The sequence below is a fragment of the Papaver somniferum genome, chromosome 5 (assembly GCF_003573695.1).
Source record: "Papaver somniferum cultivar HN1 chromosome 5, ASM357369v1, whole genome shotgun sequence".
Classification (NCBI taxonomy): domain Eukaryota; kingdom Viridiplantae; phylum Streptophyta; class Magnoliopsida; order Ranunculales; family Papaveraceae; genus Papaver; species Papaver somniferum.
The window spans coordinates 173,631,433-173,775,611 of record NC_039362.1 but is presented as its reverse complement, the minus strand read 5'-3'; the positions used below and the strand labels follow the sequence as shown (position 1 = coordinate 173,775,611).

General features: G+C 37.7%; 5 protein-coding genes, 5 long non-coding RNA genes and 2 pseudogenes across 12 annotated transcripts; 9 read left to right on the top strand and 3 right to left on the bottom strand.

Moving 5' to 3' along the window:
* Nucleotides 1–589: 589 nt before the first annotated feature.
* LOC113283706 lies at nt 590–2,213 on the top strand. Its single transcript, XM_026533032.1, has 3 exons — nt 590–751; nt 1,224–1,415; nt 1,837–2,213. Exons 1-3 carry the CDS (start codon nt 673–675, stop codon nt 2,007–2,009), a joined length of 444 nt encoding a protein of 147 aa, XP_026388817.1. The 5' UTR covers nt 590–672; the 3' UTR covers nt 2,010–2,213.
* Nucleotides 2,214–2,343: 130 nt separating this feature from the next.
* Nucleotides 2,344–6,583, bottom strand: LOC113283707 (annotated as a pseudogene).
* A 1,337-nt stretch (nt 6,584–7,920) lies between these two features.
* On the top strand, nt 7,921–8,502 carry LOC113278175. The gene is made up of 2 exons (XR_003325345.1): nt 7,921–8,049; nt 8,142–8,502. It is a non-coding gene; the product is annotated as an uncharacterized LOC113278175 (long non-coding RNA).
* Nucleotides 8,503–22,344: 13,842 nt separating this feature from the next.
* On the top strand, nt 22,345–22,921 carry LOC113278174. Its single transcript, XR_003325344.1, has 2 exons — nt 22,345–22,493; nt 22,591–22,921. It is a non-coding gene; the product is annotated as an uncharacterized LOC113278174 (long non-coding RNA).
* Nucleotides 22,922–35,887: 12,966 nt separating this feature from the next.
* Nucleotides 35,888–38,344, top strand: LOC113278173. Of its 2 annotated transcripts, XR_003325343.1 has the most exons (4): nt 35,888–36,034; nt 36,143–36,331; nt 36,519–36,553; nt 38,069–38,344. It is a non-coding gene; the product is annotated as an uncharacterized LOC113278173 (long non-coding RNA). The 2 variants fall into 2 exon arrangements; XR_003325342.1 differs by lacking the exons at nt 36,519–36,553; nt 38,069–38,344 and having other exon boundaries at nt 36,143–36,482.
* Nucleotides 38,345–47,229: 8,885 nt separating this feature from the next.
* On the bottom strand, nt 47,230–47,700 carry LOC113283704 (annotated as a pseudogene).
* A 2,663-nt stretch (nt 47,701–50,363) lies between these two features.
* On the top strand, nt 50,364–50,998 carry LOC113283705. Its single transcript, XR_003327584.1, has 2 exons — nt 50,364–50,590; nt 50,701–50,998. It is a non-coding gene; the product is annotated as an uncharacterized LOC113283705 (long non-coding RNA).
* A 9,416-nt stretch (nt 50,999–60,414) lies between these two features.
* On the bottom strand, nt 60,415–61,024 carry LOC113278172 (non-specific lipid-transfer protein 1-like). Its single transcript, XM_026527078.1, has 2 exons — nt 60,620–61,024; nt 60,415–60,523 (listed from the first exon to the last, which is right to left on the bottom strand). Exons 1-2 carry the CDS (start codon nt 60,976–60,978, stop codon nt 60,514–60,516), a joined length of 369 nt encoding a protein of 122 aa, XP_026382863.1. The 5' UTR covers nt 60,979–61,024; the 3' UTR covers nt 60,415–60,513.
* An 11,962-nt stretch (nt 61,025–72,986) lies between these two features.
* LOC113283703 (non-specific lipid-transfer protein-like) lies at nt 72,987–73,906 on the top strand. The gene is made up of 2 exons (XM_026533030.1): nt 72,987–73,421; nt 73,556–73,906. The coding sequence occupies exons 1-2, from the start codon at nt 73,081–73,083 to the stop codon at nt 73,563–73,565; spliced, it is 351 nt and encodes a 116-aa protein (XP_026388815.1). The 5' UTR covers nt 72,987–73,080; the 3' UTR covers nt 73,566–73,906.
* Nucleotides 73,907–81,180: 7,274 nt separating this feature from the next.
* On the top strand, nt 81,181–82,151 carry LOC113283701 (non-specific lipid-transfer protein-like). The gene is made up of 2 exons (XM_026533029.1): nt 81,181–81,634; nt 81,810–82,151. Exons 1-2 carry the CDS (start codon nt 81,294–81,296, stop codon nt 81,817–81,819), a joined length of 351 nt encoding a protein of 116 aa, XP_026388814.1. The 5' UTR covers nt 81,181–81,293; the 3' UTR covers nt 81,820–82,151.
* An 11,035-nt stretch (nt 82,152–93,186) lies between these two features.
* Nucleotides 93,187–94,121, top strand: LOC113283700 (non-specific lipid-transfer protein-like). Its single transcript, XM_026533028.1, has 2 exons — nt 93,187–93,641; nt 93,812–94,121. The coding sequence occupies exons 1-2, from the start codon at nt 93,301–93,303 to the stop codon at nt 93,819–93,821; spliced, it is 351 nt and encodes a 116-aa protein (XP_026388813.1). The 5' UTR covers nt 93,187–93,300; the 3' UTR covers nt 93,822–94,121.
* A 22,447-nt stretch (nt 94,122–116,568) lies between these two features.
* Nucleotides 116,569–119,172, top strand: LOC113283699. Of its 2 annotated transcripts, XR_003327583.1 has the most exons (3): nt 116,569–118,080; nt 118,236–118,637; nt 118,821–119,172. It is a non-coding gene; the product is annotated as an uncharacterized LOC113283699 (long non-coding RNA). The 2 variants fall into 2 exon arrangements; XR_003327582.1 differs by having other exon boundaries at nt 116,569–118,637.
* The last annotated feature ends 25,007 nt before the right edge of the window (nt 119,173–144,179 follow it).

Here is a 144,179-nt window from a genome sequence, read left to right as displayed (position 1 = left end):
CTAACCTATTAATTTATCAGAATCATTTTCCATGCTTGGAAAATAAAAAATCTGGGATGAAGATGGCCGGCTGAAGCATATCTATTATTTTTAGAGAAATTTTGTTGGCAATCAAGTAAAATAAGGATCTTCTACTCCCTCCGTTCCACTTTAGATGATGTTCTAGGAGTTTTCACGCAGATTAAGAAATGGAGAGAAATATAAAAGTTTTCCAACTATACCCATAAAAAAAGTCTTCAAACATTAATTGCTATTAATGCATTTTAAAATAAACTTATAGTTGCAAGACAAAGTGTTGAGGGTATTATTGATACTTTTGTGGGAAAATATGAAAACTTTCAAGTATTGTGGAACAAGAAAATAATCCTAAAATATCACAGAGGGAATATTATTATATTTTATTTTCTTAATAAGGTTTATTATTTTGATAATGATATAAATATATCTTCGTAGCTGTAAGCCATAGTCGCCGATAGATATAGTTGCGTAAGAGTAAGGCAAGTCGTGATGTATAAAATATATAACATCTTAGCTAATTTGGAGTTGGAAAATAAATAATAATTCAAAATTCGGATAGCTAGTGCAAAATCATGGACCACAAATAGATGATATATCTGATCATCAAAATTAAAAATCATTTGCAAAGAAAAGGAGAAATATCGCTGAATCATCATGGCTGCTAGGATTAGCATTCTCCTAATCGACTCCTTCCTATTGTTTGCCGTGATTTTCATCATGTCATCTTCTGTTGGTAAGCATATATATTGCACTCCATATCTTCATTTTTCTTCGTTCTTTTTTTGTTATTGTTGGCAAGTAAAATCCCTGGTCGCTCAATATAGATATATATAGATTAACTCAGGGACGGACCCAAGAAATTTTAATTTTTTTTCAGCCTGGACTAATAGCCTTGGTCCAGTATAGCATTTCAATTTTTAGGTTGTTGGGCTGTGACGACTATCTGGGCTAAAGTCCGGGTTAGCCCAGCTGTAGGTCCGTCAGTGGATTAACTAATTCAGATTCTGTTGATTACTATCTAATCATCTGCTAATTTTTATTTTTTTTTGAAACATATCTGCTAACAATTGGAAATTGTATGCATATATTAGTATTTGCATTTCGTGTATATATACAAATTTATCTGTTCGTACATATCTGTATATATCGTAATCGTTAACTAATTGAATGTACAATGCTTTGGGCATATATCGGGCATATATCAGAGATGGTATCTGCGCAAGTAGAGGAATGCGAGTCTGGTGTGAGTAAATATCGCCACTTTGCTGATAGTAAATCATGCGCCCAGGATTGTCCCTCATATTGTAATCCAGATTCTGATAAGAAACTCGATGGGAACTACGTTTGCGAAAATGACGGCATAGATGGACACACCTGCCTGTGTTGCGAGTTACCAGGTAATAAGATCAAAACCCCCTAATGACCCTTGGTGCTCCATCAATGATTCAACCCATGATTTTGAAATTTTTACGCATAGAAAGGTATAAATTTTTTCCATCTATATCCAAAATACTACTAGTTTTCAAACATTAATTGATACTATTATCATATTTGAAATAAAACTTTATAATTCCAAGACAAAATATAAAAATATTGTTGGGTAGTTTTTTTCAGAAAGATACGGGATCCTTCAATTTTGCGGAACTAGAAAAAATTATTTATAGTTAATTTAGTCCTGAGTTAATTTAGTCCTGAGTTATGTTAGTCATCCCTCTTTATATATGGCGAGTTTAATCGCATTGTTATTCTCTTAGTACATATCGTTTTTGGTATCATCAACTGATTGAATCTACTATGCATTGACTATATATAAATCAGTGGTGGTATCTAAGAGCTGCAAAGAAGTTCGTGACTTCCAAATTTCTGATAATTGCTTCGTCGACTGTCCCCCGTTTTGTGAAGTAGAGCGTGAAGACACCACGAGATACGCTTGCATTACTAAAGAAATTTGCAACTGTTGTGGTGTTACAAATTTAAAAGCGACCCAATAAAATTTGAATAGCTGCGATATTAAAACCTACAAAGCAAGCCCTCTCTCAGGGGACCTGCATGGAGCTCGATTAATCCACCTACCTTCGTAGTTACTGCATTCTTTTTTTCCCCTCCATTTTAGTGTTCAGAATCGTAGTTACTGCTATATGTATACGTTTCTTACTTATGTATTCTTCCTACACTAGGAAACGTGCCAGTTGCATTGCGTAAATTGTATTCCGTCAACTGTAATATTGTGTGCTATGTTTGGTAGGCTGTTAAGAAGGCCTTCTATGCGGTGACTTTCCTGTTATTTTCTCATATCAAATTATTTTCTTCAAAAGATCCTTCAGATTGAACAAAATTAATTTTCCAAATAAATCAAATTAGTATAATTCAGAGATTCATGCTTTCATGAATTTGGAACCCCTCCGTAAATACCGAGCGTCATCGATCAGTCAGAAAAAACAGACCATGTCATTCACACATGGGCTTTAACCACATTTAAGTGCTCATGGGAAACTTACCAATAAACGGTACAAGATATGGCAGGAAAATAATATAATCTATGTTGCTCTCTTCTGCGGGCCTTATGCAGTTTCTGCAACAAATTGATTTAATATTGCCATTAGAAACTGCACGAAAAAAACTACAGAAAAATCAACCTACACAGAAAAAAGGTAAATATTGGATATCCGTGTGTTCCAACTATTGGGATCAATATAGACATACCTGTATGCATTTCTTAGAATAACTTCTGGGTGATTATCAATATCATAAATTGGACCAACAGTGTGTTTACCGCCATCAACTCCCCCAGCTCCAAGCATCCGTTCATTAGCTGCATTTACCTGTCACAAGAAGAGAGTCTTAAATTAATCACTGGAGAACAACTCCACGTGAGAAATGAAAGCCGATCCATTTATTCTGCATAAAATGTCACAGAAATTTCAGAACAAATTATACTAATCTGACCACCACCTCCACCTCCACCAATTTGTTAAAATTAGCTCCACCGGAAGCACTTTTTAGCCGCCACCACCACCTCCAGGATGAGGTCTACAATTCTGACCACTACCTTCCCAACTAATAATGTACACATTTCGGGTCACCAGTCCCACCACCTCAACCCCCCTGAACCACCATCACCACCTATATAGTTACAGTTCTGACCACTATCACCACCACCAGGCCACTAAACCAACTAGATATAAACCCATGAAATCAGTAAATTTGTGACCAAACCCTAGAAATTACAGAGGCAATTACTTAAAGGAATCAAATTGAATTGATCCAAAAAAATGAGAAATTTAAGAAAACTCACAATCGCATCAGAAGTACCATTGATCGACCACTTTGTGAAAATTGAAGTGGAGGATAAGCTGGAGGGTAGTGCAGCTGAGTTAAGTGTGATCGGAAAGTGACCCGAACATAAAGCACTCGCCTGAAATACCGTTGGTGTTGTTGTTCCTGCATGCAGAGATCATCACCAAGCTTGGGGTAAGTATCGATCAGAAAGTGACTTGAACAAAAGATCCCCAATACAAAGATTAACACAGAACCCATCAAATAAAACACAATAGAAGACCTGATAAATCTAACACTAAAGCCAACAGCCAAAATAAAAATTGATAACCCCTAACAGAAAAATCAGAGGATATCTAGAGCTGCTAATCGCCGATCAAAACAAAAACGCCTGAGTGGAAGCTGAAACTGCATTTTGCTGATTGGCCGGAGATGAACAAAGAGGTAAGCTTTGGTGACTTTTCTTCATCAGATCCACACCCAAAGTTTCCCCAACAACCCACTCCCCAAATAAACAAAACCAAAAGTTGCATAACAGTGAAAACGAAACCATAAAAAACATAAAATAAAAAATAACATGAAGGAAAATTAAAACTAGTAACTAACCATAAGAGAGGCTGATGAACAGGGTGACATGGCTGCTCAAATGTGCTCCAAAGGAGACGATATGAGCAGGAGGCGGCCGGTTAGGTTACGGTTTTCGTTTAGAGCAGAGGAAGGAGAGCCGAAAGAGAGATCAGGTAGGCTGATTTGTTAGCTACCTGATCTCACCTTCTAAGAACACTAATGGTGTTTTTTCTTTCCACAGTTCAAGTCAACTAATCTAATCCATACAAAGGTTAACCACACATTGCATAATATTAGTTCTACAACTCTGCCTACCTTGCTAAACTGTTGGGTGCAGGCAGCAACTAAAGCAATACATTCGCCTTCTCCAACCAAGCATCGTATACGTCATCTTCAAAGAGAACATAATGCACCTACAATCAAACAGAAAGAGTTAGATGAATAATATGCGCAGTTCAAGAATGGTGTGATAGAAAATTGTTAAACTAGATGTTTTCCAACAAAAATCGCAAGGAAATGCTCTTCCAAAATGGAGATCAATGTTCAATTTATATCCCGTGACATTTTAGTATTCTTTTCATATAGCAACAGCTAATTGTGATGCCCTAAAATCCTAAAGATTATGTTTTTACCACAATTCATTGAGCATGTCACTTAAGCAAAGTCAATCTCATGTACAGAAAAATCAGCTGACAAATGATTAAAGAACTTTAATGCACAGAGCAAAATACCATCAAACGTTATCTCTTTGAAGTCACCATCTGATTCCATTACAGTACATATTGCAATTATAGCAGCTTTTTCATATGGATAACTAAATAGAAAATGACGTTTAATTAGGAGAAAATACAAAAAGATTAGAAGGAGAACAAAAATTATCAGATTTGTTGAACTGCTTTGTCCTCGCAACAAAGAGTCTTAGTCTAAGACTTCAAAATTCAAGGATACATAGATACGAGCTTATAGAACAGATCCTGCGCAAGTAAGGTCACACTCAACAAAGAAGGTTGTTGCCCGAGATATAAATGCATATGATTGAGTAGTTTAGTTTAAGTTACTAGGGATTTGTCATTTGTTTTATTGATAATGGTCTTCCATTCAAGTTAACAATGTTAGACTCAAAAACAGTTATGTCGCAAGAACTTTTAGCTCCAAAGAACAGAATATTTTTAAGAAGTTTAGCTCTCAAAAACTATTCCGTCATTGTGTTAATGATAAAACATATTTTGGCTGACCTTAAAGGTGAAGGGCACACCAAAATTCAACATTTTATCCATAAGAATTACCAACTTTCTTCTAGTTTTGCTCACCAAAAGAGATTTCAGATATAGATCGTCATCAACTGTTCGGCCATTAAGTACACCACTGCATATCGGATGTGCTATATGTAATATAAGCAACACAACATTTAAGTCCTTAGGTGAAACGTACCAGTGGGCCATAAACCAGAAGATATTGCAGGAAAAACAACAAAATCTATGTTGCTCTCTTTGCAAGCTTTATGCAGTTTCTGCAACGAATTGAGTTAAAAATTGCCATTAGAAACTGCACGATGATCACAGAGAAATCAACTAATGCATATGAAAATATAAACATTGAATATCCATATATGATCAGTATAAATATACCCCTAGGCATTTCTTAGAGTGACTTCTGGGTTATTGTCAATATCATAAATAAGACCAACAGTGTGAATAACATGCGAAACGAGCAGCTTAAATGGTCTGCACAAATGTTATAAATATTTTAGTCAACACGTACCAAAATCATAAGTTCACATTCAAAATAAAATCTAATTTTAGGTATACCTACGGAGTAATTCTTGCTTCTCCTTTTGGACAACGGATTCCAGGACGAACCTCTGGAACATCATAACAAGCTGCTCGTAGTTCAGGTCCTGCAGCTCTGTGTATCGCTAACCAAAAACATTTCCATCCAGGGTAAGGCAATCTAGCTTAACTAACATTAAGTACCAATTCATGTCCCATAAACATAAACTAGAAAGAATCTAAAACCTTGTGATGGGTTTAGTTTGTGTCTACCTCCATCAACTTCCCCACCTCCAAGCATCACTTGATTAGCTGCATTTACCTGCCATAAATAAATGACTATCAAATAATTATCACTAAACAACCCCAGAAGAAAAACCCAAGCCAATCAATTTATCAGATATAACATGTTACAAGAAATTCACAATGAATTAAACAAATCTGGCCACCACCACCTCCACAAATGAATGAGGTTTATAATCCTCACCACCACCAGACCTCTTGTTGGGATACCAATATAGCTATTTAAGGAATTAGTTTGTGTTTCCTTATTTGCTTAGGATTCAAATTATGTTTACCATATATTCATAGGTTGTTCTAAGGTTTTAATCAATGAATATAACCAATATTATTATGCATCATTTGGGGGCTAATCCCCTATTCAAAAAATTATGGTGGCTGATCCCCAATCAAACGATCAGTCTATCACCACTTGATAATAATCCCATGAAATCAGTAAATTTGTAAGTAAACCCTAGAAATTACAGAAGCAATTAACTCAAATGAATCGTATTGAGCTAATAAAAGAGAGAATTTACTCTCACAATGGCATCAGAAGTACCGTTAATCGATCGCTTTGTGATATCACCTCTTTGAATTCTGAGACTACTTGATGAAGAAATTTTGAGAACTTTGTCACCACTATCGCTCATTAGCCTTGCCGACGCCATCATTTTCAGTGGGGTGTGCCTATCTATACATCACCACTCGGCATAGGCCCGCCCATATAGTATTCCACATATGAGATCGGAAGAGATGGGGGTATATTTTTGTTTCTTTTAATTAACGGGCCCATTCCAGACCAACACGTGAGTTAGCCTAGCACGTCACAAAAAGTTGGGTAAAATTTCAAAGTTGTAATTGAAACCAAAACTGCATATATACTCCAAAATTATACACATACGGTCCAAGCATCCATCAATATTCATTGAGTGGAAGGATCCGTTGACATGGTTATAATGACATAATTTTGACATTTTAGCGCCATTTTTTCTACCAAATCCAACGGACAATGAATTTGAGGCTAATTTTTTGATGACACGTTCTTTTTATAAGTCTCTACACTCCCACCAAAAATGAGAGCATTCCGAGATGTATAAGACCACCATCTACCATTTTGAATATCAATCGTTGAAGATTAACGGTTGAAATTAAAATTTGTGGATGGTGAAGTTTCATATTTCGGAATTCTCTCATTTTTATTATGAGTGTAGAGTTTTATACGAGGAACATGTCGCCAAAATATTAACTTTAAATTCATTGCCGGTTGGGTTTGGTACAAAAAATGACAACCATATCAACGAATTATGTCATTATAACCATGTTAACAGATCCTACCCCATTCATGAATGGTAAACGCCAAAAAATTAAAAAGTTCACTTATTATTAAATCGGGTAGGTAAGTTTTTATATTTCTCATTAAAGTATAATTAATCTTATCGCTCTGGGTCAAGTTTACTTCTAGCATGAAGAACAATGGAATAGAGGGTTTTGGAAAAGTTACTGTAATAAAAAGATTTGATAAGAGATAAGAATTTTCAATATAATTATGTGAGAATCTTATGTTTTTTGTTTACATTTGGTAAAGCAAAAATGGTAGGACGGAGTTTAGTGGCGGTGAATTGAGAGCGGTTGACCAATCAATGGTTTTCTTGATTAATGAGGTTAACTATTCCGAAACCAAAGTTTAAAAATTATTTTCCCAGTTAAACGAACACAGTATGAACAGAGAATAAGGGGAAAGAGCCGACAATTAGGAACACCATCTGAGCCAAGAGTAACACCAAACCTGAGATGGATATATATCTTAGAATTCAAACTTAAAAATAGTACTCGTGCTAAAATTGATAACGTATATTGACATAAAACTGAAGGAAAACACTAAATGAAGAACAAAGACTTTCTTATATTTTCAGTATTCTATTGATTGTTTGCAATTAAACTCAATATTTTTAATTTGTACATTTTCTATAAATAGAGGTTAGTTAACACATTAATTGATCAATTCATCATCATTTTTCAATACCTCCTAAATCATCGACAAAAGAAATCATTCATTAAATCATGGCCAAGATCAGTATGTTCCTTGGCTTCTTCTTGCTTGCTTTGGTTGCCATGCCTGCAGCCTCTTCTGCCAGCAGTAAGACTACTTTCTTATAGTTTAATGTCTATCAAATTATTTACATTTCTATGTAACTATCAGCTGATTTAATATTTGTATGGATCTTTTAGGGATGATACTTCAGGACGATCACGTAAATACGTGCCCGGAAATTGTGTGCCTAGGGGTATTGTGCTCAGACATAGTACCAAATTGGGATCCAAATAGAGTATGCCCAGAAATTAGATGCAGTAATGGTGTTTACACGCCGTGCTGTGAATGCCCCAAATGCTGTCCTCCTGCTTAAATTACCCCACTGGATCCTGGTGGCTGGTCAAATCGCATACCGTGTATTTTATTCTTACATATATGTGCAAGTAATGTATTGTTTGCATGTTGCTGTCTTCTCTCATCTTAGTTTGATGTTGCTTACAGCTTACTTATGTTTGTATAGTGTATTCCATATTTGATGTGATAAAACGTATGCGGTTATATGGTTCTCTTTAATATTTGAAAAGACTGACCGCCACCTCCACCTCCACCTCCACCATCAAATTAATAATCCAACCACCACGTTCGCCCTCAGATTTATACTTCTGATCACCAATCCCGCCCATGCACAATGTGATTTATAACTCTGACCACCACCACAACCGCGGCCCATTAAACATAAGCCCATTGAATGAGGAATTTGTTTTTTTTTCCTCGAATTAAAAAAAAAACAAAATTGGTTTAAAAGACCAAAATCTACAATTTCTGGGTAAAACGGACTTGTATATTTTGATACTGTTTATATGGACATAAATCAAAAAAATACTGTTCAATTATCCATTTTGGTCAATCTGCCAAGAAATATTAGAAAAGTATAATTATAATTGACAGAAACATCCCTAAACAAGTTCGCATACTGACAAAAATATTTTTCATGTACAATATTCGACCAAAAATATGCTTTCTCAGGATGAAATCAAGTTCATCCAGAACAATCCTCCCATTAACACCACTTTTACCATCATCAGTGTCGACGCTTCCTCGAACGATGTCATCTCCACCATTGCCTTCTCCTCCATCACCACCGCTTTCCATGTTGTCACACCTCCACCATCTTCACTTACTGCAACACCATCACTGTCATTAACGATATCGTTGCTGCCTGTAATACTACCATCATTTCTTGCATCGCTGCCACCACTGTCACCAAGGTCGCCGCCGCCTCCATCAACACCTGAAGAAGAGGAAGACTTGTAACTTTTTCGAGTAACTGCCAAGGTAAACTCAACTCCAACAGCTCAAATTCATTGTTCTCAAACTAAAACACAGATTGAAACTTTATTTGAGCTGCTTCCCAGCACATTTCCATACACACATCCTAGCACAACCGCAACAATCAATTCCAGATTCATTAATCACCATATTCTGCAGCTTTCCAACCCTGGCATCACCTATTAGAACAACAATGTTGTGTTATCGAATACAATGTTTTTCTTATGGATCCTTGATATGCCTGAAATTACCTGTATGATATGTTCATCAACATCTGGTCATAAATAGAGCAATATTAATTATCTCATATCCAAGTTATATACCTCATCTATCAGAATGCTTGGCATTCAAGATCCCCTTAGCAAATACACAATAATAACACTATATATGTAAAGATATTAAAATTCAAAATGCCATCAGAAAAACACAAAATATTATGCAAATCCCAGAGCACTTTTTGTGCAACTGTCTTGACAATGTTGTTCATTCATATTCAACTTAGTCTAAAACATGATGAAATCGGTTTCACCCTAGTTGAAACATGGATGAAAACGAGTTCCACTGAATCTAAAACTAGATGAAACCAGTTTCATACTAACTTAAACACGAGTGAAAACAAATTCAACCAAATTAAAATAGGATGAAACCAGTTTCTGGTTTAAACATGGATGAAATAAATTCAGCCAAATCTAAAACAGGATGATACGAGTTTCATACTAGCTTAAACATGGATGAAAACCAATTCAATCAAATTCAAAACATGATGATACCCATTTCAACCATGTTTAAGCAATAAGAAAGAAAGACTAAAATGAATTCATCTCATAATTTTTGGGTCTAAGAAAGGATGATACTGGTTTCATCTTTAACAAGATGATAAAAGTTTCAAACTTATTTAGACATGGATGAAAATCAATTCAACCAAATTCAAAGGGATGATAACAGTTTCATCCATGTTTACACAAGAAAAAAAAGGGTCTAAGACAGGATGATAATGGTTTCATCCATGATTAAGCAAAAAAAAAAATCATTCATCTCATAAAATCATCCATCCATCTCATGGATTTCAGGTAAAATTCATGATGATACTGGTTTCACCCATGTTTATGGAAGGAAAAAAATATACTAAAATTTCATAATTCATACAACATCATTCATATCATATACTCCAGGTTGATCAATGCATGTGTAATTGATGAGTTTAGAAAATAAAATCAAAAAGAGAAATAGGGTTAGGAAACTTATGAGTGCCCATATTATGAAATTGATTGAAGACAAAACCTAGAGTTGTAAAACGTGCCGGCCCGGCACAGCCCGGCACACGAAGTCACGTGCTTCACGTTCCATGTGCCGTGTTGTGTTGTACCAACGATTTAAACGTGTTGTGTCGTGTTGTGCTTTACTAGTCAAAAGCTAGGCACAACACAAGGATAAACGTGTTGTGCCGTGTTGTGCCGTGCTGGCACATGTGCTATAAACAATTTGAAATCACTTAATGGCATACATTAAGTTGGACAATATCACGAGAATCTAAATAGACTGAAAAGGCGAGGGTACCCAAATATACCTCAAGCTAAAACTTTTCCTACCTATAAGTCTTTTCTCCGAAAGTGATTGTCTATGGACTGAGTCGAGACAGTGCAACTAATCGGTTCACACTTCGTGTGATCGTCTATGGATATTAGATCGATACAATACAACAAAGAAGTATGTTTACTTGATACAAAGGTTCAGACTTAACCAAACACAATAGGATTGCTTATCAAGTAAATAGGAATTAACGTTTGTGTGATTTACTTTAATTATAATAAAACAATTATAATGCGGAAAATAAAAGTAAATGACACAACAAGATTTTGTTAACGAGGAAATCGCAAATGCAGAAAACCCTGGGACCTAGTCCAGAATTGAATACTGTCAGGATTAAGCCGCTATACAAAATTACACCTAACTTCGTATAGTTGAGACCAATTAACTAACCCTATAATTCACTTAGTTCCGTCTGTATTCCCACGCCTCCGACTTGTGAATAAGTCACGTACTTGGAACAATTCCTTTGGTTCGTATTCCAAACAGTAAGGAACAACAAATCTGTTTGGTATTAACCAAGTGATATGAGTCAGACAAAGGCTCTTCAGTTTATCTTAACATAAACTCCTTCGTCAGGTCCTTAGATCTATCTTATGTTCAATCACCCTAAGGTAATCATTTAATATTAAGCCAATCAATACCTTTAATCACAAGGAAACGTATTGATGCTGATCTACTCAATTAATCAATCCAATCTACCACAAGGATAAACCGATTATTAATTGGATCCTCTTTTACCGAAACAAGTATTGTACACGCCAAAGATTATAAAACCCAAGTCAGATCTTCAATATCTTCTTTGTCTTCAAATCTTCTTAAATCTTCAATAAAAACCTGCACACAATCACTTGAATCTCTTGTGATCAATCACGCACAGAACGGAGTCTGTTACCAATGGATTATCACAAGATCGTCTTTAGAACTAACAACAGTCTAAAGATCCCCGTCGAAACTCTGAACTAGTTTGAGTGAATCTTATATCAAAAGAGAAGATTCTCAAGAATAAACAAACTAGGTGCAATCAGATTTCAACCACCGTTAGTCAATCAAATCAATCGAAAACAAAGATAAACCGCAAGTATCTAGTTTCCTACCAACGGGTCGCGCTAGAGCTTCTCAATCCCAAAGAATACTTTAAACTGAGAGGCCGTAAGAGATTTCACCTAATTAGATTACTCTCCTCTCTGATATGCGGTTACACCAGTAACAACAACAAAAGAGTAAATCTGTTGTTACGAAGGATTAGTTTGCTAGAAAGGAAAACTTCGTGTATTTATAGACAAGGAAGTTTGGACACCAAGGAATTTCCAAAACCAAAAATACTCTCAAGATATTAATACAGATTCGGTTTTCATAATTCCTGGAAATGCTTTGTCCAAAAATAACGATAGAAATATCTCGGAAAATATAATTAGTAAATGCACATTACTAATTCTGTAATTTCCATACAAAGTGAAATTAATAACCTTAATTAAAAGATTCTTAAATTACTTATGTTTCGATCCTGGGATTCTTTTCCTTTAGACGTTAAGGAATATCTTTGAACAATTATAGAAATAAACATTCACAGCATGTATTCAAAGTTTTTCGACATCTTAACTTTGTAAGTTCTCTTTCACACTTACAACCTTGAAACCGATTTTCCACACTTCCAAACAAGTTTAGAATTGGTTCATCTGACTTTCATGAACTATGTGATTGATCAAACCAACATTCAATCACAGTCATGGGTTTACGGTTCTACCAAAACAAGTTCGGTTCTACCTCCATGTGAGTACTACGCATAGTCACACTAGCTTCCCAAAAGTTCGGTTGACTAGGTACTAGGATCGGTTCCTCACATATATATGGTATCTAACTTATATGTGTTGCACATGTCCATAGGATTGGTTCCCCTCTCTGCTATAAACCTTGCTGCACCCCATACAAGGATCGGTTCCCTTTGATGTATTGCACCCTTTACTAGGATCGGTTCCCTTTCCCTTACTAGGGTCGATTCCCTTTCCCTTACAAGGTCAGACATACAAAATTCGATCATACCACAGGTGATTACTTAAGATTGGTTTTACGAATAAAAGTTATACCAATACATAAGTCAGGAATTTGTGAACAGTTCTACCAAGAACACAACAAGTTGTGAGTGGTTATACTCTATCACACATATTGGTTGTTCATAAGATATGCAATGAATAACAAAACCAATAACACCAGGCAATTTACTTTTCGGTCCACAAACAAGTTTATGAACTTACTTCCTAGGATGAAATCCTCACCTCATACCCATACATAATCACAATAGCATTCAAATGATTATGGTGATGTCTTATCTACAAAGTTTAATGCTTAAGCAATAAACCTCGTATTGTATTCCTTAATACTATGTCTATCTAGAGTTCATATATGCTTCGCAGTTATGTTTTCAGTATGCACGACTTGAAAGATATGTTAGCAAATGAAACAGTTCAAGTCAAATATCACTAACATCAAGTGGAAAGACGATTGTTGTCGTTGTAGCTCCTTGCTTCTTCACATCTTCAAGTCTTCACAATACTTGTAATGTCTCATATCCTAATACTTTCAAGCTAACCTATACGAAGTTTAACTCTAGTACATAATCAAGCGAATCTTAACATGAGTTTTGATTCACTAAAATATGACAACCAAACTTGACATGCCAATGCTTGGTGGGTTCAACCGAGCCATGCTCTAACATAGACAACATATCATTTGAAATTATTTCAAGTAAATTGAACAAGTTTATTCAATAAAAAAAAACCCATTAAATATAAAATTGGATCATATCATGTAAATTAATGTTATAGTCAAATATAGGTAAAGATATTACAACAACGATATTGAAATATATTCTCCAAATATTTAGGCATTATATGTGTTGTTATAAAAAGAAGCTAGCATAAAATGTCAAAAACTAGCTAGAATGATGACTCTTTTGTGAAATATACACAAAATGTGATGTAATTATGCCTTGTTATATAGTGCACTTCTGCATGCTATGACGTGCTTTCTTAACTTACTGTGCTGGGCAGGGCCACGTGCTTATCCATGCCGCGTGTTGTGCTGTGCTACCGTGCCGATTAGGCTAACCCAGCACAACCCACGAAACTAACGTGTTGGGTCGTGCTGGGCTAAATCACATGCTGGGATGGATTAGGCTCATATTTTAGCGTGCTAGGCTTGGCTGTGCCCGTGCTGGCACAACCCAGTTTACACCTCTAACAAAACCCTAGTTTTTATGAAATTGAGAAATCTTAATGAAATTAGGGTATCAGAATGGGTTTAATTGTTGACGGTGATGGAGTCAGTGGTGGGGTTACCGACTGAAATCAGATTGGTGTTGATATTTGTGGTGGAAGTGATATCAATGTCGACGATGCTGTAGGTGTTTGTGGTGGTGGAGGAAGGTGGTGATGTTGGTTGTAGTTGTTGTAGATGATAATGGTGGTGGTTGTAGTTATTGTCGATGGTGGTGGTGGTAGTTGTGGTTACAATTGATGATGATGGTGGTGGTGGAGAAAGAGAAGATCGAGATAGCGGAGGGGCCGATGGGTTTCAAAGATGAAGGAGAAAGTTGAAGATAATGCCGACAATTTTCTTCGTGAAGTGTACAAGAAATAAGAACCAGGGTATAATTGTCAGGTTCAAGTTAAATTATTTCCCGTCCATTTGACCTAAACAAACTCTTACCCGTCCATATTAACCTGGTTTTGAAGGTTTCTGGTCAAATAACCCAATTTCTGATTAAAAAAGGTTTAGAAAAATAAACTAATACATGTGTAGAACACTATACCAATGGTGAAGCATAAGCACTTGACTTACATCAATACCACTGAAGGTTTCCTCGTCAGTGCACCAGTGTACAATGGTTTGTTTTACAAAAATAATGGTTTCAGGCATACTTTCCATTCTAACCAAAAACTCTATTGTTTTTTCTCTCCAAAGATGCCAACAATTGCATAGCAAGTCTTGTTCCAAGTCTATTTACTTTTGCGCTTTAGCAAATTACAGCTCCAGGAAATAGAGACTAAGAGTGTTGCTTGGTACCACCCATGTGATGTGGAAAGCTTTAATAAAGTAAAACAAGTTCTCCATAGCAAATTAAGGGACAGTGTACCAAAAGATGGTCTGCCGATCTTTCTCACATTTTCACACAACAAGTAATTTTCACAATGAATATTAACCCCTGTATGGCTTAACATATCTCTAACAAGAAGAGAGTTATGAAAAGTAGACCAAGGAACATAACTTACCTTAGGAGGAATTGTAGTTTTCGAAAGACATTTGTTGACCGGACAAGAAGAATTGCCGGCTGTCATAATTTCATAACACTTTCGGAACAATTGTATAGGCTCTCGTTAGCCTGGTAGGGTTGTGGAGATAAGTATATATATTGAGATTCTTAGGTTTTGGTTTACAATGGACTCGGACATAGACCCGACAATACATATGGACAATACATATGGACTTCTATTCTACACCCACCTCAAGCTGTACACGGTGGTAGACAACGGAAAAGATTGCCACAAAGAAAATAAAAACGTGTTGTAGACAGTCCCTTAGTAAACAAGTCAACAAGCTGATGTTCAGTTTTAATATAGCAGAGTCGTAGACAACCTGACGAAATTCGTTCTCTGACAAAGTGATAATGTATTTGAATATGCTTCGAACGAGAGTGATGAATAGGATTTATAGCAAGATATGTTGCACTGATATTGTCACAGTATAAGACCGGTGGCTGCGACAAGAAAGAACCAAGATCATGCAGCAAATACGGAATCCATGTGAGCTGAGCAGAGGTGGAAGATAATGCACGATATTCAGCTTCAGTACTACTTGTAGAAACAGTGGGTTGTTTCTTAGATCCCCGTGAAATAAGATTCTAACCTAAAAATATACAATGACCTGAAGTAGAACGAGATGAATCAGGATCACCTCCCCAATCAGCATCAGAGAAGGCCGTAAGTTGCATATGATTATTGCGCCAAAAAGAGATGCCATGACCAAGTGTACCTTTAAGATATCGAAGAATCCTTTTAACAACCATAAAATGAGCTTGAGTTGGCTGATGCATATATTGACTAACCTGATTAACTGCATAAGTAATGTCCGGACGTGTCATATTTAGATATTGTAAGCCACCAACCAAACTACGATACAGTGTAATATCAGAAAATAGCGGAGCATCATCAGAAGAAAGTTTAGATCGTGGAGCAACCGGAGTAGAAACATGTTTGGAGTCGTGATATGAAGTCGTTTCAAAAGATCCAACGCGTATCGATTTTGAGTTAAGACAAGAGCATCGGTGGTTCATGTAGCCTCCAAACCAAGAAAATAACGTAAGTCTCCCAAATCAGTCATGGAAAATTTCGTTTGAAGCTTAGGCAAGAGATATTGAAGTCCTATAACATCACTTCCAGTAAGAATAATATCATCAACGTAGAGTAAAAGAATTAGGATACCATTACTAGATTGTTTGATGAACATCGAGTGATCAGAATGCTAAGACTTGAATCCAATTGTAAAGAGGAATGCAGCAAATCGATGAAACCAAGCACGAGGAGCATGTTTTAATCCGTACAAAGCTTTGTGCAATAAGCAAACATGGTTGGGATAACGAGGATCTACAAAGCCTTGAGGTTGCTCCATATAAACTTCCTGATCAAGAGAGCCATGCAAAAATGCATTTTTAACGTCAAGTTTCTTAATAGGACACGAATGAGATACTGCAAGACAAAGAACTAAACGAACAGTGACTGGCTTCACAACTGGACTGAACGTTTCATCATAATCAATACCATATTGCTGAGAATAACCCTTAGCAACTAAACGTGCTTTGCGCCTGTTGAGAGAACCATCAGATTTCTGTTTCACACGGTAAACCCATTTAGATCCAATAATATTCATACCAGGTCGACGTGGAACAAGGGACCAAGTTCGATTCCGCAGAAGTGCATTAAATTCTCAAGCATAACATCCCACCATTCTTTCAATTTAGATGTAGTAGTAAAACAAGTTGGCTCAGAAGGAAGTGATTTGAACTGAGCTGCAAAACACTTTAAGATAGGATATCAAGTAGATAAGTAACCCTTAAAACTCATGGGTTGAATAGTATGGTCCTTAAGTCTTGTGACCATGTGATGAGTATTAGTAGGCGACTGAGTACGATCCTGTACAGTGGGCAAGTCTGCTGAAGATGTATATGCATAAGAAGGAGAATTAAGAGACGGTGACTCAGGTGACGAGACAGGAGAAGATACATATGATGATAAAGGGGGAAAATTATTATTAGAAAAGGATATACGTCTAGCAGATAATGGCAGGGAAGTAGAATGTTATGGATATGATATAAAAGAGGAGCTTGAAGAGGAATTTCGAGTGGTAGGAGAAAACGACGAAGATGTAGACTGTAAGGGACGGGGAGTGATATGTAGAACATGTGTAGAAGAATCTGGCTGGTTGTGAGAGGATTGTAGATGCGCAGTAGAAATTGGGTTTGGCCAAGCTAATAGAGTGGCAATAGTTGGATTAGAAGAGAGAGGTGAAAGTTTAGCACCGATATCATTTGGGTACGGAAAAATGGATTCATCAAAAATAACATGACGAGATATGTATATCTTATTGCTCTTAACTTCTAGACATTTATATCCCTTATGACGATCACTATAACCAAGGAATACACATGATAAAGTTTTAGGTTGCAATTTATTATTTTGAAAGTGGTTCAAGAGAGGATAACAACGACATCCAAAGACTTTGAGAAAAGCATAGTCAGGGGAACGATTATGGACAGCAAAATAAGAAAAGATCAAGCTGGGTTGGGGTTTTTGAAGAAGAAGGTTTTGAAACTAGAGTTTAGAGAGATAGTGCTGGGTCTGCTATCATGAACAATTGTATAAACTGTCGTTAGCCTTGTAGGGATGTGGAGACAAGTATATATATTGAGCTTATTAGGTTTTGGTTTACAATGGACTCGGACATAGACCGGACAATACATATGGACTTCTATTCTACGCTTTGTTGTACTAAGATCGCCCATAATCTTGAGCTTGTTTCTCCGTCATTATAAGTAAACAGTATAAATTTGCAACTAAAATTGTATAGAGTGTGCTAGTAGTGGATCGGCTTCATGTATCATAAGTTTGTGCTAATGCAATTTCCTTTTCGTATAAAAACAAATTAGCGAAAATGTGGAAAATATAAAGGTCACTTTGGCATAAGATTTTGAGCGGTCTACTACACTTAGCACTTTGGATGGACGTCATGTCAGTAGCTCCACATCAAATAAATTTGTAACCTAAAAAGGGATAAACTTTTTGTTTAGTATCTGGGTGGCATTTTGTGAACAAAATTTGTACAGACCCACCTTGGCCGTCGTTTTCTACAATAGTACTATTTTTCACTGTGTATGTTTCCCTCCGGCCAGAACATATTCCTTGCTAGCTCCACCACCAGGCTACACGCAGAGTGGAACTCCATCTCCAAGGCCCAATCAGTTTGAATATAAGAACGGTTTTTTGGAGACCATGGTTATTTTGGGGATCATGATTTTATTTTGGGTAAAGACATTAGAAGTAAATCTAGGTCACCCCTTATCTAGATATTTATATTAATACCTAAATTACCCTCTTGATTAATTTTTTGGTATTGGTTAGTTAGTGTTAATAATAGTTAGTGTAGTGATTACTAAAATGATTAAGTTAAAGATAATTAATGAGATTAAAAAATCAGATGACTTTTTTTTTAAAAGAAGCAGAATTATTGAGAGAGTAAAGTTGGAGAAGATGAAGAAGGAAAACATGAAAAACAAAGGATTTTACCAACCACAACCGGAGGAAGAGTATTTGGGTACCCAGGTATGTTTCAAACTTAGATAATGTTGGTTGAATTGCTCCAAATTTTCAAAAAACTGTAAATTTTTAGGGTAGATTTGGGCTTGTTCGGTTACCTTATGTGAAGAACAGGTTACCGAACTCATCTGAAAGTGTAGTTTGGTTACCTTTCCCATATACGCAGGTTACCGAACTCGTTCTTTAATGGAGGTTTTTAGTTGTTCGGTTATCTTTTCCATACATACAGGTTACCGAACTTTGTTTATAGGACTTACAGAGTAATGTTCGTTTGGTTTGCAAACTTTAACCCAACAACATATCTAACCGAACTCCACATGTATGCAATTAGTGAAGAGTTCGGTTTGTCAAAAAATTTTGCGAACAAACCGAACATAGTGGAACAAGTTCGGTTAAATTGAAAGTCAACATAGTAGGCAAAATAACACGGTTCGGTTACATTGGAAAAAAAAATTCTTTTTGGAATATGAGTAGAGTTCGGTTACTAGATAGTTTTAGAAATTTTTGCGAACCAACCGAACAAGGTAGGTAAAGTTCGGTTATATCATAACTCAACATAGTGGGAAAAATAACACAGTTCGGTTACATTTTTTTTTTGTATTATGGGTAGAGTTCGGTTACTAACTAGTTTTAGAATTTTTTGCGAACCAACCGAACTCCGAGTTCGGTTATGAAAAATTAAATTCGTGAAACCGAAGTGTTCTTCGTGTTCTTGGTTTCAGAATGTTCGGTTACAAAACTAGTTTTTTTTAAAAAACTATTCCTAACCGAACATGCCACTTTAACACCCATTTAAACCATATTTTGATGATTACTACTCAATTTTCCTATCCAAAAACGAATTAAAAAGATTGATGGGTTTTTCAATCGAACGAGGAACGTCAAGGAAAGAGAGAAGAAGAAGAGAATAAACATTTTTTCAAAACTAAAAATTTCCGATTGCTCTTTTCATTTTGATTTTGGTTATGGTTAATAAATTCATATAGATTAGATGTATATTATTAGATTAATATAATTATTAAGTTAGTTTTAATTAAAATTAAAGTAAAGGTTAAATGGGTATTTACCTAACTTTGAAACACCCCTTATAAGTATAGGGAGGTTAGCCTAATAAGACCATGGTCCCCAAAGAAACCATGATTCCTAAAAACTCGTTCGAATATAAACGCAATTTAACAGCGAATGATCGACGAATTCTTTATAAAACCCAAATTGCAAACATTATGGACTTGGACTAAATATAAAAGTCCCGAGAAAAGCATTCTATTTGATAATCCAAATGAAAAAGTCAAGAGTTTGACAAGTACATATAGCGCCAAAACCAAAGCACGAACAGGGAAAATGAGCAAACTGATTAAACAGAGCCATGAATATTATAATATTAATGTTTGTACCTATTAAAATAGTGTACGTGCGTGCCGCACAAACTATTTAATAGCGTCAACCCGTGGGTTTATTGAGGAAACCCACAGGGCTTATTGAGAAGTCCAGACCGGGCTTATTAAGGAAGTTCGAAGGTTTATTGAGGAAACCAACCCGTGGGTTTATTGAAGAAATTCACAGGGCTTATTGAGGAAGCCCAGACCAGACTTATTGAGGAAGTCCGAAGGTTTATTGAGGAAACCAACCCGTGAGTTTATTGAGTAAACCCACAGGGCTTATTCAGGAAGCCCAGATCGGACTTATTGAGGAAGTCCGGAGGTTTATTGAGGAAACCCACGTGGCTTAATATAGAAGCCCAGTCTAGCTTATTATAGAAGCTTAAAAGACTTATTTTTGGAAGTCATTTTGAGATAGACACAAATCTTGGGAGATAGATAAGAATATTCCAAGATAGATACAAATCTTATGAAGATATACAAGGATCTTTCAAGATAAACTCAAATCATGTGAAGATATACAAGGATCTTTCAAGATAGACATGGATCTTCAAGGATAGACACAAATATTAAAGGATATGTACAAATCCAGGTGGTTATTTTGGATAACTACAAATCTAGGGTTATTATGGAACCATATTAGGGTTTTTTCCTATAAATAGAGGCCAAAATCCAACTCAAAGAACGATAATTCTAGGTTAGCTAACCATACCACAAATACTGTAATCTCATATCAATACAATATTTCTCCTTACGGGGATTCATCCGTGGAGTAGGCATCAATGGCCGAACCACATTAAATTATTGTGTCTCTTTATTTTCTTCGATGCGTTTTTAACCCTAATTTCACCTCATAATCATCAAGTCATCGTGTTTTGTGCCTAGAATTTATTTTGGGTACAAACAATTAATATCACCCAAACGGGCCAAACTGGCCTTCAAAAAAAAAAATGAACAAAGATCATCCAAACTGAGATGTGTTGGAATTCAAATTAGAGAATAATAACTGAACGAACAACACATAATATAATATGTATGCAAGAAATTTCGTATTCTATTTTTGTTATTAAATAGAGCGTCGCGATCTCGATCATCATCAATTCATCAATGAATGAATTCGTCATGGTCATCAGTATTTTCCTCAGCATTTTCTTGTTTGTCTTGTTGAAATTTTAATTTTTTTTTCTTATTAATAGAGAGCAAAGATTGTTATTTTGGATTGCACTCATTTTTCAAATTTGTTACCGTTTAGATTTTATTCAAAAGGATCACGGATATACATGCCCCAAAATAGGTTATTATAAACCAATTATGTATGTGTATGGATCTATCCGGGATGATACTCCAGAAGAATCACAGGGCTAGGTACAGATGCCCACAAACTATGGGCATGGAATTACTTTCTCAAGAGTTTTGGGGTCAGTTGGGTTTTTTCTACAGTATAGCCAATTTATGGAAGTAGTCAAACAAAAGAAGTAAAAAGATGATTAGCAAAACTTTGGGTCTCCTGCCTTTTACTGGTGGCTTTATGCATGCGAGGCCAGAGGAGGAACTTAGATCCTGTTACCATTTCTGTAATTAAGTGGAGATTCCACAGTATGCGCTCTCTTCTATCGGTTTTCTTTGAATACTTTGGTCAGTCATTGGGATATTGTGTTAGGCAACATGTAGCTTTCGTTGTTCCTCCGTGTCTTTGTAAGTTGTCATCGTTTTGGTCACTTCTTATATTTAATGAAGGATACACTTTTTCTTTGTCAAAATTATGTAAATATACAAATTGTGTGACCACAACCTCTACAAGCCGTATCGTGGCTTCCCAACATGCTGTCATGTAATGAAGAGAAATTTTTGAAAGTGGAAAACCATGGATGAACTCACTGTCTGTCAATAGTTCCTCATCTAAATACTGTTTTGTCCTTCAGCCTTAAGCAAGCACTAAGCTACCCCATAGCCAGCTTCGGAGCTACCTCGTATGAGGATCTAAGGAGGATTACGCAATCTATGAGGTGGTGCTGAGCAAACCATTTATCAAAAAACATATTTGATCCTGATCCATAACCCGAAAAGTCAAGGGACCAAGAAAAATTGGCAAGTTGATTAAAGCCATGAATAACACCAAAACTGAGATATCTTTGAATTCAAACTAAAAGAAAAACTAAACGAAGAACACAAATTGTGTAGAATGTACACAAGGACTTTCATACTCTATATTTGTTATTAAAGTTAATATTTTTAGTTCGTACACTACTATAAATAGAGCTTTGTTAGCATTACTAGATCAGAATCAAAACTCAAATCATTCATTGAATCATGGCCAAGATCAGTATGTTCCTTAACTTCTTCTTGTTCTCCTTGATTGACATGCCTGCAACCTCATCCGCGAGCAGTAAGACTACTTCCTTATAACTTTTTTTTCTCTTGTTAATTAATTAAATATGTATATGTATATCAGCGAGTTTAATATTTGCATGGATCTATACCAGGGATGCTACTCCAAAATGATTACAAACATACATGCCCACAAATTGTTTGCATAGGAATAGTGTGCCCACCGCGACCTCCAAGACCGTGCCCGAGAATCGGATGCACAAATGGTTCTTACACGCCGTGTTGTGGTTTCCCCACATGCTGTCCTTCAGCTTGATTAATAAGATCCTAGCCGTACCGCATATCAATGGTAAAATATATTCCATCTTGTGTATAATGAAAATTAGATTTTGTGTCCGTGCTACGTCCGGGAAGCTTCTCAAACTTGGTTCACCAATTCAATCTACAACTACAAATACAATGCATAAATTCCTCTTTCTTTGACCATATTTTGTATTTGGTAAAGATCGGCTTCACCTCGCCCTAGTTCCCATTTGATTTGGTAAAGCTCGGCTTCGCCTCGCCCCAGTCCCGATATGATTTGGTAAAGCTCGGATTCGCCTCGCCCCAGTCCTGATATGATTTGGTAAAGATTTTGTGAATTCAGCCAGCGCCTCCGTATATGCAAGTTAGAGATTTTGTGAACTGACATGCAAATGTATATGCAAGTTTCAGGCTTTTCCCACCGTATAAATCTTAGAATCGAACCTTATTTAAGTTTTCTTTTCAAAATTTCAAAAGAAAACTTACATGTAACAAAAGAAGACTTACCTGGATGGAAGAATCACCGAAGATCGAAGTTAGAATGTCATGAGAGAACGTTTGTGAAGAGTATTAGGATTAGATGTTTTAGACGGTGTAGGATGTAAAACTCGTGCGTTGGGTTTTTATCTAACCAATAAAAAAAAGAGTAAAGAAGATAAAGGTACACAGAGTGTTTGAAAACAAAGCACTATAATCAAATTACACAAAGAAACCGCTGAGTCGCGTACTAGGTCGCTATCTTTAAGGTGTTTCGCGACTCTGCCTCTTGATTGTGCTAGCAGTCAGTTTTTTGTCGAAACCCTATGGGATAAAACAGCTTATCTCTTTCGATTTCTCTGCACTGAGAAATCGAATCAATAATAACTCTTTCAACAACACTTGCTCAGAAAAACTTGACGAAATAAAAATAACGTTCTATATCTTTTTTTCTTTCAGAAACCAGTTTTTTTTTTTTTTTTTATAATCAAAAAGAATCAATGGAATTAATGGAAAATTAATTTTCGATTAAATGCCAATTAAAATTCTTTGTAACAGCAAAAAAAACGGCCGTATTAAAATTTCAACATTAACTGTAATTAATCATGATATAATTATCTTAATACGTTTTGAAAATTTAAGTTAAAAACAGCAAAAAAATTGTTTCTGGATCAGCAGACCTCCCAAGACCCCAAGGCCCCGCTCCCGGACTAATGTAATATAATATATAGTATAAATAGTATATACCCTAGTGAAATTGTGTGGGGTGGGAATTGAACCCATGCCTATAGTGTGGGAGCTCAAAACAATGCCACCATACTATCTCTCTAACTTTGGCATATTATTACAAAACTATGTTTTTAAATATATACCCCAACAATCCCCCACTTATATTTTAAAACATTGAGCAAGTGCTATACAGTTGTGCATAAGCAAAGGTGCCTTTCGACTTGAACCTCTACATAGTGTTGAACTTTCTAAGTATCGGGTAACTAGAGTGACTCTCGTCTTGAACTCTAACTAATAATAGATTATACAACACACACAACTATATCTTAGAGTAAAGTTCTTAATTTTGCACATTAGGGCCATGTGCTTATCCCTTTCTTAACGAACGATCTAGAGAAATGCCCAAGTTCTCATAGAAGGCGGCCACACCTTCACATTCGTATAGGTGAGTCTATCAAGGATACTCCTGTATATCCCACTCTTAACTTAAGAGCTATAGACATCATTAAGAGTTTAAACACTCAACCTGTTTCCCACTTCAGGATATCATGCTATGGGAATGCATGACTCTATCATATTATTTGTAACTTCGTCTAGTCCCTTTGAACCTATTTCTAGGTTGGGTATCCATTAAAATGACTCAATGACTCAACTTCTCACGGGCAAAAGTCCCATACTTTTAGAGATATTCCATACCTTTTCTCTTGCTAATCCTTTCGTCAAAGTATCAGCTATATTTCCTTCAGACCTTACATGATCTACTCTAACAACACCAGTTGTGAGAAATTCTCTAACTGTGTCGTGCTTTCGACGTATCTGTCGATTCTTACTGTTATTATAACAGTTCTCTACTACTCCGATAGCCGCGGTACTATCGCAGTGGATCAAAGTGGCTGGTATCGGTTTTTCCCATACTGGAATGTCTGATAACAGACTCTTCAGCCATCCTGCTTCTTCACTAGTGCTGCTAGTGCCATCAATTCAGCCTCCATCGTAGATTGGGATATAATTGTCTGTTTCTTTGATCTCCAAGATACAGCGCCCCCAGCAATAGTAAAAACATATCCACTGGTGGCCTTGGAATCATCTGAAAGAGTATTCCAATTAGCATCGCTAAATCCTTCAAGGACTGCGGGATGCCTCTTATAGTGTAATCCTAGGTTTGTGGTTCTTTTCAGATACCGCATAACCCTCTTAATAGCATCCCAGTGTTCCAAACTAGGATTACTGGTAAACCTGCACAGAACTCCCTGCATATGCAATGTCTGGTCTTGTACAATCAGTTGCATAACGCAGACTTCCAATTATACTAGCATATTCAGATTGTCTAACACTTTCTCCAGTGTTCTTAAACAATTTCACATTAGGATCAAACGGAGTACAAGCAGGCTTACAATCAAAATATTCATACTTTCTCAGAATTTTTTCAATGTAGTGAGATTGATCCAAACAAATACCACTACTAGTTCTAGTTATTTTGATTCCCAAGATTACACTAGCTTCACCCAAATCTTTCATGTCAAAATTCGAACTAAGCATACCTTTAGTTTCATTGACAACAGATAAATTGGAACCAAATATCAGCAAATCATCCACATACAAGCAAACAATCACACACACATCATTCTCAAATTTATAATAGATGCATTTGTCACCCTCGTTTATTCTGAAGTTATGTGAAATCATTAAATTATCAAATTTCTCATGCCACTGTTTAGGAGCTTGTTTTAAACCATAAAGGGATTTTTCTAGCTTACATACTTTCTGTTCTTGTCCAGGAATTACAAAACCTTCAGGTTGTTCCATATAAATTTCCTCTTCTAGTTCACCATTCAAAAAGGCAGTTTTAACATCCATTTGGTGAATAACAAGATTATGAGCAGCGGCAGCAGCAATCAAAACACGTATAGATGTTAATCTAGTAACAGGAGAATAAGTATCAAAGAAGTCTACGTTCTCTCGTTGCCTAAATCCTTTAGCAACCAGTCTAGCTTTGTGCTTCTCTATTGTTCCATCAGGTTTTAGTTTCCTTTTCAAAACCCATTTACAACCTATAGGCTTACAACCAGGAGGTAAATCTACTATACGCCAAGTTCCATTAGACATATGAGAATCCCATTCATTATCTACAGCTTCTTGCCAGAAACTAGACTCTGCAGAACTGAACGCCTCTTGTAAATTAGAAGGTTCTTCCTCTACGGCATAAAATTCAAAATCAGGATCTCTTGTGTCAGTCCTAGCTCTTTTACTTCTTCTAGGTTCAACTTCAGTGATCCTAGTTTCTGCACTTCTAGGTTCTTCTAATCTATGTTCAGAATCAGCACTAGGTAAAACACTAGATAAAGAACCCCCACTATTACCCCCACTATTTCTAGATTTAAAAGGAAATCTCTTTCAAAGAAATCAACATCAATAGATTCAATAATAACCTTATTATTAATATCAAAGAACCTATAAGCTTTACTGTTTTGAGCATAACCAATAAAAACACATTCATAAGCTCTACTTTCTAACTTATGTCTTTTAGGATCAGGTTTTCTAACAAAAGCTAAGCAACCCCAAACTCTAAAATAAGAGACATTAGGTTTTCTATTTCTCCAAAGTTCATAAGGAGATATCATGGTTTTATTATTAGGAATGCGGTTCAAAACATGGCAAACAGTCAGCAAACATTCACCCCACCAATGAGAAGCAGCACCAGAGCTAAGCAAACAAGCAACAGTCAATTCAGTAAGAGTACGATTCTTTCTTTCAGCTTTCCCATTCATTTGAGGATTATATGGTGCAGTTCTTTCATGTATAATGCCATTAGTTTGATAAATTTCAGTAAAAGGAGAAAATCATATTCAGTGCCTCTATCACTACGAAATCTCTTAATTTTCCTACCAAATTGATTTTCAATTTCAGCAATAAAAATCTTAAACTTTTCAATAGCTTCGTTCTTATGGCTCAACAAATAAACATAAGTATAATTAGAACAATCATCAATGAACGTCATGATATACCTCTTGCCATTTCTAGTTAGGATACCTTCATACACACAAATCAGAATGTATTAAGTCTAGTGGTTTCGATTCTCTTACAACAGATTTATGTGAAGTCTTGGTTATTTTTGCTTGACTACAGTATTCACATTTTTCAAAATCATTTTCAGAAAATTCAGGGAGGACACCTAACTTACTCATGTTATTTACTAACTTTTTACCCACATGACAAAGCCTTCCATGCCAAACATTAAAATTGCAAACCATATAAGCAGAAGAATCAATTTTATTCATAGCATCAACATTAAGCTTAAACATTCCATCAGTAGCATAACCCTTTCCTACAAAATTCTTATTCTTAGTTATAGTGTAAATATCAGACCCAATAGTTTGATACAACCCAGCCTTGTTGAGAAGATAGCCGGAAACAAGGTTCTTTCTCATTTCTGGAGTGTGAAGGACATCTTTCAGCATGAGTGTCTTCCCAGAAGTAAACTTCAACTCTACCGTACCAGAACCTTTCACCATAGTGCTGTGGGAGTCTCCCAATAACACTTTCTTGTCCTTGGTTTCAGCATAAGTCTTAAACATGGACCTATCAAAACAACAATGACGCGAAGCACCACTGTCTATCCACCACCCATCAGATCCACCAACCATGTAGAACTCTGGATCAGAGACCATGGCAATTATAACGTCACCCACAGCATTAGCTTGTGCGTTATTCTTTTCCTTGTTAAATCTGCAATTCCTAGCCATGTGGTTTGGTTTATTACAGATATAACAAAGAAATTCAGAATTGGAATTCTGTCCATTTTTCGATGGGTGTTGGTTCTTGTTTTGATTAGGCCTTCCTCCTTTCTTCTGGTTCGGGTTAGGTTTCATATCCCTTTTCTTAGGTTTTAAATTAGGATGAGTCTTATTGTTAGAAACAATGAGAATCTCTTCCTTCTTATCTTGTTTCCGAGCTTCTTCCTCAACCCTGAGCTTAACAATCAAACTTTCAAGAGAAAATTCTTTAGTCTTGTGACGCAAAGTATTACGAAAATCTTTCCAGCTAGGTGGTAACTTGTCAATCATTACAGAAACTTGAAATTGTTCATCAGTTTTCATACCTTCGGCCACAATTTCGTGGTAAATTTTTTGAAGTTCATGAGCCTGTGCAACAACTGATCTATCATCCACCATTTGGTATCTCACATACCGGCTCACAGCATATTTCTTTGAACCCGCTTCCTCGGTGTCATATTTTTTCTGTAATGCATCCCATACATCTTTAGCAGTTTCAAAAGTTGAATAATACTCATATAAATCGTCAGATAATGCATTAAGAATGTAGTTTTTGCAATCAAAGTCATTATCGATCCATTTGTCGATGGCCTTTTGTTTTTCCTCGGGAGTTTGAGAAACAACTTCTTCAACACCACCGGTAGGAGGTGGATCTGTAGCAGCACCACCGCCAGCAGCAACAGCAGCAGCAACAGCAGCAGTCTTATCAGCAGCAGGTTCCAGGGTTCCAGGATGAACACTCGACACAATCATATGCAGCTTCATCAGTTTGAGATAAAAGAACATCTTCAGCTTCCATCTTCTGAAATGCAACCCTTCAAATTTGAAAGGCTTGTTGGTATCATCAACGCGCTTCTTTTCATTCTCCATAGCAGAAACGTACACCTTAAAATTGTTGAAACAAAGCACTATAATCAAATTACACAAAGAAACCGCTGAGTCGCGTACTAGGTCGCTATCTTTAAGGTGTTTCGCGACTCTGCCTCTTGATTGTGCTAGCAGTCAGTTTTTTGTCGAAACCCTATGGGATAAAACAGCTTATCTCTTTCGATTTCTCTGCACTGAGAAATCGAATCAATAATAACTCTTTCAACAACACTTGCTCAGAAAAACTTGACGAAATAAAAATAACGTTCTATATCTTTTTTTTTCAGAAACCAGTTTTTTTTTTTTTATAATCAAAAAGAATCAATGGAATTAATGGAAAATTAATTTTCGATTAAATGCCAATTAAAATTCTTTGTAACAGCAAAAAAAACGGCCGTATTAAAATTTCAACATTAACTGTAATTAATCATGATATAATTATCTTAATACGTTTTGAAAATTTAAGTTAAAAACAGCAAAAAAATTGTTTCTGGATCAGCAGACCTCCCAAGACCCCCAAGGCCCCGCTCCCGGACTAATGTAACATAATATATAGTATAAATAGTATATACCCTAGTGAAATTGTGTGGGGTGGGAATTGAACCCATGCCTATAGTGTGGGAGCTCAAAACAATGCCACCATACTATCTCTCTAACTTTGGCATATTATTACAAAACTATGTTTTTAAATATATACCCCAACACAGAGAGAGGTAACAAATTTCTTGTATACCTTGACTGACTTAGCAAAGGCCCTCTGTTTGCAAGTTTGCATAATCTGGTCCATGTTTGAGATTTTGTTCACATTAATACCCGGACCAGCAGCAGAATACGACAACCTCTTTGAATCTCTGACTTGGGAAGTAAAATTTCTCAGAAACCTGCACACAATTATGTCTTCTGCTCCTACAAAATCACACCATAGTTAAATGAGAACTTAAGAAACCTTTGCTTCTTCGAGAATGGTATATGGACTCTGAATTTCGTACTTCAAACTTAAGAAACATCTAGACAAACAGACGTTAAGTTTTTGAATTTGTATTTCTGATCCTTTTCGTTCTCTCACTCACTCCACCTCTCTTAAATCTACTATAATTCCTCCTCTAATTTCTTATAGGATAAGAAATTGCATACAAAATCAACATTAAAGATATGAGATTAATGCTAACAAAACCCTATAACTATAGGTATTATGGGTTGACGTCTCATGGATTCATCCATTTTATGAAGGGAACCAAGAAGTTGCAGGCTCTGGTAGTCCTTAGTTGTATCCTGCAGTAATAATAGAAGGGAAAAAAGTATATTCACCAGCATTTTTCTTGTGGTGCAACTTAATCATCCAATCTACCAATTGCGTTCTGCAAGGAACAAAAACAGAAACTTCTATGTGACAAATATATGTGAGCTTCACAAATTTCATTCAGATTTACACATAAATAATAAGGAGCAATTTTTAAGCAGAAATGATAATATAAAAGATAAATAACAATAACTAAGAAAAGAAAAAAGAAACAAACTCATCATGGCCAAAACCAAAACCAAAGAAAGATCAGCAACAAATGTATCTTCGGTTTCACCACTGCACCCCAAATAGGAGAAGTTAGTATAACATCTTATATATGAATATTTTTAAATACATAAAGTTCAGCAAAGAACCATCTGTTGCTAAGAATGTTCTTAAATACATCCTATCCAGCTTCAATGCTCACAGGCACAAAACCAAATTGGTTAACCTTTGCAGAAAAGCAGAGGGCATATTTAGAAATTCTCATGTTAAGAATGTTTTAGAATACTAAAAAATGTTTCATGAAAGGGACTTGTCAAACCTTCAATAGAAATCCTTGGCAGGACTTCACCTTGAATTCCGTCTCGACACACACTGTGAACCAAACAATAAATTGAAGTAGTCACCATTCAAATTTATGTACATATACGTAGGAGAACCATTCCCAAATATGAGACCCATGATTGCAAGGAAATAATTTTTCTAAGATACCTGGGCAAGGAAATCTTCAAGAGCAGGACCAACTATCACTATCAAGGAAACCTATAGTTTTTTCCATATGAAATACATTACAAATATGCATCACCTAAAATCCATGGGAAAAACTACATAAATCAATTTTCATGAAAATTAGAGAAATTTTACAAATGAATTGCCTATAACTTGATATTAATTTTGACAATATTGGGATTCATTCCAAAGTCTTCACCAGTCTCCACTGCAACTTCTTGGCATCCAAAATAAGAGCTTCTTTCATTTTCTCGGATTTAATAAACTGTGCAGTTGAAGTCGGTTGCCATAGAAATTTACCCATTGTGAGCGACTTCAAGGTGATGCCACAACTTCCATCCGTTTCTAGGAAGCCTCAAGAAGAAGAAAACAAAATGACTAATTAATTAGACATGCATATACTGTTATGTCTAACTACTTGAAGTATTCCAAAGAATGCTCCAAAACTAAGGGACTTGTATTCTCGCTCAGCCTCATCACAAAATGATAATACCGTTTTTTACCTCCCTTCCTTGCTGGTCTTGACATTTACCCTAGATGAGTACCTAGTGATGCTCCAATAGTAATTCCAAGCATACACAACTCTGCAGACCTGTAGAGAAAAGGCCGAAGTGCAAATCAAATGTTCAATAAAACTCTAGAATCACAGATGCAAAAAGAACAGTTTCAATAGTACACAAAAATACCAATAAACTAACAAAACCCTAGTAGATGAAATCAAATCAAAACTATAAATCCTAGTAAACAAAACCAAACCCGAAATAGTTTTTTAATAACAAAATGTTTTAATGTAAATAAAGATTAGACACGGCAGATTAAGGATATAGGGATCCAAGAGGGTAATGTTATAAAGGTTAGAAATAATAACTATAACATATATATATATATATATTCACAAATCAGGAATATGTTGATCAGTATGTCATAAGTGGAGAGCTATTACATTGATAATCAAGCAATGTTGAAGGAATAAAACGCCTTCGCTAACAATTTGCCTACTCTAACTTGAGCTTGTGTAGTAAAGTGAACGTAGACTGTTGACAGTGGAACTCCATATGCCTCAACACATCGACCATTCGGTAGGTTTAGTTCTAGCTGAGATTTCCTCACAGCTCCAAGGAAATGTCCTTGACCTAATGCCAGTGCTACCTGGGAGCATAAACATTTATGTCCATAATAAATCTTAAAACAAAAAACTTGAAGACTACGGATCAGAAAAAACTATGTCTGTCTCAGTTTGACACAGAGGGCATCCATTTAATAGTCTTAATTTCAACAAAAGAGGCAGACACCCATTAGGAAACCCCCATCACTACACGCAAGATGATGGCTCCTATAGGCACTCTCTAAACACTGTTATTGCATGCTTTTCCCAACGCAAACCACAGACTACGACAATTATAAGACCCAATGTTTAACTAATCTCAAATTTTCCGACCTTACAAAAATGAAAGCAAAGAGTATAATGAGAGAATGTGCGAACCTAAATGAATGGAAGCAGAGGCAATTGAAGATCAATGCGCAAATTCATGGTAATTTGTTTTTTTTTCTTTTATCTGAATGATTGTGGATATACCTGAATAGAGTAGAATGCAATCACATTTATCACAGAGTAAATCGTCCTCTCTGACAATTCCTCCATCAAGAGTCTCATATTTGCTTTCGATGCCCACCTATATCAGAATAGATGATTTCCTGCCAGCTCTTTTTGTTCACACTGATGCTTTTCCCACCTTTCCAAAAGTATCATATCTGCTTCCAATGAAGAAATAGTCACAACACCCCTTTATTACAAATTTTTACACATAAAATATACAAATTAGAGGCAAAAGTGGTTGCGTGTATTATGCTGAATAATACGAAATTACACCTCCCGAAAATTCTTTGCTATGGTACTAAAAGGGAACGGGTATAAAAATGATTCACCATGCTTCCCAGCCTCTGCTAAAAAACAATCTAAGAATTTCATATCAAATGGCGTCCCAATTGTGGGAACCCTTTTTATCAATCAAAAAAAAAAATCAAATTAAAAAGGCTTTACCAATTTAAATCTAATTCACAAAAATTCAATCAAATTAGGGGAAATCAATAGTAAACCCTAATTAATCATCTTTTGAAAATCGATAGTATTGTTAGTTCATCCGATAAGGAAATCATATGGACCAATTCAATCAAATTTCGATCAATTAGGTAATGAAAATAATAGAATTCAGACGTAATACCTATTTGAGTCAGTAAATTGACAACTTCTCCACCAATAGGTAAGGAAAATAATACGTAATAATTGCTTCCAATTATCTTGGTCTCGATAAGATTTTTTCTTATGTGAATCAACATTAACCTCTGCAACAAAAAAAATTTTTAGTCTATTAGATAAGGGTTCTTAAAGATAAAATGAGTTGGCTAGTAAATCAATACGTATGATGACTGTTTGAGGCGAGATGGGATGAGTGTACATCATGATTATGCTAAAAATCAAACAAACCCATACTTAAGGACTCAAAAAAGAAATAAACCCTAACTTACAAAATAGAAAATAGAGTGTGTTCATTAAAAATAAGAACACGTGATGAAAAATCATACCTGATGTGCCTTACTTCTTCGTTCCTGTTAGAGAAATCAAAAGACGAAGGAGAACATATAGGAAAAGATGCGAGTGATGGAGAGCGGCAGAGAAGAATGGTTTTTAGGGTTGGAGGGGAAATTTTTACTGAGATAATGACGTAAGAACATGATAGTTAGGTTTAGTTTTTGAGGTACAAAGATACAATCGTTTCCCTGAAGATCAAAGATGTGAGATAATAAGAAGGTTTAGGTTAGAATAGTTGAATTGGAGATGTGGAAGATGAAAACCTCTTTCTGCATCTCTACAACACGGCTGAAGAGAGGGAAAAAATGGATAAAGAATATTTTTTAGGGTTTATTCTTTTTTTTTCCTTAATTTTTACGGGATGAGAATATTTTGAGAAAAATCATTTTTTTCTCTCCTTTGAGGAAAAGTGAAACGCTGCAATTCTATGAGTGGGTTAGGATCACCGTTCAACGTGGAGCCTTATGAGCTTAGGATTTTAAAGGAGTTAGATGGTACATGGATGATATTGTGTTGTCTTTCATAATTTGATGTAGCTTGATGCTATACGACTATATCACATTTCATGTACCTACGTTTGTACTTTCTCCTATTTGCTTGATGCTAGCGTGTTGTATGTTTGTACTCAATATTATCATATTTTCGGTGTATGGTATATAATTAATAAAATCTATGAGGTTACATACATGTATCTTACCTTTTTGCAATCTGATATAAAACCTACCCAAATTAATCGTACTGCGTATCTTTTTTTTTGAAGCATGAAATTTATTAAAATAAATTAGTTTACAATTTATCGTGGGTATATGATACCCACTGAGTCAGAAAATAAGATTTGAATAATAAAAGATGGTATTGCCTGGTCCCATATTTTGGTTGAGGAGTTTCCTGCTTGACTTCCATCTGCCGCGTGATTGGCCAATCTGTCGGCTGCCTGGTTTCCTTCTCTGTAGTTGTGCTGGATGGACGCCTGCGGGATCTGTTGGAATCTCATTTTTATTTATTCAATCATTCCTGCGTATCTATTGTATTCTGTAAATTGTATTCTCCTCTTAATATTAGTATATTGCATGCTTCAATACAATATTTACGAGCAAGAGATGTAAAACATGAAGGCGGCACAGCCCAGTCCACGAAGTCACATACTTAGCGTGTTTTGCTGGGCTGTGCCAGAGATTCAAACCGCCGTGATAAATGGCATGTTGTACTGTGTTGTGCCGGAAAAATAATCGTGTTGTGTCGTGATGTGTTGTGCTAGCCCACTTATTTTATGTTTTCCAAAGTAAATATTTTTTCGATATTTTAATTAGTATATGTATTATTATAGAAATTAATCAGCATAACGAAAATAAAATGTCTAAAACTGGTAACATAAAGACTTTTTTTGTAAAATATGTATGAAATGTGATGTATTGTGTTGTATTTTATGCATGATTTGGCGTGCTTTCTGTACGTGCCGTGCTGTGCTATACTGTGCCGCGTACTTACACGTGTCACGTGTTGTACCGTGCTGATGTGTCTATTTTTCTGGCATATCACAACACACTAAGCTAACGTGTCGCACCCCTGCCGTGCCAGGTCACGTGTTGTGCCGTGTTGTGCTCCAATTTTAACGTGTTGTGTTGTGCCATGAATGTGCTGACCCGGCCCAACTTATACCTCTATTTCTGAGTACCCATCCATGTTTGTATTTTCTCCCACTTAATTTTACAAGGCTTGCGGATTGTATGTGTATTTTGATATTTTTAATGTTCGATGCTTGTAAATGTACCTCTGTAATTAAATTTCTCAACAAAATAAATTCCATAAAATGTACGCATATATATATATATTGTTCTTTCACCCTGATCAGAGACATGCTTTGTTTGGATGTTTACCCAAATGCTAGGCTTTCATCTCTTAGAGTGTCTACAATGCACGAGCTAAACTTTAAAATTGGTCCAAATACCAATCGCAGCGGGATGTGCTAAACCAAATATGGTGTATTTTTTTTTAAGGTTTCAGAGTATATTTGGTCGGAAATTCTGACCAAAACTATATATAGTCGAGCGGAGCTTAAAAACATGTCTGTTATCAGGCGCAGGTATAGTAGCCGTTTGGAGTGGGGAGGATGTCATACATCCTTATGATGGTGAGGCGAATATTAATTTTTCATATGATGGTGGGGCGGATGTTATATATCCGTTTCAATCAGGGTCAAGTATAAACTGGGGTGGGGTATAATGTTCGCTTGATGACAAGTAAGATTTAAACTATATTTGAACCAGGCAAATGTATTATGTGAGCTCCACCAAATTTTGCTCTTGCATCGTAGCGTGGCAGCACGAAATAAATTATAGGTTTTTACTTTTTTTTCTTTTCATTTTTTGCTCTTTGATTATATTCGCATCACTGGAGTTGCTCTTAGACCTTGAAAATCGATCAAGTTGAGATGGAGTAGCAAAGCAACATCCATGGGACATCAACAGCCTCCGATTAGGAGGACGATTTTGTAGCTAGCCAACTATAACAACAAAATAGAGATATTTTGGAATTCAGACAAGATAGTAACCCATGGTCAAATTTATTTTATGCAATGTATATGGACCATACAATGGTATACATCGACTTTAATTTCTTATCCTTTGCATTAAAAGAACCAGAATTCCTTATCCTACTTGTTGACTAGATATTTCAAATGGTAGAGTACTATATATTTATAGATGTCCGTAAGCATCACTCGATCATCATCGTCATTGTTCATCAAACAAGAAAAAGAAAAGCATCACCGTATATCATGGCGGCCAAGATGTTCCTTAGCTACTTCCTATTTGTCTTGGTTACCTTGCCAGCCTCTTCATCCAGCAGTAAGACTACTTCCTTACGATTCAATTATTTCTTTAATTATATATCATCACATGTAGACGTACATAATAAACGTACAAAATTGTTATTTGCTTTGAATACATTCATAGGAATAATACTCGAGGGTGATCAGGAAGTAGTAGATACACAAACATGCGGCCCAAAAGTTAGGTGCCTAATTGTCTGCCCAGGACCCCTAAAAGTGTGCCCAAAATGCTGTCCTGAAGCTTAATCGATAGGATATCGGTTCAGTCGTGCCGTTTACCAATTATGTGTGTATGTATATATATTTTCGTAATGTAAGTATTTGCTTGAACGGTATTTTGTTTGCTCCTCTTAATTTGATGCAGCTTGCTGCTATATAATATTTTATATACCCATTGTAATTTCTCTGTCGCTAGGATCTTCCGAATTATATTTGCGCATTCAATATTATCATATATTAGAAAAGTCCATTTGGTTACATGGATACAATTTTTCTGACAGGAATATGCCGATCAAGAAGCATCATCAAGAAAGAGGTATCTTGAATTCAAACTTGAATTAATTAATAAAATTGACGTTATCATAACGTGTTGACCAATTCCAAAATAAACAACTAAAGGAAGAATGGATAGATGAGTTATTTTATTTGATTGAATTATATTTTCATAATTTTTTCAGAACTAAGTATAAAATAGAGAGATTAGTTGGCATCAATTACGCACCATTATCATTCAACAATACCCAAATCATCGACAAGGACCCGAGAACCTAGTATTTGTATCAAACAAGAAAAATCATTCAGTGTATCATGGCCAAATTTATTGTGTTTCTTTGTTTCTTCTTACTTGTCTTGATTGCCATGCCCGCCTGTTCTTCGAGCAGTAAGTCTACTTTCTTATCGTCCACCAAAACCTTTTAATGTTTATTAAGATCTTGTTGTTGATAGGGCTAATATATTAATGAAATGAAGAAAAAAAAATGACCCAAAAAGATTACATCCTTAATTTTAGAATATTATTTTCTAATATTTCAAAAATAAAATTTTGAGCCAATATTTCAATTGTTTTTTTTTTTTGGTTATTTATTTTTTCTTAGGATTTTGTTAGAATCCAATTTATTACACATTTTTACAAATGGGAACTCGATATTTCAATTTCATCAACTGATATAACAAAGAGATTCTAAACACACTCGCGATATTTCAGCTTCATCTTCTGATTTAATTTTAGAAATTACATAGCAAAGAAATTGACCAACCATTAAGTACCAAATCAATCAAATAAAAATGAAAAAAAGGGCATGCATGAAATTAAGTTATTTTATTAGTTTAGTAAAGATGTCTTAAATAGCAGGAGGATCCATGGACACTATCATACATGATTTGCTCTATTTTCTCTGCAAAATCTAAACCACATTGAATTTAAATCTAATATTTAGATGATGCGTTTCTCTTATAAGATTTTACGTTCTTACCAAAAATGAGCACAATTGGAGATACCGAATCTCACCATATACCGATCTTAATTTCAACCATTAACTTTTAACGGCTGATATTCAAAGGGGCAGATAGTGAATTGCTCTTATTTTTTGTAAGAACGTAGAGTCTTATAAGAGAAACGTATCATCTAGATATTAGATTCAAATTTATTGGCGTTTGGGTTTTTCAAAAAAAATATCGCAAATCATGTATGATATTGTCCATCTAAGAGCGTCTATGGATCCACCCTCTATAAATAGATTACAACCTGAAAAATAGTGAGTTTATTGATGCATAACACTTTTTTTAACAAATTAAATATTTATTCTAACAAAACCGTACAATTTTGAGATTGGACTTTGAGTCCCCTTCCCCTATTCGATTGGGTCTGGAAGGTGGGAATCACAAAACAATTTATTTAAATACATAAAAAAGTAGGGATGGATTTACTCAGGAGTAGGCTCAACGGGTTCAGATATGTTTAGGGTTAGTCTGAGCTTATACCATGGATCTAATTGAATGCAATCTTTTGTTACAACTTATAACTTATATTTATACATCCATGGATTATCAGGACTTTTACATGAGGAGGATCAAGAAATTACATGCCCCAAAAAAGTTATCTGTGAAGTTTTTAGTGCGCTCATCCACCGGATGAGTGCCCAGAAATTAAATGTAGTAGTGGTCAATACAAGCCGTGCTGTGGCTGCCCAATATGTTGTCGTGCACCTTAAATTACCTATTGGATTTTGGTAGAACATCATAATATCATATGTTTAATTCTTATGTAATGTGTAATGTAAACTATTTTATTACATGAATAATATTGTGAATTTGTGTCTTATCTTCACTTGTTGTAGATTGTTATATGATATTTACTACGTCCGTATCATAATAGCACGGGCGTACATTGTACTTTGTTATATTAGAATTCGTAAAGATACGGTTTGTTACTTGCTATTGCAAGGAAACCCAGAACTACAAAACTCCACCTGCGGAATTCTTGTACAATAAGAGTGTTGAACAACCATGGTTAAATAATTTAGCCATCTAAACGATCAAGAATTCGAATAAAAACTAATATCATTGGTGCAATAAAATGAAACCAAAAATCATGATACAAAAATCTAAGAAAACAAATCAACATGCACTAACCAAAGTCACTAGTTACATGACATTTCCATAGTAATTCCATGTTTTACCTTTCATCTTGGGAAATAGGAAAAGTGAGAAATCCATGAATTTTATAATTGTTGTGATTCAAGATAAATTTAATCCAAAAAAAATATAATTTTATTAGTAAATAACCTCAGATGATGATTATCTCAAAATCGAGTATCTTGCCACATATGAGAAATGTGTGCTTTCTAGAGTGCTTATTGCTGCTCGACAACACTGTTACATTTTTGGTGTACAGCAAAGTAAGACATTAGACTATATCACTAAACCATACAATATTATATCCTATTAATTTGGTGAGTCGAATCGTACATTAATCATTCATCTTCACCGGAGCGTACATTTGAATCATAAATGATCTTCAAATATCGCGTAGATGTAAGTTCATATATGAGCTCCAAAGCTTTTTGTTAACTGCTTACATCGAAAATCTTAGCAACATAACATGTTTTCTTGTCCAATTGAAAGATGACAGCGTAGAACCGCAAAACCCTTAAAATTTTATCCCGAACCACTTACATAGACATTCGATGTTGTTTTGGAGAAAAGCATTAACTACCAATCAACAATTTGGTTGTCTTCCATTTGAGTTCTAGTTTACGTCTTTCATAGCATTTAGTATCTTTACTGTTTGTGCATTGGTGATGCTTGTAACTATCCCAGCTTCATCTATAAATAACATCAAAGGATCAATTTGTTAAAAGTGAAGGGGAAAATTATGCAATAAACACATCTCGTGTATTAATTGCAACAACCATCGTCCAGAAGCTGAACCAATTAAAGAATATTTTGCTTGCAACATTTTGTACACTCCAAACAAAAATTATCAAAATACTTGCCTTGTGACATGCTTTTGTGAAACAAATTCTATTAAAAGGAAGGAAAAAAAAATATAGGGAACATTAAACCAAAAACCTCCAACAAAGATTTTTTATTTCAGTAAAAATCTATTTAAATATACATGAGTAAATGAACATGAGTAAAATTATCCAAAAAAAACATGAAAAGTTGATTTGATTTCTAATCTCAAACACAAATCATTAATAAAAGAAAAATGAATGGGTAAGTGATAATCGCGTTAAAATTAATCTTCTAACATATATTATTTGTGAACATCACCCTTAGTCACTTATAAGGGATAAACCCGTTTTGAGCTTCAACAGTTTGGATTCATACTATATAGACCCGTAATATAAACATAGAAATATGTCATCTATAAAATACTACAAAAATAAATCTAATAAACAACATAATAAATAAAAATGTTGAAATTGTTGTAAATTGAATGTGGTAACATAAAAGCTTATAATTGAAGTATGCCATCGTATTGAGGTGATCCAAATATATCTAAACCTCATATCAAATGAAATATAGGTACATTATCATAATGGAAAAATCTAACAAAACTATAACCTCGGCAATCGACTAATATATATATCCCAAAATCTCAAAATCCAAATTTAAAAATTAAAAAAATTTAGAGAATTGAAAACTTTAAAAAATACCCAAATACAAAAGAGGGTAGCATAGAGACGATTGACACGAATCTTGAAACCTGGAACTTTCACGGGAGTTAAGTTTATTACATCAAAGAAAAATTGGATTTATTCAAATAATGCACGATCACTTTCATTTTACTGAGGAAAAACGTCAAGCATGATTTATCTTTTGCAAGTACAAATCTGGACCGCCACTTATGTAAGCTAACTTAGCCAATACCATAATAGCATGGACTCGATAAAAATTGTACCATTGTTTTTTGTTACTACGTAAAGTGACAATCCCGATACTTATTAAATTATATATTTTTTCTTTTTTGTATTGTAACCGAGTTTACATTAATTAAAACGAAATTAAAATTGTCCACTGCAAAACACCTACCAACATCATAAAAACCATTTACCGCTATTTCTTCTTGTACCACCACCGTCAATCACCACTCACAAAGACCTCACAACCACCACTATTATTTTTAGCAAGTTCATTATTTATTAATGAAAAGATATTTATTAGGATCTATAAATAATGAGATATATATTTATTATAGGAAATTAATAAAACATTAATTGTGAAAAATTAATGGAACATAAATGATATGGTAAGAAAAAATTAAGACCTTTACATGTAATTCTAACTTTCAATTTCAATCTAAGACACAACAGTGCAGTGAAGGATAAGCTGTGAAGTGGTGCAGGTTAAGAAGAATTCAAATTATTTTCCCTCTGATGTCTCACGTGTTGTGCATGTGTTTTACTCACACAAGTATTTTGTACGTGTGCCTGTAACAGTCTTATCGACTTAATCATACTGTAAGTATGGTCTGTATTAGCTGTTTAGTTAAGGTTGATTTTAACTCTTATGTAATGAAGTGTCTCTCACCAGCACATCACTTCCTCCCAATTCTACTGTTATCTCTCCTCATAACCCTAAGAATGATCATAACATGACAACTAGAAGTAAGAATGGAATTTATACACCAAAATCATATTTTGCTACTAAGCATAAATTGCATGTTGCTTTTTTTATGTAAAGTACCAACTTGTATATCTACTGCTAAGGAGGAAGTGTGGAGGATTGCCTCTGTAAATGAATATAATGCTTTAAAAGAAGCTGGCACTTGGTCTCTGGTAGATCCAGTTGATGGACATAATATTGTTGGTTGTAAATGGGTGTTTAGGATCAAATATAATCCAGATGGCACTATAGATAGACACAAATCTAGACTGGTTTCCAAGGGATATCATCATCAACAAGGATTGGACTTTGATGAAAGTCCAGTTGCAAATCCAACCACTGTTAGAATTGTACTTTCTCTTGCAGTGCAGTTTGACTAGAGTATTCATCAACTGGATGTGAGTAATGCATTTCTGCATGGTTATTTGAAGAAAACTGTGTATATGGCACAACCTTCAGGTTTTGTAGATCTATACAGACCAAATCAAGTTTGTCTTTTACCTAAAGCTATCTATGGATTGAAGCAAGCTCCAAGATCGCTTGGTATGACAAAATCAGTGCAGCTTTGTTATCTCTCAAGTTTGTCCACTCTGTTGTTGATCCCTCTCTGTTTGTTCACTAGGATGGCTCTCAACTTACAATTGCTTTGGTGTATGTTGATGATATTCTGCTCACTGACGCTTCTTCTGCATTTCTGTAATAAGTGATTTCTTAGTTGAAGCTGCAATTTCCAATCAAAGACTTGGGTTCCATAAATAATTTTTTAGGTCTTGAAGTGAAAGAGATTCCAACTCTTTGTTTCTTTCTTAATGGAGAACGAATAGGAGGAATGCAATACGGAGATTGCTTGGGATGAGAAGAGACGAAGATGATGAGAATTGACGATAATAATCAAGAGATAAAAGAAAAGATAATAGAGAATTCGTGTAAACGAATTATAAGATTGATGATAATATTGATTGATAAAAGATTTATTACCCTAAGACAAACGTATGCCTGTTTATATAGGCTACTCGCTAACTAAAATAACTAGATTTCCAAATAAAGAGAAATACTAAAAAAGGAAATAAGATAACTTGTAGACTAAGGCCGAGATGTCCTACATCAGTCCACCCTTCTTGAGAAAAACTTGACCTCGAGTTGTCATCCTAGAACATGAGATATTTTCTTCCGTCCAACAGCTTACCACGATCAAACACAAATGTCATTGGTCATTGCTCTAGGGATGAAAAACTGAAGTAGCCAAGAAATATCGTTCAAAGCATCATGAAATGCGTATTTAAATTTTCCGCGATCAAAGACAAAAGTCCTATCAATGAAGTAAACCTTGCGAGTCGCGACCAACAACTGATAAAACGTTTCCCCTGAATTCCGTGTTTCACCTTTGAGGATAGTACTGTATCCAAGATTGTACTTTACTTCAAAATTAAATGAGAAGCTATACTCATCCGTTAGTTGACTACACCATGATGGAATTGCACCGGCAGATATATCCAAAGAATAAACCATTTGCTGCTCCAAATTTTCAGTCAGTTTACTGTTCACAAACTCACTCTGGATAACAGGACAAACAGTTACTGCTAAAATGTCCAAGTCATCGCTTTTCCCTTCTTCAAAAGCTTTTAGTCTTGCATGAGACATCAGCATATCCATTGTAGATATGTATCCTTTCCCGACACAACTTCTATTCTTTACACCACCACAATCTCCATTAGCGCGTTTCGTATTAGCTGTCAGTATAAGTACCACCACAGCAACACAAGACTGGCCAACAAAATCAACGGGAATAATTCCATTGCTTGACGCTTAATCTTCTCGAGTTGAAAACCAAACTTCATTAACCTTATTTTCTTCCTCACCTTCGTCGACCAAATTTTCTTCTTGCATAAGAACATGATTTTCTTTATCTGTTTGAGAAGAAACTATAATAACTGGTTCAGACGGGACCTCATGGAACTGTCTAAAACATTCCACAAAATCTTCAAACTGTGCTTTCGTAATTGGTTTATCATTACTCTCTTGGGAAACAGGAAAAGCTTTGTCTACCTGATTTTTTTCTTCTTTGGGAAGAGATGTAGTTGAAACATCTTTAACACCCACATACGATAACAAAACTTCTTGAGTTGAAGACCAACCTTTAGGAACATTAATAACTTCCCTCTCTTCTTCACTATCTGATGTTGCCGAAACAGTTACAACACCATTATAAGACGATGAGTCTTCTGGAGTGGACAACAAAACTTATTTATCAAAATATGATTCTTCATCCTCCTTTTGAGATGTAGTGTTAATCTCATCAACTAATATATTCAACTCACGCTTTTCATGCAAAACATATGGAACCTCGTCAGCCTGTTGTTTTACTACTTCTTTTTGAGAAGTAGTTTTAGTTTCTTCCTCGCCAACTGATGTAGCCGAAACAGCTCCAGTTCTCATATATGACGATGAATTCTCTTGAACTTCTTTGCTGACACGTTTAGCTTTAGCGATAATACTCAGAAATTCTTCAGACTTCTTCCTTTTCATAAATTCATGAAACTTCTTCCCTATATATTCTTCAAGCTCTTCCAATATTTGCCTTTTCTCTTCTCTGGCAAAACGAAGTCTTTTATTTCCCTTTTATCTTCTTCGCCAAAATAAAACTTAGAACAAAGCCTCATTATTTTCTCGGTGTATCTTTGAATTCTTGTTGATAATTCTGGTTTATACTGCAGAAGATCTTTAATAGGTACTTCTTGCTTTCCCATAGTTTAAAATTTTCTGGTGAAGAAAAAGAAACTAGGTTTTTCTTGTTTTTGTGTTTTAGGGTTTGAGTCGCGGAAGCGGTTTAAGGATCGGGTTTTTAGATAAGAATCTAAAACTTAAGGCTGTGGTACCAACTAATGGAGAACGAATAGGTGGAATGCAATACAGAGATTGCTTAGGATGAGAAGAGACGAAAATTGACGATAATAATCAATAGATAAAAGAAAAGATAATAGAGAATTCGTGTAAACGAATTATAAGAGTGATTGATAAAAGATTCGTTACCCTAAGACAAACGTATGCCTGTTTATATAGGCTACTCGTTAACTAAAATAACTAGAGTTTTAAATAAAGAGAAAAACTAAAAAAGGAAATAAGATAACTTGTAGACTAAGGCCGAGATGTCCTACATCATTTCTCAAACTAAATATGCAATGGACTTGCTTACAAGATTTCACATGGAAGGAGCTAAGTCATGTTCAACACCAATTACAGCTTCTACAAATTAAACTCACAAAATTTATATGATGGTGCTTTGCTAGAAAATCCCACTGAGTATAAATCACTAATAGGTTCACTTCATTATCTGACTTGGACTCGACCTGAGAGTGCTTTTTCAGTGAATTTAGTCCGCCAGCACATGCACCATCCCAAAACTACACACTTTGTTGCTGCCAAGAGAATTCTGTGCTATGTTAAAGGTACACTTGACTTTGGTATTACTTTTACCAAAGGAGCTTCTTTTCTCTTAGGATTCTTTGATGAATATTGGGCTGGGATTGTTGATGATAGACGCTCTACAAGAGGATATTGCATTTTTCTTTGTCCTAACATCATTTCCTGGTTTTCTAAGAAGCAAACTACTGTTTCTAGGTCATATACTGAGGCAGAATATAGAACACTGTCACATAGTGCTGCTGAGATGGTCTTAATTTTTTATATTCTACAGGATCTTCACTTTCCACTACCTGCAATTCCTAAACTGTGTTGTGATAATATCAGTTCTATAGCTTTGGTATCTGACCCAGTTCTACACTCTAAAATGAAGCATGTTCATTTAGATTACAATTTTATCAAGGAATTGGTGCAGTCAAAGGCAATAAATGTATTCTATGTTTCAACCATTGGTCAGCTAGCCGACATTTTCACAAAGGGTCTCTCTGCAATGCGCTTCTCCTCACTTCGGTCAAAGCTTCAAATTGATGTTGCACCCTTCAGCTTGAGGGGGATAATAGTGCAGTGAAGGATAATCTGTGAAGTGGTGCAGGTTAAGAAGAATTCAAATTATTTTCCCTCTGATGTCTCACGTGTTGTGCATGTGTTTTACTCACAAAAGTATTCTGTACGTGTGCCTGTAACAGTATTGTCGGCTTAACCATACTATAAGTATGGGTTTGTATTAGCTGTAAAGTTAAGGTTGATTTTAAGTCTTCTATAATGAATGTGTGGTGTTAATTGATTGAAGATGATACACTCTGTTAAGACATATAACAATAAACCACAACCATCGATCTAGCTTTCGGGAGAACAAATTGTTTTGTTATCTATATCTACTATATTACAAACAGATGTTTTATGTTTGTAGTTTGACATGGCTAGCGTATTGCATAACCTAGGTATCCAATGAAAGAATGAGCCATAAAAGTTTTCGGACGGCATAAAACCGCCTCAATATTTCAAGCAACCCAATTGCTTAGAACAGAAATCCCAATTGCTTCATAAATACAAGAAATCCCAATGCTACTCTGCTGTGCTTCATATCCTTATTCAAGAAATCCCAATTACTGAACTTAAAAATCGTCAAGTTTGGTTCAATTTCCACCATTCTTATATCTGCAGATGCAATGAAAGGCCAAGTGAATTTGATGAATCTCTCGACAGTGTCACAATTTTCCTCTTTGTTAATGTATGGAAGTACTTGGTGTTATTGACTTCTGTTCTTTCAGTTTTTAGTTCTTATAAGTTATCTCATGTTAAACAAGATGGTAATCAGATTCCAGATATCATCTCTAGGAAAATAAGGATCGATAAACTTCAGATAGAGGAGTATTTAGATTACTCCCCTTGGTTACAGTCTGTACTTTCAAGGCACAATGTGCCTGAACCTCATTAAGTTTAATAAATCTTTTCTTCGTATCAAAAAATATTTCAAGCAACCCAAGACTAACACCAAAACATACTTAAGATAGCGTATTGACCATAGTCACCATACAATGGTATACAACGGCTCTCTTACCCAATTTGATTAAATGCAGAAGATTTCCTTATCCTATTTTTTGAGTTCGTGGAGAACTATATATATCATATATGTATATAGTCTATAGAGGTCAGTTAGCATTACTCAATTATCGTCATCATTCATCAAAGATTAACATCACTGGGCATATCATGACCAAGATCAGTATGTTTCTTAGCTTCTTCTTATTTGTCTTAGTTGTCATGCCGGCCCCTTCATCCAGCAGTAAGACTACTTATATTATGAAAATTCAAAATAATCTTTCGATTTTTATCATACATGTATAGATGTATCATGTATAATTATGTTATCATCAACTAATCCAGTATATCTGTCAGGAATGATACTGGAGGAGGATCAGAAACTCGTAAATCAGTGCCCAAAATTTAAGTGCGTAAGTGTGTTTCCAAATCCAATAAAAGTTTGCGCACAGGTAATACTTAAATGCAAATTTGGTTCTTACAAGCCATGCTGCGGCTGCCCAAGATGCTGTTGAATCCTGGTCGTACCGCATACCATGTAATTTAATTAGTTCTACTTATATGTACCCTGTATTGCTTGGATGTTATTGTGTTTTCTCCTCTTAATTAGATGTAGCTTGCTGTTAAATCGTATTTTACGTATCTTTATATTCGTATTTTCTCCGTTATTGCAGCTAAGAAGCTTCCTATTGTTGTAAGTAGTGTATTAATCCGATGTTGGGTGTAATAAATTGTATTCGGTCATATATTACATCATAAACATCAGTTACCTCATAGATTTATGCATAAAAGTTATGTATAAATCTGTATTTGGTAGGATCTAACTTTTGCAGCCATCGGACAAACATACTATACTACTTAACAGTGGATATCGATTATTAATCATGGAACTGGTATGTACGTGTCTATTTACAGAGTGATCGATACCATGTCTTGTCTAAAAGAAAACCAAAACTAAAACGGCTTTGTGTTCATTGCATTAAGAAACCAAGGCTTTCTTATTACTGCCCCTCCAAATACATATACTACCACTACTAAACTACTAAATTAGGAAAAAGATAAAAAGATAAAACAAGAAAGCATGAAGACAGAAAAAGATAAAGTTCTTAATAACGTAGACTCAGCGGATTCATATTATCATCACATAGCATATTTATATGTCCATGATTTGGCAAGCGTCTCATACTTGGCTCTGTCAATCTTGTAGATGTGCGCAATCTCAGGGGCCAAGGGATCATCAGGATTTGGATCAGTAAGCAATGAGCAAATAGATAACAGAACCTTGGATACGGTAAGAGCTGGACTCCATTGTTCTTAGAGAATGTCGAGGCAGATACTCCCGCTGCTATTGATGTTTGGATGGAAAACTTGCGTTTTGAAAGTTAGCTTCGGTGGCTTGAAAGGGTAATCCCTTGGAAAGTGAATCGTGATGAGAAACACACCACCAGCATAAGGGCTGTCTGTTGGTCCCATTATGGTGCCTTGCCAATGAAACATATCCTCACCTACAGGACCAGCACTGCAAGATGTGGGCGGATCTCTTTCGAGGTCTTTCAATTCCTTTTGAATTCTCTTTAATGCCACCGTACTACCAGAGTTTCGTCTGCTGTTTTTACTTCTCGTGTGACTTTCACAGAAGTTGGATTTGAAGTTATTGCAAACCAAACAACAGTATTTATAGATTAAATTTTTTTGGATGGGTATTTATAAGTTTTAACCAAACAGTTCTGGATTAGGAAAGGGCTTCTTCCAGGCTAAGTTATGGAAACCCTTCCCTAAGTACGTCGTCTGGAAGAATCCCGCAAAGAAAAAAATCTAAATTTCCTAAATTTTTACTTAGTTAGGATAAGGCGGTCACCAAAATATTTTGGTTTCCTAATATAGTTCTGAATCTTAATATGGTAGGTTGATGATTTTGGAATATGATTTGGAAAATCGAAGTAGAGGAGAAAAAAAAAAGCATTATGTGGCACAAAACATTTTATTTCACCATACAATGATCCCCATGCAGTCATCTCGACATACGTATCAAATGGAATTTTCAAGCTTAATAATGGTGCGTACTGGTTGCCAAATTTAATAGCATGCCGGCGGCTTGTCTAAAAGAATACAAAAAACTTGAATGTATGGATGGATAATCTATAAGTGGTGATACTTGATCAGGAAGAACTTAGTGGTGGTCCAAGCCACTTGATCTCAAGGTGGCTGCGTTCCTAGCTGCATCCCCCTATGTTGATCATTTATGGTGGACTTCAAGATAACGTATATACAACGACTCTTTTAATTTTCTTTGCATTAAGAAGGGTTACTATATATTCCAAATTTATAGTCAAAGAAGGGCTACTCTTTTAGGTATTATAGAGGTCACTTAGCATTTCCTTATCCTTATCCTATTTTTGACTAGGTATTTTCTATTTTTAGATTACTAAACATATATAAGAGGTATGGTTTGCATTACAGGATCATCATCATCGTCATCGACAAAGGGGACATATATATAGTCAGATACTAGTATCAAAGAAGAAGAAGGAAACTCATTCAATAATGGCCAATATCACTATTTTTCTGTGCTTCTTCTTATTTGTCTTGATTGCCATGCCAACCTCTTCTGGGAGCAGTAAGTGAAGAGTATTTTGACTTTAATATTGATTACAAGTAGAAGTGTACTTCAGTAATTAAACTATTTTCAATTTTTTGTAAATCTTGATTATCATCTAATTGAATATCATTCAGGGACGATACTTGAGGAGATTGAAGGAGTAAATAAGTGCCCAAAACCTGACTGCTCTCTCGTTAGGTGCGCAGGACCAATTTCTTGCATACAAGTTGTGCTTAAATGCCCAAATGGTCAGTACACACCGTGCTGTAGCTGTCCAACCTGCTGTCCGGTTTAGATGATTACCTATTTCATAAAATAGGTAATCATACCCCACAGTGATCGCACTGCGCTTACCATATATACACATGTACCTATTGGATTGCGTAAATTGTTATTCTCTAGTACTCGTAATACGATATACCTATTCTGATGTTTTCACTATTCCATGTATTAAGATGTATATTTCAAATTACTTATTTACCGATCAAAAAAAAAAAAAAAGATGTATATCAATTTTCTTAAGAAAAGGTAAATGTAATAAATTGTATGCGGTTATATATGTTGTTCCACACACTGATCTGAAATAGGCTTCCTTCTGATACAAAATGTACGCAGCTGTGGTTATTTGGAACCGAGTTTATTTTTTGATTAGAAGTTATGTGATAGGTGATGAGGTTTTTTGCAGCGTGGTGGTGGAATTATTAACCTTGTTAAGTGAAATTTTCGATTCAACACTCATTATAAGTGTGTGGACAAATCTGAATTCTGGATCTGGTCGTTTAGATACGAATTTTTCGACATTAATTATTATGTGCCATGAAATATAGGTGGTCACTAGTTCTATATAACTGGCAAACCGGCTTTAGATCGGAACCATAAAATAACTCAAATATTTAGGGGTGGATCCATCCCCAGTATAGAATATCTTGATCTGCTTTAGAAATGGATGTTATTTAAATCATGCAGTTTGATTTGTGTCAATGTTTTATGTCTCAAAGTCACAAAAACGCAAACATGTACAGCAACAAGAAGCAAACAAACCAACAACAAATTGCAAGGCTTATTGTTTGATAGATGTAAATCCTAAAGTTATCTTTCCTTAGTTTTGTAGCTCGTAAAGGATAACAAACACCCACCTTATTAACCTTTCAACTCCTAACATGACCACATATATCCTATATCAATAACATTAGGATGTACTATAAAGTACTAGTACTACTCAAATTGATTAATAAGAAATACAAACAGAAGCAACTATTATAAGCAGTAACAGGTTTCCTTCAAATGGTTGTCCTGTGGTCAGAATTGCGTTAGAACCAGTAATCTAAACATTATAGCTATAGTTTTCTAATGACAAAGTATTTGATGTCCACAAGGAGACATCAGACGGATTAACAGAGCAAGAGACTCGTGGGGCACAGAGCCCTTAATGTTCTCGTTTTACCCAAACCACATAGGTTTTAAGTGTTAAATTGATTTGGAAGTAATTACTATATTTCAGGTAGTTACAAAAACCATGGGTCATAAACAGCCTCCAACTAGGAATACAGTTTTGTAGCTACTCAAGTATAACACCAAAACTGGGATATTTTAGAATTCAAACAAAATAGCACACATGGCTATATTAACTTTTATCATATTAACGTATAACGTATTGACCATAGAAATGATGGCATACATTCTTATCCTTTTCTTATGCTATCTTTCAATATCAAAAAAGATATTTATCATATTTAACGTATTTATAAATGTCAGTTAAGCATTACTCGAGCATCATCATCATTCATCAAACAAGAAAAAGAAAATAATCACTGCAGCAAATCATGGCGAAGATCAGTAAGTTCCTCATTAGCTTCTTCTTATTAGTCTTGATTGCCATGCCATCAGCCTCTTTTGCAAGCAGTAAGTCTACTTCCTTGATAGTCTAATTTTTTTTTTCAATTGTAAGAGTATATTGTTACATATATTTAACTAATTAAATACGCATACAACTACTTGAATATGTCTATCAGGATTGATACTGGATGAGGATCAGGAGGTAGTAGATACCTGCCCAAAAGTTAGGTGCCTACAAATTGTGTGCCCAAAACCAACAAAGCCATGCCCACATATTAGATGCAGTAATGGTTCTTACACTCCGTGCTGTGACTGCCCAAGATGCTGTGCTCCTGCTAATTAATCCAATGTTAGCTAGCTAGCACTTAAGCAGTGATTACGATTACGAATGGGGTTAGCTAGCTAGCGTTTTGTATTAGTGTTTTAATCCAATGTTGAATGTAATAAAATGTATGCGATACTGTGTTGTTTCCAGTGATTACGATTACAAATATGAAATGTGCACTACAAATCGAAGTGAAGCACAAGTACTGATAGAAGTATCATAAGAGTGAAAAATATTCACATGACATAAAATACTACTACTACGGATAACAAAATAAATATTGGCAAAAGCCGCCATTAATTGATGTTAGCAAAGAACAGCCTTCCATTCACAGCGCATGTGCATATCTTTTTGTAATGTGGGGTCAAGTTAAAATGTAAAAGTTGTGTGCCAACACTAGGATCTCTAACAGTGAATCTAGCTAGAATTATTGATCATGGAATTGGCACCTACTGGTGGCTAAATTTACAGAATAATAACATGTCTTGACTAAAAGAAAACAAAAACTAAAAGAAAGATCATTGAACATTAGACATTAGACAAAAACTACAGAATAATAACATGTCTATGCCGTTTCTAGTTATTTTTCATCTACCGGAGATGGGACACTGGACATTAGACTTAGTGGATTTATCCCATAGCATATTTGTTGGTCCATGATCTGGCAGTCGCCTCGTACATGGCTCTGTCACTCTTGTAAATTTGCGCAATCTCAAGGACCAAGGGTTGGGTTGGTAAGTGTTGGAAGTTAAACCAAGAAATCCTGATTTAGTCAGTGGATCAACAAGTATTGTTGACGCAGTATGAAGAAGAATTGGGATTGTTGAGATATCAACACAGACTTCATTAGTGAAGCCCAAGTCCATTAGTAATTCACTAGAGCTTTCTAGAGTATATAAATATTAGATAAATCAGAAGAAATCTATACAACAAGTAAAAACAACAATACCAAATTTCAGTTTTTTACGAAAAAAATCCGAGGCAATTGTTCTTTTAAGCAAAATTTTTGAAAACTTTGTACATAACCATTATGCATCCACCAAAAAGGATGCATAACACATTATCCAGACACAACAAAAGATGCATATTTGGTTCATGAATCTATTAATTTATGCATAACATGTTATGCATCCATTTTCTTGGATGCATAAAAGATTGTACATCCATTTTATCGACTGTATAACATGTTATGCAGATATTGTTGTAGGTGCATGACAAGTTATGCAGTATTTTTTTTTTGTTGTTGGTTTCAATACTAACAAAAAAGTTGTCGCATAACGTGTTATGCAACCGTTTTCTGGACTGCATAACAAGTTATGTAACAACTTTTATAGATGCATAACAGGTTATGCAATAGTTTTCATTAATTGCTGCATAACAGATTATTCAACCATTATGACCAACACCAATACATTTGTAGCTTTCTAACCAACAACACCAACTTCTCAAACTCAGCTTTAAATAGAAAACTTTCTCTGCATTGTTGATATCATTTTCATGCCTATATAGTGGGAGAAAAGAAATAGTTTAGCATATCCAACTACTTCAACATGTTTTGGGGCAACTGGAACATTCGTGTGCTTTTCGAGAGAGATTAAGCTCACTTGCTTTCCAATGTTGTTTGACCAAGAAAAGGTTAAATAAACTATAGAATAATTGAATGATATTATTGCATAAATTACAGAATGATGTTATTACAGCTCTCTACCATTCCATTACACCATTGCCTGCAGTTTCTCACAATTCTTCAACTGCAACCCAACTTGCTCTATTCAAACTTAGCCAACATAGTAGCACACCTATACAACACCACTAACTCAATAGTACCACCAGCTTCACACATAAAATATCACATCCTGCAACTCCTGTCCATAATCTCAGCTGATATTCAACTGCACCACTGCACAAACAACACTAATGACTAACTATAGAATAAACATACTTCCATTCCAGACTCTGAAACTATACTACAAATACAACATCATTCTTTTCTTGTTTCACATAACACCAGCTTCATTACAACCAAGTATTCAAAGCTCAGTCCTAGCCACAACTGAGTCTAGACTTAACACCACCATTAAAAACCACCAACCACGTCTGAGTCACCAACTGCAGATGCAACTCAAGCTTCACTGCCTCTTTAAGCTGCACATGCTCAACAAACACCGAAAACAACTTCATTCAATCCTGCAATGGGTTAAAATTGTCATTCCCTGCTCTATAGCACTTGTATCAACATTCTCAAACAACACCTCAGTCTTCTCTGTTTCAAAGTCCCTACAATCTCCAACAGTTTATCTAATAAAAACACACATTAAATCCATTTTAACCATCACAAGAAGTTGCACATCAATCTATATTTAAACCCTTGGTGATAAACTCAAAACTCAAATCACAAATTGCAACATAAAATCGAATCATTCAATCCTTCCATACCTGCAACATCCGACTTCAATCTTCTCAGCAACACCGAAATCATACTCAAACACCACAACCATATAGACCCTAGTTTTCTTCCCTCCAAGAATTACAAGATTCAACTACTTACATCAGAAACCCTAACTTTTGATTCTTCATAATAACCAACAACCCATCAATCTGGGTTGAACCCATCTGTCACGGCTTCAATCCATACTAAAATGGTCTTCAAATCTCCAGAAATCTTTTAACCCCTTCTTCAAAGCATCAGAGATAATCAATCTCGTAAACCCTAACGATATTCTGTATTTTTGAAATCCATTGGAATAGGTTTATAATGTAATATTCATTGAAAGCAAATCTACAATCGAAACTCGTTTTGAACCAAGTTTTTGTAATGAAGATCAGATCCCTGTTGACAAACAAGCTATGGCTTTTATGATTTTTTTTTTCTTAAGTCTCATTTAAAATCACCAGATCTGATAATATAAAAAGTAAAATTAATTAAGTAAGAAGAGGATTTTTCCTTTTTGAATTGATTTGTTGGTGTAGCTTTGTTTCGGTTCCACTTCTTGGCCAATCTTTCTGCATAGAGAAAGATACCTGCATGAAGCAGAGGCTCCAAACCCCTATTGTGACGGGAGCTACCCTAGCTAGGATCCTCCATATTGTGTATTGGCCGCTACACTCATTGCCTATTGGTTTTGAGTTGGGAGCATAAAAAAAATCATATTATGCGAAGTTAGGCAGCCACGTGTCCTGAACAGGTTTCGCCTACCAGGATCGTCGCTGAGCATAGCCAAACTAGGCAACGGTTCAGGGCCCAAATTTAATAAAATGAAAACCTTATTTTAAAGTTTAAGCAGAATTAAGTTTTTCTAGTGCAGCAGCAAAAACTCTTTTTTATGGTACCTAGCAATGGGTCTCAGGAATCGTAAAAGTTATTTTTATGCAACTTATTGTATTCGGTATGTTTATAAGTAAAGCATGCATTAGGTTTACTCATATAGCGTCCTAGAGTCAGTGGCAGTAACCATAAGTCAACGGTACATAGTCTGCAACATTGAGATTGTCATGCTTCAAAATAGATTGATTTCTATATGTAATTACTATCATCATCATAATTGCTCTGCGTCACCGGTGTATTTATAAATATACCGGTTTTAATTTCAATGAACTTTGACACATTAAAAAAATGTCCATTTTTGCAAAAGTATGGCATATATGGACAGCGGATGCAGATCTATCTGTAATTTCCAAGATTTCTAATTTAATGTAGGAAAATCACGACAACATTATAAGAATCAGATACACATGGAAACATCATTAAGTAATTGAAACAGAAAGGAAAAGATTTCTGGTTATAAATATAGTGGAAGAGTAGTGTCAGATCTACATTTTCATTTGAAGCGATGGGAACCAAACGAAACCGCCCAACGAGATGTATGGCTGTTGCAAGCCGTCAAGATATTAGCGCTCTCGAGGAAAGAGTCGCTAGACTCACTTTTGAAAATAGGGAAATGTCTTCTTATCTGGACAGAATTAAGGTATGGTATCTTTTTTAAAATGCAAATTTTTGAGCTTCACCATCTCCAGAGCTTCATTGTTTTGTTTGCTTGGTTAACAATTTTCTTTTTGCACTTTCACAAGTTGTTGCAGAATACAAGAATGGGTGTAGATAATCATTTTTTTGGTATTCGTTTTACAGAAAGAAACTCTAGCCATCGCGGCAGGGAATGCAGATCTCAGACTTCGTTTGGAAGCTGCGCAAAAGAGGCGTAGGCTGCTAGAGGGTAAGTTTCATTTTCTTTCATCTGCATCAACTTTTTCAATCTTCCGACCCAGATTCCATTTTTTATGCATTGGCTAGATAGATCTGGTGGGGGCTTCATCACCATCTTCATATAATCTGGAAAGTTTTATTGTTGATGTCTCTCACCAAGATCATATTCTAATGGTGCTTATTACACAGTTATGTTGATATATTTGGGTCGGCAGAAGCGTCAAATGACGGAGACTCTCAAAGGTAATACATCGAACTTGATTGAGGGTCTCAACTACTTTCGTTTGCACCAGAATCTCGTCACATTTGACTAATGTACATTTACTTATGATACAACCAGATAATGCTGTTCAACAACAGAATAAGTCTGGCCGATTTCCACCTCAGGTGAAGCTTCTATGGGACCCCTTGCATCTAGGGGGATCATCTGCTGCACGTGATACTGCGGTCGGGGACATCAACGGTGGCAATGGTGCACATAATGTGAAACCAGAAGAACATCGTGAGGCATCTAATTAAGGTTGATGATGGCAGTTGTCCCGTGTGGTGCAGTCAAAAGTCACTACAGCCGGGGAAGAACTATCTGGACTTATCAAATTTCTTATGCATACTATCTATTTTGGAGATTGTAAAGCTCAATGAAGCTTATCAATCAATTCTATGAATAAATTTTCATTTGATGAAATGAAAAAAAATTAGTAATCGCTGCTGTATTTTCCTTTGCATGCCCCTCTGTTTGTTGGTCTTACTCTTACATGATACTATCCTGCGCTTGAAATCCAATTACTACTCATAAAAGATTGTAAGGTTTTATTACATTAGGTATCGCGACTAATAATCCAAATACGAATTTGAACGACGGAATTTGCACCCCTGCTATTCAATGGGGTTTTTAACTTCCCGATTTCCTATGGACATTATATCTTACGGTCAGGATATTTACCGGAAATCAATATAACAAGCTGTTGGAAAATAGACACTAAAGCAGAGTGAAGAAAAGAATGTTGTATTAGGGTTCAAGGCTCTAATGAAAGATTCTTTTCGATAATTATTCGACCCTTTCCTAATTGAATTGGCGAGTACAAACAGGTCAATGAATATCGCCGTCAGGATACTTGAAGCCCCGCAACAGTTGCTGGATTCAAAGCTTGTACAACCTTGATCCAACCAAGAACACACTGGTTTTGATACTGATGATGCTTGTAAGAAAGAAAACTGAGAAAGTTGAGAGATGTGTTTTGAATGAAAACAAGTCTCCTATTTAAAGAGGAAATCACACCCTTTGGAGATGACTCTTCATCTCCACAAGCATCTTTTCAGAGTGAACATGCGCGTCTCTTCTTTCAATGCGTCAATTGGTGAAACGAGTTTTCTGTTCAGTTTTCTAACTGACAATAGGAACCCTAGAACATAAAATTTCCAGCGAGACGCTGTCTCGCACTCTGTAGGGGGCCCTTGCCCCCTAGACTCCCAGCGACCTGACCGGCCATGTCAAATACTTGCAAAACTAAATGCCTTCGATTCAAGGATTTGTTGAAAATATCCAACACAAGCCATGTCAAATACTTGCAAAACCATGATAAACTTACTTTTCACCTAAATCCATGTATAGGCAATTAGGCATTGCTTTCCAAATGTCCAAGTCATTTAAATAATTTATCCTTCAAATGTACGCCTTTCAGATCTTCCACACTCGGCCGGAAGATTTTTGTAAACCTGCATACATATTCTTGTTCTGAACATGACTAGTCATTTAGGAATAGTTCCTTCCGATAGCGTTTTTCCGGGTTGAATCTCATGTCTCAAATCCTAATTATCCATGTTAGTTCAATTCTTATTATGCCCGATTTTCTGATTTATCTTTTGAAGTGTAATTATGCTATTGAGCATAGTCTTATGCATTTTACAAACACTTAGACCACAAGCTTTCGTGTTAGAGTTCCAAAAACACGTTCCACGTCATTCCTAAAATACATTTGTCTAATATTGAAAATTCGATAAGAATGGCCCAGTCCTCCATAAGGTTGACCATTTTTTGTAGACTTTATCCTCAAAATAACATCTATGAATAACAAATCCTGTACTTTAGGTCTTCAAACAAAATAGATTTGTGCAAACATTTGTAGTAATTTTTTAACATGGAAGACCAAAAGAAGTGTGTCATACTCAACAATAATAAGAAGCAGCAATTTCAAGGATAATACCTAGTTTTGGGCATTGACCCTTATATCAAATAGTCCAACAGGCAGGCATCCCTTCCACACCCCATTCATGCATTAATCAAGACTACATAGTCATCCTGAAAATCCCCTATCCTAGTTATGCTTTTATATTTATCTAACATCTAACTCAGTTGGTTTTAGTAAATATAATGGACGAAGATGTGTAACAATGTAATACACTTTTATATTATTTTGTCCATACAGAGGTACTCGTCATTAGAATCTTTTGTTTACATGTAACCTGTAATCCTTGGAGATGAATTAACATTTTGTTTCGGTTATTTGACCACTAATATCAAGTGCATCAAACTAATAACTCAATGGATGTTCTATTTGACGAAGCTCATTAATAATCTTTAGCAGCAAGTGACATGTAGAATAGACATTGGATATCTTGGTCGAATACACACAATCAAAAATAAAACAATCATGCATCAGCTTCTGTTAGAACTCATCGCTCATTTGATATACGTATCTTCCTGTTAATACCTTTTTTTTTTGTCTCTCGGGCTCTAAGATATATGTCCTGAAATGTACCAAAATCATAGTGTTGATTAGTTATATCTTCATCTGACTCATCATCCAATTATCACAAGACAACAATAAACATTAGTTGCTGTGATTCACAATGATCCATATGAATGTATACATCTCTCCATCAAAAGGTTCCATTGATTATGAAATTAAAAGTAACTTATTTGAGGATGAAGTTGGAAGAAATATGTAGATATTGTAAAATTATGAAGATTAAGTTTCACCGAAGTAAAATAGTAGGGTATAGAGGGTGGAATCAGGAGGCAATAGAGGTTACAAAAATAAATGCTGGCGATAAAGTCTCTGTTGTGCGACGCATGCTCTATCGCCATCGTTTAACTCTCTATCGATGGAGGTATAGTCTCCACTGCTCGATGGAGACTGTCTCTACACGCTGTTTCTATAATGGCTCAGCGAGTTTGCCAGGCCACCTGACATAGCAAACCGAAATTTTCACAAGTTAGTACGTACGATCATCATCACTATCTCCATCATAAATGCACTCCGTTTTCGGTGAATGTACAAGTTTTAATTTCATTTGTTCACAGTATTCTGGACACATTAAAAACTGTCCTTCTTTGAAGTTATATGAGATATATATGAACAGCCAATACAGATCCAACGCGATTTCCTGACTCGCTAATTTAATGTAGGAAAATCACGACTGTATTCATAGAATCTGACACACATGGAAACATCATTAAGTAATGGAAACGGAAACGAAGGAAATATCTGGTTATAAATAAAATATTGAGGAAGACCATTGTCAGATCCACATTTTCACGTAGGCAGTGCAGTACTTCTTCAGATCCTCTCAAACATTGGATGCTATGAGAACCAAACGAAACCCCCCAACGAGATGTATGGTTGCTTCCCAACGTGAAGAGATTAAGTGTCTAGAGGAAAAACTTGCTCTCCTTAAGTCTCTAGGGGTATGGCGTCAGCATCTCTAGCACGAGTTTTTTGTATCTGGTTTTAAATTTTAGAGATAAGATCTCTTACATTTCACTGCAAATTTTTAACCTTCATCAATGTTCTCATTTTCTTGATTTACTAGTACATTTTTGTTTTTCCACTTTCACAAGTTGTGGCAGTGGACGCAAGAATGGGTGTAGCTAATATTTTTTCGTATTTATTTTACAGAGATCAACAGAAGACTTTGCTGCGGGGAACGCAGTACTTAAACTTCTTGTAGAAGCAAATACAAAAATGTCCGCGCCAGAGGGTAAGTTTCAGTTTCTTTCTTCAGCATCAACCTTTTCATTCTTCCAACCCATTTTTTTTAGCCATAGGATTTTGCGGAGGTTCATGACCATTTCATATAATCTGGATTTTTTTTATTGTTGATGTACTTTGAATTGGTAGGCTCTCAGAATGATTGTACCGACTGACTAATGGTACTTAATTATTACACAGATAGAGTGAAATATCTGGATCATGTGCGTCAGTTTCTTAAGCATCTCAAAGGTAATACATCCAACTTAATCACGAGTCTCAGTTACTTTCAATTGCATCGCTACCTGGTGACATTTGCCTTACATATGTTTACTTGTGAACCAACCAGATTCTCCGCTATCTCCAGCACAGGAGATATTTCGCATCTTACCTCCCGTATTATTATGGGATCCCTTGAAATTAGGATCAACTTCGGTTGCAGGTGGTACATCCATGAAAGATCTACTTGGTGGCTTCACTGGTCTAAATATCAGAGCTGGTGGTAATTTGAAAGGATCCGGTTCTGCCAAGATTTAGTTCGGCGCGACAAAACCACAGATTAGTTGAATTAGGAGTCTGCTAGGTTTATTTCAGTATTTTAATGTTTTTAGGATTCTTTGAAAGGTTTTTCTCGCAAGAGTTTTTTAATCCTCAAAGAGTTCAGGAATAAGTCAAGAGTTTTATTGGGTTACTTTGCTGTTTTGGTTTATATAAAAGAGGCGTCAGGTCATATATTTTATCATCAGAAATCAAAAGAATTTGTTTATTAACTTATTCTTTGTTGTCTGAAACAGCAAACGCTTCTGCTAGCCGTAAGTTCTTATCATAATTGTTCACATATTGTGAAACCAGAAGCCCCATGTGTGCCCGCAAATGTTACTGAAAGCTGGCAGTATTCATTTCATCATTCTCATCCCCATCATAAATGTGCTTCTCCGTAGGAGAATGTAAATCTTCCCATTTATACAAGTTTTGGTTTCATTTATTCGGGAATCCTGACATGATAACTCATTAAAAAGCATTAAAGAGTTGCCTTTTTTGTAGCTCTAAGAACAACAAATGCGGATCCAACAAAATTTCTAGTCTCGGTAATTAAATCTAATAACCACGACCAAGTTTTGAGAATCAGACCTAGATGGAAGCATGTTTAAGTAATGGAAACGGGAACGAAAGGTATGTTAGTATTTGCTAGTTGATACTGTTATGTGCTTGAATTATATACTTTTTGATTGGATACGTGCTTGAATTATCATGTAACAGCAATTCCGAACTTTTATTATATTATGTCAATTCACATTGACGTAGGAGAACAAGGAAAGTTACAAATATATATAAACTACGTGCTCAAAGCTTTGCTCCAACAGTGCATTACTTTGTGTGGCCTTCGGAATCATTTTCTACGAATATGACTCCTTTTTTTTTTTTTTTTTTCTTTTTCCTTTATTCAAACTTTCCTCCATCTTAGACCACGCTTCATAATCAACTTTCATGATCAGTTCAACCTGCAAATTAAAAAAATAAATAAAATGAAATCACGAGTCTTTAGCTTAAGAAGTAAATTCAAAATGGTTGTCGAGAAAGTATATACTACTACTTACTTGGCACAGTCAATCTCGGGAGAAATCTTGAGAGATACATCGACTCCACATTTCTTAAGAATGTTACCTACATTTTCATAATTGAGCCCAGGAACCATCGGTGCCAAATTCTTTGCACATTGACAAACTTGTTGCCTATCATCTTTTGTCGTAGAAATTTTCTTTATGTTATCACAACACTGTTGTGGAACGGTCTGCCCACCGGTAAAAGCGTAATCAATGCACGGTGTAATAGAATCTAAAACAGGCGTACACAAGAGTTGTTGACCTTCGGACTTGAGAGATGCGAATGACAACATCAACACAATGAAATAGAACAAGTAGATAGCAGCAGAAGTGATTCTACTAGTAGAAACCATGGTTGAGTACTGATAGAACAATCTAGTAGTGATGCCAAAACACTAGATATTCAAATGGTATATATAGAAGAAGAATATGAAGAGGTTATAACAAATCTTTGAAAATGTGCTTATCATATGGTGAAGCAAGTAAATCATGATACCACACTTATGGAGCCTCCCGTTTACCTGGCTAGGGGGATGTCATATAATTTGGGTCTGCGGTTGTATAAAACCCCTTCTCACAACAAGACCCAAATGAGTCGAAATCAGTAGGATACCAAGCGTACTGTTTCCAGTGAATCGCACGTATCAAAAATAACAAAAATGATAGCGGACTCTCAATATATTTGCCACTTTAATATTTACCATGAATGTCACATGAAAAATAACAAAAATAATAGGAAAACTCGCCACTTATATGGCGTTTTATTTTCCTTCGACGATGAAATGTATTTTCCTTGCTTCATTTCCCTAATGAACCTGTATGTCATGTCATCATAGTTATTTTTTTCAATCGAAAGTGATTCAAATATATATATAAGGCGTGCATGGACGAGAATGCACTTTATCTCGACTAAAATATAAACTAGGCAAAAAACCATATTTGAGGTTGGCCTATAAATTAATTAAATTATTGGACCATGATGGTCATACTTGTCTTGTCTTATCTTATCTTATCTTTATCTCTGTTGTGTTTCCTTAGGTTTTGTCTCTCTTCGACACGTGTTTGGAGAAATCTAGATTTGATGTGATTACGAATCGGCTGGTTGGTGAAAGTAAATGTTCTCGTACCCATAATCAATGGGCTATAGAATGAAACAAAATCTAGGTACTGTAGTCGTAGGAAATCCTACACTACACCCCTCATATGATTTTATTAACACTCAACTCAATTTAGATTAATAATCTTAATGTTATTGATGAATTTTTGAACAATCTTATAAGAAAAGATAAAGGAATCAAGAATAACCACTGCTCTAGATTTTCTCTCTCCTTTTTACTTGTTTCTGACTCAAAAAAGATCTCTCTCCTTTTCTTCACAGTTGAACGACTATTTATAGGGAAATACATAGCGGATGACAGCTAATCTGTCCTTTATTTTCGGATATGGCTTGCGACATTCTCGCAACCTTACAAATGTTAATCTCGCAAACTCTCTAATTTTCGCAGGGTCATCACATCTTTCTCATGATTTTAGCTGACGTCGTTTATTATATAGTTTCTGAAATTGTTTTGCGACGCTGTTGTGTTGTTTTGTTGACAATTTCGCTAAAATATTATTGTTGCGAGATTCTGATCCTACATCTTGCCTCTTCTCATATCTTCTCTTCAAAGTAGAGAATGATGTGAGAAATGCCGCAACTGTTTATCTCTTCATATCTGCATTTATCACACGTATTCTTCCTTCCATCTATTTCTTGACACGTCTTCTGTAACCGCTGCTTTTCAACCGCTCATGTCTTTTCGTCTTAATGGTGTTTATTTCTTCGAGTAAAAAATCTTCTTTATATATTCTTCTTACTCTTCTTTCCACTTTCATTTTACTTTCTCTTCTCTTTTTATTTGCTCATCTCTGCAACTCTATTGTTCTTCCGTAAGTTCCGCTACTGTAATCCTTCATTCTTCAATATTCTTACTTTTTATTCATTCCCATATTCTATATTCAAATATGTCTCTAAGTGGACATAAACATGAGAAAAACTTATAAGACGTCCAAAAAGATCTTGCAGAGAAAGGTTTCACACTTTCTACCATTCCTGGTGAAAGTGCCAAGTCAATTCTATCTATCAAACTTTTTTCTGATCAATATTGTGATGATCAATCAATCATAATTTCACTTGGTCAAATTCTTGCAGGTCTTCCCATTCCTCTTTATGATCCAGATATTCCCCTATTTTATGAAATTCTCGCTCACTCGGGATTTTCGCGAGCTATCTTTCAATTGAGTGGGGATTGTATCCGTCTGATGTTAGAGTTCGCTAACTGTGGTGCTGGTAAAGGATCTTTGTACTCCAAAAAACTTAGGGATCCTAAATTCGCGGGCTTGGAGATAATTGCTGAGAAATAAACAGTAGCGAGCTTTTTTAAAAATTATGAATTGATCTCTATGAAGAAAGAGAATACTCGCTGGGGTATTCGTTTGAAAAGGAAAGATAACATTGATGAAGCGAAAATACTTATGCAAAATATTGATTGGCATTCTGGTAAGAACACAACTCCTCGCCAATCCAAAGATGATAAATGGTGTGTTTTTCCCTTGATGCTAAAAGGACCTTATATCGCTGGATCAAATATTCTTCTTGAGAATCTCACTATCTATCAACCTTGGGTATTCTCTTGGCCAGAGAAGGAGAAAGAGGTATGTTTCTTCAAGTTTCGCTTACTTTTTATTTCTTTATTTGTCTTTATTCTTTTGTTCGCTGACCCTTGCGACATTTTACAGATCCAAAAACTGAAAGATAGTTATAATAGGATTGGGAAGGCTAGTACCTTATTAGCTCTTCGCTCATACACAGATGAGGTAAGAAATATCCCTTTATGATTTTAAACAGTATATTGTTGCCTCCATTTCTTACTTCTATTTGTGTGTGAAGATTATTGCTGAAATAGAAGAGCCTGCCAATGTTGCGAAGACTGGTGATAAAGGCAAAGGTGTTCTTCGCAGGGAAAAATCAACTGCTACTCCTTCAAAGAAGAGAAAAATCCGTTCTTCTTTTCCTTCAAATATTCCTTCTCATGAAAATTCCGAAAGTGACAAGGATGATGAGGATAATGATGATTTTGCCGCAATTGAAGATTCTCCACCTGAATCTTCTATGGCTAAGCTTTCTGGCCTCTTTTATGATTATTTGCAAGGAATGTGAGATAGCCAATTAGCTAACACCTGCAAAGCTCTCGCTACAAATTGCGATGTCCCTTTACTGGATGGTGATTGTTCTCTTCGTGGAGTTTCTAGATCAGTGACTCTCGATTTCCTGCATTCTCTTAATAGTATGGTATACTTTCATCCTTTTAACTCTTCATTGTTGTAACTCAAAATCTCTTCCTATATTAACACTTTTTATATTTTCTCGCAGGCTGGAAAAGCTTCTTTCGCTGTTGCCTCAGATCTAGAGAGGGGACGCGAAAATCTTGAAAAGAAGAATCTTCAATTTCGCACAAAGAATGAAGAATTGGAAGCTGAAGTCAAATGTCTTCGCGAGAAAAACAGACAACTAGAAATTGATTCTTCTTCATATAAGAAAAATATCTCTAGTCTTCAGCAAGCTAATAATCAGCTCTATGGTATGTTACTTTTCTCCTTTCCCTTCATTCATGCATCCTGTTGTTATATGATTATAACTTATTTAATTGATCCTTTTTGCAGACATTTATTGTCTTTTTGATGAAGCTACCATTCTTCGTTCATTTCCTAATGCCTTGGATAATGATACCCTTCTTGAGTGTCTTAATAATTCTTTCAAAATAGTTTCTCAAATTATAGAATTTCATCTCTCTCTGAATGAGCTTAGATCTAAATTTCGCCTCTTAGAAATTGACCATAGATCTAGTTTAGGCTTAGCCAACCGATTTAAGCGTCTCCTTCTTGGTTCTAAAGAGAAAATCAATGAGTTAAGAACCAAAATTAGCGGTCTCATAGATGATAAGGATTGCATCTCTGATCAAGGTGCTAAGGCTTTGGCGAAATTCCAAGAGACTCTTCTTGAAGTTCAACTTGAACGAGATGAAGCTAGCCGCAAGAACATCGAGCTCTGCGAAGAGAAAACCAAATTCGTTCTCGTCTTCTCATAAGTAATGAAGATGAATTTTCTTGGGATGCGAAAATCTTAGATGATGCCAGAAAAGATTTAGGTGTAAATGTTAGTCTCCAAGTTGAGCATACATCCTTGATTAGAGATATGATTTCTGACAGAGAAGGTTATTAACTGTTCTTCTTTACTAATCTTTTGTTTCTTATGAATTTTCATCAAGTTATTAATTGATTGTCTTTTGTTCGCAGATTCTGAAAGTAGATATCGTGAAAAGATTGAAAAACTTGAAGCTGAGAAAGAGGAACTTGCAAAGAATCTTTCTTCTCGCAACGACAAGTATTCTAGATTAAAGAATCAAATCAAGATCACTGTTGCGAACTTTAAGAATGATGTTATGGATTTTCGCAATCAAACTATCCAAATGGTTTGTGATGACCATAGTATCCCTCATTCTGATTATCCTTGTCTCTTGGAGGAGATCCCACAGAATACTCCCAGTCTGATTATTTCTGATAGCGAAGCTGATGATGAGGAATCTGATGGTGATGAAGGTTCTGATGGTGATGAAGATTCTGACGCAGACGAAGAAGGGAACAAGTCTGATAAAGATGATGAAGGATCAACTAAGAAGTAGTTTGTTTCTTTCTTTGATCCTCTGTAATACTTGTATATTTATTCCTTTTCTGTATATTTGTTTCTTTCATTTTGACCTGCATTCATTAAAACAATTCTTCCTTGCAATACAGTTAATCAATATAATCATTAATTTTTGAATTTTTGTGTAAATCTATCATATGGAGACAAATAACATTTTCTAATTTCATTCATTCCCATACTTGCCTCTGTTATTTGTATCCAAATGAGAGATTTTATAAATTTTTCTTATTTTGTGCCTCAATTTCGCAGTTAATTATGTATAATTCGCAATCTTATGCGAAGTGAATTTTGATTCTTTCAAAATCTCATTACTGTGTGGTCTTATTTTGCCTTCCTAATTAAAGGTCTTATTATGCCACCTCTTGTCATTGCGACAAAATCGCAGGACGTCCTTGCACTTTCATGCAAAAACCCATTGATCTTGCCTTAACTTTTTCTTTTGTATTGTGGCCTCTTCAGGAATGTTGCGACAATATGACAGGCCTAAATATTCTTGCGAAAATAAAGCCCCATGACATTGCCGTCTTGCGACGAAATCGCAGGACGTCTTCGCACTTTCATGCGAAAACCCATTGATCTCGTCTTATCTTTTCTTTTGTATTATTGCCTCTTCAGGATTGTTGCACAAATATGACAAGCCTTAATACCCTTGCGAATAAAAAGCCTCATGACATTTGTCTTAAGACACTTATCAGCTCCCTAATGGAGGGTGCCGCCCTTATCTCCCCCTGGTTCCCCTTCAAGGAGGCGTACTTCTACCATACAAGGTTAGCTCCTCCCATCCAGTCTTAACAACAACCAGTTGTTTTCGCAGCCTCTTATCCCTTTTACCTATAGGGCTTATGGTTACGAGACTGCACCCTAAGTGGGGTTTTCTTCAGGCCGAGTGCAGTATAAGCCAAGACTTGTCAAGAATGGCAAGGTACGCTTCAAACGCCCCTGGCACTCTTGACTCAACCGTGTACCTCGGCGCCTTGATCAGATCTGCACTCCTTGGGAGAGTCCTTATTACCTTAGTCGCCCAACTAAGTCATATGCTTAAGCTGAGAATCCAAGGTGCCTCTCCCGGATGGGCTTTATTGACCCCAAATCTCCATGACTCAGGTTCCGGTGGCGGTGTAGCCTTTCCCTGAGCCATGCAACAGGTACCCCCTTATATGACGTACTTTAGGTCTTACATTTTCCTCTTGCGAAATTGTATTCACGAACTAGGGTGTACGCCATAAAGGTTCCCCTTTCTCTTTTGTCATTTTTCTCTGATTGTCTTCTGTAAAATTATTATCTCTGCGAGAGTCTCGCACATCATCATATTGTATTTGCATTTCGCAATCTCAATTTTGTCATTCAATAAAATGTATTTTTGAGAATTTTACTTATTGCGAGAGTGTCGCAAAAATTAATCATTCATACATTTCTTTTTTTATTACCTTTGCCATCCTCTGCTTCTTTATTATTTTCTGCTACTGTTTCCTTGGTAGTGGTATGTTCATCATTTTTACTCTGAGCTAGCATTAGTTTCGCAACATCTCTTCTTCTTTTCTTTCGATTGCATCCACCATCAACCTCTCACTTTGTGTCTCTTTGATTTTGTGTCGCCAATTTTCCTTCTTGTTTGCTCTTCCTTCGCAAGATTCTATCTCAGTTTCGTAACACCTCTTTCCTTCAACCCAATCTCCCTTTATGATTCCTACACGCTGGGGTGAGGGAATTTGATGCACTGGTGGAAAGTTGAAGCTACACCTAGAATCCCATGTAGCCAAGGTCGACCAATTAATGCATTGTAGGGTGATTCTACATCAACGACACAAATAAGATTTCAGAAGATATTCCCTTCAATGGAATTCGCATAGTAACCTCCCTTTAGGCTTGTTAGCAGTACCATTAAAACCATATATCTTATATGTTGATGGTATAAGATCATCATCTCTTCCTCCCATAGTTTTATAAGTATGATAAAATAAGATGTTCACAGAGCTTCCAGTATCGATTAGAATTCTATTATTTCCCATGAATTTCATCCTCATCCTCATCTTCTTTCGGTTTTGGATTAATTTCTAATTTTACTACCAATGGATTATCATGTACCTCTTCACCTTCGGGGATTTCTTCTGCGGTAAAAGAAATGATCTGTTTCTGCCATTCCTCTAGTGGTGAGATTTTCGCAATATTCATAATTTCTTCCATCATTATCTCTTGCGAACACTCTACTTAAAACATTGTCATGAAAATCTTCAATTGTCTTGTGAATGTACGATAGAGTGACAATAGATTCTTTGCTTTTGCACCAACTTCTATGAAGAATGTTTCCTTCTTTTTCATCGTGTTTACTTTGTGATGCTCTGGTGGTGGTGGTAATGGTTGAGATTGTGGGTGTCCTACCAAAAAGTGGTTTAGTTTTCCTTGATCTATCATTCTCAGAATAATTCTTTTTACATTTCTGCAATCATTTGTTGTATGTCCATGAAAATGATGATAAGAACAAAACTCATGACTTCTGTGGTTTGGAGGTGGTTGTTCCCATGTTCCATGGTGTTGGTATATTCTCCATTAAAATTATAGCTTCCCATATTTTCTCCACACTTGCATTTAGAGGTGGCATCTTGATTTCTTACCATACTACCTTGTGACCTCCTTGTCCCCTATTATAATTTTGTCTTTGACCTCCATAAGTTTCTTGTGGTTGATCGAGTCTTTGAATCTTGTTATTTCCACCACGATTGTAGAAATTTCTTTCTCCTTCATACTCCTCTTGATCTCGGCTTCCCATAGCCACCAGTTTTTGTTGGTTGTTACCTGTCACCTTCTCTTGTTGTACTTGTGAAGTATTCGCTACTGTGTTTATTAACTTGGGTAATAAGCTTGCATTCGCTGTTTTTGAACTGGTGTTTCAACTGGGTATGATTCCATTTCATTTTTCCTTTCATCCAGAGCAATATATTCTTCTTGAAGTTCTCGAAATTCAGTCATTGTGATCGTATTCTTGACTGAAAATTTGGACATACAATAGGTTGGTTGCAAACATAGCATTGATAAATGATAATATAAGATTTCTCTCATCTACACGGCCAGCCATTTCGCTACACATAGTCCTCCATCTTTTAGTTAGGTGCTTCAAACTTTCACCAATCCTTTGTTTTAATCCAAACACGTCTTCAATACCAGGTCGCGAAGAATTATTACTTATATATTCCCCCAGGAATGTAGTCTGCAACTGATTGAAGGATGTTATTGTATTCTTTGGAAGACCTTCGAACCATTTTAACGCCTCCCCTTTTAAGATGGATGCGAAATACTTGCATAATACAACATCATGATTTTCCCATTGCAACATGCACCTCACGTAGGCTTTAATGTGTTGAATTGCACAAGTTCTTCCATCAAAAATGCTGGTTAATGCGGGCAAATTGCATTTCAGTGATATTCCTCCTAATTGTACTTCCCTTGTAAATGGAGTTTTCGCATCTTCTTCTATAGCTTCATCCAATTGTCTTCTGCCTACTTCTCCTCGATTATTTAGCATTCCTCTCATTTCTTCTAACTCTTTCAATATTTGTTTATTTACACCTGAATTTTGATTCATTGGTCTTTTTAATTTCGCCTCTCTTCTTCGCGTTCATGTCTTTCTTCTCTCGCAAAATTTTGCATTTCTTCTTCATTATCCTCATCTCGTCTTCTTTTGGGAGTCTCTTCTTCATCTCTATCTTGAACTCGCATATGATTATGTCTCTCATTTTACCCTTCATGATTTTGTTCATTTATTATTAACTACATTCGCTGTCTTTCAGCCATCCTATGTATTCTATCATATTCTTCATTGATATGACCATTATTCTGGTTTTGTGTACGCTTTCTTTCTCGATTGTCGTGATTGTTCTGGTCAATTGTCTCTTGAAGCTCTTGTTCTTCCATTTCCACTCTCAATCTTTCACGTTCGTAAATTAAACATGCTTGTTCAGCATAATGTCTTTCAATTTCTTCTCCAATCGTCTGTTGATTTCTTTGAGTTTCTCTTTCATGTAAAATTCTCCTTCCTTCCTCTCGATTTCCTTTGCCATATTGATCATTTCGTCCCTGACGTTGTCCATTCTCTTGATTTCTACCATTTTTCCTATCATCAAAAGTTTCATTTTGTGGAACATAACGATCATCAGCTCTTTCTCTATTTTCGCGATATTCTTCATTAGGATTTGATATTTCTTCTTGAATATTGTTTCCATCATTAATTGTGGGTGAGTTTCGCCTCGTCTCTCTTCTAGTCGATCTTAAATATGATTTCGTAATACTTCTCAATTTTCTACTCTGTAGTCTCATATTTTCGATCCTCAATTCGTGATTTTGCCTTGTTATATTTGCACGTTCTTCTGCCTCAGCTCTTATTTCTTCATGTATTCTTTGTCTCAACGTTTCTAATGCTCCAACTTCCTCATCTCCATGAATTATTCCTTCATCCGCTTCTTGATTTCTCTCTACCTGTCTATGGTTTCTGGTTTGCTGCTCTTCTTCTGCGGAATTTGATTGCCAAGTGTGTATACTCACCCTATCATAATCTATATTCCTTCCTTGTACTAGTGTTTGTTGAACTGGTGGTTTAATTTGACTTTCTCCATTATTTATCATTCTAGTAGATTCTCCCATTTCACTTCTTTCTCTTCCAGCAATTCTCTTGCTTCTTCTAACATTTAGTTGGTTGTTCTGATGTATTTCTTCTCCTAGCCATTTCTTCAATGTTAACGAACTGCAAGAAATTATGTAAAATTCTTAATCAATCACTCCAAATCTTTACAAATATCAATATTAATCTTCAATTTTTTCTAGAATAATCTTCGATGCGCCCCTCCTTCTAGCGCCATTATGTAGTTGCAGGAAATCCTACACTACACCCCTCATATGATTTCATTAACACTCAACTCATTTTAGATTAATAATCTTAATTTTATTGATGAATCTTTGAACAATTTTACAAGAAAAGATAAAGGAATCAAGAATAACCACTACTCTAGATTTTCTCTCTCCTATTTACTTGTTTCTGACTCAAAAAAGGTCTTTCTCCTTTTCTTCACAGTTGAACGACTATTTATAGGGAAATACATAGCGGATGACAGCTAATCTGTCCTTTATTTTCGGATATGGCTTGTGACATTCTCGCAACCTTACAAATGTCAATCTCGCAAACTCTCTAATTTTCGCAGGGTCGTCACATCTTTCTCATGATTTTAGGTGACGTCGTTTATTATATAGTTTCTGAAATTGTTCTGCGACGTTGTTGTGTTGTTTTGTTGACAATTTCGTTGAAATATTATTGTTGCGAGATTCTGATCCTACACCTAGGTACAGTAACAGAAGCATATAAGTCTTTTTTTCGTTCGCACACAAGATAAATTTGAAAAATCTCGTTGAGAACTTGAGAGTTAAAACAAGGAAATTGGTAAAAAGTTTTTATTAGAGGATAAAAGTTTCTTGTTAACTCAGTAAAAAAGATAAGAGATTTCATAAAATAATATTAATCAGTTAGATGTAAAGAGTGTAGGATTTGTAATCCAAACACGGCTTACCTTAAACCTAACATTTAGGAGTTATTGTTGAACGAGTATGGTCTCATAAAGACGTGTGAAAGTGAAGCAGTGTGTCATAGTATTATGGAAGTCCTAGTATTGTGGAAGTGCGTTTTGCACGTATCAGTGTTAATGGTTTAGTTGGGTTTGCAATTTGTAGCCTATAAAAGGCACCATCTAATGTTAATGAAGCATGTAGAAAGCTTTTAATCAATGTAATTCTTTTGTTAGTTTTATGTTTGATCTCTCTCACTCCTCTTTTTATCCATGAAATCCAACACAAATTATGTACTCCCCAGTTTTTATCAACGAAAAATACGATATAGTTTTCATCAACCAGCAATTCGGTACTCATCGCTAATAGTACGCCGCTAGAAAGATGAATATAATAGCCACATAAGATAATTTTTTTCCTGCAACTAACCAATAAATATACAGGGTTTTGCTAGTTAATAAAACAAATAAAGCTCTTCAATATGGGGCTATTTCATAATCAAATAATTGAAGATAAAACAGTTCTTAGTCGAATTAAGAGAAGCTGACATGGGTGATTAGCATCACGTAAATGGAAATTGAAAAAGACATACTCGAAAATGATCGATGGAGGTAAGTTAGGTCCTAAATTTTGCAACGCGGCCTGCATCTAGAAACTCTACATCCTTGGACCACTAGACAATCTGTTGAATGCTTAACCCGAAGGTATAGAAACTAGCCACTTCAGAATCGACGAGGTTTTGCACATTTTGATTTTCAAATAATAGTGTATGTATTATTGATTCTAGTCCAATAATGAAGCTTTTTAATGACTAATTAAAGGTATCCCTATTGATAGTGATGCTTCAACTATTAGTTAGAACTAGATTTTGCGCATGCTACGCACCGGGCATATTTTTTCTTTTAAATTGGTATGCGGGGGTTTGCCCCGCACCGTGGCGATGTGTTTTTGATTTGGCGTCCGTAGGGATTTGTCCCGTCCCGCGACGATGTACTTTTGATTTAGTGTTCGCGGGGCTTCGCCCCGGCCCCGTGGCAATGCATGATTTGTTGTGCCCGGGGCTTCGCCCCGTTCCGTGGAGATGTATTTTTGATTTGATGTGGCGGGAAAAATACATTAAATAGTTTGAAAATATGTGCACATTTTATTTATCTTTTTTCTTTTTAACTTGGTGTGCACGGGTCTTCGCCACACCTCGTGGAAATGCATTTTTGATTTGGTAAGTGCGGGTTTCGCCTCGCCCCGTGGAGATGTATTTTCGATTTGGTGTGGCGGGGCAAATACATTAAATAGGTGGAGGATATGTGCAAATTTTATTTATTTTTTCTTTTATTTTCGGAGAAAATATGAGGAGTTTTTCCCCTATATATATTGATTTGGAAAAAATAGTCTTAATATAGTAATTATTGGATTTCCAAATTGAATTTGAACTTCCATAAAATTCCAAACATGGTAAGTTAGATTATCCTTTTAAGTTCGTAATTTTTAAATTATATGTTGCCAAGTGTCCTCACCTAAATATTGTCACTTTATAAATTCCAAATTGAATTTGGTTTTCTTTTTTTTTAAAATTTTTCCTATTCTTTTTAAACCAATCATATGTTGTCAAGTGTCCTCACCAAAATGCTCGTTTCACAAAACTCAAAAAAGGCCTATTTCAGCCAATAAAAAGCGAGGATTTCCTTACCATTCAACGTGGGAGCTTTATTTGTCTAGGCCTTTAAGTCTTTAGATTAGGCAACACATACCACCAGTAGGCAAGTCCAAGTGAGTAGTAGTCCAAATCTAACCAGTAACCACCCAAAACTATTCTACCAAACAGTATTTATCAATAATGGAAATTTCATTTTCCTAAACTGAAAAGAGAAAAATTTATCGACTAATATGAAGAAGGTTGATCACTGTTTAGCAAGAAAATAATTTAGTTAAAAAGCTTATATCAGTAAAGCAATCTTAAGAGAAAAGAGAGCAGTTAATAGAGCCAACCGCCAGCGATAACCCAACTAGCACAAAATGACAAGCATTCAGTCCCTATATAAACCCTTATATGGCTTGCATCCAAAACACAAACTCATAAGCCTTTCAATCCATCTCACCATCAGTAATTAGTATAATAATATTCCTCCAGCCTTGTTTTCAAGTTTAGAGAGTAGACACTACGAAAATGGCAGCAATGTTGAAATTGGTATGCGTGCTTCTTGCTTGCATGATTGTGGTTGCACCATATGCAGCTGAAGGTGCAATCTCATGTGGTATGGTGGTTAGCAAGATGACTCCATGCCTTGGATACCTCACAGGTGGTGCTATTACATCTGGTTGCTGTGCAGGAGTGAAGTCTCTCCTTGCATCTGCTACGACTACTCCTGACCGTCAAGCTGCTTGCAATTGCTTGAAGAGCGCCGCAGGTGGTATCGCCGGGATTAACTATGCTAATGCTGCCTCACTTCCTAGCCAATGTGGTGTTAGCATCCCTTACAATATCAGCCCTTCTACTGACTGCACCAAGTATGTATCTGCAAAATTCTTTATTATTAATAGAGATGATAAAGTCGTTCGTAGTTGAGAGTTAACAAACTCGAATTTGAATAGATTTCGCTAAAAATTTTGAACTAAATGTTTGCTAATGTGTATTTCTGCAGGGTACAATAAATACCAAAATGATACTATTGGAGGATATGCATTTAGCCAGAATGAATGGGATACTGATACGTGATGAAGAATAAAATGGATGTTTAGTTGATGAAGAATATGTCATAAGGAGGTCTGATGCATGTACTCATGCTGAGCTTCGTTAGCTATCATCCACTGCTTATGGCCTAATACTATAATGTAATGTTGTTGTGATGTTGTTCTTGTTGAGTTTTTGTTGTTATTTTTTCTTGTAGTAGAATTAGTTTCTCTGTATCATCTAATCAGACCAGACATTTCCGGGTAGTTTATGTAATCCTCCTCCTTTGCATGAATGAAAATGAAGATTTATTTATTAGCTATCTCTAACCTTTTCATCAGGAAGATGATTATGTCAATTGCATATAGATTCTCTCAGTACGAGTTATATAGGTAGGGTACGTATTCGATATTGATTAACCGGTGTATCTATAGTTATATGTACTCATGCATGTACAGTAATTCTACACCCACCAGAGGGAAAAATTCGAGTTACTTCCTGTAAGTATTATGGATCTAGACATCTAGTAGCCCCAAATTTACGGTGGGTGAACTTAAAGTGAAAGATTATTCTAGTTAAAGCAAGATAATGTCCAACATTTCGAGGTTGTCATACTCATCTCTGTAAGCAAGTCCAACTGAAGACGTATTGGCATATATGGTATTACCAAACAGTGTAAATCTTCAATGGCCAATCAATTTTCTATTGAACCTATTACTGCAAACGGTAAGTTCTGTCCACAAAGGTGTAGTATGAATTTTCTTGATTCTTGAAGTCACGAGTATAGATCTAAGTAACGGTTTATTGGAGGATGCCATCAGTTGTCCTTGGGTTTGAAAGAAATGAGTCAAGGTCATGGATATGGGGTTCCATGTGACCAACAACAACCCACTCTTACCAATTTACACCCTTTATCCAGCACCAGTAAGACAACTGAGAAGAAACATTTTGAGGCTCCGTTCCGGCTAGGATAGGAACCGTTATCATACATTGAGTTTCGATGCAAACAGTGTCATGTAACCTTTTCACGAAGGTCCCTACAATCAGTCACTTGTTAAGGTTTGGAACTTTGGATCTCCAAGACTCCAATGTACAAGAGTTGAAATGTATTGCCGTAGTAGTAAATGTGTTTGTCCCCTTGATCAAACAATTGATGGCAAGTGTTGGCTACTCGTTTGTCGAAACAAATTCCTGGTACAGCTTTGAAAGAGAGGTGTTGGTATGCATAAGATGTTATGCAGTCAATATTGGATCTGCATAAGATGTTATGCAGTAAACTAAAACTGATCAATGAAGAAACACAGTTTAACGTGGTTCGGCTATAGCCTACGTCCACGGGAGAAGAATGATTAGGGTTTCTTATTATCAATGGAGGTTTTACAAGACGTGTATATATATATCCTATACATGCCACATATTCGTATAGATAGCAACATATCTAGAGAATATTTTCTTGCAATGTGAGCCAATCATAAACAGAGAAACCAAATATTCTCCTTTGTTCCAACACTCCCCCTCAAGTTGGTGCGAAGATATCAATGGAGCCCAACTTGGATAGAATTCCATTGAATTGCTTGACAGGTAAACCCTTAGTAAAAACATCTGCCAGTTGTTGATGACTACGAACGAAGGGAGTGCATATTACTTTGGCCAATACCTTCTCTCTAACAAAATGACAATCCACTTCTATGTGCTTTGTACGCTCATGAAAGGTGGGATTTGATGCGATTTGTATCGCTGCTTGATTGTCACAAAACATCTTAGCTGGCTGAGGTGACAGAAAACCCAAATCTTTAAGTAATGCTCGCAGCCAAACAATCTCACAAGTTGTTGAAGCCATGGCTCTGTATTCTGCTTCAGCACTTGATCGAGAAACAACATTTTGTTTCTTGCTTCTCCATGTAACCAGATTACCACCAAAGAATATGCAGTACCCTGTTGTTGATTTACGATCAACTGGACATCCAGCATAATCAGCATCTGAATATGCTGTTATACAGTAGCTAGAAATTGAATAGGCTTCATTCTTTGTCATCAAAACTCCTCTTCCTGGTGATCCTTTTAAATACTGTAGAATCCTAGTTACTGCATTTAGATGTTTAACACGAGGTGTATGCATATAACGACTGACTAAGCTTACTGCATGTGCTATGTCAGGTCTGGTAACAGTGAGATAAATTAACTTGCCTACTAACCTTTGATATGACCCAATATCACTTAACACATCACCATCATTATCAAGTTTGTTGCCAATTTCTGTAGGAGTATCACAAGGCTTTACTCCCATTTTTCCTGTAGCCTTCAGCAGGTCCAACACATATTTTCTTTGATTCAGAAAAATACCCTTCTTTGAGTAAGCAACTTCTAATCCCAGGAAATACTTCAGTATTCCTAAATCCTTGATGTCAAATCTGGAATGAAGCATTGCTTTAAGATTTCTAATTTCTTGTTGATTGTCTCCTGTAATCACAAGGTCATCAACATACACTAGAACTATAGTTGTACCAAGATTACTTCTTTTAATAAACAAGGAAGAATCGGCAGAGCTCCTTTTGAACTTATTCTGGATGAGTACTGAACTTAGCTTTGCATACCATGCACGTGGTGATTGCTTTAAACCATATATTGCCTTCTTAAGCTTGCAAACCATATTGCTCTCTCCTTCTCGAGGGTGTCCAGGTGGTATACTCATATACACCTCTTCTTCTAGATCACCTTGTAAGAATGCATTCTTCACATCCATTTGAAACAATTTCCAATCTTTATTAACTGCAAGAGACATAAGAACACGAAAAGTATTCATCTTTGCAACTGGTGCAAAGTTTCTGTGTAGTCTTCTCCATATCTCTGAGTAAAACCTCTTGCCACTAATCTTGCCTTATAACGCTCAACAGTTCCATCACTTCTGTATTTAATTTTGTACACCCATCTACATCCAACAGTCTTCTTCCCGGGAGGCAACTTGACAATACTGTATGTATTATTTACATCTAAGGCCGTAACTCATTCTCCATTGGTGCCCTCCATTTTGGATTAGACTTTGCTTCATTGTAGTTTCTAGGTTCTTGATGACTAGATATAGCACTTAGAAATGCAGAGTGTGAAGAACCTACATGATCATAAGTTAAATGTGCTTGTATAGGATACGCAGCGGAATGATATGTAAAGAAGTCTTTGTATTTCTCTGGAGCCTTCTTCTCACGACTTGAGGTTCTGACAATTGGTACCACTGGTTGATGATCTTGTGGAACCATAACCTCAGATTCTGGAACTTGATGCGGCACATCTTGTAATCCTGTATTATCATCAGTAACACTAACATTATTGTCTGAAGCTTCTTCATGAACTGCTTCATTATGCACATCCAACACTGCATTAGGTAAGTCCACCAACTCTACCCCACCACCATTATCTCTGTGGGAATCTGTTGCAGTAGGTATCTCAGTAATAACTGGAAGTGGTGCCAAATCTGTGTAACACTCCCCCTGAGACCGACTGCCAGAATCACACTGAAAGTAAGCCACTGCTTCATCAAATACAACATCACGAGAAATCTGTAGCTTTCTAGTGGGTGGATGATAACAAATATAACCTTTCTTTGTAGATGAATAACCAAAGAACACACATTTAGTTGCCCGTGAATCCAGTTTATCACGATGCTTTGCCTGTAAATGTACGTAACAGACACAACCGAAAACTCTGAGATGAGAAATGCCAGGCTGATGATGTTTAAAACCTCTAATGGAGATTTGAACTCAAGCACACGACTAGGCAGACGATTGATCAATAAGTGGCCGTCAGAGAACCATGAGACCAGAATTTCTTTGGAACATGCATCTGAATCATAAGAGCACGAGTAGTTTCCAGAATATGACGTAGTTTCCGTTCAGCAACACCATTTTGCTGTGAAGTACCAACACAGCTAGTTTGATGGATAATACCATGACTACGCAAATAACCTGGAAGAGGCCTTTGACAAACTCAGTGCCATTATCTGATCTAAAGATTTTAACCTGTGCATCAAATTGGTTGCGTATCATACAATGAAAATCCGCAAATACAGATGAAACTTCAGTTTTGGATTTGAGTAAATAGATCCATGTAGCACGTGACCAATCATCTATAAAGATAACAAAATACTTATACCCATCATAAGCATCAATTGGAGGGCCCCATAAATCAGAATGAATTAATTCAAAAGGCATTGTAGCACGAGTCACAGAATTAGGAAATGGAAAACGAGATTGTTTAGAAAACTGCAAACATCACAGACTTGAGTCTGGACAGAAAAGTGGGAAAAATCCTAGACAAAACACGACTAGAAGGATGTCCAAGTCTTTATGATAAAGAACTGCGGAGTGATCTTTGAGTGAGACATGCCATGTCACTAGAACGTAACAGGTACAATCCATGAGAAAAGATGCCTCTACCAATCGTCTTCTTCGTCTTTCGATCCTGAAAGATGACCGAGGTAGGGGTAAATGTAACATCACAATTCAGAGAATTAGTGATTTGACCAACAGATAACAACTGAGTAGGAAACGATGGAACAACAAGTGCATTAGATGGCGGACAATCTGGAAAAAAATGCACTTTCCCACTGCCCATCACAGGAGCAGTAGAGCCATTAGCAACTGACACATTTTTATGAGAGCTGCGAATAAATGCATGAACTGACGAAGGATCATTTGCCATATGATCTGTAGCTCCTGAATCAATAATCCAAATGGCGGTTGGAAACAGGCGTAGTAAGAAAGGCTAGTAGGTTACCTGAAGTATGGTTGGCCTTGCGCTCAGTCTTATTACCCAACTGGTAAAGAAATCCTTCAATTGGTCTATGGTAAAGGATGAATTGTCAGCTACAGCAGCTCGAGCAAGCTTATTTTTGTCAAAATTAGCTTTAAGATGAGGATAAATATCCCAACAACGATCCTTGGTGTGACCAGTTTTATTACAATGATCACAATGAAAAACTTCTCTCTTACCCTTAGCACGAGAATTCTTGTCCTTATCAAATGGCATGGCTCGGTTTATCATCTTTGGAGCTCATAAGAGCACTGATTCAGCTGCATCCAGGTCTACAATGCTTTTAAATTAGGATTCATAACTTTCTTACGCGTCTCTTCACGCTGCACAGTCGCACAAACATTAGACACTTGGCATTCAGCACTCATGAGAATAGTGCTTCTAAGAGATTCATACTCTGGTTTGAGGCTACTGAGCACATCAAAGATTTTATCCTCCTAAACCCTCTTCAAGAGAATTTTGGCATCAGTTGTATGAGGACGATATGTATCCAGTTCATCCCACTTCTTTTTTCAATAACCAAAATGCTCAGTAAAACTTTTCGTACCTTGTTCAGCCTCAGCAATCTCACGTTTCAGCTCAAACACCCGAGCAACATTATTCCGTAAGCCATACAGACTAGCAACAGACTTCCACAAATCCTTTGCAGATTCTGAGAACGAGAAGATTTCCGAAATATGTGGTTCCATCGACTGAAGAAGCCACGTGCGAACAAGTTGATCATCAGCAATCCAATCTTCATACTTTGGATCCTTAGCATCTGGACAGGTACTATTCTCACCAATATACCCAGATTTTCTTTTACCCCCAAGAGCAAGAGCAGCAGCCCTAGACCAGCTTACATAATTGACATCATTCAGCAATACAAAGGTTAAACGCAAACTAGTATTATGATCTGATTGTGCCATAGTAAACACACAGAGAAACAAAAATTTGATTACGGAGAAACGGCCAGGATAGTTAAGGATCCCCTGATACCATGTTGGTATGCATAAGATGTTATGCAATATGCATAAGATGTTATGCAGTCAATATTGGATATGCATAAGTTGTTATGCAGTAAACTAAAACTGATTAACAAAGAAACACAATTTAACGTGGTTCGGCTATAGCCTACGTCCACGGGAGAAGAATGATTAGGGTTTCTTATTATTAATGGAGGTTTTACAAGACGTGTATATATATATCCTATACATGCCACATATTCGTATAGATAACAACATATCTAGAGATTATTTTCTTGCAGTGTGAGCCAATCATAAATAGAGAAACCAAATATTCTCCTTTGTTCTAACAAGAGGCATGAAAATGTTTTAGTCTTTCGTTCGCACGGGATTATCAGATTAAGACAACAACATTAGTTAAAAATGACAAGCATTCAGTCATTTTTTAACCATTCATAATCTCAATTGATAGTAATGCTTCAACTATATTTCTTTTACGATAAAAAATACTACTCCTGTGTGAAATTTTTCTTTCATCTTCCGTTCTCACAAAAATAAGCCACACAAATTCATTTTATGATGTCTAAAAGACTCTAAATACTTCAACCATAGAAACAATAATATTATCCCGTCACCGTCACATTCTTACACTCATCGTACCATCTTATGCTTCCTTGGAGTTAATTTCTCTTCGACACGTGTTCACAGAAATCTAGAAAATTTTGAAATCATTGAATCGGCTGACTTTGTTTCTCTAATGAACGAAAAGGTATGCAACGTGTTGGTTTTCCGTTAATCGAAATACTGAAACAAAATCTAGGTACAGCCGCATGTGAAGCTGTAAATATTTGTATCTCGTTCATACCTGCTAGACAAAGAGCCCGAAATCAAATTAATATGGTTGAGATTGTTGGTGAAAGAAATAAGTTCTCTGTAGTCTGGTAAATATGTACAGTTTATTCTACTCCAGCGAGAGAGAAATCCCGGTTAATTCTGGTAATGAAATCATGTGTTGAGCGATGATGGGTTTTCAAGCCGATTGAATATACCTACAAGAGAAGTTTGGAAATTTCTTTTGCTATCCCGAAACTAATCAATAACTGTACACATTCGTTCTTAGTTATGGCCCTTCAATATGGGGACATTTCGTAATCAAGGAGTTGAAGAGAGGGTACATAAGACAGGTATAAGTCACATTTAGAGAGATTGAGATAGATGATTAAGATCACGTAAATAGAAACAGAAAAGGATAGACTCGAAAATGATCAGGTAAGGGTAGGTCCTAAATTATTGTCTAATTGTATGAAAATATAACATTGAACTTTCAAGACGGTCCATGATTTTAATGAAATTAGGTGGATTTGATTTAGGCATGTACACATAGTATATGGTTCATCACCATAAAGATAGTTTGCAACGCGGCATGCATCCAGACAATCTACATCTTTGGACCACTGGACAATCGGTGAGGTGAATGATTGACTAATCTCAAGCTTTAGAAATTTTCCATGTCAAAATCGGAGAGTTCGTAATAATTATTCTACTCCATTAAGGAAGCTTTTTAATCGCTAAATAAATTAGGCACCACATACCTGTAGACAAGCCCGAGTGAGTAGAACTGCCAAACAGTAATCGCAAACTCAATTTTCTAAAATGAAAAAAGTAAATTTTGTCCACAGAATGTTGAAAAGGGTTTGATCACTATTTCGCTAGAAAGTTTACTTAAACAGTGAAAAGCTTATCAGTAAAGCATCTTAAGAGCAATTAATGGAGCCAACCACTAACTATAACCCACCTAGCAGAAAATGACAAGCATTCAGTCCCTATATAAATCCTTCTACGACTTGCAACCAAAACACAAACTCATAAACTTTTCAATCCATCTCATCTCAGTATAACATATTCCTTGGGTAATTTTGTTTTTCTTGTTTTTGAGTTTAAAGAGTAGTACCTAAGAAAATGGCAGCAAAGTTGAAATTGGCGTGTGTAGTCCTAGCTTGCATGATTGCGGTTGCACCATATGCTGCTGAAGGAGCAATCTCATGTGGTATGGTGAGTTCCAAGATGGCACCATGCCTAGGCTACTTGACGGGAGGAACTCTTCCAGCTACATGCTGTGCAGGAGTCAAGTCTCTCCTTGCATCTGCTCAGACAACCACTGACCGTCAAGCTGCTTGCAGTTGCTTGAAGAGTGCCTCTGGTGGTATCGCTGGGCTTAACTATGGTAATGCTGCCTCACTCCCAAGCAAATGTGGTGTTAACATCCCATACAAGATCAGCCCCTCTACTGACTGCACCAAGTACGTATATCTAGTATTTTTTACCATCGTAGTTTCTTGTGTTTTTAGTCATTAACAGTTAACGAAAAATTTCCTAATGGAGATGCGATAAGGTCGTTAAAAGTTCCTCTTATTTTAAAAGATTTTTTCTTTAAGTTTTGTTCTAAATGTTTGCTATTAATGTGTGTTGCTGCAGGGTGCAGTAAATACCAAAATTATACTATCGGAGGATTTGCATTTAACCAGAATGAATGATCTACTGATATATGATGAAGAATAAAATGGGATGTTTAGGTGACGGAGCTTTATGTCGTAAGGAGGTCTGATGCACGTACCTTTGCTGAGCTTCGTTAGCTATCATTCACTGCTTAGTGCGTAGTACCGTGTTGTTGTGATGTCGTTGTTCTTCTTGTTGTTTGTGTAGTAGAAGTAGTTTTTCTGTTGGGTTTTAATATCATTTAATCAGACCAGACATTTGCTGGTAGTCTATGTAATCCTCCCACTTTAAATTAATGAAAATGATTATATTTAACTACTATTGGCGCTCTACACTGTTAACAGTCATCCTTACTTCCTTGGACAAAGAGAGAAGTTATTTATGTCAATTATTATTACACCCACCGAGGAAATTTCCGAGTTCCCTCTGGAATCTTGATATTTGGCATAACGTGCGACTGTCATATATCACTCTTGTAGTCACGAATCAAGAATCAAGATCTTAGTTAGCATTATTGGATACAACAACGTTGGGCACGCGCGTGCTGGAATCATCGACTCTATAATCAATGACAAAAACAACATTTCATGAAAAATTCAAAATCTTAAATAATCAATTTAATCAAATACTACCCAAAAATCGCCCATACAAATGTACGCAAAACTAAACAAAGATGGCATCATAGCAAGAATACTTCTCGGGTTTTTTATCGAATACTTCGTGTGCAGTATTTTGTGGTTGAGCGTGTGAGTTTGTTCTGTGCATCTAGCTTCCTTACATATCTTTTTTGACCTACAATATTAAATCCAACCTTTTTTTTTTTTTTTTTTTTTCCTGAAGAACACACACCATACCATTAACAAAAGAAGGAATTACAAACATCCAAAAGGTACTCATTCCTGAACAACAAAGTTAAAAAGGGAGGAAGAGGAGACCAAAGACCACTAAGACTATCAGACCTAGATCTGCGAGCAAGCCTGTCTGCTAACGTATTGTTTCGACGCTTAACATACACCAGTTTATAAGATAAAGACCTAGAGAATAAGCTTTCGACGCTTAACTTATTTTAAATCTAACCATTACACAACAATTCAACTCTAAAAGAAACTTTAAAACAACCACCATACAACACCTCTGATAAAGCTTAATTGTATATTGCAAAACATTCCAACAAATTCTCCGATACTGCAAAATCATCTTCATCTTCCAAGGATATATGAAGAAATAGAGATGAAGAGAAACTAGGAAGAAGAGATAATTGTATTGCAGTGTTTTATTGTAAATTACAATATAGGATATTTATATTTACAGATATGTACTAACTCTCCATAACAGAGAACGCTAACTTGGGTAATCTAGAACCTAAAAGGAAGTTCTCCTAATGGAAATAGTATTATCACTAATTAAGATAGACGATATCTTGTCAGTATCCTTGATATTCTCCATCAATGTCCTTAATATTCTCCAACACTCCCCCTCAAGTTGGTGCGTAAATATCAATTGAGCCCAACTTGCCTAGTATCTCCTCAAATCTGGCAGCGGAAAGTCCTTTCGTGAAAATATCATCTAACTGTTGAGCACTCGGAACAAACGAGGTACAAATAACGTTATTATTCAATTTTTCTCTAACAAAGTGGAGGTCTACTTCAATATGTTTTGTTCGCTCATGAAAGACGGGATTAGAGGCGATATGCACAGCAGCTTGATTGTCACAAAACAATTTGGTTGGATGAGGCGAAGCAAAACCCAAATCACGCAATAAAGATCGAATCCAAATAATTTCACATGTCGTTAACGTCATAGCTCGGTATTCAGCTTCAGCACTAGACCGTGCGACAACATTCTGTTTCTTGCTCCTCCACGTTACCAAATTTCCGCCAACAAACGTACAATATCCAGTAGTAGACTTCCGATCCACCAGACATCCATCCCAATTTGCATCCGCATAAGCGGAAATAGATATAAAACAATTACCAGAGATGGAACGTTGTCCATTTTTACGCATCCATATGCCTCTTCTTGGAGAGCCTTTCAAGTATTGGAAAATTCGGTTAACTGTATGCATATGATTTACTGTAGGCGCATGCATAAATCTACTTACAAGGCTAACAACATAAGAGATATTTGGTCTTGTAATAGTGAGATATATATGTTCACCCATTAACCTTTTAAATTGACCACTATCAGAAAGTAACTCACCATCTTCATCCAGCTTTGCTTGGCTATCAATAGGTGTTTTTGATGGTTTTACACCCAAATTTCCTGTTTCTTTCAATAAATCCAATGCATATTTTCTTTGATTTATAAAAATACCTTTCTTTGAGCGAGCAATTTCTATGCCGAGAAAATACTTCAAAGTTCCCAAACCCTTGATAGCAAAGTTATTGTGCAAGAGAGACTTTAGTTTTCAATACGAACATAATCGTCACCAGTTATCACTAGCTCCACCTATTGCTCCCCAGCTCCACAGTATCCTCGATGTCCTCTGGTTCCTATGATGTTTCCTGCAAAATCCACCATAGTCATAGCAGTGTAGTAGAGTAAGTTCTCAGGATCTTCAAGAGTTCAGATCCTGATGGTTTTTCCATAAGTGGTTGACCTATTCAGCTCCCGATCATAAGTAGTACTATTGTGATTCATATTTGCGTCAGTTTCCTCAGGTAATAGAGGAAAATCAATCACAATATGTTCTTGCATGTTATGGATCTTATCATGGTTACAAAGGTGTTGTTTAATACGCATAGAAGTAAATGCCGTATTTGTCTTGATTTGTTTGAAGATCAAATCACATCTGGCTTTCCAGATATACCAGCAAGTAGTGGCATAGACCTGACCATTTTGATTAGTCTCCCCAATATGAAACCAGGAATTCAACCAATTTATGAAGATCGTGGTGTTATCAAACTGAGTATTACCAGAACTAAGTATTTCTTGCCAAACTAATGTTGCAGCAGGGCATGTTAGCAACATGTGTGACATGGTTTCTTGTTCCCCACTGTTACAAACAGTGCATAGTGGATCAATGTAGTGTAGTATGCTAGTTGTTTGAGCATTTGTGGGGAGGATCCCATGTGCACACTTCCAGATAAAGATCCGAATAACTGGTTCCACATCCATATGTTATATTTCCTCCCAATTTCCATTTTGTGTTTCATTGTTGTATAAATTGTCGATCTTTGCCTTGTATAAAGCTTTGACAGAGAAGTTGCATGTATGATTCAGCTTCCAAATTATCTTATCTTCCTCAGCTGGGTGAGTTTGCAGAATAAGAATCTCTTGAGCAGTATTGTTGCAGAAGTAGTCTTGCACTAAAGTTTCATCCCAAGTACCATCTGGCAGAAGAAGAGATTCCACATACTCAATCTGGTGAGGGAAATGTTGTGGCTTATTGAGTCTTGTACAGATTCCTGGAATCCAGATGTCATCCCAAATTTTGATTTTTCTCTCATTTCCAATTCTCCATACACAGTGTTGTTAAATGTTGTTGATGCCTTCTACAATTCCTTTCCATATCCAAGAGTCTCCATCCTTTGAATGAATGTCCATATTGAGGATATTCTTGTCAATTAGATATTTTGCATCCATTAGTTTGTACAATAGGGATTTTTTATCTTTCTCAAATCTCTAGCCAATTTTAGTGATCATAGAACTGTTGAAAAGTTCCATATTCATAAAGCCTAAGCCCCCATCTCTTTTGGTTTGCATACTGCAATCCAAGATTTTGGGTAGTAGCCAGTAGGATTTTCTATGTTTTTCCCCAGAAGAAGTCCCTTTGAAGGTTATTGATGTATTTGCAGGTCTTCTTGGAAATTCTGAAGCAGTTCATCTGGTAGATACAGGCATAAGAGGTTACTGATTTGATGAGAACTTCCCTTCTTGCAGGATTCAGTGGTACATTTTTCCAGCTAGATAGTCTTATTTTCATCTTTTCAACTTAAGGTTTGAAAGAGTTGATTTTTCTTCTATGAGTGAATAGAGGTGAACCCAGGTATTTGTCATTTAATTGAAGGATTTGGACCCCCATAAAATTGCTGATTTGAGGGACGAGGCTTGGGTCTGGTGTCTTGCGGATAAAGACTCCAGATTTGTTGAAATTTATGAGCTTCCCTGATGTGCTTCCAAAACTCTGAAGAATCTTCATTATGTTTTGATCTTCTTTCAAATTGGCTTTGCAGAAGATCATGCAGTCATCAGCAAAAACAGATGGTTGATAGATGGTGCTGCTTTGCATATCTTTATTCCAGTTATGATGCCCAACTCCTCAGCATAAATAATAGTTCTTGATAGAGATTCCATGCAGAAGATAAAAAGATAAGGAGAAAGACGATACCCTTTCCTTAATCCTCTGGAAGGTTTGAAGAATTTATTAGGGGAGCCATTAATTAGGACAACATATGTGGATGTTGAAATGCACTGTAATATTTTGTTGCACCAATGGTCATTGAAACCTATCTTCTTCACGATGGATATTAGGAATGTCTAATCTCTGTCAAAAGCTTTTTTATGTCAATTTTAATACCCATAGTTCCTGAATTTCCTTTTTCCCCTCTGTTGGATCTCATATTGTGTATGATCTCATGAGGAATGGCAATGTTGTTACAAATTTTTCTGCCATGGATGAAAGCAGATTGGTAGGGAGATATGATTTTATTAAGGTAAGGTTTCATTCTTTGAGCTAGGAGTTTGGATATGATTTTATAAGTAGTATTGCAGGCTAATTGGTCTAAAATGACTTGGGGATGTTGGATTTTCAATTTTTGGGATAAGAGATATCAAAGTGGAGTTCATTTCTTTGAGAAGGTGTCCAGAAGTGAAGAAATGTTGAACCATTTTGACAATGTCATTTCCCAACAAGTCTCAATTGGCTTTGAAGAAATTTGGTGGAAATCCATCAGGACCTGGTGCTTTATCACTGGCAACAAAATGGATTTCATTTCATTGGGTTCAGGGTTTCTGTTGAGCAAGATGTTGTCAGTTGAGGTTATGGTTGTTGGGATTAGGTTGATGATTTCTGGGAAGATGGTTATGGTTTCAGCAGTTGCCATTCTTGAGAAATGAGTAGTAATGCAGTCCTTAACTTCTTGGTATTCAGAGATCCAGTCTCCTTCCTCATTCTGTATTGTATCAATCTTGTTTCTTCTTTTTATGCTCTTGGTGGCTATGTGAAAGTAACTTGTGTTTTGGTCTCCCAATTTTATGAGTTCATCCCTGCTTTTTTTTTCCAAAACTTTGCTTCTATATCTTGCCAGTTCTTGAGGTGTTTCCTTGCATCAGCTAGTGCACGACCCATATCTTCTTTGAAAGATTTGTTGTGAAGCCAGGTTAGATATTGCTTACATTATTCAATGTTAGTTTTGATGTTTCCATATATTTCCTTGTTCCAGACTCTGATTTGGAGATTTCTGTCTTTGAGTATTCTTGCAATTGTGAAAGCACTAGATCCAGAGATAGATTTACTCCAATATTCAGCTATTATTTTCTTGCATTCCTCATGCTCCAACCAAGGGCCAAAGAATTTGAAAGGTATCTTTCCATTATTCCAATGAGGATTAGAATTTAGAAGTATGGGGTGATGATCAGACCCAATAGCTAGCATATTGAAGATAGTGGTATTTGGATAAAGGATTAGCCAATCATCAGTTGCTAATTCTCTATCTAATATTTATTTTGTGAGAGCATGTCCCCTACTTTTGTTGGACTAAGTGAAGGGGCATCCAGTAAATCCAATATCAACCAAATCAAGTTCAAGAAATTTTTGTTAAATTGATAAGCTTCATTAGTATCCATAGGGTGAGCACGGAACTTTTCAGTGTCATGAAGGATAAAATTAAAGTCACCCATTACCATCCAAGGCAATGTATTGGTAACTGCAATTTTATCTATTATTTTATCGAGTTTGGAAGAGGTGTCATAGGGGCTACCGTAGTAGCCTGTGAAAATCCAGGGGGGATATTGATAGGTTTGATTATAGCATTGATATGATTCAAGAAGTAATCCATAATATCTAAGGAAATTATGTTTTTCCAAATCAATGTTAACTACCAGTAGTGCCACTTTCCCCTCCTGGATTTACAGACCATTAGTTGTTGACACCAAGATCAAGCACAGTTTTCTTAAATTTATCAAGCTTTTGTTTGGTTTCAAAGAGAAAAATGATATCAAGTACAACTTATTAAGCATATCATTAAGATAACTTTTTGCATCCCTAGTTCCCAATCCTTGGGAATCCCATTCCAAGGAGGTAAAGAATTGCCAAAAGTAGGAAATATTAGGATACTTGGAAGTTAGTCTTTTAGAGATAAGGTCATACTGGATGTAGTGAACAAAGTGGGTAATATAATGATTCATGTAGTATCTAATAGAAAGGTAATGAGAGATTGAGAAACTTACCATATTTTCAGCGGGTGAGATATATATCCATAGTACCATTAGCCACAGGGGAAGAAGTGTTATCTATCTGTTCACAGGAACCATCTGGGAAGTCTTTGAGTCTATTGAGGTTGGCTTGCTCCAAACAGTTTGGAAGTTGATTGTCTTCATTGCAGAGAGGCTTCTTTCTTTTACTGTCAAAGTTAGAGGTGTTTTTGGGATCTTCACTAAAAGTTTCAAAGTTGTGAGCTTTTTTCTTAGCTTTCCAAGATGCTTTCTTCCTTTTAGATGATTCAACTTCCATGTTTGCTTTGATTTGTTCCAGAGAGGGAAGGGCATTGAATAGGAACTTTTGTGGAGAAGGGGAAGCTAGGAAGATCTATTCAGCAGCAGCAATGTTTGCAGTAACAGCCTCAGGATCATTTCTTGCCTCAGAATCCTTGTTTTGATGAGTTCTGGCAACAACTTTCATTTTTGGTAGTTTTTTCTTGTAGGTTCCTTCTAGCTTTTTTACCTGACTAATTTTTTGTTTTTAAGTTGGCAATCCAGGACATCAGGGTGAGGAGAGGAGAGATTATAATTGCTGGAGACTGAGCTCCAAAAGTGATTTGGGTGTTAGATGTTGAGGTGATGTTGGATATAGTCGTTTCAAGCTCTAATCTCTTGGTTGCCTTCATTTTTGCCTCAAATTCTGCAGCACCATCTGCATCAAAATATGATTTGTAAATGACTTCTTTGCCAGCTTGTACAATTTTTTTCCTGGGGGTTCTTGGTGGAGGTGGTGGTGGAGGTGTTGATAAGGATTAAGTCATGTGATGGTTTTGATTTGGTGGTGTGGGAAAAGGGGGGCTAGGGTTATCAAGAATTATGCATACTTTGCAGAAACTAATTCAATTGAGTGCATAAGCACATTCCAACCAGTGGGAGAGAGTAGGAGTTTCAGAAGCTTCAATTCCAAACTTAAGAGATTTGGTGACATTGATAGTGAGTTTTACCTCCAAGGTTTTTTCAAATTTGTCTCTTCCATAGGGTTTCTTTGCATCTTAATAAACTCTTATTGGTTTCAGAATGTTTCTGATGTCTGGAATGATATGGGTTGGGATTCTTTTGACCAGGAGCCAAATCATGACTTTTAAGAATTGTTCTTCATCAATTAGATCAGGACCATTGGATGGTACACCTACTAAAACTATAAGTTTCTCAAATACTCCTCTGGTGCCACCTTTCCTCAGGGTAGTGTAGTCATCTTCATGTGTGATTCTGAGAATGTAGTAATTTCTTCTCCTATTCCAAACATCCACTTCAATTCTGCTTTACATTTCCCAGTTTGCATTGATGAAGTTGCTAACGCTGAGGTTTGAAAGCAAATGTTGGTGGAAAGCTTACCAATAAAACACCCTTTCCAATATTGAGGTTGTTTGGTTTTGATATTATCTGGATTGATGAAGACCTTTGGAAATAGGTCCTCAGGTAAGTTTATAGCAGAATTCATTTTCTGAACTAGGTTGTCAATAGTATTAGTGTTGGTGTTTGAAGAAGAAGCCATGAAGTTGAGGGTATGATACAAAGTGAGGTATATATGGAGGTAGTGTAGGTATTATTCACTGTTGGAAACGTAGGTAATGATTATGATTTCAAAATGAAGGTTGAAGTGGAAGGCTTTAATTTGAAATTTATTCACGTGAACATACTGAGTTTTGACATGCATAGAAAAGGTATCTAAAATTTGGAGGTTTGTAGTCAAGTTATAGAGGGAACTTGTTTGCATGTAGCTTTCTCCAAAGGCTTTTTTGCAGAGGTCTGGATAGTCACTGACTAATGGTACCTTGAACAGTGACCTGACATAAGAATTCAAAAGAAGAGTTGTGTTGTTAGTATCAATGTAATGAAAAGAGAGAGTGACCCGAGTTACCCGATTTCTAAGCTGGAGAGTCTTGTCCTTATCAGCGGCCGATTTGGAGAGAAAGTATTGATTGGGTCCAAAATGTGATTTGGGCTTACATCTCAGCTTTAAGAGCTCCGGTGGATGTATGATGTGAATTCTAGCCCAACAAGATTTTCATTCAGCATTTGTGAGGTTGCGAGTCAGATGAGTGAGCTTTGAGATTCTGTATGTGGGAGAGTAGCATGTGAAGTTATCAGATGTGTTACGTGTCCACCAATTACTGGTGACAAGTGTGATAGAGTTCAGCAATTCACCCCCACCTGTCAAGAAGACTAACTGATTAAAAGATGGGTTAAAGCGTGTGGGAAACAAATCCCTGCAGTATAGGCCATGAATGCCTATTTGCGGAAGAATTGAAACGACAGGAAAAGAGGGGGAAAGGATTAATTGGTGAAGCGACCGAAGCGCCCAAGGGTCTGTTCAGTAGTCGTAGAAACCAATTATTCTGTCTGTGCAATTTTTTTCTTAAGCAATTTTTCTTGTCGCAATTTATTCCTCTTCCTCCATGGCTGATGAGCAACAGGAGATCGATCGAAAAGGGAAGCAAAAGTTGGTTTCGGTGGATGTTGAGCCTCGAATTCACTAGTATCCTTATGATCATGATGTGAGTCGACTGCCATATGGAATTTCCTTGCCACAGGAGTGTGAATCTCCTAATTTCAGAGAGAGAGTTTTGAATGTATTTGAAGGATATGCAGCATAATACGGAGGTGAAACTCGAAGAGTGCATGCAAGAGGATGGACCTCCTGGAATTGTGCATGAGTTGTTGCTCGATTCTCCAGTTTAGCGATTGATTCAATTCTTCAATCAGCCCAAACCATCTCCGATTAATCAAGATACCAGTAATCCGTGTCTCAGGCCTGATGCTGATGTTGAGCATGGAGGTTGTAGGATGCCTGGAGCTGTACATATTGGTGATAATAAGACTTATGAGACTAGTGCTTCTGATGTTGTTGATAGTGAAGTTCCAATTCCAACTGTGATGCCAAAGTGTGCTGGATCATACGATGATGATTGGGTATTGTATGCCTATCATCCAAAGTATGGGCTTTAGAAGTGCATGAGGGGGTTGCTGTCGTTGCTGATGGGCTTCTCGTCTATGGAGTGAGTCGGGTTAGATTTCAGTCGATTACACTTCCTGCAGCAGAAAGGTTTATGGTTCGACAATTGGCAGCACCACCTTGACAAGTTGATGAGCCGATGCATTTTCCTGTAATGGATGCTCTTTGTCCGACTACTGGAAAGATAGGCCGAACGATTTTCGCCGGAAACATCCAACCCACTGTCGATCCAGGGCCCGATCCAGCTCGGCCAGTGAACACTCCCAGCAATGGAACACGAGATCCTGAAGAATCTGTAAGTGGTTTTTGAAAATGGGGTGCTCTGGTTTTTGCATCACAACCCTCTTTGTTCTTGGACTATATCCTGCTTTCTTCCTGTAAACTTGTTAAATATATTATTAGTTTCATTTTCCGTGGAAACGAAAACTACTAGTATGTCGAATCTTCTTTCCACTTCCACTCTCACCAAAATAAGCTACGTAATTCTTTAGGGTGTCTATACACTTCCACCATACCAACATTATACTGGCCCGTCACTATCACTGTCACATTCTTACATCCATCCTACCATCTTAGGTTTCCTAGGAGTTGCTTTCTCGTCAACACGTGTCCGAGAAATCTAATTTTTTTTTGAAATCATTGAACCGGCTTGTCGGTGCAGTTAATGACTTTGTTATCTTAAAGAATGAATAAGGTATGCAACGTGTTGTTTACTCATTTAACGAAATACTGAAACAAAATCTAGGTACAAAAGCATGTGAACCTGTACATATTTGTCTCTCGTTCATACCTGCTAGACAAATAGCCCGAAATCAGTCAATATAGTACCTAAATTAATATGGTTGAGATTGTTGGTGAAACAAAAGAATTCCCTGTCTGTCTGGTACAGCTAGTTCTACTCCCGCGAGAGAAATCCACGATTTTCACCTGCATTTTATTTTGTAAAATGACACTGATGCCGGTAATGAAAGCTATGATGGTTTTTCCAGCCGATTGAATATACACCTATAAGAGAATTTCGATATTTCTTTTGCTATCTCTAGTCGCGAACTGGCACTGTATAATATCCTTGAAGTCATTCTTCGGGCACGGCGCAACTATCAATAATTTTACACATTTGTTTGTTAGTTATGGCTCTCCAATATGGGGGTCTTTTCTTAATCAAGGAATTGAACTATTGAAGAGAGGTACAGAAGACGGATATCAGTCACATTAGAGAGCTAGCTAGATTGAGATTGATGGAAAAGATCTGAAAATACAAATAGAAAAGGAGAGACTCGAAAATGATCGAGGTGGGTCCTAAATTATTGTGTAACTATATGTTGAACTTTCAAATACAGATGGTCCATGATTTTAATGAAATTAGTTGGATTTTGATTTTTTGTATGTACCATATAATCTCGTCCACATAGTATATGGTCCATCACCACAATGATAGACTTAGTTTTTCGCAACTCCGCATTCATCCAGATAGTTTACGTCTTTGGACCACTGGAGTACTGGACAATCTCTTGAGGTGAATGCTTGATTCATCGGAAGCTTTAGAAATTTTCCATGTCAAAATCTGGGGAGTTTTTGAACGTTTTCATTTTCAACTCTAACATCATGTATGTAATAATGATTCTACTCCAATAATGCAGCTTTGTAATTACTAATTAAGCTATCTCTACTGACAGTAATGCTTCAACTATAGTTATAATTAGGCAACACATGACTAGTAGTCCAAATCTAACTTAAACTGTACAAGAATAGTACTACCAAACAGTATTTATCAATAATGGCAAATTCAATTTCCTTAACTGAAGAAAGTAACTTTTGTCCACAAATATTGAAAAGTTTTGATCACTGTTTAGTAAGAAAATGATTTAGTTAAAAGCTAATCAGTACATTCTTAAGAGCAATTAATGGGAGCCAACCACCAACTATAACCCAACTAGCACAAAATGACAAGCATTCGGTCCCTATATAAACCCTTCTACGGCTAAGAACCAAAACACACAAACTCATTAGCTTTTCAATCCATTTCAGCTCATTCAATTCCTTTAGCAAAAAAAATATTCTTGTTCTCAAGTTCAAAAAGTAGAAACTAAGAAAATGGCAGCAATGTTGAAGTTGGCATGTGTTGTTCTAGCTTGCATGGTTGCGGTTGCACCATATGCAGCTGAAGGAGCAATTTCATGTGGTATGGTGACTTCGAAGATGGCACCATGCCTTGGCTACTTGACGGGAGGTACTCTTCCAGCTACATGTTGTGCAGGAGTCAAGTCTCTCCTTGCATCTGCTCAGACCACCCCTGACCGTCAAGCTGCTTGCAGTTGCTTGAAGAGTGCCTCTGGTGGTATCGCCGGGCTTAACTATGGAAATGCTGCCTCACTTCCAAGCAAATGTGGTGTTAACATCCCTTACAAGATCAGCCCCTCTACTGACTGCACCAAGTATGTATATCTAGTATTCTTTATTGTCATAGCTATTACTTATTAACTGCTAATAAAAAAGTTCTTAATAGATGATAAAGTCGTTTAAAGTTCGGAGCCAATGACCTCTAATGTGAAAAGTTTTTTTACTAAAAGATTTGTTCTAAATGTTTGCTAATGTGTTGCTGCAGGGTACAGTAAATACCAAAATTATACCATAGGAGGATTTCCATTTAGCCAGAATCAATGAGCTACTGATGTATGATGAAGAATAAAATGGATGTTTAGGTGATGAAGCTTTATATCACAAGGAGTTCTGATTGACGTACTTGTGCCGAGCTTCGTGAGCTATATCATTCACTGTGTTGTTTTTGTTTTTTCTGTAGTAGAATTAGTTTCTTCGTTCTGTTTTCGTATCATCTAATCGGATCAGGCATTTCCTGGTAGTATATGTAATCCTCCCACTTTTAATTAATGAAGATAAAGATTTACTTACTATTAGCTATAACCTTCTCATCCATTGTTGATAATAGTCCCTCACTTCTTGGACAAAGAGAGAGTGGAATAGATGATTATGTCAATTACTACACCGCGAAAATTCTGAGTTCCTTTTATGAATTCTGGAAATTTGACGTAACTAACAATACATAATATCCAACTTTGTTCCATGATTCGTATACTATTTTGAATTTGTCTTATACATTTCTCTAAGCAAGTGCACTTAATAGCTTATATGGTATTCAAAACAGTGTAAATCTTCAATGGCAAATCAATTCTCTTTACTGCAATGGGGTAAGTTTTATCCATGAAAATAATTGTGATTACTTTTGTAGTCACGAGTGAATAATAAACATCTTAGTTAGCTATATTGGATGCCATCCGTTGTACTTGGATTCAGGTATGTTAGAAACGGCTCAAGGTCAAGAATGGGGTTGCATGTGTCCGACAACAAGACCTACTCTGACCAACTTTATTTCACAAATCAAAGACATGCATGTGGACCAAGTCCAATAGTACTGAATACTGATTCACTGAGCCTATGATGGACGACCTTTTCCGCCCAAATTTCTTAGATTGGTACTTGGCACGGACAAACTATATACCCAATCGGCCAGTCGGTCTTATATATAAAGGGTTACCCATGTAACGCAGTTTGGAAGAGCAGAGTAGTACATGTAATAACAAGAGGCACGGACAAACAAACTCCATAGACAATACACAGTACCAATGAGAGGACTGAGAAGAGACATTCCGGAAAGAGGTCGATGCATGAAATGAAATGCTTTTCTTACGTTCACACGGGATTGAGAAAACAACATTTTAATAGGAAAATTCCTACTTGAACTCGTTTATTAGGAAGCGAACCATACATCTTTTCTCTTAATGAATTTGGTCGCAACTTTGTATGCATAGTATAATATACTGGCAAGCATTGAGATTTGAGATCCCCTTTATAAATTCCTCCATCTCCGTGCCTCTCGTAACCAAACAAAACACAAACTCCTCTAACAGTTTCATATTAAGTACTGAAATTAATGGGGTCATTTAATGATGTAGTGCAAGATATGGCAGAATCTTATTTGAAAGGAAGAGATCAGCGAAAGAATATTCGTTAACCATGCAAGAATATCTGCATGTTTGTTATTTTTGTTAAGAAATAAGAGATATCTTGCATGATATCGTATTTGGGTAGATTTCCTTTTATTTGCATTAATCTTAGAAGATACTGTCTTTAAGCCTAATAAGGCCTATATATGTCCTCGTCTAAAAGAAAAGAAGATGGACTTTGAATAATCATATTCTTCCTTTGAGAAGTTTTATACATTGTGTGATTCCTAGTACTAACGTTCTACACCATTTGGTATTCAGAATCTGGGTATTGATCCTTCCAACATGGTTCGTGGTAGAGGTCAGGGTGGTCCTCGCGAAGCTCTAGTTGATGAGGTGATGGAGAGAACTAGATACGATGAATTATCACGCACGGTTGAGCATCTCGCCGGTCAAGTAGCAACATTGTTACAACGACATGAGCGTCGTCGTCCTCCTACGGATGAATCCAATTCGGATGGAACAGATGACGATACTGATACTGAAAACCCCTTTGCTGGGCGTGAGCGTGCTTCTAGGAGTTGGGAATCGTCATTTCGCATAGAGATTCCTGAGTTTCATGGTAGCGGTTTATCACCGGAAGATTGTATAGACTGGTTCTCTACCGTGGAGGAAGTTCTGGAATTTAAGAGGGTTCCGCTTGTGGCTACGCGCTTTCGCGGAAGGGCTGCTGTTTGGTGGCGTCAGTTGAAAGCATCTAGAATTCAGAAAGGTAAACCTCCTATTTCTTCCTGGGCAAGGCTTGAAAAGTGTATGCGTTCAGCCTTTTTGCCATTTAACTATACCAGAGAACTGTATATTCGTTTACAAAATCTTCGTCAGGGTTTTCGATCCATTGATGAATATACGAAAGAGTTCTATGATTTGGTCACTCGGTCAGGTATTACAGACACCGATGATCAGCTTGTATCCCGCTATATAGGTGGTCTGCGTGAGACTTTCCAGGACACACTAAATATGTTTAATTATTTTTCTGTGTCTGAGGTTCACCAACGAGCTCTGCGTTTGGAAAAGCAATTATCCCGTAAGTCAATTAGAGCAGCTGTTGGCCGTCCTACTATTGCTCCTTCACAGATTGCTTCCGCTCAACAGAATGTTAGTACGTCTCAGAGGCCTGGTCCTAAATGCTACCGATGTGGTGATCCTGGTCACTTGGCAAACGATTGTCGTAAGGCTGGTCGACCTGGCAAAGCTTTACTCGTAGAGACTACTGCTGCTGATGATGTCTTTGCTGATGCGGAGGAGACATCAACTGAGTTCGATGAAGTATTTCTGCCAGGGGACCAAGGTGACTGCTTGATGATTTCTCGACCATCATTCCTGACGCCGAAGGTCGACGCTGACGAGTCATGGCTCAGAAAGAACATCTTCCAGACAACGTGCACCATAGAAGGCAAAGTCTGTCGAATGATCATTGACTCAGGCAGCTGTGAGAACGTGGTGTCTGAAGAAGCTGTGAGAAAGCTCAAGTTATCAACAGAGAAACATCCTATTCCGTACTCTCTTCACTGGCTGAGTAAAGGTTCGGAGGTAACTATTTCCAAACGTTGTCTTGTGAAGTTTTCCATTGGTTTTATATACGAAGATGCTTTGTGGTGTGATGTCGTGGTTATGGATGCTTGTCATCTGCTATTGGGACGACCTTGGCAATACGACAGGGAGGTAATGCACGATGGTAAACTAAACACATATTCATTCTGGTTCAAATCGACTCGCATCACGTTAGTCCCTGCCAAGGAGGCTGTGCACAAACCACTCTCTAACCTGGCTTCCAATTTTCTGTCTTGGCGTACGTTTGAGACCGAGATTATAGATGAGGGTATTGTGTTCATCTTGTGTGGTCTTTCTCCTACATCTGCGACGGCTGTGGAGGTTCCGTCATGTATCCAGGGAGTATTATCGGACTTTGCAGACATTTTTCCTGTTGACCTTCCGGAGGGGTTACCTCCATCTCGTGCTATTCAGCACCGGATAGACTTAGTACCAGGATCGGTTCTTCCTAATCGAGCTCATTACCGTATGAGACCAAGAGAACACGAGGAACTACAGCATCAGGTAGGGGAGTTATTAGCCAAGGGTCTCATCAGGGAGAGTCTTAGTCCTTGTGCAGTTCCGGCGTTGCTCATTCCTAAGAAGGACGGTTCATGGCGCATGTGTGTGGACAGTCGTGCTATTAATAAGATTACGGTGAAATATCGTTTTCCCATCCCTCGTCTGGATGATATCCTGGACCAGCTTCATGGTGCGACGATTTTTAGCAAATTGGATTTGCGTAGTGGCTACCATCAGATTCGTATACGGCCTGGAGATGAGTGGAAGACCGCTTTTAAAACTAGGGAAGGACTTTATGAATGGTTGGTGATGCCGTTTGGTCTCTCCAATGCTCCAAGTACGTTTATGCGTGTCATGAATGAAGTATTAAAACCATTTTTGGGTAAGTTTGTGGTCGTTTATTTCGATGACATTTTGGTTTATAGTACTAACTTGGATATGCACTTGCGTCATCTTCGTGAGGTCTTAGTAGTCTTACGCCAGCAAAATTTCTTTGCCGCTACAAAGAAGTGTGTCTTCGGTACAGATCGCATTTTGTTTCTTGGATACGTCATATCCAAGGATGGTATTTCCGTGGATGAATCGAAGGTTGATGCTGTGCGTACTTGGCCTTGTCCGCAAACAATCAATGAGGCCAGGAGCTTTCATGGGTTCGCATCCTTTTATAGAAGGTTTATTCCCCACTTTAGCACTATTGCAGCAGCAATCACCGACTGCATGAAGGATGGCAAGTTTGCTTGGACAGACGCAGCTACAGCAAGCTTCATCTTGCTGAAGGAGAAGCTTTGTTCTGCCCCTATATTGTCTTTACCAAATTTTTCTTTACCATTTGAGGTTCATACAGATGCCTCTAAGGTGGGTATTGGTGCCGTCTTAAGCCAAACAGGTAAGCCGGTCACCTTTTTCAGTGAAAATTTGAATGGAGCCAAACGTAATTATAGCACGTACGAATTGGAATTTTATGCCATCATACAGACTCTCAAGCACTGGCGTCATTATTTGATTCATTCCGACTTTGTTTTGTTTACTGACCACGACGCTCTCAAGCACATAGGTAATCAAGACAAGATGAATGCACGCCAGGTTAAGTCGGCTAGCTATCTGCAGGATTTCACGTTCGTCCTCAAACACAAGGCTGGTACTCAAAACCGTGTGGCTGATGGTCTGAGTCGTCGTCGGAGCCTCTTAACATCCCTGCGGACTGAAGTATTGGGGTTTGACTCGTTTGCGACATTATACCAATCAGACCCATATTTTTCTGTCATATTGGAAGTTGTACGTGCTGGCAATAATACACAATTCTCCTTGCTGGACGGATTTATCTTCAAAGGTACTCGACTGTGCATCCCGTCCTGTAGCTTGAGGTTGAAGATCATCCAGGAGATACATAACGAAGGTCACTTTGGTCGTGACAAAACATTCCAACTGATCTCTTTCTCCTATTTTTGGCCGCGTCTGTTTAAGGAGGTCCAACGATTTGTCTCCCGTTGTCACGTCTGTCAGATCTCTAAAGGGTCAGCTACGAATGCGGGTCTTTATATGCCGTTACCAATTCCTTCGAAGCCATGGACTGATATTAGTATGGACTTTGTCGTCGGTTTGCCGCGCACTCAACAGGGAATGGATTCTGTTTTTGTTATAGTTGACAGATTTTCCAAGATGTCACATTTTGTAGCATGCAAGAAGACTGCGGACGCGGTTAATGTGGCGCTATTATTTTTCAGAAATGTGTACCGTCTGCATGGTCTTCCGGAATCCATCGTTTCTGACCGTGATTCTAAATTTCTTAGTCATTTTTGGAGATGTCTATGGAAATTGTTACGTACGGAGCTAAAATTCAGCAGCGCTTATCACCCACAAACGGATGGGCAGACAGAGGTAGTGAACCGTTCTCTTGGGAATTTACTTCGTATTTTGGTTGGGTCTCACACTAAGCAATGGGATCAACATCTGTTTCAAGCTGAATTCGCTTTCAATAGAGCAATTCATAGAAGCACAGGGTTTAGTCCTTTTCAAGTGGTCTGTGGGTTTAACCCTCGTTCCTCACTCGACCTAGCACCGGTTCCAGACCTACACCGGGTGCATACCATTGCAGATGCGTTAGTGGAGAATCTTCACCACATTCATGAGATTGCTGCTCAAAATTTGGTAGCTTCTTCTACCAAATATAAAACGGCCGCTGATAAGCATCGTCGTCATGTTGAATTTGAGGTAGGTGATTTCGTTTGGGCTGTGCTTATTAAGGAACGTTTTTCGGCGGGTACATACAACAAGTTGGGTCCTCGCAAGATTGGTCCATTTGAAATAATTGAAAAACTCAACCCAAATGCTTACCGTCTGAAGCTTTCCAGTCATATTCATACGGCTGATGTGTTCAATGTGCGTCATCTAATTCCCTACCACGGCGACTCGTCCGATGATGATCTTCCTAACCTGCCTAATTCGAGGGAGAATTTCCTCTTTCCCGGGGAGAATGATGTAGTGCAAGATATGACAGAATCTTATTTGAATGGAAGAGATCAGCGAAAGAATATTCGTTAACCATGCAAGAATATCTGCATGTTTGTTATTTTTGTTAAGAAATAAGAGATATCTTGCATGATATCGTATTTGGGTAGATTTCCTTTTATTTGCATTAATCTTAGAAGATATTGTCTTTAAGCCTAATAAGGCCTATATATGTCCTCGTCTAAAAGAAAAGAAGATGGACTTTGAATAATCATATTCTTCCTTTGAGAAGTTTTATACATTGTGTGATTCCTAGTAGTACTAACGTTCTACACCATTTAACACGGGTCATTTTGGAAATCAAATCAACTCACTGAAATCATTGAATCGGCTAGTCGGTGCAGTTAATGACTTTATTACCTTCGAGAATGAAAAGGTATATGATACGTGTTGGTCGTTCATTTATCGCAATAATGAAACAAAATGTAGGTACAGCAGCATGCGAAGCTGTACATATTTGTCTCTCGTTCATACCTGCAAGACAAAGAGCCCGAAATAAATTTACAGAGTAGGCAAATATGGTTGAGATTCTTGGTGAAAGAGAAAAGTCCCTTGTTAAGTCCGATAAAAATGTACAGTGCTGCTCCAGCGAGAGAGAAATCCTGGTCATGTCCGGTAATGAAAGTCATGTGTTGAGACTTGAGCGATGATGGTTTTTCCAGCCGATTGAATACACCAAAAGAGAAGTTTTGAAATTTCTTTTGCTATCTCAAGTAGCGAATAACTGTACAAAAAACAATAACTGTACGCATTTGTTTCTTAGTTATGTCTCAGAAATATGTGGCCCTCTCGTAATCAAGGAATTGAAGAGAATGTACGAAAAAACAGATATTAGTCACATAATAGAAATAGAAAAGGACAGACTCGTAAAAGATAGGTAAGGTAGGTCCTAAATTATAATCTAATTATATGGAAATACGACATTGAACTTTCAAATCCAAATGGTCCATGATTTTAATGAAATTAGGTAGATTTTGATTTTTCGTATGTACCATATAATTTCTTCCACGTAGTATATGGTCCATCATCACAAACATAGGCTTAGTTTTTTGCAACGCTGCATGCATCCGGATACTCTATATCTCTTTGGACTACTGGACAATCTGTAAACCTTTTGAGAACGGCAGAACTCACTGAGAAACCTTTTTAATCACTAACTAAACCTATCTCTACTGAAAGTAATGCAACATCTGTAGTTAAAATTAGGCAACACATGTTTGTAGGCAAGTCCAAGTGAGTAGTAGTCCAAATCTAACTCAAACTGTACTTAGAATAGAACTACTAAACCGTATATTCATCAGTAATGGCAAATTCAATTTTGCAAAGTGAAAAAGTAATTTTGTCCACAAATAATGAAAAAGATTTGATCACTGTTTCGAAATCAAATTTACTCAAAAGCTAATCAATAAAGCATGTTAAGAGCAACGTGTATAAACAGATACGTTCGTAGATAAAATCAGTTATTTCGATTCAATGTTGATTGAAGAAAGAAGAAAAACAACAGTACATGCATGACAAGAGGCACCGAAAACTAGCTCTTTATTTTCCCCGAACCGACGAATCATCCGGGTACTCAGCCGGAAAGGGTTTTACTCAAAAGACAGCACCAATAAGAGGACCGAAAAGAGACATTTCGTAAGGGCTCAAGTAATCTTTTCTCAAATTGGCCCCCGACTACGATCAGTACACCCTTAAGATCTCCTGCTGAATTAGTTAATTGAATAACAAAAGAACAAAAGATTTGTCCTGCTCTGGTGACTTTTAGCCGCTCGTCGTTGTAGTAGTGAAAGGTATTAAAAACTACTAACCTTTGTGGCAGCAAAATATCAACTGCTGTGAACTCAGTACGACATCCATATAAAATCTTTGGAGACTTGCCCAAGAATTCAAGGTAGGAAGTATTAACAACTAGCTTTTCACCATTATTGAACAGAATAAAGGAACATTTCCCTCCAGGTTCCCATGTAGCTTTCTGAAAATCACGTTTTGCTGACAATCCAACTATTAATCTTCCAGTGGCAGTGGAGCTTATGAATGCTACCTCGTAGACGTCCCTGCAATTATGCATGTCGACTACCAAGTTTCCACGTTCAACCGGTACATTCGAGTAACTCTTCATCCAAGTTTGGTATGTACATAGAAACTCTAGGAAGATATACCATATCCCAGTCATGAAGAAGAGTACACATTTTGCTACGTTCACAAGGATTGACGAAAAGAATTCGAGCAACTTGAAAAATATAGGGAGTATTTTTGCATGCTACCATCAGTTCGAAAATTTACACTCCTTTGATCAACACACGGAGTCTGTGTGTACTGACTCGACTTCATAGTCTCAAGGCATAGGAAATGTTCAACGGACATACTTAGATTATCACCATTAGCATCAATTAATTTTTTCCATCCATTGATATCACGTAAGTTGATACTGACACCTTGATTATCAACCTTGGGCATGAGAAATATTGATTTCACACGATTCCTTAGCAATTGATAGACTTCCAGCACGTTTATTCTCAAACACAGTTTGATATTGGCATTGTATCCATGACTTGGCATTAGCAGTTTCGGCTGGAACAAGTATAAATGAATTCCATATGAAACTGAAAGTACTTGATGTTTAGTTGACTGATGTCGGATTGACCGAACCCTGAAGAATTGTTGAATATTAGCAGCAGCTTGAGCTATTAACGAATCTTTCAGTGACAAATCCGTAATCCGAAAATTCTTGTTTTAACATTGATTTTTGTTCAAAAACCAAGTATTATTTGTCCAGTAGCATTTGATCTTGTAACTGCAGCCTTGTCGACGTCCATGTTACTGGCAAAAATTGTTTTGTTAGATCGAAACAAACCTGCCACTATGTGTATTTCGATTTGTACAACATATTCGAAAGAATTTCTGTTGTTCCATGTCTCAAGCTTTCGAAGTTCATCTAACTCTTTGTTATCACCCTTCCAAAGTGTTGAATAGAGTCCTGAACTAATGGAAGATGAAAAATTTATAAACGTTTTCTTCTCTTCAAGAACCATTAAGACTTTATGAATTGCAAGGGTTAAAGAAGAACCACAGAGACTAAGAAGATCGTATTCCGAGATACCATTGTAAAATATAATCTTCTTAGCTATAGTATTGAACCCCAAAGATGATGGTACTCCTTGCAAATAATTGTATTGACTCTTGATGCAGGGCGAAAGCGTTGAATAGTATTAAATCCAAAACAACATGTTTCCGAGATACTACTCTCAAATAAAACACTAATTTTCATTAATTAAAATATTCTCCTCTAATATCAAAACATGGAGCTCTTTATATAGATAACTCCTTATCAATTAATAACTAAATATTTTATTTAATTATTAAGAATACTTACTACCTTATCTAATGGATATTTTCTAAACTAATAAAATACTAAAATAAATACTATTAGATACTTCTAAAAGTTACCTAAATAATAAAAGAGAAAATATCTTAATTAATTAAATATTATTTGCTAAATAATAATAATAAATCAAAGAAAAATAACAATAAACGAGTATATTCACTTTCCCTAAATACTCCACCATTCTCCCCTTCTCAAAAAAAAACTCGCCCTCGAATTTTTCCAGTATTTGTTGTTGGGTAAATAATTCTTCGATGAAAATTCTTATAATCCTTCAAGTTAAATAATATTGACATAATTACTATTGAACCGGAAAATACCTGCGCATCGAAATAGTGAAGTTGATGTCGTTGATCCACCCGATTACATACTGCTTCAAGAGAATATGGACCAACATAACAAGAATATAACATGATCTCATCATCAGGGTAATCATCATAGACCGGTGGTGAATTCCAATCCACGATAACTTCATATTCTTTAGTTCCAGAGAAAGAAAAAATATCATCAAACCTTTGGGTTTCAAGATTTAATCCGGACTCCAAAGAATATCGAGGATCATGTGCAACTCCTTGAAATCCTTTCTCCTTGTCGCCAAAGATATTTTTGTTTTCATCACCGGTCACTTCCTCCACTCGTTGTAGGCTAGGACCATGATGGGGCTCTTGCTGATGATGCATTTCAGCCAATAGGAGGGTGAGCGCCTTAACCTTCCGTTCTAGATCATCTACTACCACTTGCTCGTTCTCATCGCTGAGAGCGGCTCTTCGAACAACACCATAATTACTTCCTCGAAACATGATGCAGGAGCGTTGCCTGTCTCTGAACCAACTGATGCAGGGCAGAATACAATAGATCGCACCAAATTTATCTTGGTGTCAGAACTGTATTCTCCACTTGGTGCTAATAGTGTCGACTTAGACAGAGATGACTGAATTCCATAAGCACTCGCAGGTGTTAATTGCGCACCTGTCAAACTTATATTTGTTTCTAGGTATTGTGTAAGAGTATTATTCAAGTAGCTATCAATCTCCGATCTTGGTTTCAGGTTATCTCTTAACTTAACTACCAAATCTTTTGCCAGTGATACTCTTTAATCTTTTGAGAATATACGACCACGAAGTCTTCCAGAGTAGTTCTTAGTAGTCGTGACTTGATGAAATCGACGATTCACATCATAGACAAACGAATAAAACAACGGTTGATGATTTATTGTTCTCATAGGATATTCCACCAAAGAATTCTCAGGAGTTAACCCAACAAACTTACTAGGGTTTAAATAAGAGACCGTACATGCTTTCTCATGAATAAGAACGTGATAACCTTCAACAGTAGGCAAAGTCCATATTTCATTATCAGGAATTAGTATATCCGAAGGTTTATTAAGTTAGATGACTCACCAATGAACTCCAAAGAATTATGCGACAACTCCTTCAACTGATTTATCTCTTCTTCTTCCTTCTGATGATCAACTTCCATAGGTTGCGGACCATCAACAGTCTTCTCTGAAACTGGAACCAAAAACATATCAACATTCTCTTGAGAATTAATCTCCGTCTCTTACTCACCAGCTGATGTAGCTGAAACACCGCCAACACCTTTAGACGACGAATAATCTTGAGTTTATAACGATACATCTTTATCGCTATGTGATTCTTCCTCTTCGTCGACCAGTTTTTCTTCTTGCATAGTGACATGAATATCATCCTCTGGAACATGAACTTCCATATCATCTTTGTTAACTGACGTAGCTGAAACAACTACATAAACATTAGAAAATGATGATTCTTTTTGAGTTGAAACAGGCAAAACAATCTTGAAATTTTCAAAAGTCTTCGCTTTAGCAATCAGTAGTTCAAGCTTTTTCAAATTCCGCTTTGCAGTTCTCATGTTAAGAAGATGTTAGTATGTTTTATATGTATCTTCTTTGGAGAAAAAACTCTTATTGAAATTGTAATCACTTGCAGATATTTCTAGTTTAAGCTGCAGAAGATCTTTCATAGTTACTAGTTCCATGATCAAAAGAGTAAAAGAAAAAAGAACTAGGTTTTTTTTTGTTTTTTTTTTATAAGGGATAGGGTTTTGAGTTTGCGGTTTTGCGGAAGCGGTTATGGATCGATTTCTAGATAAGAATCTAGAAATGTTGTCTGTGGTACCAACTAATGTATAACAGAACGGAATTGATAAAGGTGAAAGCAAGCTAGTTGCTGAAGATGAGAAAAGACTTTAAGTTTCGTCAGAAACTTAACAAATCTGATTGAGACATCAAGACTTGAGTTTTGATAATTGATAATAATAATAATTCAATAATAAGATGTGTTCTAAACAAGAAGGCATATCCTTTAAATAGGTTTACAAAAACCGTAAAACAGGAAAGCTAACTAAACTAGGAAAGCTAAAAGACTTGCAAAGAAAGCAAACGAAATAAAGGAATGAGAACAACTTGTCATAGTTGGTTTAGTAGAATGGAGGCAACTAGTCATAGTTGCCTTAGTCGAAAAGGGATCAACTTGTCATAGTTGATGCTGTCTTGAAGCAGAGGATGTCCTACATCAGACCTCACTTAAGTAATGAAAGATTACCTCAAGTATGAAACCAAATTCCCTACTCAAACTCTTTCCCTGAGATGCAGAGGAAACCATAAGCAAGACTATTTCTCTTGTTTTCTTCTTCAACGGATTCAATCAATTTCAGCACCAACTACAACTTCTTCTTCTGAAATCCAGTAAACAATCACCAACATCAATTTCAACTTCTAAACATCTTGAAATCTTCCTCTACTAATCTTCTCACCATCAATTCCATCTCCTTCAACTAATATTCAAACCCACGAACCCTAAGTCTCTGCTTTGACAAGAACCCTGATCCATGAAGTTTAAATCCAATAATTAAACAAACCCATATAACGATTCTATCCAACTCTTGTTAATTCACCACTGGAATCGAACTTCAAGTCAATTCCAAAAAACCCTAATTTAATCTGGGAAGAACATTAACCCTAATTTTCTTTGAATCAAAATTAAGCTTCATATAAAATCTCAATCTCATACCTGATAAAAACCCATATCTAATTATTCCTCAATTTCTCACAGATTCAATCCTTTCTAGAAAATCCTAAACTAATTCTCAATTCTTTTTCCAGAACTCAAACCACTCTAACATCAACACCTTCTTCTTTGATTCATCCAGTATCTAACTTCTTAAGAATCAACCACACAGATTAATAAACTGATTCACTCGATTGTTTCTCATATTCTCTCAGCCGAAAAAGAACAGGAAAAAGAAGAGCAGGAGAAGAAGAAAGAAGAAAGAACGAAAAGAACGAATAAGAGAAAATGATTCTCTCTGCTCGATTAGGTGAAGATAAGGCCAAATGAATTATTAGGACACCCACTTGCTTTGGTAGGGAAACCACAACGTGTCTGTGTTACATCAATGACACTTTTCCGTGAAATAACGATTTTACCCTTCATAGTAATTTGTTGATATCTGCTTCATCAAGTATCCGAATGACACGTTCGAGTAGCCCATTATGCATAACTTTCCAATATCTATCCAGAGGTACTAGTTTCGTATCTAGATCATTGTTAGATTAATTTATATTAATTAATATTCGTGTTAGACTAATCGAGTTATTAAAGGCTAATTCGTCCCTTGACTGGTCTAATAACATTGACGAGCTTGAGGGTCTTTACATCTTCTCTCTTCTAGATCATCCAGTTTTGTTAGGAATAAATCCACACTTAAATTCTTTTCCCATGCTTCTCGCTTAGTTTTAGGAATTATAACTTCAGTTGGGAATACCGCTTCAACTCCATATGTCAGACAAAAAGGTGACATTCTTGTAGCCTCTCTTCTAGTTGTTATGTATGCCCATACTGCATTGTGTACTTGTTCGCACCATCCTTTATTATATCCCTCTAATTTCTTTTTCAATATATATGCAATTGTCTTATTGGTTGCCTCAGCTTGACCATTGCTCTGTGGGTACAATGAAGTGGACTTCCCGCTTTGGATTTTGAACGCATTAAGTAACATTTCTATATTTTCTCCTTCAAATTGTTTTCCATTATCAGAAACTAGTTATGCTGGGATTCCAAATCTGCAAATGATATCCTCAAATATGAATGTGAAAACATATTTATCTCGAATGTGTTGCACCACTTTCACTTCTGACCACTTTGTAAAGTAGTCTGTCGCTACTATTAAATATCGTTTTTGCCCTGTTCCTGGTATGAATGGACCCACAATGTCTAGACCCCATTTTCCAAATGGACATTCACTAGTTGATGAGTTGAGCATCGTCCCGGGTGCGTGTATTTTCTTTCCATGACGCTGGCACTCTTCGCACCGACTTGACACTTCTTTCGCGTCTTCATGCATGTATGGCCAATAGTAGCCTTATGTTTTCATTCTATACGCTAAAGACCTTCCTCCACTATGATTTCATGCATCTCCATAATGTAATGCTTTCAGGATTTCCATTCCTTCTGTTCTTGTTAAACATTTAAGCGATGGTCTAAGGAATGATCTTCGGTAAAGTACCCCATCTCTCAACTCATAATTTGTTGCTCTGCTATTTAACTTGTGTGCCTCCAACCTGTTTCTTGGGACTTCTCCTCTTTCTAAATACAAATAAAGTTGGGTTCTTCAATCTGCGGCTTTGTTCGCCTGCTCTTCTTCTTCATTGTCTACTAGCATTACATCTACATCTTCGCATTCTTCTTTATTAATTGACGGTAAAAAGAGTGTTTGTATCTTTATGTCCCTCGTAGTCGGATCCACCATTATAGACGGAATAAAAGCAAGTGCATCTGCTAGCCGATTATCTTTCCGCGAAATGTGTCTCCAATTTATTTTTGGAATTTTTGTTGATAACTTTTGTACAAGCTTCTTGTATTTTTGCAAGGATGGTTCATTTGTGCTATATACCCCTTCTATTTGGCGAATAACCAAGTGTGAGTCACTAGTAATTCGCGCATCTTCAATTTGCATTTCAATGGCCAGACGTTACGCGTGCACAACCGCTTCATACTCAGTTTCATTATTGGTGGATGCGAATTCCAACCTGAATGAATATGTCATTCTTGTTCCTGCTGGTGAGATGAAAACTATTCCAATTCCATTACCCTCTCGATTTGATGATCCATCCACCAATATCTCCCATCTAGTGTTATCTATCAAAAAGTCTTTAGGATTCCCACACTCTTCATCTATATCCATCATCTCTTCCACACTTTCATCATCTTCTAAAGGGAATTCTGCCAAGAAATCTGAGATTACTTGCGACTTTGGGGAAGATAATATTTCATACTTGGTCTCAAAGTTCCCTATTCCTGATCTTTTTGATTGTTTCATTACTGACTCAATTGGTATTTTTGTTAACACTTTGATCTTGTGAGCTGAAAAATATATACGAAGCTTTTGTGTTGCATACACCAGTGAGAGTATTAGCTTTTCTATCTTTTAATAATTCTTCTCTGCAGCATTGTAAGTTTTGGTTATGTAATATATCGGTTTTTCCACTCCTTCATCCAGACGTAGTAGTACGACACTTAATGCATGCGTTGTTGATGCTAAATATATCAGTAACTCTTCTCCTTTTTCCGCCTTTTGCATGATGGACAAATTCATTAGATGATTCTTTATATTTTGCAGCGCTTTATTGCATTCATCCGTCCACTTGAACTTAGTTCCCTTTTTCAGAATATTAAAGAAATATTTGCACATGTCTGATGATCGCGAAATAAATCGCCCTAGTGAAGCTAGAAATCCATTTAGTTTGTGGACATCTTTTATAGTCGTGGGTGATGGAATTTCTCGAATCGCTTGTACCTTCTCTGGATCAACTTTTATTCCCTTATTTGATACAATATAGCCTAGAAACTTTCTCGATGCTACCCCGAAAATGCACTTTTCAGGATTTACCTTAATATTGAATTGTCGCATCTGTTCAAAGATTTTCCTTAAGTTTTCTACATGATATTCATCTTTATTACTTTTTACCAGCATATCATCAACATATTCTTCTAATGTGGTATGTATCCACTGTGCGAACACCTTCTCCACCATTCTTTGATATGTCGCACATGCGTTTTTCAAACCGAAAGGCATTTTTGTATAACAATATAATCCTCTAGGAGCGAAACAGGAAGTATGCTCTTGGTCTTCTTCAGCTAACGGAACTTTATTGTAACCCTTGTATCCATCCATCAATGATAATCTATCATTTCCTGCTGCCGACTCAACCATGTGTGGTATGTCTGGCAATGGATAACTGTCCTTCTGGCATGCTTTGTTTAAATCACTGAAGTCAATGCAAATCCTTATCCCCTTATTCTTGTTTGGCACCACCACCATGTTTGCTATCTATTCTGCATTTTTCGCTGGTCTTATGATTCCTGCTTCAAGCATCTTCTGTAGTTCTTCTTCTATCTGAGGATGATATGTTGTTGCTATCTTCCTTATCCTTTGCTTGAATGATCTTACATTCTTATTAATATCCAACTTATGACATGCAACGGATGGATCTATTCCTGGCATTTCTTCCATGATCCATGCGAAGATGTCTTTATATTCTCGTAAGAGGTTTATTGTTTTTTCTTCTTCTTCTTTCCCATCTTAGTTCCAATTTTTAATATATTTGGTTCCTCTACTGTTCCAACATTTATTTATTTTGTCGGTTCTGTTGCGATAAAATTTGCTTTAGGTTCTTTTATTACATGCATAGGTTCTCCTTCTTTTAGGTTCTGTTGCGATAAAATTTATCTCATGGTGGTGTTGGCTCTTTTATTACATGCATTGGTTAGCCTTCTTTTTCGGGAACTTCGCTTGGTATCCCCCTTACTTCTTGTGCTCTTATCATGTATATTCAGAACTCTCATTATTTCTTTAATTTTATTGCTCTTCTCCAGCGATCTTTTCGTTTCTTTGGGCGACCTTCATAGTTTTTCACATCTATCTGACTGCAGATCTTCGCACTCTCAATATCTCCTTTGATTTCTACTATTCCACTTGGTATTGGGAATTGAATGCATTTTTGAAGAGTTGATGCAACAACTTTAATCGCATGTATCCATGGTCGTCCTAAGAGCATATTATACGGTGATTCCACATCAACCACGTACAATTTCACCTGTGGTTCTATTTCTCCCAACAATATTCACACTGTTATTTCTCCTTTTGGCTTTATTGTTGCTTTATTAAAACCATGAATATTGTAACTTGGGCGATCCATATCTATATCCTTATATCCCATTTCTTTGAACGTGCGATAAAATAAGATATCCACCGAACTCCATGTATCTACTAAGGTTCTATCCACCGCCCATCCATCTTGTTCTTTCGCTCCAGCATGTTTTTCTTTGCGTTTTACAGCCATTGTAACCACCAAAGGATCTGTGCGTCTTAAATTCTCTTCTGGTATCTCTTCCGCCGTGAATGTTATACTCTGTTTTTCCCAATCTTTCAGTGGAGAAAGTTTTTCTACCGTCATAATTTTCTTTCCTTCGAAATCACGCTTGTGTATTTTTCCTGTAATTCTTCCATGGAAGTCATCGATAATAGTTTTGGTTATTAAGTTACTTTGTAATTTCCTAATCCCTATTTTGCTTTGATGATTCTTATCATTTTTGTTTTCTTGTTTCAATTAAAATAAGGATTTCTCTATAAAGAACTAAAAATTTGAACAATAAAGATGAAAATTTTGAGGCTAACCTTCTGAACTTTTAGGTTTAAACTTCTAAACTTTCACCACCACGGTAAATCACTCCAAGCTGATTTCTAGCGCCAAAATGTAGTTGCAGGAAATCCTACAACCACACCCTTAATGAAATCTTAATAACAATTTAAGTAATCATCTTAAAATTCATATATTCATTCATAAAATCTTTAATATGGTTACAAGATTTGAGATGAACTCTAACTTGGTGAACAAAAAATCTTTTTCTCTCCTAAATTCCAAGTTTAAGCTCTCAAAAAGATCTCTCCCTATACATGGTCGCTCGGTCCCTTATATAGGGATATTACATAGTGGATGACAGCTAATAAAGCCCTTATTTTCGGATCTGGCGTGCGTCATTAACGCATGCTTACTCTGACTCTTATCGCACGTACTCTATAACTTCGCACGATCATCACATTTTACTTGTGATTCTTCTGATGTCATCTTAAATATACTTTACGCGATAACCTTCGCTCGTTCATCGAACTATTACTTCGCACACATAATAGACGTGCAACACAGTCACTTGTTAAGGTTTCAATTTTTAACGTTTGTATCCATGTGACTCGTATGGATACCTGAAGTATTTTCGGTATAGTAAATTTTTTTGTGCGGAGTCGGAGCATCTCTGAGTGTTGGCTACTATTTTGTGAAAAACAAAATCCAGGTACGGCTTTGAAAGAAACTCTTGAAATACTTCTATCCTTTAGTTTGTACAGATATAAAACATTGAACTTCCAAGTCTAAGAGCATCTCCAATAGTGGGTGCTATTAATCCTACGTGGAGTTTTTATTTAGATCCTTGTTTGCGGGGTTATACATCTATAGCAAAAAGAAATAGTGTTTTCCTCATGAACCATCTCCAATAGTGCGGGTGTTAGTTTTAGGATTTGTTTTTTTGGATAAAGATAAATATGATTCCTTTTTTTCCTATTGGTTTAGAAAAATTTATTTAAGTATAATAATTAAAAAAATAATCAAAAAGATGACATGGAGGTCATTCTCAAGGTCTAAATAAGACTTTCTGTAAGACCTTCATAATTATTTTGACACCCTTCCTATTTTATAGGATCTACTGTTGGAGATGAATTTAATCTAAATGAGGGTCTAAAACCCTGTGTCAAAAAAAAAAAAGAACTCTCACCCTCTGTTGGAGATGCTCTAAATGGCCCATGGTTCAAATGAAGTCGGGTAGACCTTCTCGAACTGTCAAAACCAAACCCATCTACGCAAGTACAAAGCTGTTGAGGCGAATGCGGAGTCGGAGAAATCTTGAAAATTTTGACTTTGTTACCTTTTAGAATGAATAGGTACGCGACGTGTTGTTTTCTCATTTAACGAAACAAAATCTAGGTACAGCAGCATGTGAAGCTGTATATATTTGTCTCTCGTTCATACCTGCTAGGCAAAGAACCCGGAATCGATCAATATAGTGCCTAAATAAATATAGTTGAGATCGTTGGTGAAAGAAATAAGTTCCCTGTCTGGTACAGCTAGTTCTACTCCGGCGAGAGAAATCCCCGACTTTTACCTGCATTTTTATTTTGTAAAAATGACGCTAATAATGTCTTACTACTGATAATAATGTTTTATTTGAATTTCATCCAACTTTTTGTCTTGCGAAGGATCGATGTACCGGGAAGGTTCTTCTTCGCGGCAGTAGGAGGGGTGGTCTCTAATTGTCTCTGATGTTTGGGGACCTTCTCATATTTTGTTTAGTGAAGGATACAAATATTATATCATATTTATTAATGCGTTTAGTCGTTTTACTTGGATGTTTCCTATGTCTCAAATGTCTGATGTCTTTTCTATATTCTTTTTGTTCCAAAAGCATGTTGAAAATCTTTTTAATCGGAAAATCAAGATTTTTCAATCGGATAATGCACTTGAGTATCGCAAACTTACTCCGCATCTTCAGCAACTTGGTATTTTTCATAGATTTTCATGTCCACATACTTCTGAACAAAATGGTTTAGTGGAACGCCGTCATCGTCATATTCGTGAAACTGGTCTTACAATTCTAAACATGGCTTATGTACCATCCTCGTATTGGTATGACTCTTTTTACACTGCTTGTTTTTTAATGAACCGTGTTTCGTCCACTTCTATCAATAATTCTTCTCCATATGAAGTTCTTTTTGGTCTCCCACCAGACTACACTTTGCTTCGTGTATTTGGTTGTTTGTGTTATCCTTATCTACGACCATACAAGCCTCATAAAATGGAACCACTTTCTTCTCCTTGTCTTTTTATTGGATATAGTCCATCCCAAAAAGGTTACAAATGTCTTCACATCCCTACAGGACGGATATATGTCAGTCGCCATGTTGTTTTTGATGAGACCACTTTTCCTTTTGCGACCGCATCACTGCCTTCTCCGGTATCGACTTCTTCACATGTATCTATTTCTACTCCCTTAAGTTTTTCTTTACCGCCGACACTCGCTCTTAGTCAGCACGACCAGTTTCTGCTGTGTCTCCTTCACTTGGTTTACAGCAGACATACCCAACTGCTCCTCTCACCATCTTGTCAGACTCAGCCGACAACACTACTTCTCTTGGTTTTCAGCCGACACAGTCAACTACTCCAATCATCAACGTGTCAGACTCAGCCGACAACAATATTTCTTCTCTCAGACCTGTCACCAACTTGCAGTCTCCAACTCCTGCTTCTGAAGGTACACAATTGTCTTTTTTGCAGACGAAAACGTCTATGCCAGAGTCTACTACATTACCTTCACCTATGCACCTTCCAAAATCTAGTCACGTATCTACTACGGTGTCTAATTCAGCTCTGAATGAGCCTGTTCAGAATTCTGTGCCTGCCTCTGCTGTTGTCACACATCCAATGGTGACTCGGGCTAATGATGGCATTTTTAAACCAAATTCTAAGTATGCACTGGTATGTGATTCTCTTCTTGAGCCTACCTGTATTTCATAAGCTCATAAAGATCCAAAATGGCGTACGTCTTCCGATGACGAGATCAATGCTTTAATTCGAAATGGTACGTGGTCACTAGTAAAATATGATCCTTCTATGAATGTTTTTGGATGTAAATGGGTATTTTGTGTCAAACGCAATCCTGATGGTACAATTGTACGTAGTGAATCTCGCTTGGTTGCAAAAGGCTATAATCAACAAGAGGGAATTGATAACTCTGAAACTTTTAATCTGGTTGTTAAAACATTTACTATACGCATTATTCTCACATTGGCTTTGTCTTCCAATTGGCCTATTCGTCAACTTAATGTACATAATGCTTTCTTACATGGAGAACTTCAAGAAGAGGTGTATATGAAACAGCCACCGGGCTATGTGGATTCTCGTTTTCCTACGCATGTTTGCAAGTTACACCGTTCTCTCTATGGCCTCATACAAGCTCCTCGTGCATGGTACCACAGACTTAGTACCTTTTTGCTGCAAATTGGCTTTGTCACTTCGAAATGTGACTCCTCTCTATTCATCTACAACGGTACTCATGGTACTATTTATTTGCTGGGCTATGTGGATGATATTATTTTTACAGGTTCCAATTCTACTGGTATTAAATCCACTTTTGATCGTCTACAACAGGAATTTGCAATTAAATATCTTGGTTCTTTGTCTTATTTTCTTGGAATTGAAGCAATTCGTACACCCTCAGGATTGTTTCTTTCTCAACAAAGGTATGCTTATGATCTTCTTATTCGTGCAAAAATGGATGGTGTTAAACCTATTCACACACCACTTAGTACTTCTGGGGACATATCTTCTGATCATAGTACTTTATTAACTGACGCTACTGAATATCGTAGCATTGTTGGAGCCTTACAATATTTGACATTTACTCGTCCTGATTTGGCATATGTTGTTAATAAGGTATGCCAATTTATGCATGCACCCACCGTTTTTCACTGGGGTCTAGTAAAGCGTATACTTCGTTATCTTAAAGACACGTCTACTTTTGGTATACTTCTTCGACCATCTCCTTCTCTACAGTTATCTTTCAGTGCGTATACTGATTCAGATTTGGCTAGTTCTCTTGAAGATCGACATTCTACTAGTGGTTATTGTATTTTCTTGGGTGGTAATATTGTTTCCTGGGGTGCTTGTAAACAGAAAACAGTGTCACGTTCTAGTACTGAGGTAGAATATAGGGGACTTGCAATTGCTACTGCTGAAATTATGTGGATTCAATCACTTCTTTCAGAACTTCGTGTTTCTACTCAATCACTTCCTGTTCTATGGTGTGACAATCTTGGTGCAACTTATCTTACTGTCAATCCTATATTTCATGTAAGAACGAAGCACATTGAGATTGATTATCATTTTGTTCGTGATCAAGTTTCTTTGGAACTTCTTGATGTCAGGTTTATATCCTCCAAGGATCAAATTGCTGATATATTCACAAAATCGTTATCAAAGGATCGATTTTTTTTAAGGTTCAAGCTAACGGTTCAGGATAACCCGTTACGCTTGCGGGAGGGTGTTAGACATAGTCTGGTACGTGTGTAATAACACTCGCGTAACCATGTTGAGATATTTAGCTTATTGCATATTAGGAAATCTGATGTTTTTGAGGAACCCTGTAAATATATATATGTTGTACTTTGATAAATTATAATCATCGAATAAGAATCACAATTGTTTATCTTCTGTTTATGTGTCGTCTCTTCTTCTAAACTATTCTCTAGTTCTTAACCTAAACCTCGTAGTCTTGTCTTGCCGTTAATGAAACCTATAATGGTATTTCCAGCCGATTGAATATACACCTATAAGAGAATTTCGAAATTTCTTTTGCTATCTCTAGTAGAGAACTGGCAATGTATAATATCCTTGAAGTCATTCTTCCGGGGTAATCAATAATTTTACACATTTGTTTGTTAGTTATGGCTCTTCAATATGGTGGTCGTTTCTTTGTCAAGGAATTGAACTATTGAAGAGAGGTACAAAAGACAGATATCAGTCACATTGAAGAGCTAGACTGAGTTAGATGGAAAAGATCGAGGTAAGATAGGTCCTAAATTATTGTCTAACTATATGTGGAACTTTCAAATACAGATGGTCCATGATTTTAATGAAATTAATTAGTTGGATTTTGATTTTTTTTGGATGTACCATATAATCTCGTCCACATAGTATATGGTCCACCACCACAAAGATAGACTTATTTTACATCTTTGGACCACTGGACAATCTCTTGAGGTGAATGCTTGATTCATCCGAAGCTTTAGAAATTTTCCATGGCAAAATCTGGCGATTTTTTGAACGTTTTCATTTTCAACTCTAGCATCATGTATGTAATAATGATTCTACTCCCATAATGCAGATCTTTAATCACTAATTAAGCTACTGATAGTAATGCTTCAACTATAGTTACAATTAGGCAACACATGTCTGTAGGCAAGTCCAAGTGACTAGTAGTCCAAATCTAACTTAAACTGTACAAGAATAGAACTACCAAACAGTATTTATCAATAATGGCAAATTCAATTTCCTTAACTGAAAAAAGTAACTTTTGTCCACAAATATTGAAAAGTTTTGATCATTGTTTAGCAAGAAAATGATTTAGTTAAAAGCTAATCAGTACATTCTTAAGAGCAATTAATGGGAGCCAACCACCAACTATAACCCAACTAGCACAAAATGCTATATAAACCCTTCAATGGATAAGAACCAAAACACACAAACTCATAAGCTTTTCAATCCATTTCAGCTCATTCAATTCCTTTGGCAAAAAAAATATTCTTGTTCTCAAGGTCAACAAGTAGAAACTAAGAAAATGGCAGCAATGTTGAAGTTGGCATCTTCCCCATGCGTAACCTACTTTCATTACATCGCCTTGAATCCTCGTTCACGGGATTTGATATGAGCATATCGTACTCTTCTGGATGTGACACTGGGATGCTAAGAAATTACATGATGAAATATTCTGGATAGTGCAGGCTTGGGATCCTCCGCGGCCTCGTAAAGTTTTGAAGGCGTCTTCTAGACAGGGAGGTGATGATATTCTTGCGCTGCACCCTTGAAGAGTAGATGACCTTGTTGTGAGTACGTCTTTTTGGTTGACTATGTCTTCTGAGCTTTGACAGTGAAGGGATTCCGTGTATATCCTCAGTCCCCAAGTATGGTTTACATGTTTCCATCTTTGTAGTAATTTTTGTTGTGGTGAATCTCTGTATGGTATCAACGAATGAGCGACAACAGTTCTCGGTAGGAGATGTAATCAGAAAAGACTACATTCTCGTGGTAACAAAGTAGGTTGGATGAAATTGTATGGGCTTCCGTGGAAGTAAAAGGATTGCCTGGTTGTGATCATGATCCTTGACATGGGGAGCGTGGTGGTACGACCCTTTCCAGGAAGAAGCGGCGTTGAAGCAGCTTCGGCTCTTGGAGAGGATGTTGAAACTTAGGAAGTCAAACGCTAAAGTTTCGGCTTCGGATCCTGGAGCAGCTTATGGAAAGAACGCTGAAGCGTAGAGGTTGATGGAGAGACCGTTGAAGCGAAGCAGCTATCGGGGTGAATTTTGAAGCGGAGCGGCTGCGTTAATCAATGTGCTGTCAAACTGGACACCCTTCAAGCGAACAATGGTTAGGAATCCCCAGTTCCTTATATTAATCATGCTTTGGTTTGGGAGCGGCTTCTCTGGTTGGAAACATCTGCTTCCTTAATGCAGTGCGGTTGAGGGCTGCAGATATGTCTTGACGTTGTGCCTTGGGGAAACGTATAATCTCACATAAATGTTTCATCATGGACCGCACAGTTTTGTGGGCGAAGTCCCCAGAAATCATGCGTCTCTTGACAGGAAGAGAGTCTTCGTGAACCCAGGGGATTTGCTGATTTTCCTTGCTTCGATTTCGGAGAAGTCGTTCCCGATATTTACGTGTGATGAAATCGGATTGCTGATTCCCTACTGGGAGTTCAAGTGCAACGCTAGAAGGATGCAAGATGCTAGCGCTGGGAAGATGCAAGCTGCTGTTAAATGCGAGTTGCTGTAAAGATGCAAGCTGGAAGTGCAAGTGTGACGCTGGAAGGACGCAAGCTGTCATTACGCTGGAAAAGATGCAAGTTGCTGGCCCCGGAAATATGCAAGTCGTTAGCACTGGATCTTGTTGGAACGAGCGTTAGCTTTGCGTGGGTGCTGGTTCCGGCGTGGGCGCTGTCTTGGCGTGGCGCGGTAGCAATAAAGTGGGCCAGCATATTCCAGGTATGTACTCCAGCGTTTCTTGTGTTGGTGCAAACCCTAGCCATAGGTATGCCTCACATAAATCTGTAGAAATATTGTTTTTCTCTTCGAATATTACCGTGGTAGCGTCATTTACCCCATGAATAGTGACTAGTAACCGTCATGATGCAAAGTAGGTACACATGGGCATGCAACTGATTCCACGAAGACTGGCCGTTAGGATTTCTCTGAGATACAAGGTTGCAGGCCAAGGTAACCAAAGGTCCTTCTGCGAACGTGGTCAAACAACAAGAGGCGGAGGTTGGAAGGCTGTACAAAGAGTTGGATCTGAAACAGGCGGTCCTCCAAATGACGAAGGACGTTTTCTTCGAGAAGGGCAAACCACCGTTGAATGGCTTCCTTTGGATGCAATTCTGTCTTCTGAAATTCTTCTGTTTTTTTTCCCGAGCTGCATGCAGTTGCTTGAAGAGTGCCTCTGGTGGTATCGCGGGGCTTAACTACGGTAATGCTGCCTCACTCCCAATCAAATGTGGTGTTAACATCCCTTACCAGATCAGCCCCTCTACTGACTGCACCAAGTATGTATCTAAGTTATTTTTTATTATCACAATTATTTCTGTTTCTAGGACGGACTAATTAACAAATTTGTAACAGAGATGCTAAAGTCGTTCAATGTTCGGGCTTAATGAATTCTAATTTAAATAGATTTTGCTTAAAGTTTAGTTCTAGTTGTTTGCTAATATAGTAATGTTTTGCTTCAGGGTTCAGTAAATACCAAAATTATACCATAAGAGGATTTGCATTTAGCCGGAATGAATGAGTTACTGATACGATGAAGAATAAAATGGATGTTTAGTTGATAAAGCATTATGTCATAAGGAGGTCAGATGCGCGTACTTATGCCGAGCTTTATTACCTATCATCCGCTGCTTAGTGCCTAGTATTGTACGCTATTGTGATGTTGTTGGTGTTGCGGCCGTCGTTGTTTTTTCTGTAGTAGAATTAGGATGTTTCTCTCTTGGATTTTACTATCATCTAATCAGAGCAGATATTTCCTGGTAGTTAATGTAATCCTCCAATTTTTAAATAATGAAAATTAAGATTTACTTACTATTCGCTCAAACCTTCTCATGATGACATGATGTCAAACAAATATTTTCCCAATCACTACGATAGATTTTGTATTTCAAATATTGTCATATGTGGTGCATGTATGTTACCATTTTCTTTTCTTTTATTTTTCCTTGGAAAGAGTAAGTTTGAAAGAAAGCATACAAACCGTATAAAAGCAATTACAACTCAAGCGGGCAAAAGCCCAAACAAAAATTGAAAGAATAAGGAGAAACACTATATATCTTTCAATCTATCCGTTTACCTCCATCATTTATATTTCAGGTGATGCATTCTTTTTTTGAAAATTGGCATTTCTCCGGTGAAATCTTTTTGAAAATGCTTATTAGTCCCCAAATTTACAGTGGGTGAAACATTGTTGTATTTAAAACCAAAATAATATCCAACTTACAATTTCATAAAGATTCGGATAGCGCTTTGAGCTTTTTATTCATTTATCTGCAAGTCCAAATGAAGACGTATTAGCGGCATATATGGTTTTACCAAACCGTGTAAATCTTGAATAGCAAATCAATTTTCAATATTGCAAAGAGTTAGTTTTATCTCCACAGAAGATGCAATAATTGTCCTGAAGTCACGAGTCAAGAGTCTTGGTTAGCTTTATTGTACCGGATGCCATCAGTTGTCCTTTGCTTAAGAAAGATATGCGTCAAGGTCGGTGATCTTGTGGTTGTATGTGTCCGACAACAAGACCTACTCCGCTACTCGACCAATTTTTTGTGCCAAGTCGAAGACATGCATGTGCACCAAGTACTATGCGCGTACATTTTTCCATAATGGACGATCTATTTTACCAAACTTTCTTATGAAACTATCGAGAAGTATCGTGGGAAAGCACACTGCAGAGTAGTACATGTAGACAAAAGTTATAACCACTTACCAAGGATCCTCGGATGCACCACATACTTTATCGGAAAGGCTTCTATAATCTATACCCTTTATGCAGTGTCGGTAAGAGAACTGAGAAGAGACATTTTGGACGCTCCGTCAAGGACGCCTGCTGTTCTCATGTAGTCATACTATTGAGTTTGAGATGCAATCAGTGTCACCGTCACGTAACCTGTTTTCAAGTTGGTCCTTACAAGCAGTAAGGTCTTGATCAATGACGGGACCGGAGTTTCGGTGTAGTACATGTTTTTGTTCCCTTTAACAAACAAATTGATGCCATGTGTGGGCTACTCTCATGTCAAATATAAGTCTTTTGTTCACACTGGATTACGAAAACAACACTAGTTAAAAATGACAAGCATTCAGTCATTTTAAACTAATTAATTAAAGCTATCTCTATTGACAGCAACGCTTCAACTATAGTTAAAATTATGCATCTAACTGAAACTGTACTAGAACGTGGTATAATAACTACAAAATTTATACCATTGGGGAGGACTTGCATTTCGCCAGAGTGAATGATCTACAGATAAATGACGAAGAAGAATGAAATGGATGTTTAGGTGATGAAGCTTTATGCCATAAAGAGGGCTGATGCACGTACTTGTCCCGAGCTTTATAATTAGCTATCGTTCACTGCTTAGTGCCTAATATATTATCCAGTGCATCTGATTAAGTCACTTACTCAGTCGAGAGGGGCATATTGTCATATGTACTCATGCATGTATAGTAGCAGTTTTATACCTGCCGAGGGAAAATCCGAGGTTGCTTGCATGATTTTTTTTTTGAAAAGTAGTTTGGCCTAGCCTGTGAAAGTTTTATCCACAAAAGGTCTAATAATTGTCATCACTCTTGATGTCACGAGTCAAGATCTTAGTTTAACTTTATTGGATGCCATCAGTTATCCTCGGCTAAAAGAAATAAATGACGAGACTCAAGAGGACTGAGAAGAGATTTCATCAGGGCGACCCACCACACAATCAGTCACTTGTTTAAGGTTTTGATCTCCAACGTATGACAATACGAGAGTCAAATATATTGGTGTAGTAAATGTTTGGTGTCCCCTTGATGAAATTATATAATTGATGCCAAGTCAAGTGTTGGCTACACTTTTCACAAAAAACAGAATCTAAGCGCGGCTTCGAATGAGATATCGTTCACAGGAGGATTGGGAGAACAACATTTTCACCAAGATTGAGAAGGAAATTACTATGGCTAAAATTTGTTGGTAATTGTTAGACTATTGACTTATTTTAGTCAAATGTGTGTGCAGTTCACATGTGTGTAAGTGGTGAGGTGTCAGTTTTGTGTTGGTGGATCCACCGGCAAATACAGTTGCCGGTAATCATGAGTTGTCTGAAAATTCTTTTAAATATCAAAGTCTTGTGTTTGTAATTCTTTAAGAAATGATGAAATGAAAACCAGATCTGAGAGATTTTCAAACGACTGTAATTCTCTCAACATGGTATCAGACACCATAAATCCTAATTTCTTCATCTCTTTTTCAAATAATCAGTAAATCAATCCTTCCTCTCAATAATTTTTCTTTCAATCAATCTATTCATCAATGCCAGAACCTGATAAACACATTGCGTTAACATTCAAACCACCATCCAAATTAACGAATACTAATTATACACTATGGAAATCTCAGACTGTACCATTAATTCGAAGTTACAATCTCTTTAGATTTGTAGATGGATCTTACCGATGTCCGGTAAAGTATTACCACCGAACTTCACCAGAAGGAGCTGCAACTATCACTCGATCTGATTATGTTGAAGATACAAATCCTGAATCCGAATATGTTCGTAATCCTGTCTATACTTACTGGATTAATCAAGATCGAGCTCTTCTATCCTGGTTATTTACTACTTGTGCTGAAGAAACTCATTCTCAGGTTCTCGATTGCACTTTCTCTCATGAAGTTTGGATTCTTCTTCAACATAATTACGATGCTACAACAAAATCCAGGTTAATGCAATTGAAAACAGATCTTGTCACATTAAAGAAAAGCACAGATTCTATGTTGGTGTACTTCAATAAAGCTAAATCTCTATCTCATCAGTTAGCACAAATAGATCGACCAATATCTGATGAAGATTTGGTGTTTCACATATTACAAGGTATCCCGTCTGAATTCAATGCGTTTAAGACATCCATTACTACTCAGCAATTGAAGAATGAGAATATCTTATCACATCATCTGAGCTGCTTGGTTTACTCCTATCTGAGGAAATTCGTGTGAATGATGAATTTAAAGTGGATCTTACTACTGTCTCTGCAAATTTTTGGAACCACATCAACATAATCATCATCACTCGATTGCACACAATAATCAAATTCTAAACATTTCAACCTATGGTAATCATTCACATTATTCAGGTAATTCAAATTTTCACCCTCCTTCCAATTCAAAATGGTCTTCTTATGGTCCTAGAGGTTCTCCACCAAGAGAAATATGTATAGAGGTGGTCGAAATGGTGCTCGTTTTCGTGGTGGTTATAGAGGTGGCAGATTTGATGGTGGTGGACGATCTGGTCGATTCAACAATGAAAATCAGTTTTACTACTCACTAATGAAGTTTAACCATGCAACTGATTGTCAAATATGCAAGAAGCCAGACCACTTTGCACCAACTTGTCGATACAAATATGTTCCTTATGACAACTCAATGGCCTCTGCATACTATACAACCAATGACCATTACTATGAAGATTATGATGATTTCCGGTGCCCTGAACCTGAAGCATATGCTGCTTACTGATGATAATACTGCTTCTTCATCTGGATGGGTCCCTAATTCTGGTGCAACACACCACATTACTTCTGATCTATCCAACTTAAACCTCCATTCTCCTTATCAAGGATCAGATCAAGTGCGTGTTGGTAGTGGCTCAGGTTTGCACATAACTCATATTGGCACTTCTTCTTTTTAGAATGGCACTACCAAATTTACTCTCTCTAATGTACTACATGTTCCTTCAATTAAAAATAATTTGATTTCAGTACAACAGTTTACTAAGGAGAATAATTGTTATTTTGAATTTCATCATGACGAATTTCCGGTGAAGGATTTGGATACCCATCATACTCTGCTCACCGGACCTGTTACAGATGGACTCTACCATTTGGAATTTACCGTTACTGCTCTTAAACAAGCTTTTTCTTCTGGTACTTTTACAACTACTCAATGGCACAATAAATTAGGACATCCTTCATACAAGACTTTGAAGCACATATTATCATCTGTTGATGGAGTTCTTGTTGATCATTTGTCAACCTCAATATGTACTGCCTGTCAAAAAGCTAAAAGTCATGCATTACCTTTTCCTTCTGTTACTCATGAGAACTTGTATGGTCGTTTAGATGTCATTCACATAGATGTTTGGGTCTCCACTATATGTTCAATCAATGGGTTTTGTTAGAGCATAGCTCGGTCGACCTCGCATACGTTGCTATATCAAGCATCTTTGTCAATGTTAGTGATCTAAACTATGAGTCTTGATTTCTAGCCTACATAGATAAGTCTCGGACTAGGATAGAAAAGTGTAGTTGAGCTCAAGGACTTCATGAAGATTCATCATACAACGACGAAGATCTACTCAAGGAACCGTGGGACATCATCAACAAAAAGGTATGTGGAGACTTGAACTTATCTATCACTCTGTTTATGGGTGAAAATCGTTTCTGCCGATTTTGGTAATTTCGGTGAGTGGGTGAGAAATAAATCTAAACCCTAAACAAATGTACTGCACGGGAGTACTTTAGATTCGAGAGATCAATCTGTACAAATCTGGCCTAAACCAAGAAATGCCCGTTCCGGATTTGCTTCGGTCACAAATAGGAGGAGAAGGGCTGGTTTAGGGAGGGAAGCGAAGAGAGTGTTGAGACCAGAACAGTTCTGGAAGAGTAGTACTCGACTTGTATCAGAAAGTGAAAGCTTTGAGAAATCTAGCAAGAGTTGCTTTTCCGAGTGTTGTATTTCTCCTTGACCAAAAACTTGTTGTCTTGGTGGAAATAGGTAAGACCTATTTATACAAGTCTAAGTGAAACGTACTCTGGCCTCGTAAGAAAAAGAAACGGATGAGTTAAATGGGAAGAGGTAGTAACGCCTGGTATTAATGGAATTTGATGGAATTGATGTTCCATAATGAAAGAGCGTTTCACCATTACTTCCTGCATTTACTAACCGTTTTATTCTTAATACACTATCTTGAAACGGGCATTTGTGTATGTCGCACGTTGTAAACCGCCAAACCAAAACCCTAAAGAGCATCCCCCAGTTTGTGACATGTATTTATGTCTCGAGTTTTTTCGTGGAAAACGTGTAGCATGTCGTTGGTGTTTGATAAGTTGAGCTTGAGATATGTGCCGGCTCACTGGCGACCTTCGACGGTCGAGATTTTGCATCTTGAGAGGAATCGTGTCCTTTGATGTAGGCGCGTTATGCCAAAGTGCAAGGGTTGCATGGCATGTGCCAATGTCTTGTGTGGAATTCCTTGGATGTAGGTTGTGCATCGGGTGCAGGTGACAATGCCAAAATGCAAGTGTTGCATGGAATATGCCAATGACGCGCGTAGAGGCTTTGGCCCTAGGTTTGCACGGCTTGGCATGCTAGGTTGCAAGCGTCGCTTGGCATGTGCCAATGGCGCGTGTGGAGGCTTGGACCTAGGTTTCCAGGGCTAGGCATGCTAAGTCGCAAGCGTCGCTTGGCATGTGCCAATGGCGCGTGTGGAGGCTTGGCCCTAGGTTTGCACGGCTTGGCATGCTAGGTCGCAAGCGTCGCTTGGCATGTGCCAATGGCGCGTGTGGCGGCTTGGCCTGGGTTTGCACGGCTAGGAATGGTAGGTCGCAAGCGTCGCTTGGCATGTGCCAATGGCGCGTGTGGCATCTTGGTCCTATGTTTGCACGGCTTGGCATGCTAGGTCGCAAGCGTCGCTTGGCATGTGCCAATGGCGCGTGTGGCGGCTTGGCCCTAGGTTTGCACGGCTTGGCATGCTAGGTCGCAAGCGTCACTTGGCATGTCCCAATGGCGCGTGTGGCGGCTTGTCCCTAGGTTTGCACGGCTTGGCATGCTAGGTCGCAAGCGTCGCTTGGCATGTGCCAATGGCGCGTGTGGCGGCTTTGCCCTAGGTTTGCACGGCTTGGCATGCTAGGTCGCAAGCGTCGCTTGGCATGTGCCAATGGCGCGTGTGGCGGATTGGCCCTAGGTTTGCACGGCTTGGCATGCTAGGTCGCAAGCGTCGCTTGGCATGTGCCAATGGCGTGTGGCGGCTTGGCCCTAGGTTTGCACGGCTTGGCATGCTAGGTCGCAAGCGTCGCTTGGCATGTGACAATGGTGCGTGTGGCGGCTTGACCCTAGGTTTGCACGGCTTGGAATGCTAGGTCGCAAGCGTCGCTTGGCATGTGCCAATGGCGCGTGTGGCGGCTTGGCCCTAGGTTAGCATGACATGCTAGGTCGCAAGCGTCGCTTGGCATGTGCCAATGGCGCGTGTGGCGGCTTGGCCCTAGGTTTGCACGGCTTGGCATGCTAGGTCGCAAGCGTCGCTTGGCATGTGTCAATGGCGCGTGTGGCGGCTTGGCATGCTAGGTCGTAAGCGTCGCTTGGCATGTGCCAATGGCGCGTGTGGCAACTTGGCCCTAGGTTTTCACGGCTTGGCATTCTAGGTCGTAAGCGTCGCTTGGCATGTGTCAATGGAGCGTGTGGAGACTTGGCCCTAGGTTTGCACGGCTTGGAATGCTAGGTCGCAAGCGTCGCTTGGCATGTACCAATGGCGCGTGTGGCGCAAAGATCGTGCAGCTCGAATTTGGCATGATTTCCGTGAAGCGCAATGATTGTGCAGCTCGAATTTGGCACTGTACCGTGAAGTGCAATGATTGTGCAGCTTGGTTTTGGCATGGTTGCCATGATGCACAGCGATTGTGCGGCTTTGGTTTTGGCATCGTTTCCATGATGCGCAGCGATTGTGCGGCTTTGGTTTTGGCATAGTTTCATGATGCGCAGCGATTGTGTGGCTTTGGTTTTGGCATAGTTGCCATGATGCGCAGCGATTGTGCGTCTTTGGTTTTGGCATAGTTCCCATGATGGGCAGCGATTGTGCGGCTTAGGGTTTTGTGTGTCGAAACCCTAGTTTAGCATTTGAAAAAAGATACCCTGGTAATTTTTTACATAAGTGCATTATATGTTCTAATAAATGTGTTTAGCGTCATCGGTGACGTCATGCTATGCGTAAGGTTTTACCATTTTACCCCTTGTCTAAAACCACCATCAACATTAAGAACCCTGCTTAGATTGGAACATGGGCCTTGTTGCGAGGTAAGCATAAGATGGTGACAAACGAAGATAGAACTGAGACAGTAAGTCATGAAAGAGGTCCGAGGATATTTGTCTGACCTTTTTCGAGATGTAAGTAGAATCCGCAATCCTTGCATCTGGTAGCTTTGCACGAATCCCAGTATGACTAGGTGTCTTTGGGGCCAGGCTTTGGGACGCGAGGTGGAGCTGCTAGCATAGACTTGGCATGAAAGGGATTTGTCAGCACCAATGGGTGGGTTTGGAATGTGCGTGGGCCGCTCGGCAAAGCATGGCGTCGGCAAGGGGAAATGCAGGTTGCCGGCAAGGCTCTGACATGGTCCGCTAGTAAGGCGTTGGCATGGAAAGCACGGATTGTCCTGGATGGCGCGGAGCGTTGGCATTGGATGGAATTAGCATGAAAGGAGTGGAGTGTTGCAAAAGCTGACGTAAAGCGTTGCAAGACTGGCACTGGAAAGGAAAGTGCGGATGTCTTGAGAGTGACAAGGCTTGCTCTTGTGGGCCCAATCGCCTTTCTTCGTGCGCGGCTTTAACAGGGAATTCTTTTCTTATTCAAAAATCTTTTTCGAGAGGTAGGTAGCATCCGCAATCCTTTCATCTGGTACCTTTGAGAAAATCCTGGTATGATTGGGTGTTTTCAGGGGATAGGCTTTGGAACGCGAGGTGGAGATGCTAGCATGGACTTGGCATGAAGGGGACCCATTAGCACTGACGGGCATGGAACGGGTGTGGGCCGCTCTGTAAAGCATTTGGAAAGGCATGGCGCGGTGGTAAGGGAAGTGCTTGCAAGGGAAGCGCTTGCGGTTTAGGGTTTGACACGCCGAAACCCTAATTAGCGCCCTTTACTAGCATCGCTGTAGAATCCACGTACGGACTCAGATTTTTACGGTCCGACCCTTTATCGGACACGAAACAGAATTCTCTATCTCCCCGATAGTGAATAGTTAGGTTTCGAGCTCGTCTAGGAGGTGAAAACGGCCCGACAGTGAAAATCAGGAAGAAGTTAGGAGGGATGTTGCGGGCCCGGGGTGGCATAGTCGCGCGCCAGTCACCTATTCCCGTTCATGGAGGAAGAAAGAATCTTCATTTTGTAAAGCTCTAAAAACTCTGTCCGCATGAAAGAGGTATCGACCCTCTTCTGTTTTTTTGTTGTTCGTCTGGATCCGTGTTTTCGTCTGCAGTGTCTCTCCAGTGGATTCCAAAGATTTACCAAAATTCGATGTATTCTTGGGACGGATGGATGAAATAAATGCTCGGAAACGATCACGTCAGGGATAATCTTGGAGATTGTGGTTGCGTCGTCGGTCCATCCTCGACCTTAGGTTTTCAGTGGACCTTCTGATCGTGATGATGATGTGTCGTGAATCCTTGCATGGTCGAAAACTTCTGGAGCCCTTGGATGAAATAGGGAGACGTTTTATTGCCGATGTGATGCTATCAAGTCTCTCGGGACTTTGTTCCAAGCTACATCCTTCGAACCATCTTCTGAATCTTGGACTATCGTACAGAATGAAACGCGGTGAGAAGTCCCCAGTTATACTTCGGTTTGATATGATGGCATGGATGAATATGTGAATGTAACCTTCTGGCGTGCTTTTGGAGTCTTTAGTGCACATGCGCGGCTTCATGTTGAGAAATTCCCGCGGCTCGTAAAACCTCGACAATGATGATGTTGAAATCAGTAATAACCTGGTTGAGGGGATTCAAAGCGTCTCATGCTAGTAGTCTTTTGGATGTGACACTGGATGCTAAGAAATTACATGATGAAATATTCTGGATAGTGCAGGCTTGGGATCCTCCGCGGCCTCGTAATGTTTTGAAGGCGTCTTCTAGACAGGGAGGTGATGATATTCTTGCGCTGCACCCTTGAAGAGTAGATGACCTTGTTGTGAGTACGTCTTTTGGTTGACTATGTCTTCTGAGCTTTGACAATGAAGGGATTCCGTGTATCCTCAGTCCCCAAGTATGGTTTACATGTTTCCATATTTGTAGTAATTGTTGTTGTGGTGAATCTCTGGATGGTATCAACGAATGAGCGACAACAGTTCTCGGTAGGAGATGTAATCAGAAAAGACTACATTCTCGTGGTAACAAAGTAGGTTGGATGAAATTGTATGGGCTTCCGTGGAAGTAAAGCATTGTCTGGTTGTGATCATGATCCTTGACATGGGGAGCGTGGTGGTACGACCCTTTGCAGGAAGAAGCGGCGTTGAAGCAGCTTCGGCTCTTGGAGAGGATGTTGAAACTTAGGAAGTCAAACGTTAAAGTTTCGGCTTCGGATCCTGGAGCAGCTTATGGAAAGAACTCTGAAGCGGAGAGGTTGATGGAGAGACCGTTGAAGCGAAGTAGCTATCGGGGTGAATGTTGAAGCGGAGCGGCTGCGTTAATCAGTGTGCTATCAAACTGGACACCCTTCAAGCGAACAATGGTTAGGAATCCCCAGTTCCTTATATTAATCATGCTTTGGTTTGGGAGCGGCTTCTCTGGTTGGAAACATCTGCTTCCTTAATGCAGTGCGGTTGAGGGATGCAGATATGTCTTGACGTTGTGCCTTGGGGAAACGTATAATCTCACATAAATGTTTCATCATGGACCGCACAGTTTTGTGGGCGAAGTCCCCAGAAATCATGCGTCTCTTGACAGAAAGAGAGTCTTCGTGAACCCAGGGGGTTTGCTGATTTTCCTTGCTTCGATTTCAGAGAAGTCGTTCCCGATTTTCGTGTGATGAAATCGGATTGCTGATTCCCTACTGGGAGTTCAAGTGCAACGCTAGAAGGATGCAAGATGCTAGCGCTGGAAAGATGCAAGCTGCTGTAAAATGCGAGTTGCTGTAAAGATGCAAGATGGAAGTGCAAGTGTGACGCTGGAAGGACGCAAGCTGTCATTGCTCTGGAAAAGATGCAAGTTGGTGGCCCCGGAAATATGCAAGTCGTTAGCACTGGATCTTGTTGGAACGAGCGTTGGCTTTGCGTGGGTGCTGTCTTGGCGTGGCGCGGGTAGCAATAAAGTGGGCCAGTATATTCCAGGTATGTACTCCAGCGTTTCTTGTGTTGGTGCAAACCCTAGCCACAGGTATGCCTCACATAAATCTGTAGAAATATTGTTTTTCTCTTCGAATATACCGTGTGGTAGCGTCATCTACCTCATGAATAGTGACTAGTAACCGTCATGATGCAAAGTAGGTACACATGGGCATGCAACTGATTCCACGAAGACTGGCCGTTAGGATTTCTCTGAGATACAAGGTTGCAGGCCAAGGTAACCGAAGATCCTTCTGCGAACGTTGTCAAACAACAAGAGGCGGAGGTTGGAAGGTGTACAAAGAGTTGGATCTGAAACAGGCGGTCCTCCAAATGACGAAGGACGTTTTCTTCGAGAAGGGCAAACCACCGTTGAATGGCTTCCTTTGGATGCAATTCTGTCTTCTGAAATTCGTCTGTTTTTTTTTCCGAGCTGCATGCAGTTGCTTGAAGAGTGCCTCTGGTGGTATCGCGGGGCTTAACTACGGTAATGCTGCCTCACTCCCAATCAAATGTGGTGTTAACATCCCTTACCAGATCAGCCCCTCTACTGACTGCACCAAGTATGTATCTAAGTTATTTTTTATTATCACAATTATTTCTGTTTCTAGGACGGACTAATTAACAAATTTGTAACAGAGATGCTAAAGTCGTTCAATGTTCGGGCTTAATGAATTCTAATTTAAATAGATTTTGCTTAAAGTTTAGTTCTAGTTGTTTGCTAATATAGTAATGTTTTGCTTCAGGGTTCAGTAAATACCAAAATTATACCATAAGAGGATTTGCATTTAGCCGGAATGAATGAGTTACTGATACGATGAAGAATAAAATGGATGTTTAGTTGATAAAGCATTATGTCATAAGGAGGTCAGATGCGCGTACTTATGCCGAGCTTTATTACCTATCATCTGCTGCTTAGTGCCTAATATTGTACGCTATTGTGATGTTGTTGTTGTTGCGGCCGTCGTTGTTTTTTCGTAGTAGAATTAGGATGTTTCTCTCTTGGGTTTTACTATCATCTAATCAGAGCAGATATTTCCTGGTAGTTAATGTAATCCTCCAATTTTTAAATAATGAAAATTAAGATTTACTTACTATTCGCTCAAACCTTCTCATGATGACATGATGTCAAACAATATTTTCCCAATCACTACGATAGATTTTGTATTTCAAAATTGTCATATGTGGTGCATGTATGTTACCATTTTTCTTTTCTTTTATTTTTCCTTGGAAAAGTAAGTTTGAAAGAAAGCATACAAACCGTATAAAAGCAATTACAAGCGGGCAAAAGCCCAAACAAAAATTGAAAGAATAAGGAGAAACACTATATATCTTTCAATCTATCCGTTTACCTCCATCATTTATATTTCAGGTGATGCATTCTTTTTTTGAAAATTGGCATTTCTCCGGTGAAATCTTTTTGAAAATGCTTATTAGTCCCCAAATTTACAGTGGGTGAAACATTGTTGTATTTAAAACCAAAATAATATCCAACTTACAATTTCATAAAGATTCGGATAGCGCTTTGAGCTTTTTATTCATTTATCTGCAAGTCCAAATGAAGACGTATTAGCGGCATATGGTTTTACCAAACCGTGTAAATCTTGAATAGCAAATCAATTTTCAATATTGCAAAGAGTTAGTTTTATCTCCACAGAAGATGCAATAATTGTCCTGAAGTCACGAGTCAAGAGTCTTGGTTAGCTTTATTGTACCGGATGCCATCAGTTGTCCTTTGCTTAAGAAAGATATGCGTCAAGGTCGGTGATCTTGTGGTTGTATGTGTCCGACAACAAGACCTACTCCGCTACTCGACCAATTTTTTGTGCCAAGTCGAAGACATGCATGTGCACCAAGTACTATGCGCGTACATTTTTCCATAATGGACGATCTATTTTACCAAACTTTCTTATGAAACTATCGAGAAGTATCGTGGGAAAGCACACTGCAGAGTAGTACATGTAGACAAAAGTTATAACCACTTACCAAGGATCCTCGGATGCACCACATACTTTATCGGAAAGGCTTCTATAATCTATACCCTTTATGCAGTGTCGGTAAGAGAACTGAGAAGAGACATTTTGGACGCTCCGTCAAGGACGCCTGCTGTTCTCATGTAGTCATACTATTGAGTTTGAGATGCAATCAGTGTCACCGTCACGTAACCTGTTTTCAAGTTGGTCCTTACAAGCAGTAAGGTCTTGATCAATGACGGGACCGGAGTTTCGGTGTAGTACATGTTTTTGTTCCCTTTAACAAACAAATTGATGCCATGTGTGGGCTACTCTCATGTCAAATATAAGTCTTTTGTTCACACTGGATTACGAAAACAACACTAGTTAAAAATGACAAGCATTCAGTCATTTTAAACTAATTAATTAAAGCTATCTCTATTGACAGCAACGCTTCAACTATAGTTAAAATTATGCATCTAACTGAAACTGTACTAGAACGTGGTATAATAACTACAAAATTTATACCATTGGGGAGGACTTGCATTTCGCCAGAGTGAATGATCTACAGATAAATGACGAAGAAGAATGAAATGGATGTTTAGGTGATGAAGCTTTATGCCATAAAGAGGGCTGATGCACGTACTTGTGCCGAGCTTTATAATTAGCTATCGTTCACTGCTTAGTGCCTAATATATTATCCAGTGCATCTGATTAAGTCACTTACTCAGTCGAGAGGGGCATATTGTCATATGTACTCATGCATGTATAGTAGCAGTTTTATACCTGCCGAGGGAAAATCCGAGGTTGCTTGCATGATTTTTTTTTTGAAAAGTAGTTTGGCCTAGCCTGTGAAAGTTTTATCCACAAAAGGTCTAATAATTGTCATCACTCTTGATGTCACGAGTCAAGATCTTAGTTTAACTTTATTGGATGCCATCAGTTATCCTCGGCTAAAAGAAATAAATGACGAGACTCAAGAGGACTGAGAAGAGATATTTCATCAGGGCGACCCACCACACAATCAGTCACTTGTTTAAGGTTTTGATCTCCAACGTATGACAATACGAGAGTCAAATATATTGGTGTAGTAAATGTTTGGTGTCCCCTTGATGAAATAAATATATAATTGATGCCAAGTCAAGTGTTGGCTACACTTTTCACAAAAAACAGAATCTAAGCGCGGCTTCGAATGAGATATCGTTCACACAGGAGGATTGGGAGAACAACATTTTCACCAAGATTGAGAAGGAAATTACTATGGCTAAAATTTGTTGGTAATTGTTAGACTATTGACTTATTTTAGTCAAATGTGTGTGCAGTTCACATGTGTGTAAGTGGTGAGGTGTCAGTTTTGTGTTGGTGGATCCACCGGCAAATACAGTTGCCGGTAATCATGAGTTGTCTGAAAATTCTTTTAAATATCAAAGTCTTGTGTTTGTAATTCTTTAAGAAATGATGAAATGAAAACCAGATCTGAGAGATTTTCAAACGACTGTAATTCTCTCAACATGGTATCAGACACCATAAATCCTAATTTCTTCATCTCTTTTTCAAATAATCAGTAAATCAATCCTTCCTCTCAATAATTTTTCTTTCAATCAATCTATTCATCAATGCCAGAACCTGATAAACACATTGCGTTAACATTCAAACCACCATCCAAATTAACGAATACTAATTATACACTATGGAAATCTCAGACTGTACCATTAATTCGAAGTTACAATCTCTTTAGATTTGTAGATGGATCTTACCGATGTCCGGTAAAGTATTACCACCGAACTTCACCAGAAGGAGCTGCAACTATCACTCGATCTGATTATGTTGAAGATACAAATCCTGAATCCGAATATGTTCGTAATCCTGTCTATACTTACTGGATTAATCAAGATCGAGCTCTTCTATCCTGGTTATTTACTACTTGTGCTGAAGAAACTCATTCTCAGGTTCTCGATTGCACTTTCTCTCATGAAGTTTGGATTCTTCTTCAACATAATTACGATGCTACAACAAAATCCAGGTTAATGCAATTGAAAACAGATCTTGTCACATTAAAGAAAAGCACAGATTCTATGTTGGTGTACTTCAATAAAGCTAAATCTCTATCTCATCAGTTAGCACAAATAGATCGACCAATATCTGATGAAGATTTGGTGTTTCACATATTACAAGGTATCCCGTCTGAATTCAATGCGTTTAAGACATCCATTACTACTCAGCAATTGAAGAATGAGAATCTTATCACATCATCTGAGCTGCTTGGTTTACTCCTATCTGAGGAAATTCGTGTGAATGATGAATTTAAAGTGGATCTTACTACTGTCTCTGCAAATGTTTTTCAACCACATCAACATAATCATCATCACTCGATTGCACACAATAATCAAAGTCTAAACATTTCAACCTATGGTAATCATTCACATTATTCAGGTAATTCAAATTTTCACCCTCCTTCCAATTCAAAATGGTCATCTTATGGTCCTAGAGATTCTCCACCAAGAGCAAATATGTATAGAGGTGGTCGAAATGGTGCTCGTTTTCGTGGTGGTTATAGAGGTGGCAGATTTGATGGTGGTGGACGATCTGGTCGATTCAACAATGAAAATCAGTTTTACTACTCAGTAATGAAGTTTAACCATGCAACTGATTGTCAAATATGCAAGAAGCCAGACCACTTTTCACCAACTTGTCGATACAGATATGTTCCTTATGACAACTCAATGGCCTCTGCATACTATACAACCAATGACCATTACTATGAAGATTATGATGATTTCCGGTGCCCTGAACCTGAAGCATATGCTGCTTACTGTGATGATAATACTACTTCTTCATCTGGATGGGTCCCTAATTCTGGTGCAACACACCACATTACTTCTGATCTATCCAACTTAAACCTCCATTCTCCTTATCAAGGATCAGATCAAGTGCGTGTTGGTAGTAGCTCAGGTTTGCACATAACTCATATTGGCACTTATTCTTTTCAGAATGGCACTACCAAATTTACTCTCTCTAATGTACTACGTGTTCCTTCAATTAAAAATAATTTGATTTCAGTACAACAGTTTACTAAGGAGAATAATTGTTATTTTGAATTTCATCATGACGAATTTCCGGTGAAGGATTTGGATACCCATCATACTCTGCTCACCGGACCTGTTACAGATGGACTCTACCATTTGGAATTTACCGTTACTGCTCTTAAACAAGCTTTTTCTTCTGGTACTTTTACAACTACTCAATGGCACAATAAATTAGGACATCCTTCATACAAGACTTTGAAGCACATATTATCATCTGTTGATGGAGTTCTTGTTGATCATTTGTCAACCTCAATATGTACTGCCTGTCAAAAAGCTAAAAGTCATGCATTACCTTTTCCTTCTGTTACTCATGAGAACTTGTATGGTCGTTTAGATGTCATTCACATAGATGTTTGGGTCTCCACTATATGTTCAATCAATGGGTTTTGTTAGAGCATAGCTCGGTCGACCTCGCATACGTTGCTATATCAAGCATCTTTGTCAATGTTAGTGATCTAAACTATGAGTCTTGATTTCTAGCCTACATAGATAAGTCTCGGACTAGGATAGAAAAGTGTAGTTGAGCTCAAGGACTTCATGAAGATTCATCATACAACGACGAAGATCTACTCAAGGAACCGTGGGACATCATCAACAAAAAGGTATGTGGAGACTTGAACTTATCTATCACTCTGTTTATGGGTGAAAATCGTTTCTGCCGATTTTGGTAATTTCGGTGAGTGGGTGAGAAATAAATCTAAACCCTAAACAAATGTACTGCACGGGAGTACTTTAGATTCGAGAGATCAATCTGTACAAATCTGGCCTAAACCAAGAAATGCCCGTTCCGGATTTGCTTCGGTCACAAATAGGAGGAGAAGGGCTGGTTTAGGGAGGGAAGCGAAGAGAGTGTTGAGACCAGAACAGTTCTGGAAGAGTAGTACTCGACTTGTATCAGAAAGTGAAAGCTTTGAGAAATCTAGCAAGAGTTGCTTTTCCGAGTGTTGTATTTCTCCTTGACCAAAAACTTGTTGTCTTGGTGGAAATAGGTAAGACCTATTTATACAAGTCTAAGTGAAACGTACTCTGGCCTCGTAAGAAAAAGAAACGGATGAGTTAAATGGGAAGAGGTAGTAACGCCTGGTATTAATGGAATTTGATGGAATTGATGTTCCATAATGAAAGAGCGTTTCACCATTACTTCCTGCATTTACTAACCGTTTTATTCTTAATACACTATCTTGAAACGGGCATTTGTGTATGTCGCACGTTGTAAACCGCCAAACCAAAACCCTAAAGAGCATCCCCCAGTTTGTGACATGTATTTATGTCTCGAGTTTTTTCGTGGAAAACGTGTAGCATGTCGTTGGTGTTTGATAAGTTGAGCTTGAGATATGTGCCGGCTCACTGGCGACCTTCGACGGTCGAGATTTTGCATCTTGAGAGGAATCGTGTCCTTTGATGTAGGCGCGTTATGCCAAAGTGCAAGGGTTGCATGGCATGTGCCAATGTCTTGTGTGGAATTCCTTGGATGTAGGTTGTGCATCGGGTGCAGGTGACAATGCCAAAATGCAAGTGTTGCATGGAATATGCCAATGACGCGCGTAGAGGCTTTGGCCCTAGGTTTGCACGGCTTGGCATGCTAGGTTGCAAGCGTCGCTTGGCATGTGCCAATGGCGCGTGTGGAGGCTTGGACCTAGGTTTCCAGGGCTAGGCATGCTAAGTCGCAAGCGTCGCTTGGCATGTGCCAATGGCGCGTGTGGAGGCTTGGCCCTAGGTTTGCACGGCTTGGCATGCTAGGTCGCAAGCGTCGCTTGGCATGTGCCAATGGCGCGTGTGGCGGCTTGGCTCTGGGTTTGCACGGCTAGGAATGGTAGGTCGCAAGCGTCGCTTGGCATGTGCCAATGGCGCGTGTGGCATCTTGGTCCTATGTTTGCACGGCTTGGCATGCTAGGTCGCAAGCGTCGCTTGGCATGTGCCAATGGCGCGTGTGGCGGCTTGGCCCTAGGTTTGCACGGCTTGGCATGCTAGGTCGCAAGCGTCACTTGGCATGTCCCAATGGCGCGTGTGGCGGCTTGTCCCTAGGTTTGCACGGCTTGGCATGCTAGGTCGCAAGCGTCGCTTGGCATGTGCCAATGGCGCGTGTGGCGGCTTTGCCCTAGGTTTGCACGGCTTGGCATGCTAGGTCGCAAGCGTCGCTTGGCATGTGCCAATGGCGCGTGTGGCGGATTGGCCCTAGGTTTGCACGGCTTGGCATGCTAGGTCGCAAGCGTCGCTTGGCATGTGCCAATGGCGCATGTGGCGGCTTGGCCCTAGGTTTGCACGGCTTGGCATGCTAGGTCGCAAGCGTCGCTTGGCATGTGACAATGGTGCGTGTGGCGGCTTGACCCTAGGTTTGCACGGCTTGGAATGCTAGGTCGCAAGCGTCGCTTGGCATGTGCCAATGGCGCGTGTGGCGGCTTGGCCCTAGGTTAGCATGACATGCTAGGTCGCAAGCGTCGCTTGGCATGTGCCAATGGCGCGTGTGGCGGCTTGGCCCTAGGTTTGCACGGCTTGGCATGCTAGGTCGCAAGCGTCGCTTGGCATGTGTCAATGGCGCGTGTGGCGGCTTGGCATGCTAGGTCGTAAGCGTCGCTTGGCATGTGCCAATGGCGCGTGTGGCAACTTGGCCCTAGGTTTTCACGGCTTGGCATTCTAGGTCGTAAGCGTCGCTTGGCATGTGTCAATGGAGCGTGTGGAGACTTGGCCCTAGGTTTGCACGGCTTGGAATGCTAGGTCGCAAGCGTCGCTTGGCATGTACCAATGGCGCGTGTGGCGCAAAGATCGTGCAGCTCGAATTTGGCATGATTTCCGTGAAGCGCAATGATTGTGCAGCTCGAATTTGGCACTGTACCGTGAAGTGCAATGATTGTGCAGCTTGGTTTTGGCATGGTTGCCATGATGCACAGCGATTGTGCGGCTTTGGTTTTGGCATCGTTTCCATGATGCGCAGCGATTGTGCGGCTTTGGTTTTGGCATAGTTTTCATGATGCGCAGCGATTGTGTGGCTTTGGTTTTGGCATAGTTGCCATGATGCGCAGCGATTGTGCGTCTTTGGTTTTGGCATAGTTCCCATGATGGGCAGCGATTGTGCGGCTTAGGGTTTTGTGTGTCGAAACCCTAGTTTAGCATTTGAAAAAAGATACCCTGGTAATTTTTTACATAAGTGCATTATATGTTCTAATAAATGTGTTTAGCGTCATCGGTGACGTCATGCTATGCGTAAGGTTTTACCATTTTACCCCTTGTCTAAAACCACCATCAACATTAAGAACCCTGCTTAGATTGGAACATGGGCCTTGTTGCGAGGTAAGCATAAGATGGTGACAAACGAAGATAGAACTGAGACAGTAAGTCATGAAAGAGGTCCGAGGATATTTGTCTGACCTTTTTCGAGATGTAAGTAGAATCCGCAATCCTTGCATCTGGTAGCTTTGCACGAATCCCAGTATGACTAGGTGTCTTTGGGGCCAGGCTTTGGGACGCGAGGTGGAGCTGCTAGCATAGACTTGGCATGAAAGGGATTTGTCAGCACCAATGGGTTTGGAATGTGCGTGGGCCGCTCGGCAAAGCATGGCGTCGGCAAGGGGAAATGCAGGTTGCCGGCAAGGCTCTGACATGGTCCGCTAGTAAGGCGTTGGCATGGAAAGCACGGATTGTCCTGGATGGCGCGGAGCGTTGGCATTGGATGGAATTAGCATGAAAGGAGTGGAGTGTTGCAAAAGCTGACGTAAAGCGTTTGCAAGACTGGCACTGGAAAGGAAAGTGCGGATGTCTTGAGAGTGACAAGGCTTGCTCTTGTGGGCCCAATCGCCTTTCTTCGTGCGCGGCTTTAACAGGGAATTCTTTTCTTATTCAAAAATCTTTTTCGAGAGGTAGGTAGCATCCGCAATCCTTTCATCTGGTACCTTTGAGAAAATCCTGGTATGATTGGGTGTTTTCAGGGGATAGGCTTTGGAACGCGAGGTGGAGATGCTAGCATGGACTTGGCATGAAGGGGACCCATTAGCACTGACGGGCATGGAACGGGTGTGGGCCGCTCTGTAAAGCATTTGGAAAGGCATGGCGCTGGTAAGGGAAGTGCTTGCAAGGGAAGCGCTTGCGGTTTAGGGTTTGACACGCCGAAACCCTAATTAGCGCCCTTTTACTAGCATCGCTGTAGAATCCACGTACGGACTCAGATTTTTACGGTCCGACCCTTTATCGGACACGAAACAGAATTCTCTATCTCCCCGATAGTGAATAGTTAGGTTTCGAGCTCGTCTAGGAGGTGAAAACGGCCCGACAGTGAAAATCAGGAAGAAGTTAGGAGGGATGTTGCGGGCCCGGGGTGGCATAGTCGCGCGCCAGTCACCTATTCCCGTTCATGGAGGAAGAAAGAATCTTCATTTTTGTAAAGCTCTAAAAACTCTGTCCGCATGAAAAGAGGTATCGACCCTCTTCTGTTTTTTTGTTGTTCGTCTGGATCCGTGTTTTCGTCTGCAGTGTCTCTCCAGTGGATTCCAAAGATTTACCAAAAATTCGATGTATTCTTGGGACGGATGGATGAAATAAATGCTCGGAAACGATCACGTCAGGGATAATCTTGGAGATTGTGGTTGCGTCGTCGGTCCATCCTCGACCTTAGGTTTTTCAGTGGACCTTCTGATCGTGATGATGATGTGTCGTGAATCCTTGCATGGTCGAAAACTTCTGGAGCCCTTGGATGAAATAGGGAGACGTTTTATTGCCGATGTGATGCTATCAAGTCTCTCGGGACTTTGTTCCAAGCTACATCCTTCGAACCATCTTCTGAATCTTGGACTATCGTACAGAATGAAACGCGGTGAGAAGTCCCCAGTTATACTTCGGTTTGATATGATGGCATGGATGAATATGTGAATGTAACCTTCTGGCGTGCTTTTGGAGTCTTTAGTGCACATGCGCGGCTTCATGTTGAGAAATTCCCGCGGCTCGTAAAACCTCGACAATGATGATGTTGAAATCAGTAATAACCTGGTTGAGGGGATTCAAAGCGTCTCATGCTAGTAGTCTTTTGGATGTGACACTGGATGCTAAGAAATTACATGATGAAATATTCTGGATAGTGCAGGCTTGGGATCCTCCGCGGCCTCGTAATGTTTTGAAGGCGTCTTCTAGACAGGGAGGTGATGATATTCTTGCGCTGCACCCTTGAAGAGTAGATGACCTTGTTGTGAGTACGTCTTTTTGGTTGACTATGTCTTCTGAGCTTTGACAATGAAGGGATTCCGTGTATATCCTCAGTCCCCAAGTATGGTTTACATGTTTCCATATTTGTAGTAATTGTTGTTGTGGTGAATCTCTGGATGGTATCAACGAATGAGCGACAACAGTTCTCGGTAGGAGATGTAATCAGAAAAGACTACATTCTCGTGGTAACAAAGTAGGTTGGATGAAATTGTATGGGCTTCCGTGGAAGTAAAAGCATTGTCTGGTTGTGATCATGATCCTTGACATGGGGAGCGTGGTGGTACGACCCTTTGCAGGAAGAAGCGGCGTTGAAGCAGCTTCGGCTCTTGGAGAGGATGTTGAAACTTAGGAAGTCAAACGTTAAAGTTTCGGCTTCGGATCCTGGAGCAGCTTATGGAAAGAACTCTGAAGCGGAGAGGTTGATGGAGAGACCGTTGAAGCGAAGTAGCTATCGGGGTGAATGTTGAAGCGGAGCGGCTGCGTTAATCAGTGTGCTATCAAACTGGACACCCTTCAAGCGAACAATGGTTAGGAATCCCCAGTTCCTTATATTAATCATGCTTTGGTTTGGGAGCGGCTTCTCTGGTTGGAAACATCTGCTTCCTTAATGCAGTGCGGTTGAGGGATGCAGATATGTCTTGACGTTGTGCCTTGGGGAAACGTATAATCTCACATAAATGTTTCATCATGGACCGCACAGTTTTGTGGGCGAAGTCCCCAGAAATCATGCGTCTCTTGACAGAAAGAGAGTCTTCGTGAACCCAGGGGGTTTGCTGATTTTCCTTGCTTCGATTTCAGAGAAGTCGTTCCCGATATTTTCGTGTGATGAAATCGGATTGCTGATTCCCTACTGGGAGTTCAAGTGCAACGCTAGAAGGATGCAAGATGCTAGCGCTGGAAAGATGCAAGCTGCTGTAAAATGCGAGTTGCTGTAAAGATGCAAGATGGAAGTGCAAGTGTGACGCTGGAAGGACGCAAGCTGTCATTGCTCTGGAAAAGATGCAAGTTGGTGGCCCCGGAAATATGCAAGTCGTTAGCACTGGATCTTGTTGGAACGAGCGTTGGCTTTGCGTGGGTGCTGTCTTGGCGTGGCGCGGTAGCAATAAAGTGGGCCAGTATATTCCAGGTATGTACTCCAGCGTTTCTTGTGTTGGTGCAAACCCTAGCCACAGGTATGCCTCACATAAATCTGTAGAAATATTGTTTTTCTCTTCGAATATTACCGTGGTAGCGTCATCTACCTCATGAATAGTGACTAGTAACCGTCATGATGCAAAGTAGGTACACATGGGCATGCAACTGATTCCACGAAGACTGGCCGTTAGGATTTCTCTGAGATACAAGGTTGCAGGCCAAGGTAACCGAAGATCCTTCTGCGAACGTTGTCAAACAACAAGAGGCGGAGGTTGGAAGGCTGTACAAAGAGTTGGATCTGAAACAGGCGGTCCTCCAAATGACGAAGGACGTTTTCTTCGAGAAGGGCAAACCACCGTTGAATGGCTTCCTTTGGATGCAATTCTGTCTTCTGAAATTCGTCTGTTTTTTTTTTCCGAGCTGCATGCAGTTGCTTGAAGAGTGCCTCTGGTGGTATCGCGGGGCTTAACTACGGTAATGCTGCCTCACTCCCAATCAAATGTGGTGTTAACATCCCTTACCAGATCAGCCCCTCTACTGACTGCACCAAGTATGTATCTAAGTTATTTTTTATTATCACAATTATTTCTGTTTCTAGGACGGACTAATTAACAAATTTGTAACAGAGATGCTAAAGTCGTTCAATGTTCGGGCTTAATGAATTCTAATTTAAATAGATTTTGCTTAAAGTTTAGTTCTAGTTGTTTGCTAATATAGTAATGTTTTGCTTCAGGGTTCAGTAAATACCAAAATTATACCATAAGAGGATTTGCATTTAGCCGGAATGAATGAGTTACTGATACGATGAAGAATAAAATGGATGTTTAGTTGATAAAGCATTATGTCATAAGGAGGTCAGATGCGCGTACTTATGCCGAGCTTTATTACCTATCATCTGCTGCTTAGTGCCTAATATTGTACGCTATTGTGATGTTGTTGTTGTTGCGGCCGTCGTTGTTTTTTCTGTAGTAGAATTAGGATGTTTCTCTCTTGGGTTTTACTATCATCTAATCAGAGCAGATATTTCCTGGTAGTTAATGTAATCCTCCAATTTTTAAATAATGAAAATTAAGATTTACTTACTATTCGCTCAAACCTTCTCATGATGACATGATGTCAAACCAATATTTTCCCAATCACTACGATAGATTTTGTATTTCAAATATTGTCATATGTGGTGCATGTATGTTACCATTTTCTTTTCTTTTATTTTTCCTTGGAAAGAGTAAGTTTGAAAGAAAGCATACAAACCGTATAAAAGCAATTACAACTCAAGCGGGCAAAAGCCCAAACAAAAATTGAAAGAATAAGGAGAAACACTATATATCTTTCAATCTATCCGTTTACCTCCATCATTTATATTGCAGGTGATGCATTCTTTTTTTGAAAATTGGCATTTCTCCGGTGAAATCTTTTTGAAAATGCTTATTAGTCCCCAAATTTACAGTGGGTGAAACATTGTTGTATTTAAAACCAAAATAATATCCAACTTACAATTTCATAAAGATTCGGATAGCGCTTTGAGCTTTTTATTCATTTATCTGCAAGTCCAAATGAAGACGTATTAGCGGCATATATGGTTTTACCAAACCGTGTAAATCTTGAATAGCAAATCAATTTTCAATATTGCAAAGAGTTAGTTTTATCTCCACAGAAGATGCAATAATTGTCCTGAAGTCACGAGTCAAGAGTCTTGGTTAGCTTTATTGTACCGGATGCCATCAGTTGTCCTTTGCTTAAGAAAGATATGCGTCAAGGTCGGTGATCTTGTGGTTGTATGTGTCCGACAACAAGACCTACTCCGCTACTCGACCAATTTTTTGTGCCAAGTCTAAGACATGCATGTGCACCAAGTACTATGCGCGAACATTTTTCCATAATGGACGATCTATTTTACCAAACTTTCTTATGAAACTATCGAGAAGTATCGTGGGAAAGCACACTGCAGAGTAGTACATGTAGACAAAAGTTATAACCACTTACCAAGGATCCTCGGATGCACCACATACTTTATCGGAAAGGCTTCTATAATCTATACCCTTTATGCAGTGTCGGTAAGAAACTGAGAAGAGACATTTTGGACGCTCCGTCAAGGACGCCTGCTGTTCTCATGTAGTCACTATTGAGTTTGAGATGCAATCATGTCACCGTCACGTAACCTGTTTTCAAGTTGGTCCTTACAAGCAGTAAGGTCTTGATCAATGACGGGACCGGAGTTTCGGTGTAGTACATGTTTTTGTTCCCTTAACAAACAAATTGATGCCATGTGTGGGCTACTCTCATGTCAAATATAAGTCTTTTGTTCACACTGGATTACGAAAACAACACTAGTTAAAAATGACAAGCATTCAGTCATTTTAAACTAATTAATTAAAGCTATCTCTATTGACAGCAACGCTTCAACTATAGTTAAAATTATGCATCTAACTGAAACTGTACTAGAACGTGGTATAATAACTACAAAATTTATACCATTGGGGAGGACTTGCATTTCGCCAGAGTGAATGATCTACAGATAAATGACGAAGAAGAATGAAATGGATGTTTAGGTGATGAAGCTTTATGCCATAAAGAGGGCTGATGCACGTACTTGTGCCGAGCTTTATAATTAGCTATCGTTCACTGCTTAGTGCCTAATATATTATCCAGTGCATCTGATTAAGTCACTTACTCAGTCGAGAGGGGCATATTGTCATATGTACTCATGCATGTATAGTAGCAGTTTATACCTGCCGAGGGAAAATCCGAGGTTGCTTGCATGATTTTTTTTTGAAAAGTAGTTTGGCCTAGCCTGTGAAAGTTTTATCCACAAAAGGTCTAATAATTGTCACACTCTTGATGTCACGAGTCAGATCTTAGTTTAACTTTATGGATGCCATCAGTTATCCGCGGCTAAAAGAAATAAATGACGAGACTCAAGAGGACTGAGAAGAGATATTTCATCAGGGCGACCCACCACACAATCAGTCACTTGTTTAAGGTTTTGATCTCCAACGTAGACAATACGAGAGTCAAATATATTGGTGTAGTAAATGTTTGGTGTCCCCTTGATGAAATAAATATATATGATGCCAAGTCAAGTGTTGGCTACACTTTTCACAAAAAACAGAATCTAAGCGCGGCTTCGAATGAGATATCGTTCACACAGGAGGATTGGGAAACAACATTTTCACCAAGATTGAGAAGGAAATTACTATGGCTAAAATTTGTTGGTAATTGTTAGACTATTGACTTATTTTAGTCAAATGTGGTGCAGTTCACATGTGTGTAAGTGGTGAGTGTCCGTTTGTGTTGTGGATCCCCGGCAAATACAGTTGGCCGGTAATCATGAGTGGCTGAAAATTCTTAAATATCAAGTCGTGTGTAATCTTTTAAGAAATGATGAAATGAAAACCCGAGAGAT

Coding starts and splice junctions, on each gene's coding strand:
- LOC113283706 (XM_026533032.1), top strand. CDS start 673: ATGGCTGCTAGGATTAGCATTCTCCTAATCGACTCCTTCCTATTGTTT. Junction 752..1,223: donor CATCATGTCATCTTCTGTTG/GTAAGCATATAT, acceptor GGCATATATCAG/AGATGGTATCTGCGCAAGTA. Junction 1,416..1,836: donor CCTGTGTTGCGAGTTACCAG/GTAATAAGATCA, acceptor TATATAAATCAG/TGGTGGTATCTAAGAGCTGC.
- LOC113278172 (XM_026527078.1), bottom strand. CDS start 60,978: ATGGTTTCTACTAGTAGAATCACTTCTGCTGCTATCTACTTGTTCTAT.
- LOC113283703 (XM_026533030.1), top strand. CDS start 73,081: ATGGCAGCAATGTTGAAATTGGTATGCGTGCTTCTTGCTTGCATGATT.
- LOC113283701 (XM_026533029.1), top strand. CDS start 81,294: ATGGCAGCAAAGTTGAAATTGGCGTGTGTAGTCCTAGCTTGCATGATT.
- LOC113283700 (XM_026533028.1), top strand. CDS start 93,301: ATGGCAGCAATGTTGAAGTTGGCATGTGTTGTTCTAGCTTGCATGGTT.